Source organism: Oncorhynchus nerka, linkage group LG13, assembly GCF_034236695.1.
Source record: "Oncorhynchus nerka isolate Pitt River linkage group LG13, Oner_Uvic_2.0, whole genome shotgun sequence".
NCBI lineage: Eukaryota > Metazoa > Chordata > Actinopteri > Salmoniformes > Salmonidae > Oncorhynchus > Oncorhynchus nerka.
In genome coordinates, this window is record NC_088408.1 from 32367263 (window position 1) to 32477760 (window position 110498).

Below are 110498 nucleotides of genomic sequence, written 5' to 3' on the forward strand. Positions count from 1 at the left end.
GTGGCTGCCTTCCAAGCAATGGGAACCTCCCCAGAAAGGAGAGACAGGCTTTGCGATGATAGGGGCAGGAACCTTAAAGAAGAAAGGGTCTAAACCATCTGACCCAGATGTTTTTTTAGGGTCAAGTTTAAGATGCTCCTTTAGTGACTGCCTGCAGGGAGGAACTTTGTAGCGGAGCAGGGGGAAAAGAGGGAGAAGCATCGGGGATAGTCACATTAGAAGGAGTGGGAGATGAGGAAATGTTGGACGGGCAAGGAGACATAGCTGAGTCAAATAGGAATCTGCCCAAGGACCAGGTTAGAAGAACCTCATGGTTTAAGGCTATTACGCCACACTGGTGGAATCTCCAGGTTTGCATAAATATCCAAATGCAGAAGAATATCATAGCTGTTATTTGGACGGACACAGCTCACTAGTCCTTACTACAAGCGAACTAGCAACTAGCGACTTACCGGTGATGAAGTGCTTAAAACACACAAATATATTGAGTAACCAGAGCCCACAGCTTTCAGTGCTGCTCAATAGCCTGAAACCATGAGGTTCTTCTAACCTGGTCCTTGGGCAGTTGATTACACTTAATGTGGTGGTATTTTTCTCCTACCATTGTTACAACAAAATGGTACACAACAACAAATCGGCATCTTAAAAGCAGGGTTAGCTAGCTAGCTAGTTAAGAAAGTCAGTTGGAATCGTCTCTTTGGCTGATAATCTTGCGGAACATTCTGTACAACCGTCTATCTGTTCATGCTAACATTTTTTTAGAATTTGTGTTTTTAAGTATGATGTTATTTGTTGTTAAGACAGCATGGAAGTATGTTAAAAATGTCCAAGCAAGTATATCTAAAATATTTATAGATTTTTTTTTTTTTAAATACAGCCATTGTCGGTTATGAGTAAAGTAGGCAATTTTAACATAAGAGTAACGAGAGTACCCTACTCTGGGGCATGGTCACGTTAAGCCCTGCTTTGCCAAGCCCTGCTTCTCTTCTTCCAAGATGGCATAGCAGTCAGATGTCTTCGTCTTGTCGTGTCCCCATGCATATATCTTTTTATATATTTTTTCTTCACATATATTTAAAAATATATATTTTTTTTTCTTAACCTCAACTTCAACATATTCTCCTGCAATCCACCTCACCCATTGTGCTTATGGATCTGTTATTTTCTTTACTTTTTAACTGGAACCCCCAACAGAAGCCAGTCTGCACAGCGCGATTCAAACCAGAGCATATCGGACTTATTTTTCTCTAAATGTTTCTTCGGATTCCTACCACATGCTCTGAACATTTTCACCTGGATCATCGCAGCTAGCTAGCTGCTATCTGAGTGGCCACTCCTGGCTAACATCTATGTCCCGAAGCAAGAACCAATTAGCCTGGAGCTAGCCTTTGCTAGGCCCATCTCCCGGATAGCCGAAGAGGTCCATCAGCCACTACTTGGGATACAATACCTATTTTGCCAATTGGACTGGACCCCTTTAACTGCCGAGATGGAGCCCCGCCGATCCATCACGACTGGTCTACCGAAGTAATCTGCCCGAGGGGGTTTTTCAACTGGCTCCTCCATCCCTGCTAGCCGTCTAGAGCATATCGGATTGTTAGCTGAAAAGGCCCATCGGACAATTCCTTTGGCCACTATACCTATTTTGCCAATTGGCCTGGACCCTTTTACCACACGTAGCCCTGCTGATCCATCACGACTGGTCTGCCGACGTAACAGCACGAGGGGCTACAACAGCCTTCTTCTGTCGCGACGTTCCTTTAAGGCCCTTCTGCTAGCTTGCTAGCCCCGGCCTACTAGCTGTCTGAATCGCTGTGTCTCCAGCCCGCCGAGCTACTCACTGGATCCCTATGATCACTCGGCTACGCATGCCTCTCCCTAATGTCAATATGCCTTGTCCATTGCTGTTTTGGTTAGTGATTATTGCCTTATTTCCCCGTAGAGCCTCTAGCCCTGCTCAATACGCCTTAGCTAACCCCTTAGTTTCACCTCCCACACATGCAGTAACCTCACCTGGTTTAAATGATGTTTCTAGAGAAAATATCTCTCTCATTGTCACTCAATGCATATGTTTACCTCCACTGTATTGAATCTATTCTACCGTGCCCAGAAACCTTCTCCTTTTACTCTCTGTTCTGAACGTACTAGACTACCAGTTCTTATAGCCTTTAGCCATACCCTTACCCTACTCCTCCTCTGTTTCTCTGGTGATGTAGAGGTTAATCCAGGCCCTGCGGTGCCTAGCTCCACTCCCATTCCCCAGGCGCTCTCATTTGTTGACTTCTGTAACTGAAAAAGCCTTAGTTTCATGCATGTTAACATTAGAAGCCTCCTCCCTAAATTTGTTTTATTCACTGCTTTAGCACACTCTGCCAACCCGGATGTCGTAGCCGTGTCTGAATCCTTGATTAGGAAGACCACCAAAAACCCTGAAATTTCCATCCCTAACTATAAAATGTTCTGACAAGATAGAACTGCCAAAGGGGGCGGAGTTGCAATCTACTGCAGAGAAAGCCTGCAGAGTTCTGTCCTACTATCCAGGTCTGTGCCCAAACAATTCGAGCTTCTACTTTTAAAAATCCACCTTTCCAGAAACAAGTCTCTCACCGTTTATTTTATTTAACCTTTATTTAACCAGGAAGATTTAAAATCATTTTTTCAAGAGCGTCCTGGCCAAGATAGGCAGCACCAAATCATTACAAACACAGACAAACAACATTACAGACAAACAACATAAAAAACTACAAGTAATCTAGTAAAAACCATAGAATTCACAATAGTATAACAAAATCAAAAACAGCAAATTAAAAACATTGACAGGTCAGGGAATCAGTCTCAAGATCATTCATCAGTGATTTAAAAATACCAATCGGGACAAGTTCTTCCAGTTGAAAAGTATTTTGTAAGGCGTTCCAAGATGATGGTGCAGAGTACATAAAAGCCATTTTACCACATTCAGTTCGGACATTTAGAACAGTTAGCAGGATAAAGTCCAGCGAACGAAGAGAGTACCCACCACATTTCGTCGCTGTTACGACGCCAGGACAGCGGAGTCAATCACCACCTTCTGGAGACACCTGAAACCCCACCTCTTTAAGGAATACCTAGGATAGGATAAAGTAATCCTTCTCACCCCCCCCCCCCTTAAAAGATTTAGATGCACTATTGTAAAGTGGCTGTTCCACTGGATGTCATAAGGTGAATGCACCAATTTGTAAGTCGCTCTGGATAAGAGCATCTGCTAAATGACTTAAATGTAAATGTTAAATGTAAGAATAAAAATGCCCAAATAAAAAGGTAGTAAACCCAAAATGGCTTTGAAAATAAAAGTATACCAGTGCCTGAGCCTACGAGTGACTAAAGAAGGCCAGCCAACCCTGGTATACAAAGTGCAGTGTTACGTAAGGGTTGTGCCATGGTAAAGGGTGTCAATTGATCTCAAACACTGAGCGGAAGCATTCATATATAAAATATCCCCATAGTCTAGTAAAGGCATAAATATAGCTGATACTAGCCTCCTTCTGGTTTCAAAAGAAAAACAGGCCTTATTCCTAAAATAAAATCCCAATTTCAGCTTCAATTTTTTGTAAATTGTTGAATATGCAATTTAAGAGAGGCCGTCATCAATTAAAATTCCAATATATTTATATGAGGTTACAACCTCAATCTCCTTGCCCTGACAGGTAGTAATAGGTGAAAGGTTCAGAGGTCTATTTCTTTCTTTAGAAAACACCATTTGTTTAGTTTTGTCAGTATTTGAAGATAAGCTTCAATTGACACGCGGTATGTTGAACAGTATAAAAAGCAGTTTGCAAGTTCTGGAAAAGCTTTTGTAAGAGACGAGGCACAACAGTAAATAACAGTATCATCAGCATAACATTCTTATCGGCAGACTTAACAGCCTTGGTTTCTCAAATGACTGCCTCGGCCGGTTCACCAACTACTTCTCAGACAGAGTTCAGTGTGTCAAATCGGAGGGGCCTGTTGTCCGGACCTCTGGCAGTCCCTATGGGGGTGCCACAGGGTTCAATTCTCAGGCAGACTCTTTTCTCTGTATACATCAATGATGTCGTTCTTGCTGCTGGTGATTCTCTGATCCACCTCTAAGCAGACGACACCATTCTGTATACTTCTGGCCCTTCTTTGGACACTGTGTTAACTAACCTCCAGACGAGCTTCAATGCCATACAACTCTCCTTCCGTGGCCTCTTAAATGCTAGTAAAACTAAATGCATGCTCTTCAACCAATCACTGCCCACACCTACCCGCCCGTCCAGCATCACTACTCTGGACGGTTCTGACTTAGAATATGTGGACAACTACAAATACCTAGGTGTCTGGTTAGACTGTAAACTCTCCTTCCCAACTCACATTAAGCATCTCCAATCCAAAATTAAATCTAGAATTGTATTCCTATTTCACAACAAAGCATCCTTCACTCATGCTGCCAAACATACCCTCATAAAACTGACTATCCTACCGATCCTTGACTTCGGCCATGTCATTTACAAAATAGCCTCCAACACTCAGAAAATTGGATGCAATCTATCACAGTGCCCTCCGTTGTGTCACCAAAACCCCATATACTACCCATCACTGCGACCTGTACGCTCTCGTTGGCTGGCCCTCGCTTCAAATTCGTCGCCAAACTCGCTGGCTCCAGGTCATCTATAAGTCTTTGCTAGGTAAAGCCCTGCCTTATCTCAGCTCACTGGTCACCATAGCAGCACCCACCTGTAGTACGCACTCCATCAGGTATATTTCACTGGTCACCCCCAAAGCCAATTCCTACTTTGGCCACCTTTCCCTTCCAGTTCTCTGCTGCCAATGACTGGAACGAACTGCAAAAATCACTGAAGCTGGAGACTCATATCTCCCTCACTAACTTTAAGCACCAGCTGAAAGAGCAGCTCACAGATCACTGCACCTGTACATAGCCCATCTGTATAATAGCCCATCCAACTACCTCATCCCCATGCTGTTATTTACTTGATTTATTTTGCTCCTTTGCACCCCAGTATCTCTACTTGCACATTCATCTTCTGCACATCTATCACTCCAATGTTTAATTGCTATATTGTAATTATTTCACCACTATGGCCTATTTATTGCCTTACCTCCCTTATCCTTCCTCATTTGCACACACTGTATATAGACTTTTTCTATTGTATTATTGACTGTATGTTTGTTTATTCCATGTGTAACTCTGTGTTGTTGTTTGTGTCGCTTTGCTTTATCTTGGCCAGGTCACAGTTGTAAATGAAAACTTGTTCTCAACGAGCCTACCTGGTTAAAGAAAGGTGAAATAAAAAATATATAAAAAACGTGTATCTCTACCAACTCTGTTTATCCTCACAGCTTGATGTGCGCCAAAGATATAGTGGATATGACCAATGACGTATATAAACCCTGGATTGCTGATGCTATGTATTTGCCATTGAGAGGCTTTGAAGTCCCAGTCCAGCCATATTGGCACTCCCTAGTAGGAGCAATCCTCAAATAGGAATTAATTGAATTCTACAGTATTTCAATTAAATGTAATACAAAAACAAACATTAGTGCTTTCAACAAAAATACTTCAATCTCTATGGGACGGTTGTTGCTAACGCGCTGATGTGACTAGAATGACATTGTATACAACAGCCAACTTTCTGGGACATAGACATGTCTTATTTGGGCAAAAGCTTAAATTCTGGTTAATCTAACTGCAGTGTCCAATTTACAGTAGCTATTACAGTGAAAAAAATACCATGCTATTGTTTGAGGAGAGTGCACAACACAACTTTTATTGACAACTGGTTTGAGACATTCAGCTCTGAATGTCAGCTCTCAGGTCCTGAGCTACAGGCAGTTACATTTGGGTATGTCATTTTAGGCGAAAATTGGAGAGAAAAAAGGGTACGATCCTCGATGGAAAATGTTTTTTATTTTTTATTTGTATGTTTAGCTCACATAATATAATTAAAAACTATGCATTAAGGTGTATGTAATAGAATAAACGTGTCAAAAACGAATGCAGACATTAACAAATGCATTTCTATAGCTTCCAACACACAATTGAGGAGTACCAAGGTGGCTGCATGGTGGCTTCAATACAGCGCCACTTGTCAGTCATCCAGAGTTTATACACGTCATTGGATATGACTCAGAATCTTTTTCTGGACACAGCATTAGAAGAAAATGTCGCATGGTTTTACTGTGGTGTGCTCCTGTCACTGGCCTAGTTGCAACTTGAAATTGAATTAGCAAAAAAATACGTTTTTTTAATCCTTTGAATGTCTTATGCTATTTGCATGTCGTGACAATGTCGTTTAATTTGGAAATCGTTGTTGAATAAACTATAGGCTATGGTCAATATCCACGACGTTAATTGAGCTTTCAATAATAGGTAGCCTACTTGTAGCTACAGGCCGTTGCACCGCACCGAAGCACCCAATCACAATTCTGAACGTGCTGTTCCTCTCAATTAGCATAGTCTAGCTGCAGAAACATCTTGCACATTTTTTGACGTCGACACGTGCTGTCGATACCTTTATGGGCTTGGCTGTTTCCAGACAGCTGTTACTTGTAGCTGCACCAAAGCAAAGCCTGCACATCCAGAGCCAAGTTTATCATATCCTATACTACAGCAGTAGAATTGAGAGCAGACTACTTACTAGTCCGTATCGGATCCCATATTTGCAAACGGTGATACTTATTGCCATGAATAATTTAATTAGTTTTATTAGCACAGTTGGAATGGTTTGGACGAATTTTATCCGTGTCATTTAAGATAAAGTAAGACTGATCTCCCTGAAACTCGTGCGCATCTTCAGATTCTGTTTCATTTGCCAGATACAACCGTGACAAGACACAGCCATGGATACCACTGTGAATTCAGAAATAAATTCAGAAAAGTCTCACCTCGTTAGCGAGAAGAATGGCAAAATGTATTCACTGAAAAGGTAATGCAATTTTTTTCCCATGTTTGAGCAGTGATAATTTTATATCAAACTAAATAATCTTCAGTAGATATATCTTATAGGTTTTAGGTTTATTGTAGATGACATGCTGATAGGTTGTGCATTCTATCAGCATTCTTCAGAGGGAGTATTTAATTTTAATTTATAAATACAATTATACAGCCATAATTGTGTAGACCTCTCTCTATATATTTTTAAAATGCAGACAAGGGTTTATTAAACTGAGAGCATGTATAGGCTAAGGTGTAGGGCAGTTGGTGTAAACTATGTATCTTGTGCTGCTAGTGTAGCGTTTTGTAATTGTTGTAGATCTATATGTAGGCTACCAAAATCAAACCGATAGAATGAGTACATAGAATGAAACAATCGGTATTGCAACGAAAATGTATCTTACCATGAAGTAACATGCTGGGCAAAGCTCATGCAAATAGAAGACATTCACATAGCCTACAATTTCCAAGGACTCAGCATAATTGAACTGTATATATCTATAGTAGCCTAACGTTGCTTTATTCACGCCGAGTCTTTTATTATGTTGTCCGTGTGTGGAATGTTTTATGGGAATGAACAAATGCATTTCCATGCTTGGCTTCGTTTTGGACAGTAGGCTATTTGACGGATGGCCCGAGGGAAGTTCATTGAGCACTGGCAAAAACTCATCTTTCATTACGAGATCTGATGGGGGGAATGGTGAAACACCCCTGAATAGCTACAGACTATTTTATTGGCTATATTATTCGAATGAAAAAACGCATAGCCATTACCATGTGCTGCCAAAGAGAACATACAATTGATTTAAGAACGTCAAGTTTAAAAAATAAATAAATGTTAATTGTAATACTACTTATCTAATTATCTAATCGTCTTTTCATATTTATTTAATGGGGGGGGGGGGGGGAGTCCGGTGTAGTTAGTTATATTCAACATTTAGGCCTATATTGAAAATAACAAAGCACCATACATTACATTTAGCTATTATAATGAGTCACGTTTGTTTAATTTAATCTAAAACTACCAGTCTATTCTCTGAGTATATCGTGTTTGATAATCGATTCCCTAAATCAAGGCAAATTAATTGTAAAGGCGAAAACACAAATGAGTGAAGGGTATTCGATTTCGGCACGGACAGGGAAGAAGAACATTTCTTTGACAAATGCTCGTGTTTTGTGGCACTCAAGTTCACTATTTTACGTGAAATTAAAGAATGCACCCCTGTCACAGCAAGTCATATAGAATCCTTGATGTTTTATTGATTTTGGAAATGTATTACAATACAATGAATAATAACATTAGGCGTACGTTATGGAAGTTCATGTGACACCCGGATCATCACAAGGGTTATTAAGGCCTATCCTGGATTGGGCGAGACCTGACTATGTCCAATTAGATGTGTTAAACACTAGCCAAAATAGATATCTTAATCATATCATAAATATCTTAAATGCCCCCGATATTAATATATTTTCCTTGTGTGAATGCTGTCTAGCCTACTTAGTTAAATTGCAGTAAAGAATGGCAATATGCCTGCGCTTAATTAACCCCGTAGATGCACCCATCATGTTCCCGCCTACAGCATTTCATTTCCAATAATGTAAAAATAGCCAATAATAGCCTTATATGCCGAGGTCGCAGATTTGATATAACCTAATAACGATTTCAATGTCTGCAATTACTTCAAAATACGTGTAATGACCCGAGACCGAAACTATTTGGAAATACGACATTTTAATAACATGAATTTCATTTTAATTGTTTTAATGGTCAAAGTTATTGATTTCGACCCCCATATGCACCAGCACATGTGCCATTCTGCTCGCTCTTACTAAACAAGTGTCAAAAACTGTGCAGATGATTATACTAATTGGGTCCTGTTAGGAAAACTACCAGTGAGCGCAGTGTGCATTCAACAATGACAAGAGGACTTTGAAACAATCTTTCTGAGCTTTGATTCAATTATTTGCAAGACAGGAGTACAAATTAAAGTTAGGTTGTTTGTCAACGCAATGCATGCCATGTCTGATGTAATAGCTATGAGAGAGACTGATGATTCAGGAACCAACAACCCCTGCAAAGCATTGCAGCATGAAATGGAGAATGTTTATGGCATGTTTGAGTGTGCAGACCCTATCATCTCATTCTAGTTATTTGGTGCAGACATTATGTGGGGGTGGGATGGGTTTGTTGCAGTGTCACCATGACTTCATGCCAGATCAGCAAAGCAGGATGGTCGGTCTACAGCCACAGAGCCACCCATACATTGGAAATCATCGCTGCAAGCTGTGCATGTAGTCTATTCTTGAAACCAAGAAGACCATTTGGAAGAGGATGGAACTGGAGTCAATAATCTGTTTTTAAATGGACGAATTAACACGATACTCGAATAAATCGAATTAGGAGAGAACAATTTTAGCCTATAAAATGTTGAAAGCAACAGCAGATCCTTGTTGCAGTGAAGGCTATACTGGCGGGGATCCAGCATCAGACTCGGGTTTGTAGGCAGGCTGAACCGGGCAGTATTGTGTCTGAGAAATGGTAGATTATAACTATTTTTGATTAATCACTCATGAAAATGGGCCTCGCTAGTCTGTCTAACAGTAATGCTAATTGGCCTTATGATGATAGACCTATTTCGAACATCCCTCTCAATAGAAGGCACTAAGGTTACATGAAGCCTATATAGAGGGCTGGGTAGGTTACTTTTGAAATGTAATCCGTTACTAGTTAGCTGTCTAAAATTGTAATAGTAACGCTACTTTTTTTTATGGCTAAACTCAGTAACGTAATCTGATTACTTTCAGTTACTTTTGGATTACTTCACCGTAAAACACAAAAGAAGAAAAAAGAATAATTACTAATTTAACAACATTTATTGCACGACACATCACAAAACATTACGACAAAAATTATTTAAGCCCTGTATACAGTACCTGCCTCTAACATGCGTCCTTCATCCCGATCTGGTCCATTTACACCTATAAGATCTGATCACAGTCAGACCTTTGGCTCCCAAGGCACTGCATCTCAGTGCTAGATGCGTCACTACAGAACCTGGTTCGATTCCAGGCTGAATAGGAGTCCCATAGGGCGGTGCACAATTAGCCCAGTGTCGATCGTGGTAGGGTTTGGCCTGGGTAGACTGTCATTGTAAATAAGAATTTGTTCTTAACTGACTTGCCTAGTTAAATAAAGGTGAAATATATATATATATATATATATGTCAGATATGTGTTTACATCCCAATATTCATAATCATAATATACATCATAATATACATTATGAAACGTATAACATGAGACCTGAAGAGGACTGCAGGAAATGGGGTACTCCTATTCTGACCACCACTGTGAACAACACGGCACCATCTGATATATTACACAATGTAATAGATCACATTTATTGATTTAATAAAACATGTATATTCTCTAACCTGACATGTGATGTGCCAAAGCATCTAGTGTCGTTGATCTAGTGGCAACAGCTCAGAATGAACAGAATGAACAGGAACTTCGCATTAATATGAAAACCGTATACTAAAATACTACATGTATTGTGTCACAATCATTATGCATATATCTAATCTCCATAACGTTTTATGAGAAGAAAGATGACGAATTGTAAAACCTGTCCGGAGTTTTAATTCTCTCACAGCATCCAGCCTAGATTACGAGATGCTATTTTCCTGATTTATGACAAAACATTTTTGTCTGGCCTCCATGGATTTAGTCGCTCTAATTTTGACCAACCTACAAAGGTAAAAACTCAATCCAATTCATGAACGGATTATGATAGAGACATGAGGTTTGGACCATTGGTTGTTTTTAGAGGATTACACAATTAACATATTATTAACCCATTGGTAAATATAAAAAATATAAAAATAAGATGCGTTTTTGATTAGACATCCTCCTCCTTCCCCCCCCCTTTGTTTCACCTTTATTTAACCAGGTTTATTTGGCTGAATAAATTATAATGAAAGTCAACATAAATATTTTTTCCTTGCTCATAGCCAATGGCCAACTCTGTAATAATGTAATGTTTTTGAAGAATGCTCATACATTTCGGATAATTTCATGCACTGCGGAGTCTCTCCTCAGGCAGGCCCTTTAGTCTGCTTGTCTTGAGCACAGAAACCTGGAGATACATTTGCTCACGTTATTCTACACCAAATACATAATATTTTTTATCTTTACTTAAAAAAAACTATTGCATGATGATTTAAAGGAGCAAGAACATTTATTGAATTGAGCCAGGGAACGTTTATGTAGAACTCTATACAGTGTGAAAGTTACTATTTAAGAGGTACAAGATACCAATGTTGTACAAGACATTGCTTTATTTCCCTTGAGGAGTACATTGAACCCACTTGCATTCATTCTAAATCTTTGTTATAAAATGGTTCCAGATAGGACAAGATGTAAATATTGGTTGTGTATAAGACCATCCATGTTTTAAACAGTAATGAGCCAGTGATGCTGATTTGTCAAATCTTTATTTTCTTTGTAGGACAAAGAGGTTTTGTCAGTGTAGCCTACAGTATGGTGTAATGCCAAGAATTACATGATACTGCACTGAATCAGAAAATATCCTGCAAATGGACGAGTTCACATGGCTGTGAAAATGGACAGGTCTCATAGGATTTATCCTGATTTGAAGATGGCAACAAGCTAGATTACGTAAAGCGTTTTATTTATGACCTGGGCAAGGACACGCCAACTGATTGAAATTGGAAAGGTTTAACCTGACATAGATCCCTTATTTGAGAACTGCTGTATAGAAATCCCCAAAACATATTCATTCAAGACAAGCCCTCCATTTGTTCAATTGAATGGAGTCGATCCTGAGGTTAACCAATCATGTTTGCTCTGCAGTGTTAGGCTGATGTGTTGATGTAAAGTGTGTGTGTGTGTGTGTTCACAGCGAGGGTTTATGTTATGTTTGTATATATTCTCTCTGTGTGTGTGTGTGTGTGTGTGTGACAGACGGACATTTTGAATAGCCTCTGCGTTGGGTTAGGATGGGAGGGGGTGTATTTGCTCTCGTCTCCCCATGGTGTGATTAAACAGAAGCAGTTTTCCACTCGGCCGACTCCATTCAGCCTTCGTGTCCCTGGGCTCTGGACTGATGGAGTCGCGGCCCAAAGCTGGGTTATCTCCTAGAAGCCAAAATTGCGTTTTTTTCCACCTCATTAGTCTCATCATCCTGCTTATCCTCATTACACATGGCGAGAGAGAGAGGGGGGGACGGCCTACCCAGCATTTGTTATACTGGTTTAATTTGAATCTGATCTCATACGGTGACGTTGGAGTGTGCTATTTATGTAATTCTCAGGTGATACAAACACAGTTGGGGAATATCAAACCTACTTCATAAAAAACGTTATGTTGATGAATTTATTCATACTATTTCATCCTTCCACAACATACAGTCCCGACACAAATCTAGGGTTGCTACCCAAGTCGCCTGGTCGTTCGCTCTATCTGTTCTGACAGAGACAGGACCCATTAGTTCAGTCTTTTTGTTCTGTATTTATGGACGCGACCCAATCGTTCGTTCAAAATGTTCCATTGCCATACTGGCTGGCAACGTTCTTCTCCCTTTCTTGCTAGCCAACCACGTCTAACTTAGTCATGTCAAAAAGTGCAGCCAAAATAATAGCAAAGTAGCTGCATTTGTTTAAGCTGTTTTCTAGTGACATTTATTTGGATACATCCATAACAATAAGTTAATGAGGTTCGATTTCGCCTGGCATAGAAAATGTGCTCACTCATCAGGACACTGTTGTTCAGAGGAGCTAGCCAACAACGCAGCTAACACAATCACTTCAAACTGAAGCTGGAAAGACTGCAAACTAGCTGCACTTCGTTGCGTGACCTTTTTTCACTTGGCATTTCTTTTGTATATATCCATGAAAATGATGACAACTGATTCATGATTTCAACTGTCTGAGAAACGCTGCCTGCTTGTCTGTCTCGTCCCAACTTGTTCATTACTATGGGGCAGCTGGAGATTGAATTTGAATATTTAAACAATGTTGCAAATGTTGGCAGACAATAAGGTTTATACAAATCTCCACTGTTGAAAACAAAATGTTAGTCTAAAAGAAATGTAAGATAATGTCTAGATGTGTTTTATAGTGGAGATGAGGTGTATAAATTGTCTGGCTGGGCTGATGAGACTGATGAGTGAATTGCACAGTCAGATGGAGGAGAGTAAATAGACGTTTTAACATAATTGATTTAGCCGGTGGTAATTAGTGAAGTAGACACCGGCTGGAAGATTTTTAACCAATCACCATTCAGGATTAGACCCACCCATTGTATAATACATATATATTAAAAAAGCCATTTCCACTGCAAGTCCATTCTATAGCGTATAGTCTACATGTTGTTATGCAGCATCATCTTTTATGAAAATAGGATTCTATGACGGGGCAGTAGACTTACTGTAAGTATGCTATATAAATGCTATATACAGTGCATTCGGAAAGTATTCAGACACCTTGACTTTTTCCACATTCTGTTATGTTACAGCCTTATTCTAAAATGTATGACTTTTTTTTTTCATCGTCAATCTACAAACAATACCCCAAAGCGAAAACTGGGTTTTAGACATTTAGCAAATGTGTTACAAATAAAAAACTGAAATAAATTATTTACAAAAGTAATCAGACCCTTTGCTATGAGACTTGAAATTGAGCTCAGGTGCATCCTGTTTCCATTGATCATCCTTGAGATATTTCTACAACTTGATTGGAGTCCACCTGTTGTAAATTCAATTGATTGGACATGATTTGGAAAGGCACACACACACCTGTCTATATAAGGTCCACAGTTGACAGTGTATGTCAGAGCAAAAACCAAGCCATGAGGTCGAAGGAACTGTCCATAGAGCTCAGAGACAGGATTGTGTCGAGGCACAGATCTGGGGAAGGGTACCAAAACATTTCTGCAGCATTGAAGGTCCCCAAGAACAATGGCCTACGTCATTCTTAAATGGAAGAAGTTTGGAACCACCGAGACTCTTCCTAGAACTGGCCGCCCGGCCAAACTAAGCAATCGGGGGAGAAGGGCCCTGGTCAGGGAGGTGACCAAGAACCCGATGGTCACTCTGACAGAGCTCCAGAGTTCTTTTGTGGAGATGGGAGAACATTCCAGAAGGACAACCATCTCTGCAGCACTCCACCAATCAGGCCTTTATGGTAGAGTGGCCAGATGTAAGCCACTCCTCAGTAAAAGGCACATGACAGCCCACTTGGAGTTTGCCAAAAGGCACCTAAAGGACTCTCAGACCATGAGAAAAAAAGATTCTCTGGTCTGATGAAACCAATATTGAACTCTTTAGCCTGAATGCCAAGTGTCACGCCTGGAGCAAACCTGGCACAATCCGTATGGTGAAGCATGGTGGTGGCAGCATCATGCTGTTGGGATGTTTTTCAGAGGCAGGGACTGGGAGATTAGTCAGGATCGAGGGAAAGCTGAACAGAGCAAAGTACAGAAAGAACATTGATGAAAACCTGCTCCAGATCGCTCAGGACCTCAGACTGGGGCGAAGGTTCACCTTCCAACAGGACAAAGACCCTAAGCACACAGCCAAGACAACGCAGGAGTGGCTTCAGGACAAGTCTTTGAATGTCCTTCAGTGGCCCAGCCAGAGCCCGGACTTGAACCCGAACAAACATCTCTGGAGAGACCTGGAAATAGCTGTGCAGCAACTCTCCCTATCCAACCTGACAGAGCTTGAGAGGATCTGCAGAGAAGAATGGGAGAAACTACCCAAATACAGGTGTGCCAAGCTTCTAGCGTCATACCCAAGAAGACTTGAGGCTGTAATCGCTGCCAAAGGTGCTTTATCAAAGTACTGAGTAAAGGGTCTGAATACTTATGTAAATGTGATATTCATTTTTTTTATTTTCAATTTCTTAAAACCTTTCCTACGAGTATTATTTATTGACTGACCAATGCTTTCCAAATCGCCCAACACTGCTATTTGTAAGGTTCATTTTAAGTGCACGTTGTGATTTTATAAAATCATTCCTGAACCTGTGACCAGAAACAAGCTACATAGGGGCAATACCAGAATAAATTATCTATTGATTCTGTTTCATCGCAAACAAAATCTACAGAGCTGAGATTGTTGTATGCCCCATATATATATATATATATATAGCATTACGTTGGTGGCAAGAATGTTATATAATAATTTAAATTGAAAAACTCTGTTTTGAATCAAGTGTAGTTTTTTGTACCAGTTCATAAACCATGTGCCATGCAATTGGTACATCGAAAATCTCCCATTTATTTTGCAACCTGTATGGCACAGCTGTCAACATTTTTGTCCTCAGAGGAAACTGGTATATTTTTCTATTTATGCCAGTTCCTTTCAGCCAATTTGTATCTTTAATATATGGCAGGCAAACAAGTTCCCAACCTTCTCCCTTTTCCACTTGCCTCCTCTATTTTGTGGTTGTGCTGCAATCAGTTGGTTGTAAATTTGTATTGAGCAGATATTACCATATATTTTCAATAACTGCATATGTGACAACTCCTCCATTTCTATTCATAAAATCATTAAGAAATATAATACAATTTTAAAACATTTTTTCATAAAGAATGTTTTTTTATTTTATTAATCAGTATATTTGAATTTAACCATAACATTTGTTCTATCTTTTCTGGAGGATAAAACTGAAATTGTAACTGCTGTGTATGGCTTGTTTAAGAAAGGGCGAAACTTTAAACAAATGTTCAATTAGTCGGAAATGAGAAGTTATAATCTGTATAAATGCCATTTTTGAACATTTATTTAACTAGGCAAGTCAGTTAAGAACAAATTCTTATTTACAATGACGGCCTAGGAACAGTGGGTTAACTGCCTTGTTCAGGGACAGAACGATCGATTTTTACCTTGTCAGCTCAGGGAGTCGATCTAGCAACCTTTCAGTTACTGGCCCAATGCTCTAACCACAATTATTTTTGGTAGAATTTCTATGTTGAAGATTCAAGAAACAGTTTGTGCATTTTTCACAATTTTCCATTCAATTCGTTTTATTTTTGTCATACATTGATCGACCTTGAATAAGTAACTCCATTTCTTTTTGTTTTTCCTCTAACCTATTTTGTGCCTCTATAGTACAGTTTCCAATACCACCTACCTGCGCTGTTACTTCCTCCATTTCCTTTATTAGTCTAATCTCTTTTGACCTAAACTGCTTTAGTTTTAACGATGAGCATTGTATTGAATGGTCTCTAAACGTACATTTGAAAGTGTCCCATACAACAAGGGGATCTGCTGTACCTATGTTGTACAAAAAAGTAAATTATGAATGATTTTATCTTAGTTAAGAACAAATTATCATCCAATAGGTTTAGATTAAATTTCCTATATCCCCGTCCACATGGAAATTCTGTAAGAGTTATATGGAGGCCAATTAGATGGTGGTCCGATCGCATTGTCTCCTATTAATACTTTTTATACTTTTGATGCCAGCAAGAACGAGACTAGGAAGTAATCAAGATGGCTAGCTTGGTTAAGCCTCCTCTATGTAGATCTCACTAGGTCAGGGTTTTTCAACCTCGATATATACACTAGTGCTAATGTATTCATAATCTTTGATCTTTTTCAGTTCCTTTCCAGACTCCAAAGAAGACTATCCCAACTTCCCGTTTGAAAACGGAGATGCGACTGGTACCACCAAGCTGAAGAAGCAGCCTGTTGGTGCCCATTGTCATGGTAACAAAGCAGTGAGTGAGGAGAACCATGACAAGCTTCTGGCTAAGAAGAAGCTGTACGTCGCCTCCATTGTGTGCCTCATCTTCATGATTGGAGAGGTCATAGGTAAGGCTGGAAGATAGCATTTTAGACTGATTAATACTATTTCATACCTAGGGCCAGGAGCTTTTCCTGACCATGTGACGTTGCCACCAACTATAAATTGTAAAAATGTATATACAAATATTGAAAGCATTTAATGAGAACTTAGAGGTGTGCAACATGAAAATATTGTCTCATTTACATTGTGCAATTTATTGACAACCCCTAACTAACCCTGGAGATAGGAAATCCAAAGCCAAACCAATTTTGCCACAGTCACCAGCCAGTTAATTTATGAACACACAAGAGACACCAACATCAAGCCACACCCTGAAACCAACTCACGTTTGAATTCAGACATGGTCACTAGCATTTCTTAATGAAATAAATGTAAAATTAGGCCAAATCAGGAAGTTCAGCCGCCCTTTAAGTGAAATTCAATTTAGCTGTCATTGTAATCAAAATATAATAGTTTAGTTGTTCAAAAACACAGTCTGTATTTTCCATTCATGAGACCTAGTCATCATCAATAGCATCTAAAACATGGACCTGATGTGCGCCTGCCTCTGAGACATCTCCATTGTGTCAATATGTCTATAGGTGGCTACCTGGCCCACAGTTTGGCTATCATGACAGATGCAGCTCACCTCCTGACTGACTTTGGCAGCATGATGGTCAGTCTCTTTTCCCTGTGGATCTCCTCCAGACCGCCCACCAAAACCATGACCTTTGGATGGCACCGCTCAGGTTAGGCCCATGACATATCACTTTAAAACATCTGTGAATGTACTTTCTCTTTTACCATTTAAACTCCAGATTACATGGCGAATGTTGAAATAGCTGAATGATAATAGCCACGGTCACAATGCTCTAAAATTACCTTTCCAGGAGTCATTGGATGTGTGATACTGATCGCCACTGTCTCCAACCCCCACAGAGATCCTAGGAGCCCTGGTGTCAGTGATGTCCATCTGGATAGTGACTGGGGTGCTGGTGTACCTGGCCATCGAGAGGATAGTCAGGAACGACTATGAGATCAACAGTCAAGCGATGCTCATCACCTCCGGCTGTGCCGTCATAGTAAACATCATGTGAGGGGTTCATTATCACGGCTTGATCTGGAAAAACTACACAAAGTGATGCAAATAACAGCTGAAGTCAGACATATATTGCATTCAACTATGCTGTCTTTTCCCCCCAAAGCATATGAATTTAAGAAAAACTAAGAGGAGGAACTTTAGACTATTGTCATGTAGCATTCTCTATTCCCTCTGTCCTGTAGCATGGCGTACATCCTCCACCACTCTACCACTTTCCACGCCCAAGGCTCAGGCTACCAGCAGATAGACGAGAACGGGCAGAGCCCTGTGGGTCACAGCCACTCCCATATGAGTCACAGCCACTCCCATGTGGGTCACGGCCACTCCCATGCTCTTCTGGGTCATGGCCATGGCAACACCAGTGTGAGAGCAGCCTTCATTCACGTGTTGGGAGACCTCCTACAGAGTGTTGGGGTCCTAGTGGCTGCCATCGTCATCTTCTTCAGGGTCAGTAACAAATACTAGTGTTTACATACATCTTACAGTACAAATTACATTATGGCATATTGTTATACTGTATTTATTTACAGTGCAACAAGTGTATCCCTTATATATTTATATTTACAGTCTCAATAGGAAGGGGTTTAACTCATTTCATCACCCTGCTGGGTAAGACAGAATTGGCTGGGTATATATTGCTCTTCTGTTAAAAACCCTCCCTGTGATCTGACTGGCCTAATGTGTTATGACATCAGTAGAGCAGCACCCCATCACCACTTGATACCACTCCCCTCTGCTCTCCTCATACTCTCTCCTGTGGACCTTCTGTTGCAGCCTGAATACAAAGTAGCAGATCCCATTTGTACCTTCCTCTTCTCCGTGTTTGTCCTGGGGACCACGATCACCATCCTCAGGGATGTCTTCAGGGTACTCATGGAAGGTAAACTCAACTCAACAGCCTTTTCTGTTTCTCTTGCTCTGACCTGAGTCCAGGTGAATTCAAACAATAAAATTTTCCTCAGTTTGTAAAAATCATTTATTTAAGGAGAAATACATCAGTAGAACATGGCCGTGAGTTCCATGAAGTGAATGAACTATTGATGCAATACTCATCTGTCCTCAAATCTTTTACAGGGGCTCCTAGGGGAATAGAGTTTGACTCCGTGAAGGAGGTGTTGCTGTCTCTGAAGATGGTGAAGTCTATGCACAACCTGCGCGTGTGGGCCCTGACCGCAGGACAGACCCTGGTCTCTGTCCACGTAGCCATCGGTCAGAAACCAACTTTACTCAATCTGGCACATCCATTTAGATTGTGCACATACAGTCTAGCATGTTCATTCACACACATTGCCAATTGTGGCCAAAATAAAAAAAATATCATACATAACTTCACAGTTAGACATTATGGTATGGGGCGGCAGGTAGCCTAGTGGTTAGAGCGTTGGGCCAGTAACTGAAAGGTTGCTGGATCGAATCTCTGAGCTGGCAAGGTAAAAAAAAATCTGTCGTTTTGCCCCTGAACAAGGCAGTTAACCCACAGTTCCTAGGCTGTCATTGTAAATAAGAATTTGTTCTTCACTGACTTGCCTAGTTAAATAAAGGTTAAATAAAATAGATGATTTTTGACATCTGTTATGGTCATTGTTGTTTTCCAGAGAAGAATGCTGATCCCCAGAGTGTCCTTAAGGAGGCTACAGAGATCCTCCAAACCAAGTTTGGTTTCTATAGCACCACCATCCAGGTGGAGTTGTACTCTGACGACATGGCCTACTGCACACACTGCCAGGACCCTATGGGCTAAGACACACGCAGTCACCATGGGGACAGGAGAGTTTGAAAGGGAGTGGGCCGGGTTTGGCTTCTTGAAAACGTTGCCAGTCGATATAAAGAACATACAGCACACATACACAAGCATCATTGAGGACGTAAGCTAGGAATGGAAACACTGTGGAAAAGCCTCACCATGAAACCAAGAAACATTTTTGATCCATCGTCAGCTTTACAGGACCCAAACAAATGTACGACTGTACCGTGTGTATATTCACCACATCATGCCAAAGATTCCCACATAAACACCATTCATTCAGGAGATATTGATACTTAAAAAAATAGTTTCCATGCCCTAAGAGGGCTGCCAATTATCATAAAACTATCACAAGAAACTGCATTTTAGGGAGACAGACAGACATGAAAATACAATGTTACATGTATCAGGACATGTTTTTAGTACTGTATTCAACCACTTCACCAGTTGGTGCTGATGTGCGACAGCCATTTGGCTTTGTTTGACTTTAACACTCCCTCACTGGCACTGTGCATTAGGGCAGCAGCACCGTGTAATGGCTTGTCTCGGAGTTCTTTGGCGTAATACATTGATATTGACGTGAGAACCTTAAAACCAATTCTGTCTTACCCAGCCTTTTATATGTGCTTCAGCGAGGGTGTCTGCCAAATGGAAGCATTGTATTATTCACAACTGAAAAGAGTTCGGGTACAAATAATGGATTATGTCAGTGTGAGAAAGCATCCTACAAGCTCACTCATCTCACTCAGAAGAGGAAGCCTCAAGACAGGCCAATTTACAAAAGGAGTTGGTCGATTAATTTCAGCATTGTGGGCTGTATTAATCTATGCCCCATGATATGCCCTGAGCGGAGCAGGCAAATAGACTGGCTAAGACTCAGACAGTGCTCTGTCCCTAATTTGAAACTCACTGACGATAGGCTATAGTGGAACGTGTTGTTAAGTTACACTTCTAGTCATAGCCCCAGGTCGGACATTTTCTTGCACTGTTATGGGTTTTCAGAAGAGAGAGGTCAGATAAATGAACCCCATCTCTATACTCTCACCTATCCACACTCTCCAAAACCACATCCATACACCCTCCTCACCCACTCCCACGCTGTCATAGGCCTACATGCCGTGGAGCTTTGCACAGGGTTTCTGTTTGTTGTACCAGTAGTTTGTTAGTTCCATCCAGTTCCTCCACACGGCCTCCAAACAACCTTCCTAAATTCTGGGGAGGCTCAGTTGGTCAGCTTTCTACTCCATAACTGTCCCCTAACACCACACGCATGCTCACACACCTGTCAGCTTCATAAAAAGAAATGCACCAACAAATAAATGTAGTGGAAAATCTCCTCAAATGTATAGTGATAAGTGTATTGTACAAAAAAAGTCTGTGTGAGATGCTGACACAATGAAATATAAAAGGCACTCGTCCTGCTTGTCGTACTTTGATGCCTACAGTGAAGTCTCAATGTTGTAACCTGCACAGAAAATGAGCAGAAATTGACACATTCTTTATCAAACACTTGCATGAGTGTTGTTTATAATTCAGATGACGTAATAAGGATATCTTCATATGCTGCCAATACAAATATTTGAGACGAATTCTACTTCTTAATGTCACCAAAATCCTCATTTAAACAAATCTATATTTTGATCACTTTTGATAACTTTGGAAAGTATATATTAAATGTAAATATATTGTCATTTGTAAACCATATGGAAATTGAACAAAGAAAGATCCCACTGTAAGGACTTAAAATAACAGTTATGTTACAACCAATGTATTACAGGCAAGAGTCTACTCAATTATTTGTTCACCAGCTAAGTGTAATGTTTCAGAGTGCTGTCTTGTACTGTATGAAAATTGTAAATATGCCAAATATCAGTATTTCCTGTAGATTTTGTGTAAACGTGTAAATACATTTGATTTATTGTATAAAATAAGTAAAGTGTGTAAATGTTTGTTTGATATTTAATTTCTACGTATGGTACGTTTTTTGTAAAACTGAAATAAAAGTATGCAGATAACTGGTGGATTATTTAATTATTTTCAGAGGTCTAAACTTGTACAATATTTCAAGGCTTTGCGTTGAAATCTCGCTTTACCAATAATTCTCAGTGATTCCAGATAATGCAGAGACAATCTCATGGGCTGTTAATCTCCAGTCCCAATCAGAGACAACTAATTACATCCGCAGTAGTGCACAAGGCAACAGCAGGAAATATGACACAACAGATTATCACAAAGCTTTGTCGTTCTAGGGCACATCCATTTGACTGCAAAAATGATCAGCAACCACAAAAAATGGATAAAGCCAAGTAATGTTGGTGCAAAGTATTCGGAAAGTATTCAGACATCTTCACATTTTCTTACGTTACAGCCTTATTCTAAAATGGATTCAATTGTTTTTTTCCCCCTCATACACACAAAGTGTAAAAAATACAAAATGATCACATTTACATAAGTATTCAGACCCTTTACTCTGTACTTTGATGAAGCCCCTTTGGCAGCGATTACAGCCTCGAGTCTTCTTGGGTATGACGCTACAAACTTGGCAATCCTGTATTTGGGGAGTTTCTCCCATTCTTCTCTGCAGATCCTCTCAAGCGCTGTCAGTTTGGATGGGGAACTTCGCTGCAACGCTATTTTCAGGTCTTTCCAGAGATGCTTGATCGGGTTCAAGTCCGGGCTCTGGCTGGGCCACCCAAGGACATTCAGAGACTTGGATGGTGCCAGGTAGGGATGGTGCAAGGTTTCCTCCAGGTGTGATGCTTGGCTTTCAGGCCAAAGAGATCAATCTTGGTTTCATCAGACCAGAGAATCTTGTTTCTCATGGTCTGAGAGTCCTTTAGGTGCCATTTGGCAAACAAGCGGGCTGTCATGTGCCTTTTACTGAGGAGTGGCTTCCGTCTGGCCACTCTACCAAAAACGGCCTGATTGGTGGAGTAATGCAGAGATGGTTGTCCTTCTGAAAGGTTCTCCCATTTCCACAGAGGATATCTGGAGCTCTGCAGAGTGACCATCGGGTTCTTGGTCACCTCCCTGACCAAGAACCTTCTCCTCGATTGCTCAGTTTGGCCGGGCGGCCAGTACTAGGAAGAATCTTGGAGGTTCCAAAATTATTTCACAGTGGAGGCCACTGTGTTCTTGGGGACCTTCAATGCTGCAGAAATGTTTTGGTATCCTTCCCCAGCTCTGTGCCGCGACACAATCCTGTCTCGGAGCTCTACGGACAATTCCTTTGACCTTATGGCTTGGTTTTTGCTCTGACATGCACTGCCAAATGTGAGACCTTGAAAAGGCACACACCTGTCTATTTATGGCCAATCAAGTTTTAGAAATATCTCAAGGATGATCAATGGAAACAGGATGCACCGGAGTTCAATTTCGAGTCTCATAGCAAAAGGGTCTGAATACTTATATAAATAACGTATGTTTTTATTTGTAATACATTTGAAAAAATGTCAAAAGAGTAGTTTTTGCTTTGTCATTAAGGAGTATTGTGTGTAGATTGATGAGGAAAAAATCAATTCAATCCTTTTTAGAATAAGGCTGTAACATAACAAAATGTGGGAAAAGTCAAGGGGTCTGAATACCTTCCGAATGTGCTGTATATAAAGCAGGCAGACAGGCATCCAGTTACTGTCCGCTTGAATGTTAAAATGGGCAAAATGAGGGACCTAAGAGACTTTGAGTGTGGTATGATCGTTGGTGCCAGATCCAGTATCTTAAAAACGTCCGCCTTCCTGGGCTTCACACACAACAGTGTCTAGGGTTTACTGAGAATGGTGCAACAAACAAAAAACATTGTATCAGTGGCAGTCCTGTGGGCGAAAACGGAGAATGGCAAGACTCATGCAAGCTAACAGGCGGGCCACAAACAGACAAATAACGACGCAGTACAACAGGGGTGTGCAGAATGGCATTTCAGAACGCACAACTCGTCAATCCTCGTCACAGATGGGCTATTGCAGCAGATGACCACACGGAATCACATTCCACAATCAGATGAAAACAAGAAGTGGCTACAGTGGGCATGCGATCACCAACACTGAAAAATTGAGGACTGGAAAAACACTGCCTGGTCCGACAAATCCCAGGATTTGGCGTAAGCAGCATGAGTCCATGGAACCATCCTGCCTGGTACAGGCTGGTGGCGGTGGTATAATGTTGTGGGGAATGTTTTGTCTGGCACACGTTAGGTCCCTTGATACCAATCGAGCAAAACAAACTTTTCTCTCACCTTGTAGAATCCATGCCCCGGAGGATTCAGGCTGTTTTGGAGGCAAAGGGGAGTTCGAGCCGGTACTAGATGGATGTACCTAAAAAACTGACTGGTGAGTGTATCTAAGTATAACCATACAAAATGTGGTGAATGCAGATGATTCTGAAGCTGAAAAAATGAGTTGGCGTGTGGGAAGTGACTTTCAGGAAATGGCAATTAAAGACAGAATTTAGACCACCAAATGCCAATTTATACCCAATCACCATCTCTCCAAAGAAAGTTACTAAATATAGTTCAGTTTGTAGCTTTATGAAATGGGTTTTTCAATTGTAATTCATGTAGTGACTTTGAAATCATTGATGCAGGTCCACTTTAAAAGTGGTCAAATTCATCAACATTTTCACAACACTAGTATGGTAAACTAAAGAACATTGTGTCTCCATTCTATCCGCTGAGAACAGATCAATGCTTCACCGCTGCTATGCTGCAGTCGATAAGGCAGTACTGCTAATAGTCTTTTACTGCTGCTGCTTTCTTACCACCGGGTCCCATCCTCTCTGGACTATTTTCCACCATCATCAGCTCTTAAATAAGGTATAAGTCACATAGAATGGAGCCTCTATCACACAGGGATGGATCACCGCAGCGATAACCCACGATTAGTTACACACATCAGGCTTTTATCACAGTAACCAAGTCCACGCTTAACAGACGTTCAGTACATTTACTAACTACAGGAGGCCTTGAGACTTGGGGGGAAAAAACGGGGAATATGAGATTTAGGAAAGACTGAAATTATAATTTTAATAAACAGACATTGACAGACAAAATACTTAGAGACTCATTGGCTCAGAGACAAATACATCTAAAACATGGTTTATACCTGATATACAGAAGTCATGGACCTGAAAGTGTGTGATAGAAAAGGAACAGCGGCAAGAAAGGCAGAATATAATCAGAATGAATGAACAGAAAAACCCTAAAGTGCTATAGCTTTGCAATGACGCCAAGTCTGGGTTCTATAAGAACCCTTCAAGTCAGTCCTCAGTTCACAATGTATTCACACCAACAACAACAAAAATGTTTATATCAAAATAATAGTGAAACATTTACAAGTTCTAGCAAAATAGCATGGATTTTTTCCGTCTTGAAATAAGTTAAATATAAAAACATTGTGGTCTTGCAGAAGATAAAAACACAGTGGGCTTACTGTCCAAACAAAGCAGCCAATCACATTCCTTGGGAGCTGGATCCTACCATGAGATCCACTCCTGTAACTCAAACTTCCATGAAAATCTCATTTTGACATGGATGTTCTAATGGGTGGATCCAAAGTTAGAACGAAGCCCTAATTGGAGTCTTTAGGAAGTTGGGAGTGGTGTACACTGCAGTACACTGAGGGAGCGCTACAGGGAGCAGACCTCCAGGAACCTACACCTACAGCTTTTCTGTGGTGTGTCTGACGGCACTGGCATCCCCCTGGCTGTCTGTCGTGTCCTGGGGGAACATGGTGCTGAACTGGGCCTGGCTCTCCTGTACCATCTTGTTTATGTGAGAGCTGTTCATGGCCCTGAGGCAGTGGGCTCTTACCAGGCCCGCCTGGCCCCCAGACAACACCCAGCTCTGGGCACACAGGTTGGGGTTGAAACGGACCTACAAAGAAGAGAAGGAGAACAGGGTGGGAACAGTCAGAGAACACAGATGATGGTTTAGGATTATTTACAGATGGCTCAGATGTTTGAAGCATGGTGTTTGAGACACCAGACATGTAGGTTTGATTCCTGCATGTGCAACTAACTGGATACAAATGAACATGTTTATGTTTTATGTTCATGTCCTCAACTCAACAGTCACACATCCAAAACTAGAAATATCACTCTCCCAATAAAACATACATGACATGTTTAAAGGGAATCGGCAAGGATGAGGGAAGAAGGTGAGCCTGTCAACCAATAAATAACCGTGCTTGTACTTGAGACAGTGGAGATTGAGCTTGTCAACCAATAAATAACCGTGCTTGTACTTGAGACAGTGGAGATTGAGCCTGTCAACCAATAAATAACAGTGCTTGTACTTGAGACAGTGGAGATTGAGCCTGTCAACCAATAAATAACAGTGCTTGTACTTGAGACAGTGGAGATTGAGCCTGTCAACCAATAAATAACCGTGCTTGTACTTGAGACAGTGGAGATTGAGCCTGTCAACCAATAAATAACAGTGCTTGTACTTGAGACAGTGGAGATTGAGCCTGTCAACCAATAAATAACCGTGCTTGTACTTGAGACAGTGGAGATTGAGCCTGTCAACCAATAAATAACAGTGCTTGTACTTGAGACAGTGGAGATTGAGCCTGTCAACCAATAAATAACAGTGCTTGTACAGTGGAGATTTGAGACAGTGGAGGAGATTGAGTAAGTGGAGATTGAGCCTGTCAACCAATAAAACAGTGCTTGTACTTGAGACAGTGGAAAGCCTGTCAACCAGTGAAAATTGTCATATTGTGTTAACTCATGTTAAAACAACTGTCCAGTGAAAATCTGTCCAGTGAAAATTGTCATATTGTGTTAACTCATACCCATATTATGTTGTGGACTCATCCTATGCTGTTTTTGTAGCCCATAAATTGGAGAACACTTAACAAATTCAAAAACACCTCAAAATTAGGATATCATCCTGCTGAGGAGAATGAGCTGGCCAATCAGCGGTATACTCATGAATATTTCTTTATGACCAGTATACGCCCACACCATTCCAACACAGAGAGTACGCTTTTTAACATACCTATTAATCACAATTTTGGGGATGGAAAACTATTTAACTCATAGAGTAATTAAATTATAGGTTATATTTCATAGAAATCAGAGACACTGGACAGCTACTTTAACTCGACCAAATCCACAGCTCTGCTCTCTGAAGCCATGCCTGCCATTACTTACTTAACTAAGCAAGTCAGTGAAGAACAAATTCTTATTTTACAATGACGGCCTACCCTGGCCAAACCCTCCCCTGGCCAAACCCTCCCCTAACCCGGACGACGCCCGGGATCGAACCAGGATCTGTAATGACACCTCTGGCACCGAGATGCAGCGCCTTAGACCGCAGCGCTATTCAGGAGCCCTGTTAAGAGAGGGCTAATGTTAAGACAGGGCTAATGCACTCTGACACCAACGTTGAGCTCCAATGCAACTCTATACCCAGCTGATCAATTCCCAATCAGGAGATCTGCTCAATCCACAGCTTAATTCTGCCTGGCCAGCATCATTAGACTAGATAACAACACTACTGATATTTCTATTAGCACTAATCTAGAGTCACTGCCTGGCTCCATGACCAATCCATGGGCTGCTATCACTGTTATAGCATAGTGCCTCAATTGGAAATGTTTGTCAACGAGTCGCTGTGGCCCTCGAAAAGCGATTTCTGTGAATAACCAATGAGTTCTGCAATAGTTCTAAGTTCAAATAGTTGCCTAAAACTTTTACTTTACTGAACATACGAGAAAGGCACAAGAAAATGCATTTCAAATAAGACTAAAGGCTCAGTGGTACAACAGGCTGGTTTAAGAAGTGACTTTGCCATGATGAATAGTGGCCTCCGGTTCTCCTCCGTATCACCTGGGAGAATCCCACCCGTTTCCATCACTCCATAGTGAAACGACAGATCATCCCTATGGCACTCTTCTCCTCGCATCCCTCCAATCAAACCCGGGGTGACACATTCCTCATTTTACAGCTCATTACTTTCTGTCTTTATCGCTGCCTGGCCATCAGAGTCTCTCCCTCTATCCCAGCTGGGCCTAATGCAGACTGGGGGGGGGCTGATGATAACTTCCGTCAGAAGAGATCACATTCACACAGCTTTCAGCTTGGCTGCTCCAGCAAGTAAAAACATTAACTACGGAAGAGCTGTTGAAGGTGGAATGCAGTCAGAGAATCATGTTTTTTTACTCTTAGACATACCTTAGTTAGTGAAGCCAAAGGCATTAGGTCCAGACACGGTCCCCCTTTGGCCTCTGCAACCTGCATGTGCTTCCACGGAGCTCGGCTCTGGGCATTCTTAAACGTTCTCTGGAAGAGAAAGAGTTCAATCGTCTGATTACAAGCTAAAACACCACAAAACGGACACACCCAAATACAGAGCTGTATCACAAATTAAGAAAATTTAGAAAACATTTTTTTTGGGACCATTTCTTCTATCTCTGTGTTGATGTTCTTTTTATGTTCTTTTTATACGAAACATTAATGTGTTGAAAATCCCAAATTGTTTGCATAGTCACTTACACACAGCTCTGACACACACACTTACCCCACCAGACATGCCACCAGGGGTCTTTTCACAGTCCCCAAATCCAGAACAAAATCAAGAAAGCGTACAGTATTATATAGAGCCCTTATTGCATGGAACTCCCAACTCATATGGCTCAAATGACCAGCAAACCTGGTTTCAAAAAACAGATAAAGTAACACCTCACGGCACAACACCTCTCCCCTATTGGGCCTAGATAGTTTGTGTGTATGCATTGATATGTAGGCTAAGTGTGCCTTTAAAAAAATGTATGTAGTTCTGTCCTTGTCTACTGATGTTCTGTATTATGTCATTCTGTATTATGTTTCATGTTTTGTGTGGAACCCAGGAAGAGCAGATGCTGCTTTTGCAACAGCCAATGGGGATCCTAATAAAATACCAAATGCTCCTCATCTATCTCTACTGACCTATGCTGTAGCAGTGGCCCATGGTAAAATGCCACAGCCCTCTGAACCCTCAAAGAGTCAACCCTAGCATGTTGTTTCCCACACTGGACAGCCGGGGAGACAGATTGAGGCCAAGAGAGCGCTTCTCTCAGGGGTTGAGTAAGTGGAGCGTTATGTCAAGCAGCAAGAATAAACTCCACTGCCCTGGCCATGACATCCCCCGCCCTTCCCTCCCTAACAAAAGGCCCTAGTCAGGTGACATACGTCAAAGGTAAGTGGGCAGTGGCGCGATGGGTTGTGGGAAATGGACGTGCTTAGGCCACGGCGACTCGGGGTGGTGTGTGTGCAGGGCAGTGACAGGGCCGGTGGAGCGGAAGGCAGGGGAACAGATGGAGGAGTCCTAGAGAGGAGCGGTGGCGAGGGAGAGGGGGAAGGAGGGTGCGGTATAAATTAATGAAGGGTGCAACACTTAATCAAGTCCTAACCCAGGAGTCGGCCGTCGCTAAGGCCACGGCTGGGTGCACTTCTGGGTTGTTGTGGAAACTGACGGCACCAGCGTGTGAGCAGGGATGGCGTTTTGCAGATGCGCCCTGGCCCTTCGGTTCCCCTAGGTGTGTCAGATACAACTCATCTAATAAATCTATTGGGTCTAGCAGACCACATGTGCTCTGTGCATAAACACACCGGGCAGGTTTATGTCATCAGCTGCTCATGGACTGCAGTCTGGTCCTGACACACAAACACACAATCCCCTACAATGCAGAGCTCAGTCAGTCTTGTGCTTAGAGAGAGCACAACCAGTATCCCATAACTTAACACACACTCAAACAGCCGAATGTGTTTGTGCGTAGACATCTCCTTCCTCTGTATTAACCCTAACCCACCATGTCCATGTCGTGGTAGTGGAGGTAGTACTTCTGGGCTGTCTCTCTGTAGGTCTGAGGTGTATGATGGGATGTTCCGTTACTGGTGGAACCACTTCCTTCCTCTCCAACTCCTCCCTCATTCTCCTCAACTTCTTCTTTCAATTGGACCATTTCGGTTCTGAACACCGGCTGAAAGAATAGAACAAATGTGATTGAAGAGAAAAGATGGACCCATTTCGATTAACATTCATACTGCATTCTTTAATGTGTAAGTCAATGTCATGAAATATGTGTATAATTAAGTAATAAGGCACCTCGGGGGTTTACGGTGTATGACCAATATACTACGGCACGACACAACGCGGAATGCCTGATACAGCCCTTAGACCCCCGAGGTGCCTTATTGCTATTATAAACTGGTTACCAACATAATTAGAACAGTAAAAATATATGTTTGGTCATACCTGTGGTATACTGTCTGATATAAAACGGCTTTCAGCCAATCAGCATTCAGGGCTAGAACCACCCGGTTGGTAATGGCGACTTTAGAATTGCTAATTTTGGAGATATCTGTGTGTGGTGCGAGGCCGGTCTGGACAGGGTACTTACGAATCTGCGATCGATGGATCGTTTGAGGTAGCAGGGGTTGTTGAACAGGTTGGGTATTAGGACCATGATCACGTCTCCCACCGAGTCCGCCGTCACAGCTGTGTTCAGCCAATCAGAGATCGACAGGCTCTGCAGAAATACCAAGATGGACCAATCAACACGAGGAAGGGGGTTGGACCAAGAAATGGTGTGCAGCCCAAAATCAGCTCAACCCCTCGTCCCTCTACACTAAAACAGATATGGAAGGATTTGAGAGGTATCAGCAGTCTACAGAAGTGAATAGTGGTAGGGACTACAGTGGAATTGGTCGTGTTTCTGTCCCAGTTTCCCCACCTACCCACATGGTCCCTTTCCGTGGCACCAGAAAGAGTGGCTTGAAGCCCAGATACCCTGAGTCAAAGTAATTGAGTCCATGTTGGCCAAACCTGAAGGAGGACACAAAAAATTAAACAGGTCCCCTGACAAAACAGACCAAGAACAAAGCGCGATACAATAGAACACCCTTCACAAGCACAAGGTATCGATTACACAAGACACACGGAGGGGAATGAGGGGTGGGGGGGTAGGAGACGACAATGGAGAGGTAAGATGTCGATTGAATTGGAAGGAGGAGAGGAGAGAGGGACTCACGTGGCGTAGGTGCTCTCCTGAGAGATGAAGACCCCAGCCCAGTGCAGGGGCCAGGCCGCCTCGGTGGAGAGGAAGCGCTTGAAGGACTGGCAGGGCTCCCAGGTCCTCCTCAGGTCCCACATCTTCACCAGCCTGTCATCACCCGCCGTCACCATGAGGTCTCTAGGAGGAGGAAGGGCAGAGGAGAGGGAGGAGAGAGGAGACGAGATGAGGGGATAAGGAGAGGAAAGAACAGCAGGAGGGAGGACAGGGAAGACAGCGGAGCTGATGGAGAGTAGAAAAGGCAGAGAGAAGATGGCAGACAGTCTCACCACAAAAGAGAGGGAAATGGAGGTGGAAGAAACGTGGGAGGGGACAGCTCCAGTCAGCCAGCCCAGTGTCCTGTACAGTAGCTCTTCATTATCCCTCATTAAAACCCAGCCAGCCAGATAAGATGGATGCCTGCAGTCTGTCCCCTACCAAACAACCCAGCGGGGCCCCCCAGAGTGTCTCCATAACGCCAGCCCATAGACTGGAGAATAACCCGCTGCTACGGTTGCACTCTAACCCGTGACTCATGATACTGCTGCAGATCTTTACAGCTTTCTAATAAACCTGGTTTAGAAGCCGCTGGTGGTTGTTCAGTATGCAGCCGACTGAGGAGTGAAATAAGAGGAGGAATACCTTGCCTTCATACTCTACTAGCTAGCCAATTTGATTTCTCTGCTCTGTTACACAGGAGATGCATGGCCTGGGAGGCTACGCTTCTTCTACACCTTACTACAGGGCGGTGCTAATGAGAGGGAGGGGCAGGCACTGCGCACTAGCCAGTAAACTGAGTGGTATTGTTTGGGACCAGACCAGGGGTAGATCCCATCCCTTTCGTCCATGATAGGTGTGAAACTTCCAGAGGCTGTCTTGTATGGCGGATTTCTGGAGCTCAGTTTGTGTGCTGCCACTGCCTTCATGAGACTATATGACCAGGATGGTAGGCCCCTGGCCAAAAGGACGTACCCTCTAGAGTCTGTACCCGACAGAGCATCTGGAGTGGGGCAGGATTGACAGCTGTGTGCCCATCTCCCCTCCCTACCTCCACCCTCACACGTCGATATGTTTACACGAGTCGCGACATCACAGAGCGTAACATCTTCCTTCCCCTCCTCTCTGCCCGCAGATCCACCATCTGTGTACCTCTCCGCTCCCCCTCCATCCTCCAATAATGGGAATGTGTTTTAGACATTTACATTTAAGTCATTTAGCAGACGCTCTTATCCAGAGCGACTTACAGAGAGAGTGTTTATTAGAAATCCGGAGAGGTAGCGAGATGCGACGTGAGCTTTCTACTTGGCTTCATCCACCACCCACTGTTCCTGCTCTCCCTTCCTCTCTCCCTCCCTGACCCAGCCAGCTAGGAAAACCAACTTTGCTGCTTACCTTCCAGCAGACTGCATGCCGCAGCGCGGAGGTCACTGCCAAAAGGTCACTGCTTATTACATCCTACATGCTCAGAATGGTAATGGTGGCTCTGGTCTCTGAGCTTGATGCAGTCTCATACTACGGATTGAAGTCATACTGCATGGTGTTTTTTCCTACAGCTTTAGTGCAGTTGGTCGTGATGCTGGGCAGGCTTTCAGAACCTAGTGGTTGGAGACGGGCCCTTGAATCCTCAGCTCTGATCGGCTGCTTACCTGGATGCGTGGCAGAAACTGAGGGCGCGGGTGGCGTTGTCGTGGGCGATGAAGCAGTGGTAGGGGTAGAGGGTGAAGGAGCGGTCTGGAGCACGCACCCGCTGCAGAATAGACTTACTGGACAGGTTCCACAGGGCCACTGTACCTGCAGGGGGAAGACAGCAGGACATGGATACGAGTCTATGGGGTAGAGTCTGTAGGCTCAAGAACAAGGGCAACGGTGACGGCAACGGTGACAGTCACACCACATGGACTATGATGTGTTGTCGTCATACCGTCATAGAAGCCAGCAGCCAGGATATTGTGAGGTTTGACAGGCAGCCAGTCCATGGAGAGAACCTGGTTATTCTTTTCATCGTGGTTGGTCTTGAAGGAGCCCCGCTTCAGAGTGATCACACCCTGTACCTACACACACACACGGACGAATGACAATTAGATTTGTACACACCAGCAGGACAAGCATCTCAAAAGATTTCAAATAAAACATTTTGTGTGTGGACAGTGTTTTCTCTTTCTCATAATTGCTGAGAGTTGAAGATGACACTTGGGCTAAATTAAAACGCCACCCGCATAGTCTTCTCTACGAAGAGGTGAGATCAGATATTAGCCTACCTGGCAGATCATCAGTGTTGGGCAGGCTCCACCTATTGGGAAACACATGAATATTATTTATAAACTCTAGGATTATTAATGGGAACTCATACATGAACACAGATTTATTACGGATTGTAATTTAACAAACTGGGCTGGGCTGTGGAGTGTGAACACACACTTAAATCAACAATCTCATTCACCCTGCGATCAGTGCAGTCAGACAACACAGACAGAGAGAGACAGAGACAAGGAGCTGAGCAATCACAGTCCCTCTCCAAAGACAGTCTGGTGTTAAAAACCGTCTAGCCGTCAGAATCCCAGGCCATGTCTATCTGCTCTGCGAGATTTATTTTACCTTTATTTAACTAGGCAAGTCAGTTAAGAACAAATTCTTATTTTCAATGACAGCCTAGGAACAGTGGGTGTTCAGTGGCAGAACGACAGATTTGTCAGCTCGGGAATATGAACTTGCAACCTTTCGGTTACTAGTTCAATGCTCTAACCACTAGGCTACCCTTCCGCCCCAGATGGATGTGTCCCGGGGCCATTCAATCACTGACTGGACATGGCACTGTCTGTCCATCTGACTACTGTTTTTCAATAGAAGCAGACACTCAAGAGTCTGAACCTTCTTCTCCTGGCATTACACCAGATCTGACTGGCCACTCTGCTGGCCCAGACCCAGAGAACCAGTCTCCTCCCCTGGATGTGTCCAGAGATCTGGCTACTGTTAGGATCCTGCGTCTGTCGGTCTATTAGCTCAGCCACGTAAACTAGCCTGATACCGAGGCATTTGTGGCTGAAGATTTATTTATTTATTACAAAAGGCTGTAATAACAACATGGCGTTGGAATATGTACAATACTGGAATGTTCACGACACTTTATATCTAACAGGAGGCATACGGCAAAGGTTGGGTGTCTGACAGAGTAGTGTTAGTATGTGGAGGATTTCAGGTCCAGCTACCTCTCCTGTGGTCTCATCCCTCTCTACCCCACCTCTTCCACCCCCTACAGGTCGATGGGGGTCGATACAGCATCACGCCTCACTGCCCCCCACCCCATCTTCGACCCCCTCCACCCAAACACAGCAGCCTCCCTTCCCCATAGGCTGATTGAGGCCTGTGTGAGTGACAGGTTTGGGGGAGAAAGGTGTCGGGTACTAGGCTGAAATTCATGGCTTCCAACACTAACAACTGCGTAGCGATGCATCTTCTTTGTCATTTCAATTATAGATCCTTGTCTGATGGAACGAGCTAGTAAATTATCTTCATTGAGCAAGGAGGAGATAGGCCCTTTTTGTTTTACCCGGCAGGTTTTTTACAGGCACTCTCACGCACACCAAAAGCTATTTGTAATTATCTGCCCCAAACAGTCTCGCAGATAGTGAGCACACGCACAAGCATCTGATCCCTTAACCCTGTCACTTCTGAACAGAGACTAGGCTGGCTCACATTAATGCTAAATTACAGCGACGGCATTACAGAATGGGTATTTGATGATCTAATTTGCATTTCATCCAGCCGATGTGGTGCGTTTTCTATCAGTCTGTTAAAAGCCCCCCCCCATCTCTCTAGCTCCATGGCTAAATGTAGACAACTCACTACATTCCCTCTCCTAGCCTCACACCTGGCCCTCCAGAAAGGCAGCACAAGGTGCCCTAAATGTCACTCGTCACAGGTGTGGCTGTCCCGTCCTGCTGTGACTCTGAGGGTTTCATAGTTCAGTGTAGTGACCCAGCTCTCCCAGACTAGCTCTTGGCAGGACATGAAGGACGACTAGCCAGGGCCCAGCGTTCCCCCTCAACAGTCCAAAAACCGAAATGTAACTTCTCAGGGCACTGACCATAAACTGTAACCTTTCATCCCCCAGCTCGGAAACCTGGGGGATGGGGAGAGGCTGCTGTGGAACTGTGTACAATGGGGCATGACAACAATTAACTGATAGAAAGGGCACTAAAAGAGGAAAAGAACAGTCAGTGATTTTGGGCACTGAAAAAAAAAAAAAAAAAAAACTATGCTGCATCCACAAACTGCTCAAAAGGAGCACCGTAAAATTTGGCCCCAACCTGATATACTGAAGGGAGCATTCTGACCTTATAGTGAATGACTACAGCTTTCTGAACTGCCTGTATAGGACCGACAGACACTTACAAGCTGTGACTCTATAAATATAAAACCTTTGAGGCAGAGTGATAAATTAAGACCGGTGCTATAGAAAGAACAAGGCTAAAAATGCAAGGTCCTGACGCTATACAGGTCCATGAATCAGACCCTCTCTGCAGTGCTGCTCTTATCTCCTGGAGTGAGCCCTGCCCTGCCCGGCTGGCTACCCTGTGTCATATATATATATATATATACATTCAAGTTAACTTCAAATTGGCACAACTATGAGGGATGCAGCAGGTATTTTCTAGTGTAAATGATGGATGGGCCAGATAAACATCATCAACCTAATGACCATAGTCTTTATCACATCACCCCCAAGGCTGTTGAGCCTCATAGGGGAGGAGACTGTATGGCAGGTAGCCAAGTGGTTAGAGAAGCGAGTCAGCAACTGGAGGGTAGCCAGTTCGAATCCCGGGTCACATGGGAAAACTCTGTTGGGGAATGAGCTGTCAACCTGAGGGTTGCTGCTATCAAATCATGACAGCGCCCAGCATGGCAGCCTCCCGCACCTCTCCAAAACAACTTGTATCTGTATGCATGTGCATTTGACCAATGTTGTGAGCTTAATCTTAACAGGACAGTGCAGTGTCATCTGTAAGAGATACAGCAAAACACTCAGACATTTACCTCTCCAATGCTACGTCAAGTCACTCCTTACAGTCTATGGTATATAATAAACTGGGTGGCTCGAGCCCTGAATGCTGATTGGCTGACAGCCATGATATATTAGACTGTATACCACGGGTATGAGAAAACATGTATTTTAACTGCTCTAATTACATTGGTAACCAGTTTATAATAGTTTATAATAGCAAAAAGTTACTGGTCTAATTACATTGTTAAACCATTTAGAATACAAATAAGGCACCTTATCGGCTTATATATAAGTCAGTTAAGAACAAATTCTTATTTACAATGACGGCCTACGAGGGAACAGTGGGTTACCTGCCTTGTTCAGGGGCAGAACGACAGATTTTTACCTTGTCAACTCGGGGATTCGATCCAGCACCCTTTTGGTTACCGGCCCAATGCGCTAACCACTAGGCTACCTGCTGGTTACTGACCCAATGCTCTAACCACTAGGCTACCTGCTGGTTACTGGCCCAATGCTCTAACCACTAGGCTACCTGCTGGTTACTGGCCCAATGCTCTAACCACTAGGCTACCTGCTGGTTACTGGCCCAATGCTCTAACCACTAGGCTACCTGCTGGTTACTGGCCCAATGCTCTAACCACTAGGCTACCTGCTGGTTACTGGCCCAATGCTCTAACCACTAGGCTACCTGCTGGTTACTGGCCCAATGCTCTAACCACTAGGCTACCTGCTGGTTACTGGCCCAATGCTCTAACCACTAGGCTACCTGCTGGTTACTGGCCCAATGCTCTAACCACTAGGCTACCTGCCGCCTCTTATGGCCAATATACCACAGCTAAGGGCTGTATCCAGGCGCTCCGCCTTGCGTTAGCTGTGGTATATTATTGCTTAGTTATACATTGTAACCATATTATACAGCTGATCTATCGGTATCTGTTGTAACTGCCAAGCGCTCACTGTTGCTACACACTACTAAAAACGTCTACAGCTCCAGTCACTGAGGTGTAAAAGTCTTCAGAATTAGAATGTTGTGGGTGAAGTCCTTTCATCTTTAAAACCCTGTGAATCCATTATGATGGGAGTGGATATCGATGTCTCATTAAAAGTATGCGCCTCATGATAAACTAGAGAAAGACTGCCTCTCTCATTGAAGCCACGGAAGGTCATGGCAGACCGCAGTACTGCAGGTATTGTTATCAGAAAACAGGATCCCTGTCCTCCCGGGTGGTGCAGTGGTTAAGGGCGCTTGCGCCAGCTGTGCCACCAGAGACTCTGGGTTCGCGCCCAGGCTCTGTCGTAACCGGCCGTGACCGGGAGGTCTATGGGGCGACGCACAATTGGCCTAGCGTCATCTGGGTTAAGGAGGGGTTGGCCGGTAGGGATATCCTTGTCTCATTGCGCACCAGTGACTCCTGTGGCCGGCCGGGCGCAGTGCGCGCTAACCAAGGTTGCCAGGTGCACGGTGTTTCCTCCGACACATTGGTGCGGCTGGCTTCCGGGTTGGATGCACGCTGTGTTAAGAAGCAGTGCGACTTGGTTGGGTTGTGTATCAGAGGACGCATGACTTTCAACCTTCATCTCTCCCGAGCCCATACGGGAGTTGTAAGCATTGAGACAAGATAGTAGCTACTAAAAACAATTGGATACCACGAAATTGGGGGGTCAAATTCAACAAAAGAAAGATTTTTTTTTTTAAGAAAACAGGATCCCCTAGCTTTAGGACACAACATTGGGAGTCTGTGTATTGGTTGGGCATTGTTCTGGTGGTTGGCGACGGAAAATAACCATATAGCCGGCTTTCCTACAAATAAAAGCACATGTGTAACTTCTAGGAACGTCAGAATACAACTTTTGTCTGAACCGCAACATATTGCTGCTAAATTAGACAGCTGGCTGCTATTATAACATGCACTTCAAGCGAGACTTCCTACAACGAAATCTACCACTGTTTACACAGAAGGACTATGGTGTGCCCCCCACATTTAAGCAAACGGGAAAAGTGCAATTTTTATGCTTAATCTTCGTGTAAATAAAACACACTTTTAGAAGACAATCATCGTACAGTTCAAATGGCAGCCTGCAGTACCCCAGTCGACCTTCAACTCAAGTTACTCAATGAGGGGGCATCCCTGAGCTAGCCTGCCACGTCACTTCCTGGAGTTCAAACTGCCTGGATTTAATTTGGCTTTAATTCACTATGGAGTCTTCACAATGAATGGTGTCACGTGATCCATGGCTTTGTCCATTCATATATAGGTCACTGTGATAAACGCACTGTAATGCAGTTTGATACTGCTATGTCGATGGCACGTTGGAGTGCATTACCTTGTAGACAGATTTGTACACTCCAGTAAAATGTGACAGAGGGGGAAATGGGAGCACTAACTGCCAGACTGTAAGAGAGGTGAATCCGTGAAGGATGACTTCAGGCAAGCAACTCTCTCTTTTTTCTCTCACCCTCTGTCTACCCCTATACACCCTACCATCCCCTCCATTCCTTTTATCACCTCCCTCCATCTCTCTCTCTCTCTCTCTCTCGACCTACTGCAGAGATGAAGGATGAGCACACGCTCACACAAACATACGGAAGCAAAAGGACACACAGTGTTAGTTGTCTGAGGATGCAGTGGTCGTGGTGTGGACAGTCCATGCATCAGCAGAACAATGGGAGAATAATGCGGTGTGTGTGTGTGTGTGTGGGGGGGGGAGCCCAGCCCCAGCAGAGGGACTATTAACTTGGTCAAAGATCATGTGATCCCAAGGGAGATTTGGAGAGGCAGGAAGAGGGGGACAGAAATGTGTAGGGCCATACAAGGAAAATTAAAACATGCGCACAGACACAAAAACATATCCACACACACACACACCTATTACGGAAGATGTCAATAGATTTTTATGGTAAATATCCTAAGGCATATGATTTAATAATAACATGATGTTTATGTGCCCTTACATAAAAAATATAAAAAATGAAGTGAATATGTACTTATGTGACTTGGCAACAAAATAAATGGCCACTTCAATGAGCAGCATGAAAACGGATTTTATGAAGACTTTTCTGCAGGACCAAGTTCAGGCTGTTGAATGACAATACTGCTCCCTTCTGGAACAGCACATACAACCACAACACCAGAGTAGGTTCGATTCCGACACGGATTACTGTTATAATATATCTATCACAAATGACTAATATATGTCTTAATTGTCAGTTGCTTTGGTCCTATCATGTGTTCATGTGGAACTGACAGCGTTTTAGCAACATTAAATCGTCTATTCTATGCCTTTTTAAATATTTTTGACAAGCGATCATTTTCACATTTTCACAGAATGTTTGGGAATGACAGAGTAAGTCATTAGTGAAAAATCTATAGCAATATATATATATAGTGACTATGGATAGATAATAAACAGCGAGTAGCAGCAGTGTGGAAACAAAGGGGGGGTCGTCGATGTAAATAGTCTGGGTAGCCATTTGGTTAAATGTTCAGGAGTCTTACGGCTTGGGGGTAGAAGCTGTTAAGGAGCCTTTTGGACCTCGACTTGGAGCTCCGGTACCGCTTGCCGCGTGGTAGTAGAGAGAGCAGTCTATGACTTGGGTGACTGGAGTCGTTGACAAATTTTTGGGCCTTCCTCTGACAACGCCTAGTATATACAGTACCAGTCAAAAGTTTGGACACACCTACTCATTCAAGGGTTTTTCATTAGTGTTAAACAAATCAAAATATATTTTAGATTTTAGATTCTTCAAAGTAGCCACCCTTTGCCTTGATGACAGCTTTGCACGCTCCGTGCCAAATCTTTTCAGTCTCCTGAGGAGGAAAAGGTGTTGGCGTGCCCTCTTCATGACTGTCTTGGTATGTTTGGACCATGATAGTTTGTTGGTGATGTGGACATCAAAGAACTTGAAACTCTCAACTCACTCCACTACAGCCCGTAGATGTTAATGGGGCATGTTCAGCCCTCCTTTTCCTGTAGTCCACAATCAGCTCCTTTGTCTTGTTCACATTGAACGAGAGGTTGTTGTCATGGCACCACACTGCCAGGTGTCTGACCTCCTCCCTATAGGCTGTCTCATCGTTGTCGGTGATCAGGCCTACCACTGTTGTGTCGTCTGCAAACTTAATGATGGTGTTGGAGTCGTGCTTGGCCACACAGTCATGAGTGAATAGGGAGTACAGGAGAGGACTAAACAAGCACCCCTAAGGGGCAAGAATACGCATGGCAGATGTGTTGTGCCTACCCTTACCACCTGGGGGCGGCCCATCAGGAAGTCCAGGATCCAGTTGCAGAGGGAGGTGTTTAGTCCCAGGGTCCTTAGCGTAGTGATGAGCTTTGTGGGTACTTTGGTATTGAACACCGAACTGTAGTCAAAGAACAGCATTCTCACATAGGTGTTCCTTTTGTCCAGGTGGGAAAGGGCAGTGTGGAGTGCGATTAAGATTGCGTCATCTGTGGATCTGTTGGGGTGGTATGTGAATTTGAGTGGGTCTAGGGTTTACAGGATGATGGTGTTGATGTGAGTCATGAACAGCCTTTCAAAACACTTCATGGCTACAGATTTAGGCAGGTTAACTTCGCTTTCTTGGGCACAGGGACTATGGTGGTCTGCATAAAACATTTGGTATTACAGACTCAGTCAAGGAGAGGTTGAAAATGTCAGTGAAGACACTTGCCAGCTGGTCTGCACATGCTCAGTACACGTCCTGGTAATCTGTCTGGCCCCGTGGCCTCGTGAATGTTGACCTGTTTAAAGGTCATGCTCACATCGGCTATGGAGAGCTTGATCACACAGTCGTCCAGAGTGGGAAAGCAGACATGCGTTTGGACAATTAGTAGACACTGAAGTATATAAAAACCTAATAAAAACATATCTTATCCAGGACCGGACTCTACACAGACCGGTGCACCATAGCCAATCAGAGCTACAGTAGGCTTTTATGCCAATAAGCCATTTGCCACAAGGCAGTGTTGCCAAAAATATTTTGTGAGTATTCAGACTCTTCCAGTGACTTTTTTGGTAAACGATTCTAGTGACAAATTCAGCTGCTTACACAGGCCCCACTGTGTGTTTACAGGCAGCAGCAAACAGCGCGACTTTAGATCGGTAGAAAGCATTTTCCAAAAGGCACAAATAAACCTGAATGCAAATATTTAAATACCGCGTTTTGGGAACTTTACAGTCCTATTGATCAAATCAAAGTTTATTTGTCACATGTGCCGAATACAACAGGTATAGACCTTACAGTGAAATGCTTAATTACAGACTCTAACCAATAGTGCAAAAAAGGTATTAGGTGAACAATAGGTAAGTAAAGAAATAAAACAACAGTAAAAAGACAGGCTATATACAGTAGCGATGCTATAAAAGTAGCAAGACTACATACAGACACCGGTTAGTCAGGCTGATTGAGGTAGTATGTACATGTAGATATGGTTAAAGTGACTATGCATATTTGATGAACAGAGAGTAGCAGTACCGTAAAGGGGGGGACACACACAATGCAAATAGTCCGGGTAGCCATTTGATTACCTGTTCAGGAGTCTTATGGCTTGGGGATAAAAGCTGTTGAGAAGCCTTTTTGTCCTAGACTTGGCACCCCGGTACCGCTTGCCATGCGGTAGTAGAGAGAACAGTCTATGACTGGGGTGGCTGGGGTCTTTGACAATTTTTAGGGCCTTCCTCTGACACCGCCTGGTGTAGAGGTCCTGGATGGCAGGCAGCTTAGCTCCAGTGATGTACTGGGCCGTACGCACTGCCCTCTGTAGTGCCTTGCGGTCGGAGGCCAAGCAATTGCTGTACCAGGCAGTGACGCAACCAGTCAGGATGCTCTCGATGTTGGAGAGGTAAAACCTTTTGTGGATTTGAGGACCCATGCCAAATCTTTTTAGTTTCCTGAGGGGGAATAGGCCCTCTTCACGACTGTCTTGGTGTGTTTGGACCATGCTAGTTTGTTGGTGATGTGGACATCAAGGAACTTGAAGCTCTCAACTACAGCCCCGTCGATGAGAATGGGGGCGTACTCAGTCCTCCTTTTCCTGTAGTCCACAATCATCTCCTTAGTCTTGGTTACGTTAAGGGATAGGTTGTTATTCTGGCACCACCCGGCCAGGCCTCTGACCTCCTGCCTATAGGCTGTCTCTTCGTTGTCAGTGATCAGGCCTACCACTGTTGTGTCGTCTGCAAACTTAATGATGGTGTTGGAGTCGTGCCTGGTCATGCAGTCGTGGGTGAACAGGGTGTACAGGAGGGGACTGAGCACGCACCCCTGGGGGGCTCCAGTGTTGAGGATCAGCGTGGCAGGTATGTTGCTACCTACCCTCACCACCTGGGGGCGACCTGTCAGGAAGTCCAGGATCCAGTTGCAGAGCGTGAGTGTTTAGTCCCAGGATCCTTAGCTTAGTGATGAGCTTTGAGGGTACTATGGTGTTGTACGCTGAGCTGTAGTCAATGAATAGCATTCTCACATAAGTGTTCCTTTTTTCCAGGTGGGAAATGGCAGTGTGGAGTGCAATAGAGATTGCATCATCTGTTGATCTGTTTGGGCGGTATGCAAATTGGAGTGGGTCTAAGGGTTTCTGGGATAATGGTGTCGATGTGAGCCATTACCAGCCTTTCAAAGCACTTCATGGCTACGGACGTGAGTGCTACGGGTCTGTTGTCATTTAGGCAGGTTGCCATTGTGTTCTTAAGCACAGGGACTATGGTGGTCTGCTTGAAAAATGTTGGTATTACATACTAAATCAGGGACATGTTGAAAATGTCAGTGAAGACACCTGCCAGTTGGTCAGCACATGCCCAGAGCACACGTCCTGGTAATCCGTCTGGCCCTGCAGCCTTGTGTATGTTGACCTGTTTCAAGGTCTTACTCACGTCGGCTACAGAGAGCGTGATCCCAAAGTCATTCGGAACAGCGGATGCTCTCATGCATGCCTCAGTGTTGCTTGCCTCGAAGTGAGCATAGAAGTGATTTAGTTTGTGCTGTGCTTCCCTTTGTAGTCTGTAATAGTTTGCAAGCCCTGCCACATAAGACGGGCGTCGGAGCCGGTGTAGTATGACTCAATCTTAGCCCTGTATTGGCGCTTTGCTTGTTTGATGGTTCGTCGCAGGCATAGACAACCATGAAAAGGTAGGCTCTCTCCCTCAGTTGCCTATGCACAAGATCAACAACTAATGCTAGCCAGAGCGAGATGAGCTAAAATCTAACAAGGGAACAGTAGATGAACCCTCAAACATTTTCAGCTTGTAGTTGGTCGTACAAATTCCACTGATAAACGATGGGGAGTAGTATCCTGCTCGTCCTTCTGCAGCTTGCCTGCCAATGCATGCTTGTCCCAACCCACGTTTTGACAACTGAATGGGAACTTGCCTGCCTGTCCACACATTTGATCGATGCCAAATAGAATAAACTGGGAATTTGATATTTTTTTTAACTTATAGTATGATTGTCTGTTTGTTTCATATCGGCAAAGTAGTTAAAACGCTGTCAGTTCCACTTTAAACGAGCATGCTAACCTTTAGCGGTGTGTTTCCTGCGGGCCATTAGTGTGTCGGGGTGAGGCAGGCTGTAGATAGTGATGTGACCATCTGATGTGGAGGCAGCCAGGAGACCCAGTCTGGGCATATGAGGGGCCTGCCAGAGAGAGAGAGGAGACAGAGGGAAAGAGAGAGACAAAGAGAGAGGGACAGAGGGAGTCGTACATTTTTCTATTTTGTTGCGTGTGTTTTATACAGTTCTCTTTTACAGTCATGTGGAGCCATTGTGCATTACTGACATTACTGATGTTGATTTAACACATCAGTTCTTTGTGTATTTCTGTGTGCTGCTGTTCCTACCTTCCTGTTAGTGGTGGGCAGCTCCCAGGCTCCTCCTGGACACCACTTCAGGTTCCACACAAAGCCTTTATCCTGGGCAATACCATAGGCCAGCCGTGGAGAGGACTGGGGACTGGGGAGAGATGAGGAGGGTGAGAGTGAAGGGATGGAGCAGAGAGATGTTGGGGGGAAATAGCCCAGAGAAAGGTAGAAAGATCAAGACGATTGTAGCGGTAGATAGAGAAAGACTGATATTACACTGATCCCCATTAGCTGGCCATTGCCATGGTTCCTACCTGGTGTTGTACTGGAGTTGTCCCAGGTCCCAAATCTGGATGAGTCCAGGTTTGGTGTACAACTCGTTCATCCTGTGTTGGTCGTCCAGGTTCCTGTGGCAGTAGATGGCAGCGTACTGGCTGGCAGGGGCGCCATCGGGGGAGGGGCACCAGTCCATGGCCCACACTGGGCCGCCCGTATAGAATAGCATGTCCCAGCGCTCAGGGTGGGGTGGCAGGCACTCAAACCTGGACAATAAACAACAGTAAGATACTTATATATATATATATATATATATCTCAAGGCCTTGATCAAGACCTTGGTGTTGCTAATTGCTAATTGCGCTACAAAGGGTCTACCTCTTCATTCTGTGCAGAGGAGTCTCCTCCCTGATGCCCTCTCTTGAGAAGGTGAAGGCTGTTGACATCATCTCCTGCGGTAGATACTTCTCAGCCTCACTGGGAGGGGAAACGCATAGCAAACGTTTGATGTATTCCTGGGTTACTCGGTATGTGAGATGCATGTAATATTTTTCCCTGGGAGATCAAGTATAATGTAATAATCAAATTTGTAATGATATTTCTACCTGTCCGACAAGCAATGCCAATCCTTCTCTGAAGGCATCCACTCAGCAAAGACCCATTCGTTACAGTGTTCATCACGGCTGTCAAACACACAGAAAGAGCCAGGACCAAAGACCCAGGAGTGAATAATGTAATGCATTGAGCACCCCCTACTGGCAGTAAGCAATAAAACATATATTTTTTTATTGCTACATAGAAGACAGGTGAGCAACTTACAAGGTCTTGGTGGTTTTGGTGCACATCCAGATGGGTCCCATCATGTTGTTGGACAGTCCATTGGGGGAATTACCATGGTATCGAACTTGACTTGACTGAGTGACAAAAAATAGAACATGACAACGGTAACACAAAAGTCTTAATTTAGCTTGTCATTGGTCTCAGCCTGTGGTCGCCTAGTGGGCAAAATCCCTCACAATATCTCTCTGTCTGCTAGTCCATTTATCACAATCTACTGTAAAAAATAAAAAAATGCCACTCACAAGACCTCTGGAAATGCGTCTGGATCTAAGGTCTTTCAGTGGTGTGTGCCTCTTCTCCAAGTCTAAGTCTTCTTGAGTATCTTCAGCCTCACTTTCCTCCTCAGTGTCTTGATTTTCTGGAACAAAGTCAACATCCTCTGCGGCGTTGTCACTGTCAAAATCAGGGGCCTTCCTCTTCTTGCCCTTGCCTCTGGTTCGTTTCTGGGGCTGGGTTGAGCTGGGGCTGGGGACTGGGCTAGACTCCCAGTCGTTCTTAGTACCATTGTCAGGTTGGTTGAATACCTCCTTGGCCAGGGTATGGAGGTACTGCAATGCACTGAGATGGAACAGAAACATACAACAATGGGTCAATTGAGCATGACCTTTTCCAAACTGAAATTGCCTTTGATGTGAAGAGATAAAGTTTGATTTGATGGCCATTTCTGATTGTTTTATAATCATGACAATCAAACGTGAATGAGATAGTGAAAAAGCATAGGGAGTCAAAGGTAGCTGTATAAAACACAGGCCAAACAAGAATAATACTACTGCTCATTCACTGAAATCCCCACTAATAGGCATACTGTATAGGATCATCTCGTTACCATCAAAGACTGCTTACTTGCTGTAACAGAATCAAAATGATGGGGGACTAGATGATGTCACATACGCTTTTGCTGCCCTCCGCTTGGGTCTGCCACTAGGGGTGGTTTCAGGCTCCTCTGGGGTCTCCCTCAGTTCCGGGACTGCAGGGGCGGGCGTGGAGTTGACCTGTGGTGTTTCCTTTTGTATCTTCTTGGCAGAGGTCTTCTTGGCAGGGGTCTGTTTGATAAGCCCCTTGTCACTGTCTATGCTCGAGACCACTGGCTTTTTCTGTGGTGCCTTTTTCTGTGGTGTCTTTTTGGCAGGTGTCTTTTTGGGGGGTTTTGGGGTCTTTTTGTCAGGCTCCTGCTGGTCAGTTTCTGTGTTAGAGACTACGGATATTTTCAGGCCCATCTTTTTCCTTGGCTTTTTTGTTGAGTCAGGACATTTTACTATGCAGAAAGAAATTACCAAAATATAAAATCAGAGCAACAAAAGAGGCAAGTTGGTTTGCGCTATCATCTAGGCATATATTAGGCTACTGCTAGTACACAATATTAATAACCAGTTTATTTAAGTTCAGACACTCACGGTTGGTCGTGTCTGGTTCTCTCCGATATTTCGGATTGGGGACTCTTTTTCTCTGTAGACGATTTCCCGGGGTGGAAGATGGTACAGGAAGCTCTTCTGGAGGCACATCCTGGCCTGGGGAAACATAGGAACATGGTGGGGTCTGTACTCCACTACATGAAGTATGGAATGCAAAATTCCCTAAAAACACACCACTTCGATACAAATATGACAGGAAGTGACTGTTTTTGTAGTAGGTTAGGAGAATTTGCACAGCAGGTTAGGTGGATTATCGTTGCAGGTTAAGAGAATTAGGTCAAGGTTAGTTAAAGGGTTAGTGAAACGTCACTTCTGCTCATAGCTGTATTGAAGTGGCACGTTTTTAGGGAGTCCTGGGACACTTCACTTTATTAAACAGTGTCACTCTCTCTCTGCTGCTTACCTTGTTCAGATGAAACACCGACAGCCTCCCCATTGGTGTCCTGTGGTTTTTCATGTGGATTGGTCTGCGCTTCTGCCTGAGGTTTTTCGTGTGGATCAGTCTGCTGATCTGTCTCCTCTCCATGGGGTAAGCCCATGGATTCGCTACCCTGTTTGCCCAACTTCTGGGCAATGGTTGCCATCAACAGCCTAGACAACCTTACTGAGCAACGCTTTTGCGTCACAGGCAGAGTAGATAACTTTACTGAGCACCACTTTGTCACAGGTAGCCTACACAACCTTACGGAGCACCAATTATCTGTCACAAGAAGCCTTGACAGCCTTACTGAGCACCTCTTCTTTATCACAGAAAGCCTAGACAAGTTTACTGAGCAACTCTTTTTGGTGAGAGGCAGCTTCAACAGCCTAACTGTGCAACTCTCTGTCACAGGCATACGTCCTACAGTATACCTGAGAGAGAGGGAGGGAGGGAGACTTCATCAGTTGAAACATGTGACAGTAGATACCGTAGTTGATTTGCAAATTTCACAGAATGACTGCAGTGTATATTGCATGATACAATTTCTTGCTAGTTAGCTAAACTGGCTATTGGCTAGTTAATCACACCACTCATATTTGGCAGATGACTCGAGGGCACATGTAGTAGCCAACTAGCCTACCCAAATGTGGGAGAATGGGCCACTGACTGATTTGCATTGACTGATTGATTGATTCAAACCGATAATCGACTAAAAGTAGTAAAAAAACGGACAAATTGATAGTGATGACAAAGCTAACGTTAGCGAACTGGACTTTTATGGCATAACTAGCTACAGTTGCTAGTTACACACTTGCTACAGCAAGTTTATGTAGGAAGTGTCCGGCGTTAGCTAGTTAGCTAGCTAATGTCAATATGCTACACGATAGCTAGCTATGTAGCTACCTACTGTACATAGATTTTCTTGAGACGTCTGTCATAATACCGACTAAGACAGCGTCTGTGGTAAAAATGAGCTAACCGCGCAGACTCGTACAACACAAAAGACATCGGACATTTCTTCCAAGGGTCTATACTATCCCGTGGCTCATGGTTTGTAGACCTCGTTTCCCAGTTGGCCTGACTCGCGCCTCTACTCTAACCCCCGGTTCGAATCCCCATGTCCGTGCCAATATGGTTAGGTTACGATGGAATACAGATATACGGTGACATAAATTAGAAACTATAGTTACCGATTAAACCTTCTTCAAAGTCCTTATCGCCGCTAACAGCAATAATAACGTATTTCATCTGTAATATTCTCAATCGGTATTCTGTAGAGCGTGGATCTAGCTGGAGACCGCCTAATTTGTTGTGACGATATTGGCCGGTAGACTGCTGCCCCCTTCTGTTCGAAACTAAATATTGCCTTAGTGCATGGCTGCGGTACACCTTTCCTGCCACAGGTGGGGCCCGAAGTGGATACAACAAGAGCTCATTCAACACATGCAGGCATTAGTAGAACAATGTTTACTGTGTAAGGCAAGAAGGGCGAAAATGAGTAGCATTATGTTAATATTTTATTTCACCTGTTGATATAGCGAACACTCCTGGTAGTTAAAAATAGCAGCGAATTAGGCCTACAGTACTTCTAAAAAAAAAAAGTATAATGCATTTTGTTTTCTAAAACTTGAAACAATAGATTTTCCATGAATACAAATGTACACAAATGTGGAATTGAAGTGTAATACTTTTCATTTTTTGACAAACAACAGTTGGTTCAAAACAGTGAAGACTGAACACGATATTGGCCGGTAGACTCAAGAAGCAGTCTAATGCCAGACAACAAATTAGGGCACACTTGTCACCCTTCACAAGGTTGGGTTATGGGAATGCCTATCGTTAGACTGAGCACTTAATTTCATTCAATATAAAAGTGCATGCGTAATGCCTCTTGTTTTGGTCACAGGAATCATGGACCTGAGCAGAGCCTTTGAACTGAAAGACATTGGTTGTCTAACTTATCTTACGTCGATTTTAAAAGGCATCAAATAGAGAAAACCTATCGTTAACATCATGTGTTAGGGATCACTTAAAATGTCCAAGGGCCAGTTCATTATTCAATACTAAATAAAATAGATATGAATCTACTCAAAACCTAACTTGAACAGAAGTGTGTGCACTGACAGAAATATCAACAGAAGAATAAACTAAATACATTCATACATCTGCAGAAACCGTACAGGGCCACACAGGAAGTAAATGAAATGACAACTGCACCTATTTCCATCTGGACTGTGTACATCAACAAACAATGCAGTGTTAAAAACATCACGGACAACTATAACCGACAACCACTGTATCTCAAATGTATCCTGTGTTATCATATCACTATCCAATATATAAAATACACACTACATTAACACCACATGCTATTGGTTAAATATGCATTGTAAAGAAGAGGTCTGATAACAAGTAAGGTATAATAAAGGAGTCGTATGAAATAATAGATCCATACACTAGGCACAGTCTGAATCGAGGAACACAAGCCAAAACATAAGCACTTGTCAAAATAGGGGTTAAAAGATTAGTCGAAGTAAACATGTCAGAAAACAAAGAGTTATCAAACTTATTCAAATAATAAAACACATTAAACGTTGGCTAAGATGACCTCATAGTTACAGTTGAAACACAGACTACACATCCCAGGACCAATGCACTTCTATCTGAATGTTCTGTAACGTTGCACCCTCCTGAACAGACCCCTGATCTGAAGTCAGGTGATTGGACGAACTAGGGGTTGCTTCTGTGTTGCTTGGCGACATCGGGGTGGGTCTCGATGATACTGGGTCTCTGCAGTGCCCATTGGTCAACGTCGTGTCTCTGGCCATCAAGCTCCTCTGTCTCTGAATCGCTGCTGGAGCTGCCGCTGCTGCTACTGCTGGAGTGGTCACTGCCAGTGAAGTCATAGCAGTCCTTCTCCTTCCCTCTCCCCTTCCCCCTCCTCTTCCCCTCTGCTGCCTCAGGGTTGGCCTGCAGGGCTGGCTCGGGCACCGCTGGTGGAGGTCCAATCGGCATGTCCTGCCAGGGCTCCAGGACAGGGGTGAAGACATGGAGGGTCTGGTGCTGGACAATGGGGTCGTCCACGGTGCTGTTCTCCTTGGTCTTGGCCTTCAGAACCTTAAAGTTCTTGGATTTTGAGGTCACCGCAAACCAGTCCTAAGAAAACACAGGACAAAGGAAATGAGCATTGTGTGCCACCAAAAATCACTACAATGTATTTTTGCAATACTGTATTCATATGGCAAACAATTATAAATTCATATGATAGAGTAGGTCATCAAGGTGGTGAAAAGTCCTAAATACATTTCTGACCTGGGAGTGGACAGAGTTGATGTGGTACTTCACCCCACTCTCAGAGTTGAACTCTTTCTTACAGATCAGGCATTTATATTTCCCTGCTTCAAAGTCCCCCTGCATTGAGAGAGACAACATTTGGTTGAATTAGATGCTTAATAATGGGTTACATTTCTGCTAAAATTAGGTTTGAATGCTAAAATCAAATGTAAGAATTGACTCGGTTTCAGCTGAATAATTTTCACAGTACTCTGGATACGTTGCAGTACTTGGAAGTGAAAGAGAGGGGAGCAGTGTGGGGAAATCTATTCCGTTACCCTTCCGCAGAGCCCAAGGTGAGCCTTCAGTCCAGACACGCTGGTGTACACCGAGCCACAGCCCTGAGGGAAACCAGAAAGCTTCCCAGTCACAATATAAGCAAAGTATAGTACAGAGAGTAAAATCTCTACTATAGGCAATATGGGATGAAAGATCATTTAGAGACGTATGGTTCGTACCAGGTTTGGGCACTGCACTTTCTTTTGCAGCTTCACTTCATTTTTCCACTTCCGAAGGACCTCCTGACTGAAGGCAGGCAGCCCTGGGCGTGCATATCTCAGCTGTGGAACCCAACAGAAATAATGGTTAATCTGGAGGTCAATGTTCACACAGGAATAGATACATGAGCACAGCTCTAAGACCATCTTAGTGTTGAAGATCCCTCGCCTTCTTATCGTCGGGGACCAGGTCCCCGATGACCTTCCTCTTGGGCCACTCCTTGGCCAGCTCGTCATTAGCAATCTCTTGTAGGTGGAAAACAGCCACCTGGGCTGACATGCGTTTGACCCGGCCGCTGGGTGTCCTCTCAGGGTTGGGCTCTCTCTGGGCCTTCACCTCATCCTCCTCCACATTCTGGGGCACCTGCGGGGGAGAAGGAGACAACTGTCTATCATTTCCCACTCAAGCAAAGTTCAAATAAATGAGACTAAAAAGAGGCTCAAAGGAATGGGGTCTTCTGGGAGAATGAGAGGGCGGATATACTGAGAACAATGTGACATTGAAGTTGCAAGGATGTAACTGCTACAGATTGTATGCACAATGGCATGTTGTGTGATGGAACGTCTCCCAGTGAATTGTAACCTTGAAAGACCAACTGTCTTACTAGTGGAGAAGTGTATACTGTAAACGCAGTGCAATGGAAACTCACTGGTGCGTGCTCTGACTTGAGGTGGTACTCCAGGCCTGCCTTAGACTTGTAGACCTTGCCACAGTGTTGGCAGTTGAGAAGCAGCTTCTCCAGCTCAGACTCCTCCTTCCCACATTTCTTCATGTGGTACAGGTAACCCATGATGCTGGTGAAACTACCAGTACAGCCCTGTAATGTAACATAGTCTTTAGAATGGAACAAAATCTTTAGTTCCCCTGCACCAACAATGTAGTCTCAGAAATCCCTGACCCGTTAGAAGATTGTGGGAGGCAACCCATCTGCCTAGGAAGACTACCAACAATGGGTTAAGGTGAAATCTGTACTACAGTTTCAGATACAGACGCCAGCAAGGAATCATACCTCTTTCGAGCATTTTAATTTGCCCATCCGTTTCAGCACCTTCCTCAGTTTTTCCTTCATGGACTGGTCATCCAGGCCATTTATGTCATCTGGCGAGGGCTGGAAAAACAAGACAGTTAACACCAATGTCAACATGAAACACACCAAAACCAGCTTCAGATGGGAGAATGGCCTTACCAGGTTATTGTGGTCTGCCATGATGTGGTACTTCATTCCAGTGGAAGATTTCAGTTGTTTCCCGCATTGCTGACACGTGAAGGGATTCTACAAAAAACATATTCGTTTAGTTTTTGAAATTCAGTTGAACCAATGTGAGTGCAACATGAGAGGCTGTTATTGTGAGGATGGTGCAGACTCACCACTCGGCAGTTCTCCATATGTTTCTTCAGTCCCTCCACAGTCTTCCTGCTCACACTTTTACACTTGGGGCACGTGACTCGCCCTTTCCCCAGGATCATCAGCTGCCACCTCTCCTCTTGACTTCCTGTTCCACACAGGAAGTAGTTAAAAAATAAATAAACATAGGATAAGGAACAATCCCTACTCCATTACTATGCAATTCTCAAAGAAAAACGTAACATCATGCTAAAACAAAATTTTTACTAGAGTAATTACAGTGTTATTACACAAGCATATGATCAACAACTAAAGTGTTGCCAGAGATTATATCTATGGTGACATTGCATTTGCTAATCCTTTGTCCTCTCACCTGGGGGGTAGACAGGAGGTTCTTTCTTGGTTGTGAAGGTGAAGACTTTAGATTTCTCTTCCTCGGTCGGCTCTGCTGGGTGACTGTGACTGCTCTGGATAGCTACACCTCCAATAGAGTGACTGCTATGGACATGTCCACCTACAACAGAGTAACTGCTCTGGACAAGTCCACCTCCAATAGGGTAACTGCTCTGGAGATGTCCACATCCAATTGAGTGATTGCACTGGACATGTCCACCTCCAATCGAGTGACCGCTTTGGACATGTCCACCTCCAACCGAGTGATCGTTTTGGACATAGCTATGGACATGTCCACCTCCATGCAAGTGACCGCTGTGGATGTGGCTATGGACATGTCCACCTCCAACCGAGTGACCACTTTGGACATGGCTATGGACATGTCCACCTCCATGCAAGTGACCACTTTGGACATGGCTATGGACATGTCCACCTCCATGCAAGTGACCACTTTGGACATGGCTATGGACATGTCCACCTCCAACCGAGTGACCACTTTGGACATGGCTATGGACATGTCCACCTCCGACCGAGTGACCACTTTGGACATGGCTATGGACATGTCCACCTCCGACTGAGTGACCGCTATGGACATGGCTATGGACATGTCCACCTCCAACAGGAACTGGAACTGCATCAAAGGAAACATTCAGCATGAACTAAAACTTGAATACCTGTATGTAAGAGAAAGAGTCATAAAAGAAGAGATTGATGGTTGCAAGATACAATAACTACCTGTGTGTCTCACTTCCGGAGGGAAATTTGTAACAGAAGGTGCTCCGTTGTCCACCTCCACTCTCCGCATTTTCTTCATGGCAAAATCGGAGGGTGGAGGTGGTTCCTGACCCCGGCCCTGGGCCCTGCCTGTGTCTGGAGCCTGGTTGGGCCAACAGTCTTTAGCCACCAGCCTGTGAGGCAGTCTGGCAGAGGGAGGTGGAGGGGGAGGCAGCTCCCCATTGGCTACAGCCAGGCTGGAAGACACCACGGAGCAGCAGGACGTCTCACTGGTTGAATCCTCCACACCAGAGCCCAGGGAGACATTCTGCAGATCCTCATACCTAGAGGGTTGAAAAGGTAGGAGTTGATTTCATTACACTGATGGGTGGGACAATTGATAGAAATGGACAATAAAAAATAAAAAAGGAAACTCATTTACCTTTTTCTGCCATATGTTCTTTTCATTTTTTGAGTCACCTGGGCATGGGGGTCATCATTCTAGAATATTCAATTAGAGAACTGTAAAGCAGATACCCAGTGTCCTACAGTACCTTACATGGTTGTATTGTGAAAACTGCAATAAGTACCATCGTACTGGAAGTTAATGTAGAAGTGCTTAATGCTCAATCATTTGTCGATCATCATATGATTGTCGTTATTTCAGTTTCATATTGAGGACTGGAATAGTGCACCCATTCTTTGGCCAGAACACCCATAATGGCCAAGTAGAACTGAAACAAAATACTGTATTATCCTAGTCAAAATCCTACAGGGTTCCAATAAATAAATCCTATTAGAATCCAATAGAAAATACTATCAGATTTTGGAACGAATCCTATAGGATTTCAATAGGACTGGTTCCAAAATCTGATAGGATTTATTTATTGGAACCCTGTAGGATTGTTTGACTAGGGTACATTTTTTATTTTATTTTATTATTATTTTTATAGGACAGATGCATGTACATATATGGAGACAGATATAGAGAGGGGTAGAGAGTGGTTAAGGTAACAGTCGACGGAGGACATAATCCTATAGGAGTTCAATAGAACTGGTTCCAACATCTGATAGGATTTTTCTATTAGATTCTAATTGGATCCTTGCATTAGAATCCTATAGGATATAAATGTTTTTGTCTCCTATAGGATTTCTATACATTTTGTAGAAGGAATTGTATAGATATGTACATTACATTCTAAAGGATTATCCTCAAAACTTGGCTATATATTTGATTTACACTATAGCTAACTTGGCTGCTTAACATATGGAGCACCGACCCTCCAGCTCATTCATAGCTTGTTCTCCATCTTCTTTTTAAATAGGAAGCCAATTTGTTTTCAGCACTTTTATTTCCATGACTGATCTAAACTCATTTTCTCATGGCTCTGTCTCTCTGCAGCAGACATATGGTGAGCAATATATTGGGACTATGGAGTCGCAATAAAAGGTACAACCCTGGGAGCGAAGGAGTTGAGGGGGGGGGGGTCCCCTTTAATGTTTGTTTTTCTTTTCATTTCCCAACATAAAGATGTCAAGGGAACATTCTCTGTTTTGTATGCATAGCTGACTATTATATATCAAAGTAAAGAAATGCTCATATATTTGTGCCCCGTGTAAAGCGTGGCACTTGCAAAGCCAGGGTTGTGGGTTTGATTCCCACGAGGTACCAGTATAACTACTGTAAGTCACTCTGGATAAGAGCGTCTGCTAAATGACTAAAATGTAAATGTTACTGTACCTAAAAATGTATTTTCCTTCTACTTTTTAATTGCATATAAGCAATGTAAAGATGCTGTGCATTCTAAGGGGGAAACTCCCTAAAATCTTGTGTTATTGTAAAACTGTATATAGCATTGTATGTCATATTGTAATGTCAAATTCAAAGACAGGAAGTTGAATGAATAAGTGTGAGTTATTTAAAAAAAAAAAGTGTACTGTACTGGTGGTCTTACTGCAAATGAACACGCAACCTTGAATCACTCCCATATTGTGGTGGTGAATAAAACCAAAATGAATATAGAACTGCTGTTTCCGATCAACGAAAATGTTGTACTTAATGTTGTAGTATAGTACTGGAACAAATTACATCGAACTATAATTTAATGGGTTCAATTAAGATTTTTTTTTAAAATAATAGGCTTCTGATTGTGTTGACAAAATCCTACAATATTCATCAAAAACCTATAGGATCCAATAGCATTGATTTTGTTTTCCAAAAGGGAAAAAGTAGTCCAATTACATTCTGATAGAGGAGACACAAAATCCTATAGTGATTCCTATTGTGAGAATCCTATTGGATTCTGTTGGAAAAATGACTAATCCAAAAGGATTTTTTGACTAGGGTATTTATTCTTACCTTAGGTGGAGCACCAATCATACTCATCACACTCATATCTGACATCCTCTGGATAGCTGTTGGATGGGCACATTTTCATTAGTTAATCTCTTTTCAGACAAAACACTATTAAAAAGAGAGTTTCCGAGACAATTTGCATGGAATACATAAATGGAGACTACACAGGCAATAATAATCTAGATTAAAGACATTTGAAATTGCAACTGGCCAGAGACAGACTTGGACAGAATGTCATTTAGCATGTCATTTAGCTCTAAAGTTTGCTCAGTAAACTGACAATTTGTCAAACATCTAGTGATAATTTGGTGACATTTACCTGGTAGTGGAACACCACTTTTTTGTTTTGGCTGTGAAGCCTTCCTCTTCCTTGGAACATATGATGGTGACATGCTTCCCTGTGTGTGATGATGAAGTTGATGATGATGATGGTGATGATGATGATCATCCATAATTGCAGCAGACCTCGCCGATCAGTACTGCAACACATAACACAACACCAGGCCTGAACTATTCAAAGACATATAGTGCATGCAAAATACATCATCCCTATCACATCATTGTCAAAAGGGCTTCAATATTATTTAGTCTGGAGAACATCTATTCTGGTAGTAGGCCACTGTATTTTGACGTGCACATAGAATAAAAAAATGACGTGGCATACCAACCCTTATGAACACAGGATTAGCCCGTGTGTTAATCCAAAGGTAATATGAGCTCCTTGATTCTGTTTGATTCAGCTCAGCAGTGCAACATTGTAGCCTACTCGAGCAGTGTAGCAGTAACAGTGTGTGATCGGAGTCCCAGCCACCATCATTGTCCACCACGGATAGCCACACAAAAAAAGGGAAACGCTTGCCTTGCAGCAAATCTACACTCTGGATGCTGATACAATGTAAGCATTATAACCGTGCACTACATGCGCCCAAACAACTTGGCTACAATGGCTTGCTACTGATTTTGTTTGATACACTCACATTGTGAAATGTCTACCCGTACAGTACACTCCCATTAGCAAGGTTAGCTGCCATTCCTCCCTGTTTTAGTCCCCCCCTGTCATTTTCCCCGACAACGACCCGCCTAACAAGTCTTTGCATCGACTCGGTTATTCGAATAGATGGCTATGCTGAAAATTTCAATAGGCTATCTACTTGTGAAAAATATTGACTAGACAAACAGTACAGTACAGTATCAATTATCTATATTCCATACCCTACACGAGATTACTTCATTCCCGAAACGCCCTCTTTGCGGAGACAACAAATGAGATTCCCATTTTATTCACCACGACTGGAGCAAAGATTTTTTTATAACTAACCCAAGATAGACCACAGCCTGTCGTTTCCACCGGGAGCACATTGATCATAGTGGGCAGAACAAGCAATGAGGTGGGCAGTGACAAGCACGAGCTAGCGAGATCCTATTGGCGCGTTTTAGCACGTGTTTGCATATTTCCGTTAGGGAACAGTTGCTATTTGAAGTGCGCATGTGCAATACGTTAAACTCGCCCTTGCACTCCTAAACAAAGCATTAAAAAATACTTTGGCAAATGGTCGAGTCTACAAAACTTTGTCCATTCTGTTCGTAAGGGATTCTAGTTTTGAAAACAGAAAACTGTATTGAAGAATACTGTATTGAGATAAAATGTTTCATCAATGAGAAAATTAGCTAAATCCATCTCGCTCCATCTTCTCCCACTGCCGGCTTACTGAGCTTCCTCTTATCACCATATTTGGTGATGAGTGGAAACGCCAACCGGATGCTTCAGCATTATATATAAAATTAAACATCTGGCTCATTGTTATGTCTGTGACTATAGCCTCTGCGGAGTCGGGCCGAGTCCACAACAACCGTATGTTCCGGTTTTCAGGGGAAATGGAAAGAAAGCCTGTGACGCGACTTCCGGGTTTGGACGTCAAATTTGACCGTCTTCGAGAGGCTCAAAACCCCAATGTATCATGTGTAAATTGTGACTGACTGACTGATCTACAAATAATAAAGAGTCTTTATTTATGATGCAAGGTGATTTGTATATCAGTCAGTCAGCAGTTGCCTGCAGTTGATTTTATTCTCTCGAACACGACCAAGGCAACATCCATCTTAAATCCTCCTCCACATTTACTGGATTGGTTGAACAGCCAGAGGAGAACCTCCCCCAGCATTTTCCCCTTCTCATCAAGTCCAGTATCTCTAAGACATGGTTCCCCAACTGGCGACCTGCAGGACGAATTTGGCCCAGGGGCAGTGGCGACCTGTCATTCAGGGCAGGTGCAGCAGAGCCCCACATTTTTTGCTTGCCTGTTTTGCATGTTATTTTGGCATTAAACGTGTCACATATCACTTTGCAAACAATGTCAAAAATATATATATATATAACTGAGTTAATAAAGTCGAAGTCTCTTTTTTGTTTTCTTGAGTAAGGGAGCTCCAAAATGCAGGTGTTACAGCCTAGCTCACATTTCTGTGGTGGTGGGGCAAGCCAGCAGAGAATACGGAGCGTTGCGCCGTGATCGGCTCAGTGTTCTGTTACTCATGGGGACACTACGTCAATGCCAAGTCTAATGGTAGAGCTCGAAGATTCAAGCCCCCTGGGTGCTGCCATAGGGTTACATTAGAAGTGCCCATCCAAGAAGGCTCAAGGTCAATGGCCACAGATAAAATTACATCAAATCACGTTATATCTACAGTAGCTTTGATTGGACTGATCATGTCAACATCATACATTCAAAATCATAGGTAGCAGTCATCATCATGAATAAAGTTGACAATCTACTGGCAAATCCTTTTTAATCCTTGTTATATGAAGAGAAATAATAAAGAGAAATTCTAGATAAAACGTATCAGTGCTCATCTGCCATTGGACATAAACATTACAAGTTGGAAATCGCAAATTCAACAATTTGGGCTCCTGAGTGGCGTAGCGGTCTAAGGCACTGCATCTCGGTGCAAGAGGCAACACTATAGTACCTAATTTGAAACCAGGCTGTATCACATCTGGCCATGATTGGGAGTCCCATAGGGCAGTGCACAATTGGCCCAGCGCTGTCTGGGTTTGACCGGAGTAGGCCGTCAATGTAAATAAGAATTTGTTCTGAACTGACTTGCTTAGTTAAATAAAATAAAAATATATAATTAAAACAATGAGTGGTTTGGAAGGAATCATTGGCTAACTGGAAGCATTGAAGGAAATCATTCAGTGGAGTGGCTGTGCAGTCCCAAGTCTCAGATTAAGGGTCTCTTTTCCTAGTTTAAAATGATAAACATTCAACATTGGCCATGCAGTCAGTGAAACATGATTTGTGCCACGCTCAAAACAAATGTTGGAACGGCAAAATCTGACTTTAGTGAGTTTAAGACAACTGGGAACTCGGGAAAAATGAGTTACAACTCGGAAAATACGTTTTGAACTTTCATCCTACTTTAAATTGTAAATCGGGAACTCAGGCCTCTTTCTAGAGCTACGACCTGAAGATCACTGACCTTTTTTTCAGAGTGCCCAGTTGTCTTGAATGCACCATAAATTCAGAGAATGCCAGACTTTGATGGGAAAGTTTGATGACACAATTCTCCAACGAAGGACCGCCATGCCACCTTCCTGTTAAATTGAGGTGAGTCCAAAAATGTCTTGTATGCTGCTGCATAAATGATGTAATATACCAGGGAGATATGTATTCTGTAGCTAAGAAACTAATACTAAGTGTATGTTCTGTAGTAAGCTGTTAGTAGCCCATGTGCCTCACCCTAATAATTTGGTCCATTTTCACCTCTTATTAATTTCACCTACTGTTCATGTAGCCTATAACCTGTTTTTTAATTTAATTTAATTTCACCTTTATTTAACCAGGGAGGCCAGTTGAGAACACGTTCTCATTTACAACTGCGACCTGGCCAAGATAAAGCAAAGCAATGCAACACAAACAACAATACAGAGTTACATATGGAATAAACAAATGTACAGTCAATAACACAATATAAAAAGTCTATATACAGTGTGTGCAAATGGCGTAAGGGGGTAAGCAATAACTAGGCCATAGCAGCATAGTAATTACAAGTTAGCAAATTAACACTGGGGCGATAGATGTGCAGATGATGATGTGCAAGTAGAAATACTGGTGTGCAAAAGAGCAAAAAGTAAATAAAAACAATATGGAGATGAGGTAGGTAGTTGGATGGGCTATTTACAGATGGGCTGTGTACAGCTGCAGTGATCGGTAAACTGCTCAGATAGCTGATGCTTACATTTAGTGAGGGAGATATAAGTCTTCAACTTCAGCGATTTTTGCAATTCATTCCAGTCATTGGCAGCAGAGAACTGGAAGGAAAGGCGGCAAAAGAGGAGTTGGCTTTGGGGATGACCAGTGAGATATACCTTCTGGAGCACGTGCTACGGATGGGTGTTGTTATGGTGACCAGTGAGTTGAGATAAGGCAGAGCTTTACCTAGCAAAGACTTATAGATGACCTGGAGATAGTGAGTCTGGCGACGAATAAGTAGCGAGGGCCAGCCGACGAGAGCATACAGGTCGCAGTGGTGGGTGGTATATGGGGCTTTGGTGACAAAACGGATGGCACTGTGATAGACTGCATCCAGTTTGCTGAGTAGAGTGTTGGAGGCTATTTTGTAAAGGACATCGAGGATCGGTAAGATAGTCAGTTTTACGAGGGTATGTTTGGCAGCATGAGTGAAGGAGGCATTGTTGCGAAATAGGAAGCTGATTCTGGATTTCATTTTGGAACGATGTTTAATATGAGTCTGGAAGGAGAGTTTACAGTCTATCCAAACACCTAGGTATTTGTAGTTGTCCACATATTCTAAGTCAGAACCATCCAGAGTAGTGATGCTAGTTGGGTGGGTGGGTGCGGGCAGCGATCGGTTGAAGAGCATGCATTTAGTTTTACTAGCGTTTAAGAGCAGTTGGAGGCCACAAGAAGGAGGGTTATGTGGCATCGAAGCTTGTTTGGAGGTTTTCCAAAGTAGGGCCAGATGTATACAGAATGGTGTCGTCTGCATAGAGGTGGATCAAGGAATCACCCGCAGCAAGAGCGACATCATTGATGTATAGAGAAAAGAGTCGGCCTGAGAATTGAACCCCGTGGTACCCCTATAGAGACTGCCAGAGGTCCGAACAACAGGCCCCCCGATTTGACACACTAAACTCTATCTGAAAAGTAGTTGGAGAACCAGGCGAGGCAGTCATTTGAGAAACCAAGGCTGTTGAGTCTGCCGTCAAGAATACGGTGATTGACAGAGTCGAAAGCCTTGGCCAGGTCGATGAATACAGCTGCACAGTACTGTCTTTTATCGATGGCGGTTATGATATTGTTTAGTACCTTGAGCGTGGCGGAGGTGCACCCGTGACGAGCTCGGAAACCGGATTGCACAGCGGAGAAGGTACGGTGGGATTCAAAATGGTCACTGATCTGTTTGTTAACTTGGCTTTCGAAGACTTTAGAAAGGCAGGGCTGATGGATATAGGTCTGTAACAGTTTGGGTCTAGAGTGTCACCCCCTTTGAAGAGGGGGATGACCGCGGTAGCTTTCCAATCTTTAGGAATCTCGGACGATACGAAAGAGAGGTTGAACAGACTGGTAATAGGGGTTGCAACAATGGCGGCAGATCATTTTAGAATTAGAGGGTCCAGATTGTCTAGCCCAGCTGATTTGTACGTGTCCAGGGTTTGCAGCTCTTTCAGAACATCTGCTATCTGGATTTGGGTGAAGGAGAAGCTGGGGAGGCTTGGGCAAGAAATTGCAGGGCAAGTAGCTACAGGGGGTGCGGAGCTGTTGGCCGAGGTTGGGCTATTCTCGATTATCGTGGATTTATCGGTGGTGACAGTGTTTCCTAGCCTCATTGCAGTGGGCAGCTGGGAGGAGGTGCTCTTATTCTCCATGGACTTTACAGTGTCCCAAAACCTTTTGGAGTTAGAGCTACAAGATGCAAATTTCTGTTTGAAAAAGCTAGCCTTTGCTTTCCTAACTGACTTTGTGTATTGGTTCCTGACTTCCCTGAAAAGTTGCATATCGCGGGGACTAATCGATGCTAGTGCAGTCCGCCACAGGATGTTTTTGTGCTGGTCGAGGGCAGTCAGGTCTGAAGTGAATCAAGGGCTCTATCTGTTCTTAGTTCTACATTTTTTGAAAGGGGCATGCTTATTTAAGATGGTGAGGAAATTACTTTTAAAGAACAACCAGGCATCCTCTACTGACGGGATGAGGTCAATATCCTTCCAGGATACCCGGGCCAGGTCGATTAGGAAGGCCTGCTCACAGAAGTGTTTTAGGGAACGTTTGACAGTGATGAGGGGTGGTCATTTGACCGCGGACCCATAGCGGCTGCAGGCAATGAGGCAGTGATCACTGAGATCCTGATTCAAAACAGCAGAGGTGAATTTGGAGGGCAGGTTGGTCAGGATAATATCTATGAGGGTGCCAATGTTTATGGATTTAGGGTTGTACCTGGAGTGTTCCTTGATAATTTGTGTGAGATTGAGGGAATCTATCTTAGATTGTAGGACTGCCGGGGTGTTATATCCCAGTTTAGGTGCAAAACGTTATGTTTGGCGTAAAAGCAACACAGCTCATCACCCTGAACACACCATCCCCACTGTCAAACATGGTGGTGGCAGCATCATGGTTTGGGCCTGCTTTTCTTCAGCAGGGACAGGGAAGATGGTTAAAATTGATGGGAAGATGGATGGAGCCAAATACAGGACCATTCTGGAAGAAAACCTGATGGAGTCTGCATAAGACCTGAGACTGGGACGGAGATTTGTCTTCCAACAGACAATGATCCAAAACATAAAGCAAAATCTACAATGGAATGGTTAAAAAATAAACATATCCAGGTGTTAGAATGGCCAAGTCAAAGTCCAGACCTGAATCCGATCGAGAATCTGTGGAAAGAACTGAAAACTGCTGTTCACAAATGCTCTCCATCCAACCTCACTGGGCTCGAGCTGTTTTGCAAGGAGGAATGGGAAAAAATTTCAGTCTCTCGATGTGCAAAACTGATAGAGACATACCCCAAGCGACTTACAGCTGTATTCACAGCAAAAGGTGGCGCTACAAAGTATTAACTTCAGGGGGCTGAATAATTTTGCACGCCCAATTTTTCCGTTTTTGATTTGTTAAAAAAGTTTGAAATATCCAATAAATGTCGTTCCACTTCATGATTGTGTCCCACTTGTTGTTGATTCTTCACAAAAAAATACAGTTTTATATCTTTATGTTTGAAGCCTGAAATGTGGCAAAAGGTCGCAAAGTTCAAGGGGGCCGAATACTTTCGCAAGGCACTGTATATAGGTTTGAGGGTAGCTTGATTAACAGTGAGTAGATATACTGTAATTTCTACTGACATAAGGCATTCATCTCACAGCTGCTGAATGATTATGGATTGATAAGTGATTTGTAGTGAACCGCATAGTTTCAATTAATATATTTCGGAATACTTTTCACTTATGATTCAAACCATGGACCTCATTCCTGTAAATCACAAATGCATTTGCAAAAACCTTCCTCAACAATGAATGCTAATTGTCAGAAGAATCCATATACCTCCTACCCCTGGGCAAGATCATGTGACATCAAAGGTCACTTCCACCGACCGCTATGCTGATGAACCCAGCTCTACCTCTCCACCAAACCTACCACTCCCTCATCAGCTGCCTTCATGACATCCAGAGCTGAATGAGCATGAACATCCTCAAACTCAACAAGACAGAGGTCATGCTCATCGGCTCCAAATGCACTCCCTCCAAACAGCACAAACTCAGCATTATCATAGATGGTTTCCCAGTCCTTCTGTCAAGACAAGTCAAAAGCCTCGGTGTCAACCTGGACAGTTCCCTCTCATTCGACTCCCACATAAAAACCATCACCCGGACAGCATTCTTCTACCTACGGAATATCTCCAGGCTCCGCCCCTTACTGTCACACTCCAGCACCGAAACCCTGATCCATGCCTTCGTCACTTCCAGACTTGACTAATGTAAGACTCATCAGATCCCCACAACTCATCAATAGACTCCAACTGGTCCAGAACCGTGCTGCCAGAATCCTCCCCTGCACCAGATCAACTGAACATATCACACCAATCCTCCTCAATCTACACTGGCTCCCTGTGCAATCCCCTATTAACTTTAAGATACTGCTCCCCACCTAGAAAGCCCTCCACAATTTGGCCCCCACCTACCTCTCTGATCTCTCTGCCTATGCCCCCTCACACTCCCCCTCTGCTGGTCTCCTTATCACCCCTCATTCTGCCTCGTCACCATAGGCGCCCAGGCTTTTAGCTGCTTGGCACACAGGCTCTGGAATGCACTCCCCCCATACATACGACATCATCTCACTCAAAAACCTGAAAACACACCTCTTCCAGGAAGCCTCCGTTTGGTGGTCCTCGGTGTGTTCCCAGTATGCCTATGATCTATCCTATGTGTCCCCCCCAACCCAAACCCGGGTCCGTATCCTATCCTGTATCCTCTTTTTATCTGTCCTGTTTTGTCTGGTTCTTTTTATTTGTGATCGTTTAGATTTTTGCACTGTTGATTAATGCACTTGATTTTACTTTTAATGTAAGATGTCCTTCAGTGTCCTGAAAAGTGTCAGTCCAAAAAACATGTTATAAGTTATAATTCAAGCAGGCTTTTATAAGAATCATGCTAAGACGTAATACTACGAAAATAGACTATACTTGCCAATGCCATATTTAAGTTGTTAGAATAACTTTCCTTGCCTGTAAATAGATCACAGTACACTGCCGTTCAAAAGCTCAAAAATCTATTTTCTGCGAAACACAGGAATTTGAACTAAAACCTTATGCGAAATACACTGCTCAAAAAGATAAAGGGAACACTAAAATAACACATCCTAGATCTGAATGAATGAAATATTCTTATTAAATATTTTTTCTTTACATAGTTGAATGTGCTGACAACAAAATCACACAAAAATGATCAATGGAAATCAAATTTATCAACCCATGGAGGTCTGGATTTGGAGTCACACTCAAAATTAAAGTGGAAAACCACACTACAGGCTGATCCAACTTTGATGTAATGTCCTTAAAACAAGTCAAAATGAGGCTCAGTAGTGTGTGTGGCCTCCACGTGCCTGTATGACCTCCCTACAATGCCTGGGCATGCTCCTGATGAGGTGGCGGATGGTCTCCTGAGGGACCTCCTCCCAGACCTGGACTAAAGCATCCGCCAACTCCTGGACAGTCTGTGGTGCAATGTGGCGTTGGTGGATGGAGCGAGACATGATGTTCCAGATGTGCTCAATTGGATTCAGGTCTGGGGAACGGGCGGTCCATAGCATCAATGCCTTCCTCTTGCAGGAACTGCTGACACACTCCAGCCACATGAGGTCTAGCATTGTCTTGCATTAGGAGGAACCTGAGGGCCAAATGCACCAGCATATGGTCTCACATATGGTCTCTCATATGGTCTCTCGGTACCTAATGGCAGTCAGGCTCCCTCTGGCGAGCACATGGAGGGCTGTGCGGCCCCCCCAAAGAAATGCCACCCCACACCATGACTGACCCACCTCCAAACCGGTCATGCTGGAGGATGTTGCAGGCAGCAGAACGTTCTCCACGGCGTCTCCAGACTCTGTACGCCTGTCACATGTGCTCAGTGTGAACCTGCTTTCATCTGTGAAGAGCACAGGGCGCCAGTGGCGAATTTGCCAATCTTGGTGTTCTCTGGCAAATGCCAAATGTCCTGCAAGGTGTTGGGCTGTAAGCACAACCCCCACCTGTGGATGTTGGGCCCTCATACCACCCTCATGGAGTCTGTTTCTGACTGTTTGAGCAGACACATGCACATTTGTGGCCTGCTGGAGGTCATTTTGCAGGGCTCTGGCAGTGCTCCTCCTGCTCCTCCTTGCACAAATGCGGAGGTAGCGGTCCTGCTGCTGGGTTGTTGCCCTCCTACGGCCTCCTCCACGTCTCCTGATGTACTGGCCTGTCTCCTGGTAGCGCCTCCATGCTCTGGACACTACACTGACAGACACAGCAAACCTTCTTGCCACAGCTCGCATTGATGTCGCATCCTGGATGAGCTGCACTACCTGAGCCACTTGTGTGGGTTGTAGACTCCGTCTCGTGCTACCACTAGAGTGAAAGCACCGCCAGCATTCAAAAGTGACCAAAACATCAGCCAGGAAGCATAGGAACTGAGAAGTGGTCTGTGGTCACCACCTGCAGAACCACTCCTTTATTGGGGGTGTCTTGCTAATTGCCTATAATTTCCACCTGTTGTCTATTCCATTTGCACAACAGCATGTGGAATTTATTGTCAATCAGTGTTGCTTCCTACGTGGACAATTTGATTTCACAGAAGTGTGATTGACTTGGAGTTACATTGTTTTGTTTAAGTGTTCCCTTTATTTTTTTGAGCAGTGTATTTTGGTTTTGGCTTCTATGGTGAACATGGGCACTCAGTAAAAAAAAAAAAATCACAGTATGGCGTGTGGTTCAGAATCGCCATTCAAAATGAATGACGTACCACATATGCGGCGAGAGGAATACCACACATATGAATGGTTTGATTGGTAAAATTATTTCCACCTTTTAATGGGTTGATTGTAGTCTAATCGTGTGTTTGAGATTACTCCGAATGCAATGAAATCAACGTCGCCCCGGCTACTCAGCTCCTCCCTCCTCACTCACGCTTGCTGTTGGTTTCGCTTATTATCAAACAGATCAACTGGCAAGAACAGCTGCAAGGCAAGTGATGTTCATTTTCTCAAACACTCCGCCAATTTATATTTAGCTAAGTGATTAATATAAAAGTTACTGCAATTATTAAACATTAGGCTGTGTCTAGGGTTGTTGGCAGGTTATCCTGGCCTGGGAAATGTCGATTCAATTAGACTATGGTTCAATGTTTATACATTGTTTTAGCCGGTGGACATCCTTCAAACATCCAACATTCATTTTTTTATTCGTGGAACTGTTCCATAAATTAAACATTTATAAAGAAGTAATGTTGAAGTTTGGCGTTGAAATATAAATACAGTAATTCCTAGATAAGAGGCTAAATTGGATCTAAACTGATACTGCTTTTACGATTAATCCTAAAAGTGAAAGTGAAAGATTCTAGTTGGAAACAGTCACACAGAAACAATCACTGGTTGTTATGCAAAAACGAACACTTTATTTCTATTTGTTTATTTTTCCCTACACCACCACAATGAAACAGAGGTAATTTAACAGTACATCATTTAATGTAATAATTCAGTCATTTATACTACTAACCAATACCGTTGAAGTCAGAAGTTTACATACACCTTAGCCAAATACATTTAAACTCAGTTTCACAATTCCTGACAATTAATCCTAGTAAAAATACCCTGTCCTAGGTCAGTTAGGATCACCACTTTATTTTAAGAATGTGACAGAATAATAGTAGAGAGAATTATTTATTTCAGTTTTTATTTCTTTCATCACATTCCCAGTGCGTCAGAAGTTTACATATACCAATTGAGTGTTTGGTAGCATTGCCTTTAAATTGTTTAACTTGGGTCAAACGATTTGGGGAGCCTTCCACAAGCTTCCCACAATGAGTTGGGTGAATTTTGGCCCATTCCTTCTGACCGAGCTGGTGTAACCAAGTCAGGTTTGTAGGCCTTCTTGCTCGCACATGTTTTTTCAGTTCTGCCCACAAATGTTCTATAGGATTGAGGTCAGGGCTTTGTGATGTGTCTTCTTCCTTGCTGAGCGGCCTTTCAGGTTGTGTCAATATAGGACTTGTTTTACTGTGGATATAGATACTTTTGCACCTGTTTCCTCCAATATCTTCACAAGGTCCTTTGCTGTTGTTCTGGGATTGATTTGCACTTTTCGCACCAAAGTATGTTCATCTCTAGGAGACAGAACGAGTCTCCTTTCTGAGCGGTATGACTGCTGCGTGGTTCCATGGTGTTTATACTTGCGTATCATTGTTTGTACAGATGAACGTGGTACCTTCAGGCGTTTGGAAATTGCTCCCAAGGATGAACCAGACTTGTGGAGGTCTACAATTTTTTTCTGCGGTCTTAGCTGATTTCTTTTGATTTTCCCATGATGTCAAGCAAAGAGGCACTGAGTTTGAAGGTAGGCCTTGAAATACATCCATAGGTACACCTTCAATAGGCTAATTAACATAATTATGAGTCAATCAGAAGCTTCTAAAGACATGACAATTTTCTGGAATTTCCCAAGCTGTATAAAGGCATAGTCAACATAGTATGTCAACTTCTCACCCACTGGAATTATGATACAGTGAATAAGTTAAATGATCTGTCTATTTTTAAAATTTTTATTTAACCTTTATTTAACCAGGTAGGCTAGTTGAGAACAAGTTCTCATTTGCAACTGCGACCTGGCCAAGATAAAGCATAGCAGTGTGAACAGACAACACAGAGTTACACATGGAGTAAACAATTAACAAGTCAATAACACAGTAGAAAAAAAGGGGAGTCTATATACAGTGTGTGCAAAAGGCATGAGGTAGGCGAATAATTACAATATTGCAGATTAACACTGGAGTGATAAATGATCAGATGATCATGTACAGGTAGAGATATTGGTGTGCAAAAGAGCAGAAAAGTAAATAAATAAAAACTGTGGGGATGAGGTAGGTGAAAATGGGTGGGCTGTTTACCAATAGATTATGTACAGCTGCAGCGATCGGTTAGCTGCTCAGATAGCAGATGTTTGAAGTTGGTGAGGGAGATAAAAGTCTCCAACTTCAGCGATTTTTGCAATTCGTTCCAGTCGCTGGCAGCAGAGTAATGCTTGTTGAAGTACTAAACAATTGTTGGAAAAATTACTTGCGTCATGAACCAAGTAGATGGCCTAACCGACTTGCCAAAACTATAGTTTGTTAACAAGAAATTTGTGGAGTGGTTGAAAAATGAGTTTTAATGACTCTAACCTAAGTGTATGTAAACTTCCGACTTCAACTGTACGTGTAATAGTATTGTAATGACCCAGTGTAATGAAACGGGTAGAGAACCCTCCACCTTCTGGCCCGTGGCCCCGCGGAAATCAACAGTGCCACCAAAGCATGCTCCAGTGGCAGATTCTATCTCCCCTCTTATAAACCAGGCCCGCTACAGTATGTAACATGTAGTACGTTGCCTAATGTTTGAAGTCAATGCCAAGATAGTCTAACTAGGAAACAGGTGGCTGGAATGTTATCTAAATATGTTTATTATAAAATCTGCACATCCCTTCTTATGCGGTACTGGTCAAGAAAGAACAGTATAATAATACCAGTTCAATGGCCTGCTCACTCAAATACATAGTTGTTTTTAATTACATTAAAGTAGCCTATCAAGTGGGGTGTTCAGGAAACAAATCAAGAAAACAGAAATCATGTAACGTCTTTATCGTGATAGCCTAAGATAAGGCTTGGACATTTGGCAAGGTTATCTATGGGTGCTTCTCAACCTTTTTTTGCACCAGGGATCAGCTATGTTGTGGCTTTTTTCAACAATTTCTTTCAACAATTTAAGGCAATGCTACGAAATACTAATTGAGTGTATGTCAACTTCTGACCCACTGGGAATGCGATGAAAGAAATAAAAGCTGAAATAAATCATTCTCTCTACTCTTATTCTGACATTTCACATTCAAATAAAGCGGTGTTCCTAACTGACCTAAGACAGGGATTTTTTTACTAGGATTAAATGTCAGGAATTGTGAAACTGAGTTTAAATATATTTGGCTAAGGTGTATGTAAACTTCAGAATTCAACTGTAGGTAGAGTTAACTTCTTGTGGATCAGTGGGACACGTCCCACCTGGCCAACATCCGGTGAAATTGCAGGGCACCAAATTCAAATTAAATTACTAGAAATATTAAACTTTCATGAAATCACAAGTGCAATACATCAAAATAAAGCTTAACATGATGTTAATCCAGCCGCCGTGTCAGATTTCAACAAGGCTTTATGGCGAAAGCAAGCCATGCGATTATCTGAGGACAGCGCCCAGCACACACATGCATAACAAATCATTTTCAACCAGGGAGTTGCGACACGAAAGTCAGAAATAGCGATATAATTCATGCCTTAACTTTGAAGATCTTCTTCTGTTGGCACTCCAAAAGGTCCCAGTTACCTTACAAATGGTCCTTTCGTTCGATAAACTCCTTCTTTATATCCATAAAAACAAAGTTTAGCTGGCGCGCTTCAGTCAATAATCCACTCGTTTTCCCTCCTTCAAAATGCATACAAAATGAATCCCAAACGTGACCAATAAACTTATCCAAACAAGTCAATCAACGTTTATAATCAAAACTTAGGTACCCTAATACGCAAATAAACGATAAAATTTAAGACGGAGAATCGTTGTCTTTACCGGAGAAAAATACCAGAGAATGCGCTCTCATTGACGCGCTTGGAAACACTACAACCAAAATGGGAGCCACATAGAAAAACTAAAAATTGTGGCTCATTTTTCCAAAAACCAGCCTGACACTCTTTCTAAAGACTGTTGACATCTAGTGGAAGCCCTAGGAACTGCAATCGGGCACGAATTTGCCCTATTCTAAAAGTGCCAGCCATTGAAAGTGGTAGGATGGTAGGATTTTTGGGGGATGGTTTGTCCTTGGGATTTCGCCTGCCATTTCAGTTCTGTTATACTCACAGAGATTATTTTAATAGTTTTAGAAACTTTACAGTGTTCTATCCAAATCTACCAATTATATGCGTATCCTAGCTTCTGGGCCTGAGTAGCAGGCAGTTTACTTTGGGCACACTTTTCATCCGGATGTCAAAATACCGCCCCCTATCCCAAAGAAGTTTTAAAGTGACTGACTATGCATAGAGAATAAATAGAGAGTAGCAGCAACGTAAAAGACGGGGGGTGGTAGGACAATGCAAATAGTCTGGGTAGCCATTTGATCAGCTGTTCAGGAGTCTTATGGCTTGCGGGTAGAAGCTGTTAAGAAGCCATTTGGATCTAGACTTGGCGCTCCGGTGCTGCTTTCCGTGCGGTAGCAGAGAGAACAGTCACCGACTGTAGTCTGACAATTTTTAGGGCCTTCCTCTGACATGCCTAGTATAGAGGTCCTGCGTGGCAGGAAGCTTGGTCCCATGGATGTACTGGTCCTTACGCACTACCCTCTGTAGTGCCTTGCGGACGGAGGCCGAGCAGTTGTAGAACTTTTTGAGGATCTGAGGACCCATTTCAAATAGGCTTTGTTGTGCCCTCTTCACGAGATTGTTAGTTTGTTGGTGATGTGGACACCAAAGAACTTGAAGCTCTCAACCTGCTCCACTACGGCCCCATTGATGAGAATGGGGGCATGCTCTGTCCTCCTTTCCCCGTAGTCCACAATCATCTCCTTTGTCTTGATCACGTTGAGGGAGAGGTTGTTGTCCTTGCACCACACGATCAGGTCTCTGACCTCCCTATAGGCTGTCTCATCGTTGTCGGTGATCACTGTTGTGTCATCGGCAAACTTAATGATGGTGTTGGAGTCGTGCCTGGTCATGCAGTCATGAGTGAACAGCGAGTACAGGAGGGGACTGTGCACGCACCCCTGAGGATCAGCGTGGCGGATGTGTTGTCATCTACCCTTACCACCTGGGGACGGCCCGTCAGGAAGTTCAGGATCCAGTTGTTTAGTCCCAGGGTCCTTAGCTTAGTGATGAGCTTTGTGGGTACTATGGTGTTGAACGCTAGCTGTAGTCAATGAACAGCATTCTCACATAGGTGTGGGAAAGGGCAGTGTGGAGTGCAGTAGAGATTGCATCATCTGTGGCTCTGTTGGGGCGGTATGCAAATTGTAGTGGGTCTAGGGTTTCTGGGATAATGGTGTTGATGTGAGCCCTGACCAGCCTTTCAAATCACTTCATGGTTACAAATGTAAGTGCTATGGGTCGGTAGTAATTTAAGCAGGTTACCTTAATGTTCTTGGGCACAGGGACTATGGTGGTCTGCTTGAAACATTTTGCTGTGAGGATCGACGCTGGAGACGAGAAACCGGTACAGGGAGTGAACATTTAATGAAACACGGACATGAAACATGACAGGAACAGCATCTGGACAGGGGAAAAATAATGACATCATGCTGACACAGGGAACAAATGGGGGAGCAGACCGTAATAGATGGGGGCATACAACAAAGGGAAGGAGTCCAGGTGAGTCCAATGATGGCGACAGGTGTGCGTAATGAAGGGCAGCCTGGCACCAGCGAGGGAGAGCGGGAGTAGGTGTGAAAGTTCGTATTACAGACTCAGTCAGGGACAGGTTGAAAATGTCAGTGAAGACACTTGCCAGTTGGTGAGCACATGCTCGGAGTACACGTCCTGGTAATCCATCTGGCGCTGCAGCCTTGTGAATGTTGACCTGGAACAGCAGGTGTACGATTCAATCTTAGCCCTGTATTGACACTTTGTCTGTTGGATGGTTCGTCAGAGGGCATAGCGGGATTTCTTATAAGCTTCCGGGTTAGAGTCCCTCTCCTTGAAAGCGTCAGCTCTACCCTTTAGCTCAGTGCAGATGTTTCCTGTAATCCATGGCTTCTGGTAGGGGTTTGTACGTACAGTCACTGTGGGGACGACGTCATCGATGCACTTATTGATGAAGCCTGTGACTGATGTGGTGTACTCCTCAATGCCATCGGGAGAATCCCGTAACATATTCCAGTCTGCTAGCAAAACAGTCCTGCAGCTTAGCATCTGCGTCATCTGACCACTTCTTTATTGACAGAGTCACTGGTGCTTCCTGGTTTAGTTTTTGCTTGTAAGCACGAATCAGAAGGATAGAATTATGGTCAGATTTGCCAGGTGGAAGGTGAGGGAGAGCTTTGTACACATCTCTGTGTGTGGAGTAAAGGTGGTCTAGTGTTTTTTCCCCCTCTGGTTGCACATTTAACATGTTGGTAGAAATGAGGTCAAACTGATTTATTTCCATGCAGTAAAGTCCCCGGCCTCTAGGAGCGCCGCCTCTGGATGAGCGTTTTCCTGTTTGCTTATGGCCGTATACAGCTCATTGTGTGCGGTCTTAGTGCCAGCATTGGTTTGTGGTGGTAAATAGATAGCTAAAAACTCTTGGTAAATAGTGGTTTACAGCTTATCATGAGATACTCTACCTCAGGCAAGCAAAACCTCAAGACTTCCTTACTATTAGATTTCGTGCACCAGCTGTTGTTTACAAATATACACAGACCGCCACCCCTTGTCTTACCGGAGGCAGCTGTTCTATCATGCCGATGCAGCGTAAAACCCGCCAGCTGTATGTTATCCATGTCGTCATTCAGTCACGACTCGGTGAAACATAAGATATTACAGTTTTTAACGTCCCGTTGGTAGGACATACGTGAAATGATTTCCAATTCAAAAGACAAAATTGAACCTCTAACCACAGTAACCGCTAGCTATCAAAACAGGCAGTTAGCATTCATAAAATGTTCAATCAAAATCAGATGAGGCTTGGACCAGGATTATGGAAAACTCAGAGTTAGAGATATGGCTGGGGCTAGAGTTCACGGGCCTGCCCACCAGCTCCAATACAACTGCATTAGTTTTGCATTTATATGCAAGAATGAAAGTTGCGTTATTGGTCTGAATGACTCGATGAATCTTGCATACTCAAACATAATTGTTTTTTCTCTTTACAATAACTTTGTTATTGCATAGTAATGGAGTTGAGGGGTTTATGTTGTTAAACAAGTGGCGTAAGGAACAATACTTGTGTAAGAACTCCATTACAATGCAATTACTAAAGTATTAGTTATGTAACAACATAATACACTGTGAGGTCTTTATTTTCACTTTCTATGTGATTATACTTTTGAAATGTATACATTTGTTACCCAAGTTGAAAAAAGTAATACAATTAGACAATTCAATACATGGGTTTGTGGGAGTGTCAGAGCTATAAAGTTGCTATCGAGGGTCCCCGCCCAAAAATATCCAGTCTATGTTCATATTAGCCACTGAGCTGAAATATGGACATTTCCTTTATTTCTGTAGAACCAAGGATGAAGAAATTCTTCTCTATTTTGACTGGGAATACCCTGGGGTCTCACGAGATATTAATTCATCGTCTCGCTTCAAAAAGACACTTAACCGAAGTGACGTCACAAGAGGAGAGTGATGTCATCCTGGCTTTCTGTCCCATCGTCTCTCGTGCTGGGACTGATATTGAAGCAGCACTGGAGCAGATTCCAGGTAATCAATATCCATGAAGAACATTGTCAAAACGTTAATGATTCATTAATCAGGTATGTTTATGTGATTATTGCTACTGTTATCCCCTCTCTCTTGACAGCTGGTAAACCTGTCATCCTGGTAGTGCTGCATCACACCTTCGATCCAGACTACACTGTACCTAACAGTAGCAGACTAGTGACCAGAGGTGATGTAATACTCACAGTGGACTGTCTCTTCCATGAGAGCAAAGGACTACTGGAGTGTCAACGCAATAGGAAAGCAATCAAAAAGATTCAAGAGAGGCTAAACAAATGGCCAAAGGTAGTTTACTCTTAGTTTAATTATCATGTTTGGTCATAAATGACATACATGCCTACAGTTGAAGTTAGTCTGTTTTGTCGACACAGAATGGAACCACTTATGGACGCCTTGTTATGTTTAACAGTCATACATGGCTGTGTTTTTATTCAAAATGCATTCACAGGTGAATGTCAAAAATGACAATATATGTATTTATATTTTACAACTTTACTTTTACTTCTTATCAATCTGATGAGATGACCAACAATATCTACAGTGATAATTGGCATCTAAAGACTGGGCTTCCATATGAACACTGTTCCTGGACTAAAAACCACTTTCAATAGATTCTTCAGCATGCTTTTTAGTCCAGAAAGCTTAATCTGGATGTGGGAAAACAGCCCGAAGGGTTTTTAATAACTTTCATAGGTAAATGATACCATGGAAATGGCTGAGCCAAGGACCTTTGGGATGGTACAGATGTAGGATCTTAATTTGAGCCAGTTTGCTACAGCAGGAAAATAATCCTGCAGCAACAGGAAATGTGAATTATTATTTGGATTATAATTAATGGACATTTTTGTAGGGGTTGATATGTTTTTTGTAAGGGAAAGTCTGAAAGGCTTTTTAAACCTAAAATACACTACACGTTCTCTTAGAACATGGTGATCCAATTAAGATCCTACATGTATGTGTATTCTCATTTTATATGGTTTACTTTAAATATACATAAATAATTGACTTCTTCTGGGCTTTGCAAAAAGAGACCGTGTAATCAACTAATATATATTTTTTGGTAGGAGACTGAAGGTGTACATGAGTGACATGACAGAATAGTCATGTACTATTAGTGTTTGTCAAAGTTGATTTCTGTTGGTCAATGAATGCTTTCCAAATAAGGTTGACCTATATCCTTTCTTCTAAGGTGAGACAAGAAACAGAGGGGAAGGTCAGTTGCTGCAGCATTTGCTGATGAAGGGCCCAAGAAACAAGGCAGTGCACACTCACACCTGAAGATGAAAAGATGACGAGACCAACCTGTCTTTAGAAGTGTGTGAGACAGTGTGATCAGCAGTAATACATTAACACCACTGTAATCATTGTATGATGCAACAATTCACACATTGGCTTTTTGGAAGAGATTCTGAATGAAATCAATGGTAGGAAGTACATTTTCCAGTCATTTCTTGTTTGAATGCATATTACTTTGTCTATGAACATATTAATCTCAAATAGCAGAAATTACCACAGTGATATTTTCCCAAGTTGTTTACTTTCAAGTAGTTTACTCACCAACGAATAATTTATTAGACACATAATTTAATAAATGAGAGATGTACTGCGCCCTGGAGGTGACATTGACCGAGATGTTTTTTTTAAACAAGCTCACAAATTATAAAATGTGCTCATGATTTATAAAACGAGCTCACATATTATAAACCATGCTCACGAATTATGAATTGATATAAAACATCTGGGGAAGGGTATCAAAGAATTTCTGCAGCATTGAATGTCCCCAAGAACACAATGGCCTCCATAGTTCTTAAATAAAATTAAGAAGTTAATAACCACCAAGGCTCTTCCTAGAGCTGGCCGCTCGGCCAAACTGAGCAATCGGGGGAGAAGGGCCTTGGTCAGGGAGGTGACCAAGAACCTGACGGTCACTCTGAGAGCTCTAAAGTTCCTCTGTAGTGATGGAAGAAGCTTCCAGAAGGACAACCATATCTGCAGCACTCCACCAACCAGGTGTAACAGTGGTAAGGTGTTGGGACTGCTGTTGGGACACTGCTGTTGGGGCAGCTTTATGTAGGCTTGAACAGTTTGTGGGCACTGTTTTTTTTAACCTTTTATAGTCCAATGAATGTATTGTTTAGTGTTGTGCAGTGTAGTGGTTTTGCTGGCAGGCATCTAAAACATTTTTTTTTAGTTTGCCCTACCAAGATTTACATGCTAAAATAGCCACTGTTGAGTTGTCTAGTGCTATTCAACTGGTAATTTTCCATGGCTGTCTGGTGTTCCTCTTCTCAGGGCGCACAAAGGAGTTATTTGGTGCTGGCTCCTTATCTCTTCGGGCACCAGAGACCTTGCTCAAGGTTGAAATCTTCTTCCAGCTAAATAAGTTTTTAGGAACTCATCAGTCCCCTCTCTTAGACATATAGTCTGTGAGAACGGGTGTACAATGCTTTAAGGAAGTGGAGCCAAGTATCCATTATCTCTCATGTAAGCTTGCCACCCATTTAGGAGAAGCAAGCAGCTCTTTGTGTAAGAAGAAGTATATAATGACTGTGTTCGACTCGAACTTTGAGTGCTGGCACCTTTCCATCCTTCCCTGCTCCTTCAGTAATCAAGGTACAGGCCTAGTCCTACAAGCGAGCTACCTTGCTTTGTTTTGTGGTTGTGTCCAATGTGTGGCTCTCACTAACTCTGTGTTATCAAACAAAATAAACATGTTATTGTTCACATACACACATTTAGCAGATGCTATTGTGGGTGTAGCAAAATGCTTGTTTTCCTAGTTTCAACAGAGCAGTATTATCTAACAATACAGAAACATCTAAAAGTAAAGGAAAATATAAGACATATATGAATATTAGATTGAGCAATGTTGGAGTGGCATTGACTAAAATACAGTAGACTAGAATACAGTGTTTACATGAGATGAGTAAAACAGTATGTAAACATTATCTGAACATTATTAAAGTGACTAGTGTTCCATTATTAAAGTGGTCAGTGATTCCAAGTCTATGTATATGGGGCAGGGTTGCGTAACCTGCTCCATCACTAGCCAATGCCGGTTACTGATGGCTATTTAACAGTCGGATGGCCTTGAGATAGAAGCTATTTTTCAGTCTCTCGGTCCCAGCTTTGATGCACCTGTACTGACCTCGCCTTCTGGATGATAGTGTTTCCCAACTCCAGTTCTCAAGTGTCCCCAACAGCACATGTTTTTGGTGAAGCCCAGGATAAACTCACTTGATTCAACTCATTGAGGGCTTGATGATCAGTTGACCAGTTGAGTCAGGTGTGCTTGTCCGAGGCAACAAGAATGTGTGCTGTTTGGTGGTACTGGAGGACTGGAGTTGGGCTGTTGTGAGTACTGGAGGACGAGTTGGGAGTCACTGCTCTAACATAAGAGGTTTGTCAAATAAATCAGTGATGTGACTGACGGGGAGTAGAAATGATTAATCTGGTCCGAAATATTTCCCCTGAGGGGCAAGAAGTTATGGCAACAAAGAGGAGGAGAGATACCTTCCACTGTTCTGTTCTAGCCACAACATGCTCTTCCACACACACACTCTCACACACATTCCTTGCTGCTGCAGACCTTAGCCTGACTCCCAGTCTGTTTGTGCCATCCTGCCAACTCCTTGTCACTCACGGTGATGCCAACGGTTTGGCTTGACAATGACAGCAATGGAGTTGGCTACAGACACCTAGCCAACTCACATTGCATTATAAACACACACATTAACTGCAATACGCCCCCCCAACCGCCCTCTTGGCCCTCCTCACGGTGGACTACCACCTGGCTATATTCATCACTGTGATGCTGGCCAGGAAACTCGTGTGGACCAGAGTGTCAGAGGTACTACACCTTCTATGTATCTCTATCTCTCTTTATCTATCGCTATGGGTCAGGAGACTCGTTATTACATTTGAAAGGACAAAAAAAGCTATTACATTATTGGCAGTTATTACATTATGGACTACTCAATAATGGAGCTAAGATTGTCCACTCCTTGTTAAGTATGTCCAGTCATCAGTCTTTTACATCTTGTTTAAATGCCTGTAGATTACCTAATGACATATACACAGAGTATACCAAACATTAGGAACACCTTCATAATATTGAGTTGCACCCCCTCCCCCCACACCTTTCGCCCTCAGAACAGCCTCAATTCGTCGGCGTATGGCCTCTACAAGGTGTCTAAAATGTTCCACAGGGATGCTGGCCCATGTTGACTCCAATGCTTTCCACAGTTATGTCGAGTTGGCTTGATACACCCAGGAAACTGTTGAGTGTGAAAAATCAAGAAGCGTTGCAGTTCTTGACACAAACCGGTGCGCCTGGCACCTACTACCATGCCCTGTTCAAAGGTACTTTATTTAAAAATATATATTTAAACTTTATTTAAAACTTCTTCAGGATCGGTGGCTCCCCATGTGATGGTTGAGCTAATGTAGGCTAATGCGATTAGCATGAGGTTGTAAGTAACAAGAACATTTCCCAGGACATAGACATATCTGAAATTCTTGTTAATCTAACTGCACTGTCAAATTTATAGTAGCAATTACAGTGAAAGAATACCATGCTATTGTTTGAGGAGAATGCACAATTTTGAACTTGAAAAGTTATTAAACAAATTAGGCACATTTGGGCAGTCTTGATACAAAATGAACAGAAATGCAATGGTTCATTGGATCAGTCTTAAACGTTGCACATACACTGCTGCCATCTAATGGCCAGAATCTAAATTGCACCTTTACCAGATCTAATGTGTTATATTCTCCAAAATTCCTTTCACATTTCCACAAACTACAAAGTGTTTCCTTTAAAAATGGTACCAAGAATATGCATATCCTTTGCTTCAGGTCCTGAGCTACAGACAGTTAGATTTGGATATGTCTTTCTAGGCAAATATTGAAAAAAAAGTGTCCGATCCTTAAGAGTAAAATTCAGTTAAAACAAATCCTTATATACAATGAATGCCTACCCTGGCCAAACACTCCCCTAACCCGGACGAGGCTAGGCCAATTGTGAGCCACCCTATGAGACTCCTGATCACGGCCGGTTGTGATAAAGCCTGGGATCGAACCAGGGTCTGTAGTGACCCCGCTAGTACTGAGATGCAGTGCCTTAGACCGCTGCGCCACTCGAGAGCATAAAGATGCACTATGCAGAAATCTTTCTGCCATTTCCTGGTTGCTAAAATGTACCATATATACCAAATATATTTTCCATAACCTAAAATATTATACTTTCAGCTGTTTGAAGCTGGTTTACAAAACCAAAAGTATAAGACACAAAAAACTAAACTTAAGCACGGGAAGCAAAGATATAACATTTCTATGTGAATTTAGTTGGGTCGCCCAAAAAGTGACATACACTACATGGCCAAAAGTATGTGGACAACCCTTCAAATTAGTGGATTTTGCTATTTCAGCCACACCCGTTGTTGACAGATGTATAAAATCGAGCACACAGCCATGCACATGGCCTTACTGAGGAGCTCAGTGACTTTCAACGTGGCACTGTCACAGGATGCCACCTTAGCAACAAGTCAGTTTGTGAAATTTCTGCACATCTAGAGCTGCACCAGTCAACTGTACGTGCTGTTATTGTGAAGTGGAAACGTCTAGGAGCAACAACGGCTCAGCTGCGAAGTGGTAAGCCACACAAGCTCACAGAACGGTACCGCCGAGTGCTGAAAGGTGTCACGCTTAAAAATGGTCTCTCCTCGGTTGCAACATTCCCTACAGAGTTCCAAACGGCCTCTGGAAGCAACATCAGCACAAGAACTGTTCGTCCGGAGCGTCATGAAATGGGTTTCCATGGCCGAGCAGCCGCACACAAGCCTAAGATCACCATGGGCTATGCCAAGCGTTGGCTGGAGTGGTGTAAAGCTCACCGCCATTGGATTCTGGAGCAGTGGAAACGCGCTCTCTGGAGTGATGTATCACGCTTCACCATCTGGTAGTCCTACAGACGAATCTGGGTTTGGCGGATGCCAGGAGAATGCTACCTGCCTGAATGCATAGTGCCAACTGTAAAGTTTGGTGGAGGAGAAATAATGGTCTGGGGCTGTTTTTCATGGTTCGGGCTAGGCCACTTAGTCAGTGATGTAAAGTACTTAAGTAAAAATACTTGAAAGGACTACTTAAGTAGTTTTCTGTACTTTCCTTTATTTATATTTGACAACATTTACTTTACTACATTCCTAAAGAAAATTATGTACTTTCTACTTTATACATTTCCCCTGACAGCCAAAAGTACTCGTTACATTTTGAATGCTTAGCAGGACAGGAAAATGGTCTAATTCACACACATCAAGAGAACATTCCTGGTCATCCATACTGCCTCTGATCTGGCAAACTCAAACACATGCTTCGTTTGTAAATGATGTCTGAGTGTTGGAGCGAATCCCTTGCCTATCTGTACATAAAACGAATAAGAACATGGTGCAGTTTGGTTTGCTTAATATAAGGAATTTGAATTGATTTATACTTTTACTTTTGACACTTAAATATATTTTAGCAATTACTGTCACGTTCTGACCTTTATTTCCTTTGTTTTGTCATGATTTAGTATGGTCAGGGCGTGAGTTGGGGTGGGCAGTCTATGTTTGTTTTTCTATGATTTGGGGATTTCTATGTTTCGGCCTAGTATGGTTCTCAATCAGAGGCAGGTGTCATTAGTTGTCTCTGATTGAGAATCATACTTAGGTAGCCTGGGTTTCACTGTGTGTTTGTGGGTGTTTGTTTCCACCACACGGTACTGTTTTGGGTTTCAGTCATTCCACGTTTATTGTTTTTGTATTCAGTTGTTCATGTGTACTATTTCTTATTAAAAGAACCATGGACACTTACCACGCCGCATATTGGTCCTCCGATCCTTTTCGCCTCTCCTCTTCGGAAGAAGAGGAGGAAATCCCATACAATTACATTTACTTTTGATACTTAAGTATATTTAAAAACAAATACTTTTAGACTGACTCGTAGGATTTTACTGGGTGACTTTCAATTTTACTTGAGTCATTTTCTATTAATGTCTCTTTATTTTTGCTCAAGTATGACAATTGGGTACTTTTTTCACTACTGCACTTAGTTCCAGTAAAGGGAAACGCTACAACATACAATGACATTCTAGACGATTCTGCAATTCCAACTTTGTGGCAACAATTTGGGGAAGGCCCTTCCCTGTTTCAGTGTGACAATGCCACAGTGCACGAAGCGAAGTCCATACAGAAATGGTTTGTCAAGGTCTGTGTGGGAGAACTTGACTGGCCCAAAGGTGTTCAACCCCATCGAGCACCTTTGGGATGAATTGGAACACCGACTGCGAGCCAGGTCTAATCGCCCAACATCAGTGCCCGACCTCACTAATAGTCTTGTGGCTAAAGTGAAGAGTGTTCCCGCAGCAATGTTCCAACATCTAGTGGAAGCCTTCCCAGAAGTGTGGAGGCTGTTATAGCAGTGTAGGCTGTTATAGCAGAGTAGGGGGGACCAACTCCATATTAATGTCCATGATTTGGAATGAGATGTTTGACGAGCAGGTGTCCACATACTTTTGGTAATGTAGTGTATTTCAGCTCTAAATATTTTGTCTTGCCCATTCACCCTCTGAATGGCACACACACAATCCATGTCTCAAGGACTAAAAATCCTTCTTTAATCTGTTTCCTCCCATTCATCTACACTGAAGTAGTTTAACAAGTGATGTCAATAAGGGATCATAGCTGTCACCTGGATTCACGGAGTGACTCTATGTCATGGAAAGAGCAGGTGTTTTTAAAGTTTAGTTCCATATGACAAAAGTTTGCCAAAGGAGAGCTAAACTATCACTTCAACCCAGGCTCCAACAAGGAGCTTCACTGCAGTAAAAAAACACTGGCCAGACTCCAGCCTGGCATTGGTTAGACTTCGAACCAGTCCTGCAGGTCTCTAAGTTCTCTGTGTACCATGATCCCTGGTGCTCTCTTAGTAATGATCTCACACACAGTGAATCTGTTCCTTGGCCAGTCAGTGTATAATGACTAATCCCATACACACACAGACAGTTTGGCACACGCTCAAAGAAACACCAATCCCAGGTAGCCATTTCCAATAATACGAAATCACTGACAAAGTGGAGTAATACTGGCAACATAATGTAATATATATTGAAATGGACTGGATTTATGTCTCTTTCATCTGAGTGGAGGACTGCCGTACCTGAGTTGGTAAACACAAACTGTGGTAAGGCAAGAGCACAGAGGCATCCTATGAGATGTGACATGTGTTTGAATTATTTTGTACAAAATGAATCCCATCATTCTCCTTCTTTTGATGTAATCACTGATCTGACATGAGTTTACTGGTGGGTTTACTGTTGTAAGCCATGAAATGTACACCTTGCTTTGACCCTATCCAATTATGTTATACAGTACATACAGTACCAGTCAAAAGTTTGGACACACCTACTGGTTTTCTTTATTTTTTACAATTTTCTACATTGTAAAATAATCCAATCCCAATGTATCGCTGCTTGGATTCAAGTGACACTGACAGAAGATCGACTAGGGGTATTTAATTGCCACTGGTTTAGACCTGCTGACACATTGGCTAAAATGACTGCTGACTACTGTAGTTTTACTGCAACATTTATGGACTATTGAAGTTTAACCTCCCTAATTTTTCTCTTTTCCCAAATTTTACAATTGACTGGTTGGTATCTCTGCTTGGATTCAAACGTCCTGCTACAAACGGTTGAGATATGAAGGAGGGTATTGCACTGATGTGTATTTGTATTTTATTGACAGGCCAGGGGTGATCCATAGATCAGGGCAGGGTGATAAATAATTGCCTACTCGACATCCTGCTCTGCAACGTCATTGAAAACAACCCCCAACTAAGCAAAAAGAAAAATAAGCGATAGGGTAAATATAATGAAATATGTAGGCTTACATTTAACTTATTCTACTGTGGGCTACTGCTTATAGTTGCACGAAAGTGAACATTTTAGATTGCTCCATATTTCCAAATGGTTTATGTTATACAGTATATTATGTAAATAACAAATGTTCCTATTACATAAAACAGAGGCATATATTTGAGGTTGATATATACCGTGCTCGACACTCACAACACAAAGAAGAGATTCTGGAGAAGATGTTGCACAGAGGTCCAACGTGAGAGAACACTTGTGTTTCTGGGAAAGAGACCAGATGACATTAACATCATAGTTTTGTGTACAATGTGATCAGATGTAATACATGATACAGTATAAGTACTACTCTGAAATTCTTCACTGTAACAACAGGGAATACTGGGATGTCTCATGAGGACTTTACAGGGTGTCTCATTACAGGAAGAGGTTTAACTGAAGTGACGAAGGAAGAGAATGATGTTATCCTGGCTTTCTGTTCCATCGTCTGTCGTGCTGGGACTGATATTGAAGTAGCACTGCAGCAGATTCCAGGATATCAATATGAATGCTTAACCAAAGGTAAGCCATTTCACTTGTATTCCACATGATGGCGATAGAGTTGAATACTGGAGTATACTTATTGTTGACACAAGAGACACATTCTCATCGTTTTCCATACCAACATTCACATATGTTACCCTCTTTTCAGAAGAATCTGCTGCTCAGCTGACAATGATATAATCACTCGCCTTGTGAATCAAGATGACTGACACTGGATTATACATCAGTTGCGGTCAGAGCTGTTTATGATGAGGGAGGAGGATTTTTTGTTGTTGTAATGAGCATGGCCTTATTTCTATTACAGCATATTCCATTCATATTCCATTCACCCAGCTCAATGTAACGTCGATAGGATTAGGCTACAACGTTATCCTCAAATTTTCCATATACCCATCATGAGGTTGTTACAACCAAGCCTGAATGAAAGTTTACAACGTAGCTGCACACAGGTCAAGAGAAAATGTTGAGGTGACAGACAGTGACATATTCAATACCGCCGTGCACACTTTTTCCTGCATCTAGCAGTTGTAAACTAGAGTTTTTATTGGACAAATTGAGGTATGTTTATCCCTGTTTCGTTCCATTTGCTTCTGTTTAAGAAGTATTTTTCAACAGAGTCGGCGGAATGAATACACCCCTAATCACGTGTAAACAGTTCACTCACCTTTTCTCTTAATTTGTGGACTTCAATGCATCAGCAGTATGTGACTAGGCAAAATAAAAGTTCAACCCAAACCATATCCTAAGCGCTACACACAGTCTACATGTCACACCCTGATCTAATTCACCTGTCTTTGTGATTGTCTCCACCCCCCTCCAGGTGTCGTCCATCTTCCCCATTATCCCCTGTGTATTTATACCTGTGTTCTCTGTTTATCTGTTGCCAGTTCGTTTTGTTTTGTCAAGCCGACCAGTGGTTTTCCCTCTGTTCCTGTCTCTCGATTGTTCCTGTTTTCTAGTTTTTCCAGTTTTGACCTTTTCTGCCTGCCCTCACCCTCACCCTGAGCCTGCCTGCTGTCCTGTACCTTTGCCCCACCTATCTGGATTACTGACGTCTGCCTGCCTGCACCTTTGCCCCACCTATTTGGATTACTGACCCCTGCTTGCCCTTGACCTGTCTTTTGCCTGCCCCTGTTGGATCAATAAACTGTTGTTATTTCGATGTTGTCTGCATCTGGGTCTTACGTGAAACGTGATACTACATCGTTGTTAGCATATTAGCAAAAGTAACGTCCTAGTCAACATAGCTAATAGAACCAACGCGTTAGTAAACCCCTTACAATCATGCAGTAATGTTAGTGTCATTAAGCAGTATAGCAGTTACACCAGCGGACCCTGGTGGAAATAAATGAATAAAACCAAAAGCTTACCTTGACTTGGAAGAGTTACAGTGTTGTGTTGGATAGCCAGCGAGCTAACATAGCATCCCTCTGTTTGAGCCGGGTGTTTTGAGTAGGCTAATTTGCTAGCTAAGTGAAACTGAAAGTGAAGAAAAAATACACTCTCTCTCTATCTTCTCCTTCATTTTTGAAGAAATGAATTTGTTCAAAACTGTTCAACTATTGTCTTTCTCTCTCTTTGAGTCAACTACTCACCACATGTTAGCTTATGCTTTCAGTACTAGATTCATTCTCTGCTCCTTTGATTGGGTGGACAACATGTCAGTTCATGCTGCAAGAGCTCTGGTAGGTTGGAGCACGTCCTCGGGAAGTTGTCATAATTACTGTGGAAGTCTATTGAAGGGGGTGAGAACCAAGAGCCTCCTAGGTTTTGTATTGAAGTCAATGTACCAAGAGGAGGACGGAAGCTAGCTGTCCTCCGGCTACACCATGGTGCTACCCTGCAGAGTGCTGTTAAGGCTGCTGTCGACCTTCATTGCATAACAGTGTGTTTAAATAAATTATTTGGTGACGTGAATATATTTACTTTCGTTTTCTAAAAAGGATAACTTAAATGTCTGACCATTTAAAAAAAAACGAAATTCAATAGGGAGGATAGTCCTCCCCTTCCTTCTCTGAGGAGCCTCCACTGTATACATATAGTTTACACTACAGCTTGGACTGCAGTTGAACACATACTAAACACTATCCTGACAATGACATATTTCATCGAGCACCACATCGACTGAAGCTATATTATATCAACTGAAATGAAGGAATTTTATATGTATATGATATGTATATTTTGTGACATTGAGACATTAGGGGGGGGGGGGACTGATGGGCATAAATACGCTACAATAATTGCATTGACAATCAAATAGCTAGTATAAGCTATTTGAAAGCAACCTGTTTACACATGCACATGGAGGTGCCATCAGACACCTGTGAATCATTACATAAATTAGGTAAAAAAATGAGAAATGTTGACATATCAGTTATATTCTTGCAGGGCTCAACCCTCACAACAGGATTTCTCTTAATACAAGGCAATAGCATTGTAAGGTCAATGACTAAATTAAGCAGATTTTTTTTGTCACCATGGGAGTTGCTGTGTATACAGCAATATACAATATATATACAGCAACATAAAACAATCTGTTTTGTCAGAAGCAGTTTGGACTTATCCTATTTTATAGAAGTCTGCTGGGTTAGTATAATGTAAATCCACGTGATATACTCACCCTTTTAGTTTCACTTTCTTATTATAAGAATTCAGTGAGTTTAGAGAATATTTCAAGAGTGAAAGTAAATGCTTCGACAGACACGGTGCAGAAGCAGGTTCGTTATTTCATTGAATCTCTTTTCATGAATGCAATGTTCAAATTGTTATTGCTTTGTCTATCTTGATGGGCTCATTGACATTGACAGCATTTAGAAGTTCAGTATGCACCTTGATGTTCTGCGGTAGTGCACACTGTATCGGACAAACTGTCATTTGAGCGTCTTGCTTGTGTGCTCACGCATCTGCTTTTGTATTACATTGAAGATCAGATGATCTTTGTGAGGCTCTGCAGCGTCAATTAAAATTGAAAATGAGCAACAAGGTAAAGAATAGGACATAAACAATCTATCATTAATAATAACCAGATAAATGTTAACTTTGAATAATGTTTCGAACCAGCACTTAAAGTAGACCTATGTATTTCTCTTTCCAAGGTAAACTGTCTGCCACCTGCAGATGTGACACCTTCACAATCTTACCTTATTAATGCAATGAGGAAATCCAGAAATATTTTTAAAATAAATGTCAGATTTGACTTTTCGTAGCAGGTTAGGAGAATTAACGTAGAATGTTAGGAATATTGGGTTAATGTTAGGGTTAGATAAAATGACAAAAAATGACAAAAGCTGGATCCCTTCTAGCCGTGCTGCAGGCCCGTGCATTGTTTCACACAATATGATTGCAAAGTCAGCTGCAGCAAAAAAAAGAAAGATTGAAAAATTACATAAATTAACGCATTTCTTTAGTTAAAAGAAAGGTGCCGCTGATAATACTGCCATCATCGTCGAGGCAGAGGGCACGATGGAGACGAGCCCAGACACCGGGTAATTCCACTGTAAAAAAAATATACGAAATTCAAAGCGTTCTTATATCGCTCAGATATAGAACAGACACTTCTAAACATACCTACTTTTAACTTAATTTTTGACTGATAAGTTTCTATGGGATAATAGCAGTAAGTTCAAATTCAATATTTCCTCAAATAATTGTTTATGTTTTGGTGACGCATTTCTTTAGTTAAAAGACAGGTGCTGTTGATAAATCTGTCATTGTCATCGAGACAGAGGACATGTATGTGTAGCCCTTGTATCTGATGCTGTCTGGTCAAAAAATATTATGGCATGTCATACTCTTTTTGACCAGACAGCATCAGATACATGGGCTAAATATAGTAAGAATGAGGGGCGCTGTTTCACTCACTTGGATGCTTTCTTCTGTGATAGTCACTTGCGAATTGAAGGAATGATTTTGGATGAACGGGTAACCTGCATTTCTTTAGGTAAAAGTAAAGTAAATTATGACATTCTATATTTAGCTGATATGTGAGCGAATACAACATACCTAATTAGGATAATGTTGTAGGTTACACTGGCAAGTATGAGAATACTTGTCAGGGCATATTATTTAATTATAAAACTGATTATTCCACATGGAGATGTGGGAAGCTAAAAGCCATCTAGCTTGCAGTGTTAATCACTTGCTAGCAAGGGAAGACAAGAAAAAAGTCTCTTCTTTTTCTTTCACCACAAATTGTTAAGGGTTGTGTCAATCGAATCTGGTATCAGGATAAATATGACATTGAGTCACCGATTGTATACTATGTACTTTTTATTAGCTAAGCAATAAGTGGTAAATGCAATTTTCGTATATACGGGTTCGCTGTAACACCACGCAGGGTAGAACAGAGAACTAGCCAACACACTAACGGTATCTTCTTTAATACTCTGACAGAAGTAGTTCCTGCTTCCGAGCCGGCCTGTCAGAGTAGAGACTGGGCGTTGATTGTTGGCGCACGAGCTGGTCCCAGCCCCTAGGCGCTTCAGCGTTCAGTCATGGTAGTTGTGTAGAATATCTATGCGCTCATACACTCGATACAGTTATCACACACCTGGCTCCTGTTATCTAACAAAAGACCGTTTGTTCCTTACACTACGTTCTGTATGTGTCCCCCGCAACTCATTGCACCCTCCCTGTTTTTATGTTATTCTGTATTTTTCCATGATGAGAAAGGCCCATGGCCCTGAAACTGTTAACAATGTCTCAAGTCAGCTATGTTGCATAACACATACACCCACACAAGCCAACAGCAAATAATATTCAATCACATATGATATGGTAACGGGCTATAGTGCATAACATAGAACCTCACAAAATGAGAAGAATACAAGAAAACCCAATAATCCACCCAAAAAGGTATTTTGTTTAGAAGTAATAACTAGTGATTACAGGCTATTGTAAAATGATAGAACCTGCAGTAGCCAACTAGCTAGCCATGTGATTTTTTTCTTTGTGACCAAAACATAACGTCCTATTTTTAGCTGATATGGAAATGAATACACTTGCAGCATATCAAACTGTGATGTTTTATGTTACACTGGCTAAATCTGATTAAGACGTGGGAAGCCAAAAAGGCTAACTAGCTTGCTATGTTTTTAGCCAGGCTGCCAGCTAGTTACTAGCAAAGGAAGGTGACTCTTCCTTATTTTCATAAAATTAAAAGAAAAATACAACATTTTGCTATCACCCCCATGTGAATGGGACCAGTGAGCATATCATGTTTTTATTTATTTCACTAGGCAAGTCAGTTATAAACATGTTTTTTTATTTTCAATGACAGCCTAGGAACAGTGGGTTAACTGCCTTGTTCAGGGGGAGAACAACAGATTTTGACCTTGTCAGCTTAGGGATTTGAACTTGCAACCTTTCGGTTATTAGTCCAACGCTCTAACCACTAGGCTACGCTGCTGCCCCATGTCTGCAAAAGGTGTCCACTACTCCAAGGATCCCACTCCACCCACATGCACATGCACATAGATCAACAGAGTGGAGCTTGTAGTAGCCTTAACCCGAACCCTTTTCCTAACCTTAACCTCATTCTCCTACCTGCTACATTAATTATCCTAACCTGCCACGTTAGTTCTCCTAACCTGCAACGTTAATGATCTTAACCTGCAGTGCTGTCAAACCATCAATATCACCACACCAGCCATCTTGTTATGTATAAAAGGCATACAAGACTGGGGTACTGCTCCCTTATACTTTGCTCCAACAAGTAAGTACTGTTATAAATGTAACATTAATATAATATGTTGCACAATAAATAGGTGTCATAGGGCCTTTTGAAACAGTCATCTACTGTCAAGCAGGGTGTTCCCTTCAAGGTAATCAATATCCATGAAACTATGTTAAAAGTGGTTATCATGGAATAAGCTGAGGGTTCATCCACTGAAGTGAATACTTGTGTGTTGATCAGAGTGAGCAGGGCTTAAAGATCTGACAATCCTCTCTAGTTTACCTCAGACATTTCCTGTATCTCTATAGGGTCGACGATGGACAAATTCTTCACTGTTGTGACTGGGAATACTCTGGGGTCTCATGAGAAATTAATGAACCGTCTCGCTGCCAAAAAACACTTAACTGTAGTGACATCACTAGAGGAGAGTGATGTCATCCTGGCTTTCTGTTCCATTGTCTCTCGTGCTGGGACTGATATTGAAGCAGCACTGAAGCAGATTCCAGGTAATCAATATCCACGAAGAACATTGTCAAAACGTTAATGATTAATTAATCAGGTATGTTTACGTGATTATTGTTACTGTTATCCCCTCTCTCTTGACAGCTGGTAAACCTGTCATCCTGGTAGTGCTGCATCACACCTTCGAACCAGACTACACTGTACCTGACAGTAGCAGACTAGTGACTAGAGGTGATGTAATACTCACAGTGGACTGTCTCTTCTATGAGAACCAGGGACTACTGGAGTGTCCTCGCAATGAAGAAGCAATTGAAAAGATTCTAAAGAGTCTTGACAAAGGTCCTGAGGTAAAGCATCAATGTATCAACTTACCTTCTAAAATAAGGGTTCAATAATATTAAAGTAAAAATCAATACCTTCATTGTGGAGGATGGAAAATCTGTGTGGGAGGGGTTCAGACTTTTGGGACTCTTCCATAGGTTCCATTATGCAGACCAAGCTAAATGAAGAAGGAAAACAAATAGGAGTTGACGATGTAATGTGAAAACATGTCCTTTTTGTGTTTGTTTGTTTTTTACAGAACAAAGATCAGTCGGCCAGACTGGTATGCCAATACTTGGTAAATTACACATTTCTAAATAACATATTATACTGTATTGACCCATTTTCATATAACTAACTTTGAGAAATGTGTTCTGTATGTTAATGATTCCTAAAAATGTTTGTACTGAAAGTAAAACTAATATACAGATGTAAGCCTAGATAAGTAGTGCAGATATAAAACTCAATTTATTTGGCATCTTTCTAATACATGATTTTCTTATCTTTCTCCAGAGGAAGATTCTCTGGATCGGCGGTGTTATTGGTGTAGCCTGGGGCATATACACTTCTTATAGAAGGATTAAAGAAAAATGCTTTCACTTTTTGCAATAAAACGGTTCCAATTTATTCATGAATCTAAGGTAATTACACAGCTGTAAGCGGAGTGCCAGTTGTATTTCACATCAGATATCAATTTTCCAATGTGATATCCTTGAAAAAGAATAAAGGAAGATAGAGGACCAGCGAATTGCTTTCTGTCATCTTTCCCACCAACACAGACACAAATGCTAAAATAAAATAAAATGGTATCTAATAAAATAAAATGTTATTTGTCACATGCACCGAACACAACAGGTGTAGACCTTACAGTGAAATGCTTACTTACAAAGCCCTTAACCAACAACGCAGTTAAAAAAAGAAAAAGGTGTTAAGTTAAAAAATAGATTCAGTTGAAGTCGGAAGTTTACATACACTTAGGTTGGAGTCATTAAAACTCGTTTTTCAACCACTCAACAAATTTCTTGTTAACAAACGATAGTTTTGGCAAGTCAGTTAGGACATCTACTTTGTCAGTGACAACAATTTATTATTTCTATGTTTATTTATTTATTTCACTTAAAATTCACTGTATCACAATTCCAGTGGGTGAGAAGTTTACATACACTAAGCTGACTGTGCCTTTAAACAGATTGGAAAATCCAGAAAACGATTTCATGGCTTTAGAAGCTTCTGATAGGCTAACTGACATCATTTGAGTCAATTGGAGGTGTACCTGTGGATGTTTCAATGTCTACCTTCAAACTCAGTGCCTCTTTGCTTGACATCATGGGAAGATCAAGAAATCAGCTAAGATCTCAGAAAAAAAATTGTAGACCTCCACAAGTCTGGTTCATCCTTGGGAGCAATTTCCAAACGCCTGAAGGTACCACGTTCATCTGTACAAACAATAGTACGCACGTATAAACACCATGGGACCCTGCAGCCGTCATACCGCTCAGAAAGGAGACGCGTTCTGTCTCCTAGAGATGATTGTACTTTGGTGCGAAAAGTGCGTATCAATCCCAGAACAACAGCAAAGGACCTTGTGAAAATGCTGGAGGAAACAGGTACAAAAGTATCTATATCCACAGTAAATAAAACGAGTCCGATATTTGAAGTAACCTGAAAGGCCTCTCAGCAAGGAAGAAGCCACTGCTCCAAAACCACCATAAAAAAGCCAGACTATGGTTTGCAACTGCACATGGGGACAAAGATCGTCATTTTTGGAGAAATGTTCTCTGTTCTGATGAAACACAAATAGAACTGTTTGGCCATAATGACCATCGTTATGTTTGGAGGAAAAGGGGGAGGCTTGCAAGCCGAAGAACACCATCCCAACCGTGAAGCACAGGGGTGGCAGCATCATGTTGTGGGGGTGATTTGCTGCAGGAGGGACTGGTGCACTTTACAAAATAGATGGCATCATGAGGTAGGAAAATTATATGGATATATTGATGCAACATCAAGACATCAGTCAGGAAGTTAAAGCTTGGTCGCAAATGGGTCTTCCAAATGGACAATGACCCCAAGCATACTTCCTTCAAAGTTGTGGCAAAATGGACAACAAAGTCAAGGTATTGGATTGGCCATCAAAGCCCTTACCTCAATCCTATAGAAAATGTGTGGGCAGAAATGAAAAAGCGTGTTCGAGCAAGGAGGCCTACAAACCTGACTCAGTTACACCAGCTCTGTCAGGAGGAATGGGCCAAAGTTCACCCAACTTATTATGGGAAGCTTGTGGGAGGCTACCCAAAACATTTGACCCAAGTTAAACAAGGCAATGCTACCAAAAACGAATTGAGTGTATGTAAACTTCTGACCCACTGAGAATGTGATGAAAGAAATAAAGCTGAAATAAATCATTCTCTACGCTATTATTCTGTCCTTTCACATTCTTAAAATAAAGTGGTGATCCTAACTGACCTAAGACAGGGAATTTTTACTCGGATTACATGTCAGGAATGGTGAAAAACTGAGTATAAATGTAGTTGGCTAAGGTGTAAGTAAACTTCCGATTTCAACTGTACATGTAGGTAGAGTTAAAGTGACACTGCATAGAGAATAAATAGAGAGTAGCTGCAGTGTAAAAGACAGGGGGTGGTTGGACAATGCAAACAGTCTGGGTAGCCATTTGATCAGCTGTTCAAGATTCTTACGGCTTGGGGGTAGAAGCTGTTAAGAAGCCATTTGGATCTAGACTTGGCGCTCCGGCACCACTTGCCATGCGGTAACAGAGAGAACAGTCTATGACTAGGGTGGCTGTAGTCTTTGACATTTTTTAGGGCCTTGCTCTGACATGCCTAGTATAGAGGTCCGAGATGGCAGGAATCTATACCCCAGTGATGTACTGGGCCGTACGCACTACCCTCTGTAGTGCCTTGCGGCCTCCATAATTCTTAAATTAAATTAAGAAGTTTGGAACCACCAAGGCTCTTCCCGAGAGCTGGCCGAAGGGCCAAACTGAGCAATCGGGGGAGAAGGGCCTTGGTCAGGGAGGTGACCAAGAACCTGACGGTCACTCTGAGAGCTCTAAAGTTCCTCTGTAGTGATGGAAGAAACTTCCAGAATGACAACCATATCTGCAGCACTCCACCAACCAGGTGTAACAGTGGTAAGGTGTTGGGACTGCTGTTGGGACACTGCTGTTGGGGCAGCTTTATGTAGGCTTGAACAGTTTGTGGGCACCGTTTTTTACCTTTATAGTCCAATGAATGTATTGTTTAGTGTTGTGCAGTGTAGTGGTTTTGCTGGCAGGCATCTAAAACATATGTTTTGAGTTTGCCCCACAAAGATTTACATGCTAAAATAGCCACTGTTGAGTTGTCTAGTGCTATTCAACTGGTAATTTTCCATGGCTGTCTGGTGTTCCTCTTCTCAGGGCGCACAAAGGAGTTATTTGGTGCTGGCTCCTTATCTCTTCGGGCACCAGAGGCCTAGCTCAAGGTTGAAATCTTCTTCCAGCTAAATAAGTTTTTAGGAACTCATCAGTCCCCTCTCTTAGACATATAGTCTGTGAGAACGGGTGTACAATGCTTTAAGGAAGTGGAGCCAAGTATCCATTATCTCTCATGTAAGCTTGCCACCCATTTAGGAGAAGCAAGCAGCTCTTTGTGTAAGAATAAGTATATAATGACTGTGTTCGACTTGAACTTTGAGTTTCCTCTCCGATTTATCCCGAGTGTGATCTCCCTTGCAATTGCTTGAACAAACTCTTATTAACTGGATAATGAGCTCTGCCTGGTCCTTGAAACGAGATTTCCTCAACAATGTTTACTATGTTACATCTAGTCTATGAGACCAGGCTGATTCATTTGTTCTACTAAGTTGAGTGTGGCAGTGCTGGCACCTTTCCATCCTTCCCTGCTCCTTCAGTAATCAAGGTACATGCCTAGTCCTTGCTTTGTTTTCTGGTTGTGTCCATTGTGTGGCTCTCACTAACTCTGTGTTATCAAACAAAATAAACATGTTATTGGTCACATACACACATTTAGCAGATGCTATTGTGGGTGTAGCGAAATGCTTGTGTTCCTAGTTTCAACAGAGCAGTATTATCTAACAATACAGAAACATCTAAAAGTAAAGGAAAATATAAGACATATATGAATATTAGATTGAGCAATGTTGGAGTGGCATTGACTAAAATACAGTAGACTAGAATACAGTGTTTACATGAGATGAGTAAAACAGTATGTAAACATTATCTGAACATTATTAAAGTGACTAGTGTTCCATTATTAAAGTGGTCAGTGATTCCAAGTCTATGTATATGGGGCAGGGTTGCGTAACCTGCTCCATCACTAGCCAATGCCGGTTAGTGATGGCTATTTAACAGTCGGATGGCCTTGAGATAGAAGCTATTTTTCAGTCTCTCGGTCCCAGCTTTGATGCACCTGTACTGACCTCGCCTTCTGGATGATAGTGTTTCCCAACTCCAGTTCTCAAGTGTCCCCAACAGCACACGTTTTTGGTGAAGCCCAGGATAAACTCACTTGAGATTCAACTCATTGAGGGCTTGATGATCAGTTGACCAGTTGAGTCAGGTGTGCTTGTCCGAGGCAACAACAATGTGTGCTGTTGGGGGTACTGGAGGACTGGAGTTGGGCTGTTGTGAGTACTGGAGGACTGGAATTGTGCTGTTGGGGGTACTGGAGGACTGGAGTTGTGCTGTTGGGGGTACTGGAGGACTGGAGTTGTGCTGTTGGGGGTACTGGAGGACTGGAGTTGGGCTGTTGTGAGTACTGGAGGACTGGAGTTGGGCTGTTGGGGGTACTGGAGGACTGGAGTTGGGCTGTTGGGGGTACTGGAGGACTGGAGTTGTGCTGTTGTGAGTACTGGAGGACTGGAGTTGGGAGTCACTGTAACATAAGAGGTTAGTCAAATAAATCAGTGATGTGACTGACGGGGAGTAGAAATGATTAATCTGGTCCGAAATATTTCCCCTGAGGGGCAATAAGTTATGGCAACAAAGAGGAGGAGAGATACCTTCCACTGTTCTGTTCTAGCCACAACATGCTCTTCCACACACACACACACACACTCTCACACACATTCCTTGCTGCTGCAGACCTTAGCCTGACTCCCAGTCTGTTTGTGCCATCCTGCCAACTCCTTGTCACTCACGGTGATGCCAACGGTTTGGCTTCACAATGATAGCAATGGAGTTGGCAAGAGCACAAATCTGGGACCAGGCTACAGACACCTAGCCAACTCACAGTGCATTACGAACACACACATTAAATCCAGCCCCCCTAAGATTGTCCACTCCTGATTAAGTATGTCCAGTCATCAGTCTTTTACATCTTGTTTAAATGCCAGTAGATTACCTAATGACATATACACAGAGTATACCAAACATTAGGAACACCTTCATAATATTGAGTTGCACCCCCTCCCCCCACACCTTTCGCCCTCAGAACAGCCTCAATTCGTCGGCATATGGCCTCTACAAGGTGTCGAAAATGTTCCACAGGGATGCTGGCCCATGTTGACTCCAATACTTCCCACAGTTGTGTCGAGTTGGCTGGTGCACCATTCTCAATACACACAGGAAACTGTTGAGTGTGAAAAACCCAGAAGCGTTGCAGTTCTTGACACAAACCGGTGCACCTGGCACCTACTACCATACCCCGTTCACTTTATTTAAAACTTCTTCAGGATCGGTGGCTCCCCATGTGATGGTTGAGCTAACGTAGGCTAATGTGATTAGCATGAGGTTGCAAGTAGCAAGAACATTTCCCAGGACATAGACATATCTGAAATTATTGTTCATCTAACTGCACTGTCCAATTTATAGTAGCTATTAGAGTTGCCTCTGATCTGGCAAACTCAAACACATGCTTCGTTTGTAAACGATGTCTGAGTGTTGGAGCGTGCCCTTGGCCATCTGTAAATAAAACAAATAAGAACATGGTGCCGTTTGGTTTGCTTAATATAAGGAATTTGAATTGATTTATACTTTCACTTTTGATACTTAAGTATATTTTAGCAAATACATGTACTTTTGATACTTAAGTATATTTAAAACCAAATACTTTCAGACTTTGACTCATGTAGGATATTACTGTGTGACTTTCACTTTTACTTCCTTTCACTTTTACTTCCTTAGTCATTTTCTATTAATGTCTCTTTATTTTTACTCAAGTATGACAATTGGGTACTTTTTTCAATACTGCACTTAGTTCCAGTAAAGGGAAATCGTAACGCTACAACATACAATGACATTCTAGACGATTCTGAGCTTCCAACTTTGTGGGAACAATTTGGGGAAGGCCCTTTCCTGTTTCAGCATGACAATGCCCCTGTGCACGAAGCGAAGTCCATACAGAAATGGTTTGTCAAGGTCTGTGTGGGAGAACTTGACTGGCCCAAAGGTGTTCAACCCCATCGAACACCTTTGGGATGAATTGGAACACCGACTGCGAGCCAGGTCTAATCGCCCAACATCAGTGCCCGACCTCACTAATAGTCTTGTGGCTAAAGTGAAGAGTGTTCCCGCAGCAATGTTCCAACGTCTAGTGGAAGCCTTCCCAGAAGAGTGGAGGCTGTTATAGCAGCGTAGGGGGGGGACCAACTCCATATTAATGTCCATGATTTTGGAATGAGATGTTTGACGAGCAGGTGTCCACATACTTTTGGTAATGTAGTGTATTTCAGCTCTAAATCTTTTGTCTTGCCCATTCACCCTCTGAATGGCACACACACAATCCATGTCTCAAGGATTAAAAATCCTTCTTTAACCTGTTTCCTCCCATTCATCTACACTGATTGAAGTAGTTTAACAAGTGACGTCAATAAGGGATCATAGCTGTCACCTGGATTCACCTAGTGAGTCTATGTCATGGAAAGAGCAGGTGTTTTTAAAGGGTAGTTCCATATCACAAATGTTTGCCAAAGGAGAACTAAACTATCACTTCAACCCAGGCTCCAACAAGGAACTTCACTGCAGTAAAAAAACACTGGCCAGACTCCAGCCTGGCATTGGCTGGACTTCGAACCAGTCCTGCAGGTCTCTAAGTTCTCTGTGTACCATGATCCCTGGTGCTCTCTTAGTAATGATCTCACACACAGTGAATCTGTTCCTTGGCCAGTCAGTGTATAATGACTAATCCCATACACACACTAACAGTTTGGCACACGCTCAAAGAAACACCAATCCCAGGTAGCCATTTCCAATAATACGAAATCACTGACAAAGTGGAGTAATACTGGCAACATAATGTAATATGTATTGAAATGGACTGGATTTATGTCTCTTTCATCTGAGTGGAGGACTGCCGTACCGGAGTTGGAGATAGGGCCCCAGTAAGGAGAGTCAAACTCGTATTCAGCCTTCAGAATCTGCTCAAAGAGCTTGGCGTCGTTCTCGTCATAGAATGGAGGGCATCCACACAAACTGTGGTAGGGCAAGAGCACATAGGCATCCTATGAGGTGTGACATGTGTTTGAATTATTTTGTACAAAATGAAACCCATCATTCTCCTTTTTTTGATGTAATCACTGATCTGACATGAGTTTACTGGTGGGTTTACTGGTGTAAGCCATTAAATGTACACCTTGCTTTGACCCTATCCAATTATGTTATACAGTACATACAGTACCAGTCAAAAGTTTGGACACACCTACTGGTTTTCTTTATTTTTACAATTTTCTACATTGTAAAATAATCCAAACCCAATGTATCGCTGCTTGGATTCAAGTGACAGACAAAAGATCGACTAGGGGTATTTAATTGCCACTGGTTTAGACCTGCTGACACATTGGCTAAAATGACTGCTGACTACTGTAGTTTTACTGCAACATTTATGGACTACTGTAGTTTTACTGCAACATTTATGGACTACTGTAGTTTTACTGCAATATTTATGGACTACTGTAGTTTTACCTCCCTAATGTTTCTCTTTTTCCAAATGTTGCAATTGACTGGTTGGTATCTCTGCTTGGATTCAAACGTCCTGCGACAAACGGTTGAGATAAGAAGGAGGGTATTGACAGGCCAGGGGTGATCCATAGATTAGGGCCGGGTGATAAATAATTGCCTACTCGACCTGCTCTGCAACATCATTGAAAACAACCCCCATCTAAGCAAAAAGAAAAATAAGCAACAGCGTAAATATAATGAAATATGTAGGCTTACATTTAACTTATTCTACTGTGGGCTACTGCTTATTATTGCAGTTGCACGAAAGTGAACATTTTAGATTGCTCCATATTTCCAAATGGTTTATGTTAAACAGTATATTAAGTAAAACACAAATGTTCCTATTACATAAAACAGAGGCATATATTTGAGGTTGATATATACCGTGCTCGACTCTCACAACACAAAGAAGCGATTCTGGAGAAGATGTTGCACAGAGGTCCAACGTGAGAGAACACTTGTGTTTCTGGGAAAGAGACCAGATGACATTAACATCATAGTTTTGTGTACAATGTGATCAGATGTAATACATGATACAGTATAAGTACTACTCTGAAATTCTTCACTGTAACAACAGGGAATACTGGGATGTCTCATGAGGACTTTACAGGGTGTCTCATTACAGGAAGAGGTTTAACTGAAGTGACGAAGGAAGAGAATGATGTTATCCTGGCTTTCTGTTCCATCGTCTGTCGTGCTGGGACTGATATTGAAGTAGCACTGCAGCAGATTCCAGGATATCAATATGAATGCTTGCCCTAGATTTAAGGAGCTGATACTTAAAGAGCAATTGAAGGATCTGAACCCAATAGAGGGATTGATCAGATGTTACACTCCTTACAAACCACATGTATTGCAACCTACTGCAACCTACATTCCTTACAAACCACATGTACTGCACTCCTTACCCCAAAAATTCTGTAGCAAAGTAGATTGTAATCTGTTTTCCTGAATGATTTATTGTTCTTGTCTGTCCCTATATCTCTCGAAAGCTGGTAAACCAGCCATTCTGGTAGTGCTGAATCACACCTTCGATCCAGACTACACTTTACCTGACAGTAGAAGACTAGTGACCAGAGAGGATGTAATACTCACAGTTTAGGCTTATACGTGGTACTCAACTTTTCCCTATACCCATCATGAGGTTGTTACAACCTAGCCTGAATGGAAGTTTACAACGTAGCTGCACACAGATCAAGAGAAAATGTTGAGGTGACAGACAGTGACACATAGACAGCGACACATTCAACACCACCTTGCACACTCTTGCATGCATCTAGCAGTTGTAAACTAGAGTTTCTATTGGACAAATTCAGGTATGTGTCACAGTTGTTGAAGGATGAGGACCAAGGTGCAGTGTGGTGAGCGTACATTTTACTTTATTTACGAATGATGCCAACAAAAAACAATAAACCATACAAACAAACCGGGAAGCTAAAGGCAATAGTGCCAACAAACAAAAGACAACTTCCCACAAACACAGGTGGGAAAAAGGGTACCAAAGTATGGTTCCCAATCAGAGACAACGATAGACAGCTGTCCCTGATTGAGAACCATACCCGGCCAAAACATAGAAATAGAAAATCATAGAAACACAAAACATAGAATGCCCACCCCAACTCACGCCCTGACCAAACCAAAATAGAGACATAAAAAGGATCTCTAAAGTCAGGGCGTGACAGTATGTTTATCCCTGTTTCGTTCCATTTGCTTCCGTTTAAGAAGTGTTTTTCAACAGAGTCGGCGGAATGAATAGACCCCTAATCACGTGTAAAACAGTTCACTCACCTTTTCTCTTAATTTGTGGAATTCAATGCATCAGCAGTTGTGACCAGGCAAAAAATATATAATTCAACCCAAACCATATTCTAAGCGCTACACACAGTCTACATGTCACACCCTGATCAAATTGACCTGTCTTTGTGATTGTATTCAATCACAAAGACTAATTTGCTAGCTAAGTGAAACTGAAAGTGAAGAAAGACAACTCTCTCTCTCGCTCCTCCTTAGTTTTTGAAGAAATCAATTTGTTCAAAACTGTTCAAAAATGGTCTATCTCGCTCTTTGAGTCAACTACTCACCACATGTTATGCACTACAGTGCTAGCTAGCTGTAGCGTATGCTTTCAGTACTAGATTAATTCACTGCTCCTTTGATTGAGTGGACAACATGTCAGTTCATGCTGCAAGAGCTCTGATAGGTTGGAGCACGTCCTCCGGAAGTTGTCATAATCACTGTGGAAGTCTATTGAAGGGGGTAAAATATTTGCATTGACAATCAAATAGCTAGTATAAGCTACGAAAGCAACCTGTTTACACATGCACATGGAGGGCATCAGACACATGTGAATCATTACATAAATTAGGTAAAAAAATGAGAAATGTTGACATATCAGTTATATTCTTGCAGGGCTCAACCCTCACAACAGGATTGCTCTTAATGTAAGGCAATAGCATTGTAAGGTCAATGACTAAATTAAACAGATTTTTTTTGTCTTGTCACCATGGGAGTTGCTGTGTATACAGCAATATACAATATATATACAGCAACATAAAACAATCTGTTTTGTCAGAAGCAGTTTGGACTTATCCTATTTTATAGAAGTCTGCTGGGTTAGTATAATGTAAATCCACGTGATATACTCACCCTTTTAGTTTCACTTTCTTATTATAAGAATTCAGTGAGTTCAGAGAATATTTCAAGAGTGAAAGTAGATGCTTCGACAGACACGGTACAGAAGCAGGTTCGTTATTTCATTGAATCTCTTTTCATGAATGCAATGTTCAACTTGTTATTGCTTTGTCTATCTTGATGGGCTCATTGACATTGACAGCATTTAGAAGTTCAGTATGCACCTTGATGTTCTGCGGTAATGCACACTGTATCGGACAAACTGTCATTTGAGCGTCTTGCTTGTGTTCTCACGCATCTGCTTTTGTATTACATTGAAGATCAGATGATCTTTGTGAGGCTCTGCAGCGTCAATTAAAATTGAAAATGAGCAACAAGGTAAAGAATATGACAAAAAAAATCTATCATTAATAATAACCAGATAAATGTTAACTTTGAATAATGTTTCGAACCAGCACTTAAAGTAGACCTATGTATTTCTCTTTCCAAGGTAAACGGTCTGCCACCTGCAGATGCAGATGCACCCCAAGGTAAGCTGAAGGACTGTGCATGTGACACCTTCACAATCTTACCTTATTAATGCAATGAGGAAATCCAGAAACACTTGGAGGATAGTGGAAGTTGATAAAAGTGTTTCTTTACTGTTTCAGCACATAGCGTTCCACAGGAATTTACAGATGGATTTTATATCCTATTTAAAAATGGTTGGACAATGGGGTGATACTGTTGGTTTACTGGCACGGGTGGTTTGTTTACATAGCAGGTTGTAATGACTAAAGTAGCAGGTTATGAGAATTAACGTGGCAGCGGTTGCGGACTTTACATGCTGACCAAACCTGAGGTGCTCGTGGGTATATGCTCTTAAAAACCAATGAGGTTTGCAGCGGGTTGAGCGTCACACATATAACCTACTTCTTCTATCTTAGCGCCTGGCCACGCAGACGCTCGCGTGCAGTGTGGGCGCAAGGACTGAATAAAATGTTTGTGTACATTTATTTTGCAACGCTCACGCAGCATGTTAGGCAGAAGAGGAATTTGCCTCAGGCTTCACATCATCAATGAGCTGGGCATATTTAAGATATATATTTTAAAAATAAATGTCAGATTTTACTTTTCATAGCAGGTTAGGAGAATTAACGTAGAATGTTAGGAATATTGGGTTAATGTTAGGGTTAGCTAAAATGACAAAAAATGACAAAAGCTGGATCCCTTCTAGCCGTGCTGCAGGCCCGTGCATTGTTTCACACAATATGATTGAAAGTCAGCTGCAGCAAAAAAAGAAAGATTGAAAAATTACATAAATTAACGCATTTCTTTAGTTAAAAGAAAGGTGCCGCTGATAATACTGCCATCATCGTCGAGGCAGAGGGCACGATGGAGACGAGCCCAGACACCGGGTAATTTCACTGTAAAAAAAATATACGAAATTCAAAGCTTTCTTATATCGCTCAGATATAGAACAGACACTTCTAAACATACATACTTTTAACTTAATTTTTGACTGATAAGTTTCTATGGGATAATAGCAGTAAGTTCAAATTCAATATTTCATCAAATAATTGTTTATGTTTTGGTGACGCATTTCTTTAGTTAAAAGACAGGTGCTGTTGATAAATCTGCCATTGTCATCGAGACAGAGGACATTTATGTATAGCGCTTGTATCTGATGCTGTCTGGTCAAAAAATATTATGGCATGTCATACTCTTTTTGACCAGACAGCATCAGATACATGGGCTAAATATAGTAAGAATGAGGGGCGCTGTTTCACTCACTTGGATGCTTTCTTCTGTGATAGTCACTTGCGAATTGAAGGAATGATTTTGGATGAACGGGTAACCTGCATTTCTTTAGGTAAAAGTAAAGTAAATTATGACATTCTATATTTAGCTGATATGTGAGCGAATACAGCATATCTAATTAGGATAATGTTGTAGGTTACACTGGCAAGTATGAGAATACTTGTCAGGGCATATTATTTAATTATAAAACTGATTATTCCACATGGAGATGTGAGAAGCTAGAAGCTAGCTAGCTTGCAGTGTTAATCACTTGCTAGCAAGGGAAGACAAGAAAAGAGACTCTTCTTTTTCTTTCACCACAAATTGTTAAGGGTTGCGTCAATCGAATCTGGTATCAGGATAAATATGACATTGAGTCACCGATTGTATACTATGTACTTTTTATTAGCTAAGCAATAAGTGGTAAATGCAATTTTCGTATATACGGGTTCGCTGAAACACCACGCAGGGTAAAACAGAGAACTAGTCAACACACTAACGGTATCTTCTTTAATACTCTGACAGAAGTAGTTCCTGCTTCCGAGCCGGCCTGTCAGAGTAGAGACTGGGCGTTGATTGTTGGCGTACGAGCTGGTCCCAGCCCCCTAGGCGCTTCAGCGTTCAGTCATGGTAGTTGTGTAGAATATCTATGCGCTCATACACTCGATACAGTTATCACACACCTGGCTCCTGTTATCTAACAAAAGACCGTTTGTTCCTTACACTACGTTCTGTATGTGTCCCCCGCAACTCATTGCACCCTCCCTGTTTTTATGTTATTCTGTATTTTTCCATGATGAGAAAGGCCCATGGCCCTGAAACTGTTAACAATGTCTCAAGTCAGCTATGTTGCATAACACATACACCCACACAAGCCAACAGCAAATAATATTCAATCAAATATGATATGGTAACGGGCTATAGCGCATAACACAGAACCTCACAAAATGAGAAGAAAACAAGAAAACCTAATAATCCACACAAAAAGGTATTTTGTTTAGAAGTAATAACTAGTGATTACAGGTGTCATAGGGCCTTTTGAAACGGTTATCTACTGTCAAGCAGGGTGTTCCCTTCAAGGTAATCAATATCCATGAAACCATGTTAAAAGTGGTTATCATGGAATAAGCTGAGGGTTCATCCACTGAAGTGAATACTTGTGTGTTGATCAGAGTGAGCAGGGCTTAAAGATCTGACAGTCCTCTCTAATTTACCTCAGACATTTCCTGTATCTCTATAGGGTTGACGATGGACAAATTCTTCACTGTTGTGACTGGGAATACTCTGGGGTCTCATAAGGAATTAATCAACCGTCTCGCTGCTAAAAGACACAACTGTAGTGACGTCACTAGAGGAGAGTGATGTCATCCTGGCTTTCTGTCCCATTGTCTCTCGTGCTGGGACTGATGTTGAAGTAGCACTGAAGCAGATTCCAGGTAATCAATATCCATGAAGAACATTGTCAAAACGTTAATGATTAATTAATCAGGTATGTTTACGTGATTATTGCTACTGTTATCCCCTCTCTCTTGACAGCTGGTAAACCTGTCATCCTGGTAGTGCTGCATCACACCTTCAACCAGACTACACTGTACCTGACAGTAGCAGACTAGTGACCAGAGGTGATGTAATACTCACAGTGGACTGTCTCTTCCATGAGAGCAAAGGACTACTGAAGTGTCAATGCAATGAAGACGCAATTAGAAAGATTCTGGACAGGCCAGAAATACAGCCAAAGGTAGTTTCTGCTTCTTGACAGCAAACAACTTATTATTAAATACAATACACATTCAAAAGCAGAGATTTGACACCAAAAACATTTTATTTTTAAATGTGCTATTGTCTATTAATAATTTAAAACTAGTATTTGAATAAATTATAATAAATGATTCATTGTTTTGGATGAATGAGTAACAACCTCTCCTTCTAGACAAGTAATCCTGCTGCTCCAGAGAAGACCAGACAGAGACCCCCTGCTGTTTCAAATCCACTTGAAGGTACAGTCAGCACATGGGGATTCATTTTGACACTTTATTTACACTATGCATTGTCCTTCAGTGCTAACTCACTGCTGTTTTTTTCTATTGTTTTTTAGATGCTGTTAACGATGCTGACGAACGTCCTCTAGGTCTCAAGAACTCTGTGATTACAAAGCAACCTAAACAGGTTGGCATGAAGGCTACAGCTATGTCCATTTTCCTCTAGGCATTCTGTTGATATTTGATAACTAATAGAGTTACCTCATAACATATTGACATTAGAAATCACATTGAATGACACATAACAGTCTGCTTATGGTAATTATGTTGGACTTTTGAAATGAAAATTTTCCCACCAACAATTAACACAGGTTATTTTCTATTATTTTTTAAAAGGAAACTAAACTTTTCTTTCTGTTGCAGCAGGACTATCCAACAAGTAAGTACTGTTATAAATGTAACATTAATATAATATGTTGCACAATAAATAGGTGTCATAGGGCCTTTTGAAACAGTCATCTACTGTCAAGTAGGGTGTTCCCTTCAAGGTAATCAATATCCATGAAACCATGTTAAAAGTGGTTATCATGGAATAGGCTGAGGGTTCATCCACTGAAGTGAATACTTGTGTGTTGATCAGAGTGAGCAGGGCTTAAAGATCTGACAGTCCTCTCTAATTTACCTCAGACATTTCCTGTATCTCTATAGGGTCGACGATGGACAAATTCTTCACTGTTGTGACTGGGAATACTCTGGGGTCTCATAAGGAATTAATCAACCGTCTCGCTGCTAAAAGACATTTAACTGAAGTGACTTCACTAGAGGAGAGTGATGTCATCCTGGCTTTCTGTCCCATTGTCTCTCGTGCTGGGACTGATGTTGAAGTAGCACTGAAGCAGATTCCAGGTAATCAATATCCATGAAGAACATTGTCAAAACGTTAATGATTCATTAATCAGGTATGTTTACGTGATTATTGCTACTGTTATCCCCTTTCTCTTGACAGCTGGTAAACCTGTCATCCTGGTAGTGCTGCATCACACCTTCGAACCAGACTACACTGTACCTGACAGTAGCAGACTAGTGACCAGAGGTGATGTAATACTCACAGTGGACTGTCTCTTCCATGAGAGCCAGGGACTACTGGAGTGTCCTCACAATGAAGCAGCAGTCAAAGACATTTTGAAGAAGCTTGACATATGTCCTGAGGTATTGTATCATTTAAAATAAAAAATGTAAGTGTTTTAATTCAATACTGTATCATTTTGTAGATAATGTACCAGAGAATCTAATATTTTTTTTTAAGTCTAAGAATGAAGCAGGAACCAATAGGGCTCAGGAGAGGCAAACTGTACACCCGATGGTAGTATATTCTATATTCTACATTCACTCTACACTTGTATGTTTATTAGTAATATGAAGATGATATTTTTCAAGTTATAAACTAGAAATCAAATATTTGTGTTACTCTAAACAGATATCTAATTCTTTCCAAATGAAGTTGAGATGCAATATGTTAATCTCTTCTCAGGAGACAAGCTGTTATGACATTTTCTGTTGCGGTATGTCCTACAGAGGGCCAGAGCACTCCCCTTATCCAAGATGAGAGGACAGGGGCCCATTATACAATTGAAAAGGTATAAGATAAAGAAGCGTATGAACAGTATTGCATAAATACTGACATTGCATAAATACTGATTGATTCTGATACGTTCCATGTTTCACTGAGCACCACATACATTGTGTGATCCTTTTGTAATGCATCCAATGACTATGACTGTAATCAATTGCAGGAAGTACATTTTCTGATGATTATTATTATTTTTTTACATTTTAGGGGGAATAGACACATGAATCTCAATCATCACTATAACATGTCGTGGTATATGCTCTTTCCAAGCCGTGTTCCTGTATATTTACTTTATGTGTAGGCCGCGGATACAACATCAAACAAAAACAAGAAATGTGTGCTTAAAATACCATTCATACATTGATAATGACTGAGATGGTTATACCTGTGATAAAACAATATATTCAATAGTATAAACTGGGTAGTTTGGCTCCTGGATGAAGATTAGCTGAAAGCTGTTGTATATGAGAAATTTGTGCCACGTTCACGTGCTGGTCGGAACTCGGAAATGTCCGTTTGCTAACTGGTTGAATGCGGCACGAGTACAACCAGTTAGCAAGTCGAAAATGTCTAAGTTTCTTAGTTCCGACTAGCACATGAACGCTGCCTATAAACCTGGTAGTCTGGGTCCTGAATGCTGATGTGTTGAAAGCTGTGGTATATCAGACAATATACCATGGGTATGACATAGAATTACTTTTTTAGTGTTCTAATTATGTTGGTAACCAGTTTATAATGGCAATATTGCCCCTTGAGGGTTTGTGGTATATGGTCAATATACCACAGCTAAGGGCTGTATCCAGGCACTCCACTTTGCTCTTTGCCTAAAAACAGCACTCATGCTGCGTTCATGACCAAGTTGGAAATTACCACATACAACTGGGAAAAATCCACTTGAACGGCCCTCCAACTGGTCATTACTAGTGTGAAAATCATCCATCATCCTGATCTCCCACTTTCTCCCACATGCTGACCTCTGATATCACCTACTAAAGAAATGACCTCTATGAAAGCATTTTCAACAGTTATATGCAAAAACAAAACAATTTATTTATAGTAATATGTTTACGAGCATGATAGCTGTACTTTTAGTTGATAGGTTACACAGCTCGTTGGCCATTAGCCAATCAGCGTTTCTAAACGAGTTCAAAGCACGTGAATGCATCACCGGTAAATTCCCACCTCCATCTTGGTTATGAAGGCAGCATCAGTTGTGGTGTATTGGCCACATACCACACCCCCCCAGCCCTTATTGTTTAAATAATATACTGAACATGCCTTAGACATGCCTTAAACATTACTTTGTCTAATATACGAGCCAATGAACTCACAAATTCATGTAGATTATTTTTGTTAAACCAATTAATACTTGCATTGTGTCAAGCTATTTAACCTTTACTTTGTCAGAAAATTGTGTATTGTTGTGACAATAATGACCTGCTGTGCAAGAAACCAATAAAAACGAATAAATAAAGGAGGCTATTTATTTTGTCAGAGCCATAGAGACGCTTGGCTGATTGTGAGTTGAACGTTATCCCCCACCAACCAACCAACGGGCTGGGCTGTTATAGCCTGACACTTTCACTTTCTGATTACTAGAAATCAGGAGGATGTTTCAAGAGTGAAAATACCGACACATAAGTGTTTACATAAATTAAGATTATATTACTTTTGATCTGGTATTTGACGAACCTCTCGTCCAAAAGTGATTGTGACTAGTTTGTTTATTATCTGTGTTGGTTGACGTCGTGACAGTATTATGCGGTAAGTGAACTACGAATTGGTCATCATGAATTGTGTATATTTTTCTAGTTTGGACAGCCGATAATGCAGATCTAGCGCCCATGCACTGTCGTCTTTCTAGGCTTGAAATGCATTTTGTCAAGGTGTGTCAGGCAGGATAAAGAAAGTGCATTTTGTTGAGGATATTATATATAGAGAGAGAGGGATGCTCTGATAGAGAGGAACTGGTCTGCATCATTACAGCTCACTCTCGGCCAGAAATGGTTTGTGCAGCTAAAACAGAATAATAAAAGACAATCATGCCAGTTTGATACAGGTGCAACATGTAGGGAGTAGGAGAGTGAAAGAGAATATCACCAAATACCCCACTACAGGCAAGTAAGACAACTGAAGCTGTACTCAGGAGAGCTAATGTGATAAATGGGGTGAAATAACACAGACTGTGTCATTAAGGGGGTTAAGCACAAGCTAGTCTTTGAAGTTGTGGAGTTGGATCAAAACTCACTACTATCTGGTTTTACGTGTGAGCACTTAGGACTCGTAACTCACAATTCCAGCCGAGCTAAACAAAGTGGAGCAGTGCCCCAAAGAGCTGCTGAGCGAATATCATGACGTGTTCAATGATCTAGTGGAGTCTGCTTGGAGATGTCCACTTCCAGTCTGGTCTCATAGACTAGACATAACATCGTAAACGTACATCTTGGAGACTCAAATTAGTAATGTTACGTTTGGTATGGTTACATAAAACAGATGGCTACTTAGGGTGGTTTGTCGGGGTCGAACGTATAAGGCGAACGTCTAACAACTCAAAGGTTGCGATTTGGAATCTCATCACGGACAACTGTAGCTAATTAGCAGCTTTTAGTCTACTTACTACTTTTTAGCTACTCTGCAACTCCTTAGCATGTTAGCTAACCCTTCTTCTAACCCTGATTCCGGAAATGTTGAGCCGAATAAATGCAAGACATATTGGCGGGGAGGCACGCTATACACAGGCAAGGGACAAACTTTTCTGGTCGAACATGAGAGAGGAATCAAGGACATGTATCCAACTGCTCAGCCTGTAATGAATATGCACGAGCACAGCAAAACGAATCAATCATTTCACATAACATCCCAGAGTGCCCATGGCAAACAGTGAGCATGGACCTTTTTGCGTATATAGGAAAGGACTTCCTGATTATGGTTGATTATTACGCAGATTACTGGGAGGTGGAGCCACTGCCAGACGTGTCAGCTGACATGGTCGTCACATTCTGCAAAGTGGGGAGGAGGGGGGCTATGAGGCAGAGCCAGCTGCTAAGAGAGTGAAAGACTTATGCAAGAGGGCAAAGCTAGACAGTATGGATGTATGGTCAGCTATACTGCAGTGGTGCAACACGCCACGGAGGGGATGGACAGTAGACACGCACAGCGTCTGATGTCGCGCAGGCTCAAGTCATTGCTGCCGGTGGCACCCAACCTGCTGAAGACCTCTTAGGTTTTGGTTGTCACCAGTAGCTATGTGTGGTAAAATCACTGGGAAGCAGTATTTGAGGTGTCACTACAGATGTGGGTTCGATCCCAGGCTGTGTCACAACCGGCCGTGACCGGGAGTCCCATAGGGTGGCACAATTGGCCCAGCGTCGTTCAGGTTAGGGGAGGGTTTGGCCGGGGTGGCTTTACTTGGCACATTGTGCTCTAGCGACTCCTTGTGGTGGGCCGGGCACCTGCAGGCTGACATTTGGTTGTCTGTTGAATGGTGCTTCCTCCCACACATTGGTGCAGCTGGCTTCCGGGTTAAGCGGGCGGGTGTTAAGAAGCGTGGTTTGGCGGGTCATGTTTCGGAGGACGCATTACTCGATTTTCACCTCCCGAACCTGTTGGGGAGTTGCAGCAATGAGACAAGATCGCATATCACTAAATGGGGTAAAAATATATAGAGATATTTTTCGGATCTCTGTGTTTCATAATTTTCCTTCAATTCGCAAGAGGGTGAATGTATCTCACCAGAGAAAGCATCAGAGCGAGCGAAACAAAAATGTGCTAAACTGAGTGAGTTCAACTGTGAATGGTCCTGGCGAAAAAAAGGGAAGCCATCTTGGATTTGGCGTCTCTCCTATCAAATCGCTTTGAGAGCATACTTCAATAACAGGAATAACTTGAATTGTTGCATCTTATTGTGTTGTTGTCCACTGGTGGCTAGCTAGCGAAAATTGGCTCTTTCCTGTTTCGACATAACTTAAAAGGCCGCTCTGCAAGGAAGAAGCCACTGCTTCAAAACCGTCATCATAATGACCATCTTTATGTTTGGAAGAAAAATGGGGAGGCTTGCAAGCCGAAAAACACCATCCCAACTGTGAAGCACGGGGGTGGCAGCATCATCTTGTGGGGATCTTTGCAGGAGGGACTGGTGCACTTCCTGACGGGCCAACAATCTGGTTCTTGGTCACCTCCCTGACCAAGGCCCTTCTCCCTTGATTACTCAGTTTGACCGGACGGCCAGCTCTAGGAAGAGTCTTGGTGGTTCCAAACTTCTTCCATTTAAGAATGATGGAGGCCACTGTGTTCTTGGGGACCTTCAATGCTGCAGACATGTTTTGGTCCCCTTCCCCAAATCTGTGCCTCGACACAATCCTGTCTTGGAGCTCTACAGACAATTCCTTTGACCTCATGGCTTGGTATTTGCGCGGACATGCATGATCCCCATTGTTCCTATGGCAGTGCCCTTCCCCGTTCATGCCTTAGATAGTCGACCATTAGGGTCAGAGTTGATTAGGGAGGCCACCGCTCCTCTGGGCATGGTGACGCAGGGGGGTCACAAGGAGAGAATTAGTCTCTTTCTTATTGACTCTCCTGCGTTTCCCATGGTGCTAGGCCTACCCTGGTTAGCTTGTCATGACCCCACTGTTTCCTGGCAACAGAGGGCTCTCACGGGGTGGTCTCGAGAGTGCACAGGGAGGTGTTTAGGGGTTTCCGTTGGTGCTACTGCGGTGGAAAGTCCAGACCAGGTCTCCACCGTGCGCATTCCCCCTGAATATGCCGATTTGGCTCTCGCCTTCTCCAAAAAGACTCAATTACCACCCTATCGACGGGGCGTTTGTGAGATAAATCTCCTGGTAGACGCTGCACTTCCAAGGAGTCACGTGTATCCCCTCTCACAGGCGGAGACGGAGGCTATGGAAACATATGTCTCTGAATCTCCGCGTCGGGTACATTCGGGCCTCCACTTCACCCGCCTCCTCGAGTTTCTTTTTTCTGAAGAAGAAGGAGCGAGGTCTGCGCCCGTGTATTGACCATTGAGGTCTGAACCAGATCACTGTGAGGTATAGTTACCCGCTACCGCTCATAGCCGCAGCAATTGAGTCAATGCATGGGGCGCGCTTCTTCACTAAACTAGATCTCAGGAGCGCTTAAAACCTGGTGCGTATCCGGGAGGGAGACGAGTGGAAGATGGCTTTCAGTACCACCTCAGGGCACTATGAGTACCTCGTCATGCCGTACGGGTTGATGAATGCTCCATCAGTCTTCCAAGCCTTTGTAGACGAGATTTTCAGGGAACTGCATGGGCAGGGTGTAGTGGTGTATATTGATGACATTCTGATATACTACACTACACAAGCCGAGCATGTGTCCCTGGTGCGCAGGGTGCTTGGTTGTCTGTTGGAGCAT

At 42.5% G+C, this 110498-nt stretch overlaps 4 protein-coding genes and 1 long non-coding RNA gene across 14 annotated transcripts; 3 read left to right on the plus strand and 2 right to left on the minus strand.

Annotated features, from left to right (window-relative positions):
- Positions 1–6581: 6581 nt before the first annotated feature.
- LOC115140481 (proton-coupled zinc antiporter SLC30A2-like) lies at positions 6582–21585 on the plus strand. The gene is made up of 8 exons (XM_029678823.2): positions 6582–6944; positions 16585–16796; positions 17373–17519; positions 17710–17863; positions 18055–18319; positions 18647–18752; positions 18947–19081; positions 19468–21585. Exons 1-8 carry the CDS (start codon positions 6859–6861, stop codon positions 19611–19613), a joined length of 1251 nt encoding a protein of 416 aa, XP_029534683.1. The 5' UTR covers positions 6582–6858; the 3' UTR covers positions 19614–21585.
- Positions 21586–24613: 3028 nt separating this feature from the next.
- On the minus strand, positions 24614–47715 carry LOC115139379 (general transcription factor IIIC, polypeptide 2, beta). 3 transcript variants are annotated; one of them, XM_029676678.2, is made up of 20 exons: positions 47582–47715; positions 46374–46822; positions 45953–46066; positions 45450–45813; positions 44801–45116; positions 44538–44632; positions 44324–44401; positions 44097–44195; positions 43758–43985; positions 43483–43594; positions 43162–43279; positions 32905–32936; positions 32568–32697; positions 32293–32437; positions 30626–30787; positions 30333–30420; positions 29996–30124; positions 29405–29575; positions 27789–27896; positions 24614–25482 (listed from the first exon to the last, which is right to left on the minus strand). In XM_029676678.2, the coding sequence occupies exons 2-20, from the start codon at positions 46804–46806 to the stop codon at positions 25267–25269; spliced, it is 3138 nt and encodes a 1045-aa protein (XP_029532538.1). In that variant the 5' UTR covers positions 46807–46822; positions 47582–47715; the 3' UTR covers positions 24614–25266. The 3 variants fall into 3 exon arrangements, with proteins under 3 accessions (XP_029532538.1, XP_029532536.1, XP_064882406.1); XM_029676676.2 differs by having other exon boundaries at positions 30626–30889; XM_065026334.1 differs by lacking the exon at positions 47582–47715 and having other exon boundaries at positions 30626–30889; positions 45450–45727; positions 46374–46595.
- A 175-nt stretch (positions 47716–47890) lies between these two features.
- On the minus strand, positions 47891–56357 carry LOC115139380 (zinc finger protein 512-like). Of its 5 annotated transcripts, none has more exons than XM_029676682.2 (15): positions 56243–56357; positions 55350–55509; positions 55034–55089; positions 53117–53175; positions 52696–53018; positions 51941–52591; positions 51591–51715; positions 51409–51495; positions 51232–51330; positions 50872–51039; positions 50391–50585; positions 50183–50284; positions 50003–50065; positions 49704–49802; positions 47891–49547 (listed from the first exon to the last, which is right to left on the minus strand). In XM_029676682.2, exons 2-15 carry the CDS (start codon positions 55480–55482, stop codon positions 49122–49124), a joined length of 2586 nt encoding a protein of 861 aa, XP_029532542.2. In that variant the 5' UTR covers positions 55483–55509; positions 56243–56357; the 3' UTR covers positions 47891–49121. The 5 variants fall into 5 exon arrangements, with proteins under 5 accessions (XP_029532542.2, XP_029532540.2, XP_029532541.2 ...); XM_029676680.2 differs by lacking the exon at positions 56243–56357 and adding an exon at positions 55699–55789; XM_029676681.2 differs by lacking the exon at positions 56243–56357 and adding an exon at positions 55695–55785.
- On the plus strand, positions 55840–74843 carry LOC135574679 (uncharacterized). 3 transcript variants are annotated; one of them, XR_010465553.1, is made up of 4 exons: positions 55840–55925; positions 73002–73199; positions 73300–73502; positions 74407–74843. It is a non-coding gene; the product is annotated as an uncharacterized LOC135574679 (long non-coding RNA). The 3 variants fall into 3 exon arrangements; XR_010465551.1 differs by lacking the exon at positions 55840–55925 and adding an exon at positions 65661–65758; XR_010465552.1 differs by lacking the exon at positions 55840–55925 and adding an exon at positions 66994–67126.
- A 10439-nt stretch (positions 74844–85282) lies between these two features.
- On the plus strand, positions 85283–89876 carry LOC115139383 (uncharacterized). Of its 2 annotated transcripts, XM_029676692.2 has the most exons (6): positions 85628–85654; positions 88288–88384; positions 88654–88851; positions 88952–89154; positions 89388–89426; positions 89642–89876. In XM_029676692.2, the coding sequence occupies exons 1-6, from the start codon at positions 85643–85645 to the stop codon at positions 89738–89740; spliced, it is 648 nt and encodes a 215-aa protein (XP_029532552.1). In that variant the 5' UTR covers positions 85628–85642; the 3' UTR covers positions 89741–89876. The 2 variants fall into 2 exon arrangements, with proteins under 2 accessions (XP_029532554.1, XP_029532552.1); XM_029676694.2 differs by lacking the exons at positions 85628–85654; positions 88288–88384 and adding an exon at positions 85283–85388.
- The last annotated feature ends 20622 nt before the right edge of the window (positions 89877–110498 follow it).

Coding starts and splice junctions, on each gene's coding strand:
- LOC115139379 (XM_029676676.2), bottom strand. CDS start 46,806: ATGCCTGTGACAGAGAGTTGCACAGTTAGGCTGTTGAAGCTGCCTCTC. Junction 45,814..45,952: donor AGAACCAGACACGACCAACC/GTGAGTGTCTGA, acceptor CTTTCTGCATAG/TAAAATGTCCTGACTCAACA. Junction 43,595..43,757: donor CAACTCCAGTACAACACCAG/GTAGGAACCATG, acceptor ATCTCTCCCCAG/TCCCCAGTCCTCTCCACGGC.
- LOC115139380 (XM_029676682.2), bottom strand. CDS start 55,482: ATGGATGATCATCATCATCACCATCATCATCATCAACTTCATCATCAC. Junction 52,592..52,695: donor TCCGGAAGTGAGACACACAG/GTAGTTATTGTA, acceptor CCTTTGATGCAG/TTCCAGTTCCTGTTGGAGGT. Junction 51,716..51,940: donor ACCTCCTGTCTACCCCCCAG/GTGAGAGGACAA, acceptor TGTGTGGAACAG/GAAGTCAAGAGGAGAGGTGG.
- LOC115140481 (XM_029678823.2), top strand. CDS start 6,859: ATGGATACCACTGTGAATTCAGAAATAAATTCAGAAAAGTCTCACCTC. Junction 18,320..18,646: donor CCATCGTCATCTTCTTCAGG/GTCAGTAACAAA, acceptor CTTCTGTTGCAG/CCTGAATACAAAGTAGCAGA. Junction 18,753..18,946: donor CTTCAGGGTACTCATGGAAG/GTAAACTCAACT, acceptor AATCTTTTACAG/GGGCTCCTAGGGGAATAGAG.
- LOC115139383 (XM_029676692.2), top strand. Junction 88,385..88,653: donor CTTATACTTTGCTCCAACAA/GTAAGTACTGTT, acceptor GTATCTCTATAG/GGTCGACGATGGACAAATTC. Junction 89,155..89,387: donor GTCTTGACAAAGGTCCTGAG/GTAAAGCATCAA, acceptor TGTTTTTTACAG/AACAAAGATCAGTCGGCCAG.